The 144179-nt window shown below is 44.9% G+C and overlaps 1 protein-coding gene and 2 long non-coding RNA genes across 10 annotated transcripts; all 3 read right to left on the bottom strand.

Moving 5' to 3' along the window:
- Positions 1-21007: 21007 nt before the first annotated feature.
- On the bottom strand, positions 21008-33519 carry LOC115338602. Of its 2 annotated transcripts, none has more exons than XR_003922446.2 (4): positions 33263-33519; positions 31868-31990; positions 26162-26278; positions 21008-26073 (listed from the first exon to the last, which is right to left on the bottom strand). It is a non-coding gene; the product is annotated as an uncharacterized LOC115338602 (long non-coding RNA). The 2 variants fall into 2 exon arrangements; XR_003922447.2 differs by lacking the exon at positions 33263-33519 and adding an exon at positions 33150-33218.
- A 7074-nt stretch (positions 33520-40593) lies between these two features.
- SYT16 (synaptotagmin 16) lies at positions 40594-115703 on the bottom strand. 7 transcript variants are annotated; one of them, XM_030002142.1, is made up of 9 exons: positions 100816-100919; positions 93855-94184; positions 89790-89836; positions 88913-89539; positions 75524-75736; positions 67764-68020; positions 62754-63197; positions 61488-61677; positions 40594-49404 (listed from the first exon to the last, which is right to left on the bottom strand). In XM_030002142.1, exons 4-9 carry the CDS (start codon positions 89466-89468, stop codon positions 49091-49093), a joined length of 1974 nt encoding a protein of 657 aa, XP_029858002.1. In that variant the 5' UTR covers positions 89469-89539; positions 89790-89836; positions 93855-94184; positions 100816-100919; the 3' UTR covers positions 40594-49090. The 7 variants fall into 7 exon arrangements, with proteins under 7 accessions (XP_029858002.1, XP_029857995.1, XP_029858021.1 ...); XM_030002135.1 differs by lacking the exon at positions 93855-94184 and having other exon boundaries at positions 100816-100922; XM_030002161.1 differs by lacking the exons at positions 93855-94184; positions 100816-100919 and adding an exon at positions 93466-93848.
- Positions 115704-119123: 3420 nt separating this feature from the next.
- Positions 119124-143833, bottom strand: LOC115335875. The gene is made up of 3 exons (XR_003921566.1): positions 143820-143833; positions 126837-126842; positions 119124-119270 (listed from the first exon to the last, which is right to left on the bottom strand). It is a non-coding gene; the product is annotated as an uncharacterized LOC115335875 (long non-coding RNA).
- Positions 143834-144179: the final 346 nt, after the last annotated feature.

Here is a 144179-nt window from a genome sequence, read left to right as displayed (position 1 = left end):
AGAGTTGCACAAAAGACTGTTCCAAGTGAAGCTTTCTATCTCAAGAGCCATCCCCAGTACCTGCTCCAGACAACATCTCAGACAAAGATGCGGGCAAAAGGCTGAATTCCAAAAGAGCTGCTGTGACATAGTTTTACTTCAGCCTTCAACGTGTTCATTATTTCTACATTTTGACTTAATTCAGAGAAATTCAACACTTCCTTTCCAGCCCAAGCTTAGAAGCCAGGGCAGTTTTGGGTTACAGCTTCACCCTAGAGGTTTCTATGATATAATCTCGCTATCAAGTGATGAGCTGAGTTCAAAAGACATTGGCTTTAGGGCAGTCTTTCCTTTGGCTGAGTGCAGAAGCAATCACGTCTGTAATACTACAAACTCTCCTGGGCCTGTTCTGCTCAAACCTAGATTACATTCAGCCTTTGGAAAAATGAAGTTATCTTCTAACTTTTCTCAATGTAATTGAATCAAGCCCCAGATATTTTCAGCAGATCATGCCTGAAGAACACCTGTGTCAGATTAGGATCTCCAGACCTGAGCTATTCCAATAGTGTTTTGTCAGTTCTTTCATAGTAGCAACGTCAGCTCTTCTCCATCACAAAACACAGAGAACTACTCAGTCAATTATTCCAGGATACTAAAGCAGGTTAACAGAAAGTATATGTAAGCAGATGATCTTCAGGTATGAACAGTTGCACTGTATTCAGTTTTTGTTGGCAAAAGCAACACACTGTAGAGTTACAAAGCACCCCCTTCCAATTCTTTCAAGTAGAAACAAGATCATTTGGATGCTGTATGCCATTAGTCTGAATAGCAACAATGCCAAAAGAAGTCAAAGGGAGTATAATACTTGTGAAACAGAAGTCAGACTCATAATGTATCGACTACTCATTCAGCATGAGACTAAATTATTTGGGTCTTTGATGCTTTGGTTACGTTAATCCTGCCTTCAAAAGATCATTAGGCTACAAAGAAGAACACAGGGTACTCAGGCATAATGTTGTAGCTGGAACCTTTTCACCTCCTACTTATCACAGGCAACATAATCACCAAAATGCAGTGCCATGACAAAAAAAACAAACCAATACAAACAACCCCCCCCCAATTTTTTAGAGAAAAACCTTTCTGGAAACTGTTAGTGACCTCAGTACAAGCATATACAATTTATAGGAAAAGCTTTGATTAAAGAGCTTTTTGCTTAGCCAGTTCCAAAAGATCCCAAGTTTACATCCGCATCCACCACCACTTAAACAACCACTTAGGTCCTTATACCTCAAATCTAAAAATAAATTTTCATAATTGCTTTTCCTTTTTTAAAGAATTGAATAGAAAAAATAAGCATCAAAGTCTGAAGACTAGTCTGAATATTTTTTAGCAGTTAAGCACATGCTAAAGGAGGATCAAGTACAGAGAGGCCCATGAGTTTGTGCATCTCAAAAAAAACCTCAATATAGCCTTAAAAAAAACCCCTAAAAATAGCCATCATTACCTTGGCCACCGACTTCAGAGGAACTTTTGAGGTTTCCACCATATTTTGAATTGTTGCTTTGCCCATGTTCATTAGTGAGGATGAGATCTCTGAGTCAGCTAAGAAAGAAAGAAAGAAAGAAAATGTGAGTTTCAGCTCTCTGCAAATCTGTTTGTTGAACATTTTCAGCTGATTGCATTACCCCCTGGCCTAAGCCGACTAATTGCTTTGACTCAATTGAACAGTAATTGGATTGTTCCCTATAGCTGTGGATCAATGCTACAGTATTGTGCTATCGATAATACAGTAAAAGCCTATTAAATCCATGGCCTTGCTGTAGAGAACAGTACCTTTAAAACAGATATTTGCTTCTTTTATGAATATTAATGCTAGTTTTTGTCTTACTTAAGTCATTGTAAGGACATTAAAAATATTTAGCAAACTGCAGCAGTGTGAAAGAGCAGAAACTGGGCAATGGTTTCCTTCCAGGCAACAATTCTAAAAAATACTTTGCTAGGGTTTATCTACTGAAGAGTTTGAAAAACATATTTTAGATCCTTTGCCTGGAAAACTTGAATTTAAAGAATTGCATCACAAAATTTTGGGGGATTCTTAAGACAATAGTCAAAATTACAAAAGACAGAACAGGTCTCCCCAGCTTTAGCTCCAGCTCCCTCTTTGTTGTTTACTAAGAAAACGGGGGCTTCCCTGAGCGCTCTGCAGCATGCAACCACATCTAGAGGCTAAACCGTATTCCAGGTGAACATTTCTATTGGAGAGCTTTCTATAACAAAGGAGAAGAAACTAGCTTTCTCAAACGACATTAACTGCTGACCTTGCTGCGGCCAGCAGCTCCAGAGCTCAGTTGTGCTGCTGAGCATTGTCCTCATCAGCGCGTGATGAGCGGGAGCGCTCTCTGCTCCCGTGGGTGAGGCTGGAGCACCCATGGAGAAGATGAGCTGTAGCTCACATTGAAGAGCTGCAACTCTGGGTGACACTTCACAGCCTGCGTTCAACAGACAACCCAGAGGAGAAACCACTCGTGGCCCTCCCATCCTTAACCCGCAGGCTGCTTATCCTTAGCAAGATGCAAAAGTCCTCAAAGAGGGGGCTGAAGCACGTGTTCAGTTCACAGCTGCACTTAGTCCTGAGAAGGCAACGTTAATTCTGGCAAAAGAGTTCTCAAATACAGATAATTTGAATCAGAAAAGGTATAGATACCTGTAAGACCTCAGGTGGCCTGCCGTAGCCTTTGTCATAAAGTTCTTTGTAAGTTAACCTCAAAAAAGTCTCTAATGTTTTATCATTTTCAGGAATCATCTGAAGGCAAACGTGTCTGGGTTCATTTCATAGTTGAGAAGAGTTTTCCTCTGTAATAAATGAGGACTTCAAACCCTCCAGCACCACCCGAGATGAAAACTACCTCCTCTCTGAACTTCTCTTGACTCCTGTTAGCTTGCTGTGGCAGCACTGTGCCCAGGAGATTGGGAAACAAGGATTTACCCTTCCAGGTACTGCCACCCTCTGTGCACAGGCCAGCAGCACGAAGCATGAGCAAAATGCTTCGTTCCCATCTCACTCGCAGTGACTGGTTTTGCATTTCCCAGTGCCAGTAAGACGTGGTCTGAGCAGACATATCTGGAGTTGGCAGTGAACTATATAACGAAACTTTGGTATAGCTTGTTTAAACCTTACACCTGTTCCAAGAGTAGGGACTGAAGGTCTCTAAAACCCCTGCCTGAGGTGATTAATTAGATGATTATTCACACACAGAACTTAATCCCAAACCCACAGAGACCTGTGGGAGTTTACTGACTAACGACCTGCAAGTTGCTACCCAGAGACTCCCAAAAGATTAATTATGTGCCAGACCTGCTCAGATTATAGGCCTGATTTACAACACCGTTTGGTATTAAGCTTGCCCAACTCTTTCTATTATTCAGTTTAACATTAAATGTTTGTGCTGAAGTGTTCATATAGTTTCTTCAGGGAGCATTTTGGAGAGCATTTAAAGCCAAACAGGTTAGTAGCTTACAAGGGGGAAAAAAAAAAAAAAAAAAAGGAAAATAACAGAAAGATATTGGCTTGGTCCTTGCTGAGGTTAGTGGCTTCCGGGGTGGGGGATAACAAAAATAACAAAGATATTGGCTTGGTCCTTGTTGCCAGATGTGGGAGAGAGGAAGGGATTTCTAAGCTTTTATTTGATAAACCTCTAGCGCACCCATGCTGTGGGATGTCAGGAAGTAGGAAGGGGCTAGTGTTCACCAACAGCCTGTTCTTTACTTCACCGCATGAAGATCCACATTTGTGATTTTTGGTATTTCGACTTCTAAAATACACAAGGACCCTGTTCTCAGCTCCCGTGGAAGATGAGACTTTCCATTTCAACTGGGCATCACTGTAGGCAGTTCCAGGTCTGGATGGGAGCGATGGACAGGTCACTGGTAACATGTCCTCCTGGGCCTTGGCGTGCGGGAGGAAGAGGAAGCACCTTGTACTCTTCCAAACACAGAAGTGGCAAGAGGTGGGTGGGAAAAAGTAAGGGATTAACATGCAAAGGGACAAGTAAGATACAGGAATATAAACTGATTAGAAAATAGGAAGACTGAAACCAGGAGGCAGAGAAGATGAGGAATGAACTCGAGAGAGAGGTGGGAGATCAGGTAGGGATATGAGGGAACTTCTACTTGACATCTTTAAAGCAAGAACCCAGAAATCCAAATATCTCCCACCATTTTGCTGTTTGGTATTACATATGAATGTACAAAAGAGTTAGCTTCAATATTTGCCTTGTAGTCCCTTCTTCCAATCTCTCTGTTCAGAAAAAGTCTTATTTTGTCAGCTGCTGTCCTCTTCCACCTGCAGAGTAGTGAGGATCTTCAACAGAAGACAGACAGCTAGATGGTTCATGCTTGTATCCATGACCCACATCAGTACTGTCCTCCTGCCTGCATGGTGTGGCAGGAAGGGAGGTAAGATGGCCTGTGAAGGTCAAGGTAGGTAACCCATCAGGTCAATGCCACCTGGTGTCACACAGCCATGGAAGGAAGGAATATAAGGAGCTGACCTGGAGCCATGAGCCTCCTCTACACGAGTTAGCTTCTAGGTGCATAGACCACTGGAATAGCCTTCATTAGAGACTTTTTTGAGGGATTTTAACTTCCTGAATAGCCTTAATCGGGTCAATACACCAGAAGCAAGGTCAAGGCATTTGCTGGTTTGTCACAGATATTTGGACATGGCAAATGGGTCCATGGCCCAGTGGTTTCTGTTTCAGGCTGTGTTTGGCTTAGGTCAACAAGTTAGTGCATAAAATACTTGGCAGAGGGAGAACAGTCCAAGCTGTTACAGCGATCCATTAGGCTGAAACTTGTAAGCAAGTGTTGCCATGAGGCTATTTGGAAAGGTAAGATAGCATCTCTAGAACAGAGCCTCTTTAACTGATAACGTGGATTACAGACTGTGTTGCAGACATCTATCACTTAGAAGTTATGAGTCTGCAGTAGGGAGCAGTCTGAAAAGCCAGACATATACGTCAGGGATTTCCCCAATAATAGGGTTACTCATCAAAACAGCACAAAGGAACTGAGCTGAATACCTTCTCCCAGTCAGGAAAAAAGAAAAAGTGACAAAGAGGTAGTGAGCATGCAGAGGTGCAAAACTTTGGCTTGATCAAAGCTGCTTTTTCCAGTTTCTGGGGGATCTGGATTTCATCAGGCCTCTGCTTGCACTCTTTAACCACAGCTTCCACCTCTGAAGAGCTAAAGGAGGTAAGGGAAGGACATCCAGGAGACACACCAGTGTCTTATTCTCAAACAAGTCTTCATCCATCTACAGTGCAAGGCAGAGATAAAGGTCTTCCTATAGAAGATCATTTAGTCTGTGAACAGGACTCCTTCAGCTGTACAGGATGGCCATATTGAGCCTACATCCTGCCACGAGTCCCAGAAGACACAAGATGAAGTATTGAAATTAATAAATAGAAGATGTTAGAGCTGTGGTTATTCCTGCAGTCCACATCAGCTACAGCAGGCAAATATAAGGACCCTAAATTCCTTTGATCTTCAGCCTAAATTGGTCACAAACTCCTCTGGCCAGGAAGGACTGTTTTCCAGGAATATGCTGCAGCATCACTCACTCAAGTGTTTTACATTTTCTGAAGTCGTTTTTTGACCCCTGTCAAGGGCAGGTCACAGGACTGGGCAGACCGTCCTCACCCAGCAACAGGATCCTGCACAGGCATCAAGTCAACAAATTAGAAAGTGGACTGGGGGGAAACTGGATCTACTGGATTGTCTTGTTGATAATCTTCCTGACTTCAAAGCTCACATCTGTCTCGTGAGGTGGGGGACGGTTTCTAACTTTAGTTGACCCAAATTACTTCCAGCCTTCCTCTGCAGCTCACAGCAACACTGAATCTTTGTATCGTGCCTTTGATCATTGCATCTCCGAAATAAACTGGCCTGCATGTCTCTGCAAAGAAAGCTTTACAGGCAAAGGAATTTAGATTAAGCCCATTGGTGGTTCAGCTGTCCTTAACATGATTAATCTCTGATTTGGAGTGGCAGCAGGGGGGACCTGAGCACAAAACAGGCTTTAGCTGCAAGGTGCTGAGTTTTTGTGCACTCCTATCACACCTAAGAGCAGTTCCTCACCTAAGAGGAAGAGGCATGCTCTGGTTTTCCATAAGGTGGTCCTGTAGATCGCAGAAACAAGCTTTCCTGAAGTCTTAGTTAAGAAAAAAATGATGCGAAGACCTATAGCTTGCCTCAGCCCCTGACTAACCTTTAACTTCATCAGGGGTGGGAGACTGGGTCATTCTTCCTTTGCATCCTAAAATCTTTCTCATCCCTTCAACAAATATTCACACTCTGTAAATGCCAAATAAACTTAAAGTTACGTATGAAAAAATGCTTAGAATTAGAGGATTTATGTCAGGATTTTAATCACTCATTTTTCTCTCAAATTAATTTCTAGTGTATACTGCGGTTGTATTCCTGCTGGGCAGGATGAATGTAGTTCTTGTCCTTCAGTACTGGGGTGATTTTTGGTGATCGTCTATACTTACAACTCCGATGACTTAGCTGCAATGGTAGGAAAATAACTGTAAAATTCTCAGGGAGATTTGGGAGTTTCACTTCTGTTATTTCAAAGAAAAATGAAACTCCAGCAAAAAAAATACAGCATCCCAGAAAGGGTAAGGCCATTTTAAACACCACAAATTAGCAGAATATAACAAAACTCAGGCTTTTGCCTATTCATAGATGCGACCCTTCTAAAAACCGTGAAAAGGGAGAAGAAGTTTTTTTTGTTTAAAAAAAAATTTAAAAACCCTTAAACAGCAGGATATTATGTACCTGCTATTAAACTCCATATGGCACTAACCCTGCAGACAAGTAACAAACCAAGACAACCTTTTTTGGGGGGTAAAAAAAAAAAAAAAGGACTGATTTTAGCAGAAGCTGTAGAAGCAAAATTTGTTTGAACTGTTTCTCCACATCTTTTCATCATGCACTTGCAATTTTTGAAACTATTTTAAAACAGGGTGGTAAATGTGTTAAATAGGTCACACTCTGTGTCCAGCACAGAGATAAGAGGCTGTTTATAACTCCAACTGCAGAACTTTGGCTTTTGAGCTCAACTGGTAACTGCTTACACGGCAGGTCCCCAGTGCTTGCCCAGAAGGCAAATGTTACAGTCAGAGAAAATAAATAAATCTGACTGCTCTCATGTTTAGCCTTGCTCCAGCACACCAATATTTCTATATATGGCAGCCCTGGAGCTCTGGTACACAGACACCGCAGAGGAGCACATGATGAGTTGGAGAAGCAGTCCAAAAAAGTTAAAGCATTAGACAAGGAGGCAAACTGGATGGTTTTGCAAGAATAAGCTGAGAGAAAGTAGGTGACATCTCTGCCAAAGAGGACTTGGGTTCTGCAGCTGCTCGCAGAAGTAACACACAGGGACACTGTTTGACTCAAAAAGGAGAGGCTACAGGAGGGGTCTGCAGGACAGAGACACCCGAGAGACACGTGAAGCAACGTCAGCATTGATCCAGCACTGCCTAGGCCAGGACAAAACTGAAGACAGGAGCTCTGTAACATGTAGCGTGGGTGCTCATTGGGGTAGGCACAGCTCTGGTATCCACCAAGGAAAATATTCTGGCCTATGCACACGATGGAGGAGCTGGCAGATTGTGAGCAAATACCACCTGAGGCTGCTTCCCCTTTTCCTTGAGGGGAGGGACCTTCATGGCTGGTATCACAGCCTGGGTTGTAGTACGGCGAAGACTTCAGGTGTCCCAACTTTCCAGGACTTTTTGTTTTCTTTATGGTTTGTTAACACAGAGGAGAGAGAAAGACAAATCAAAATGTGTTCTGACCGTTTTTTGCAGGACAGCCCCACTGTGACTCCTCAGGGAGCCGTGGGAACTCACAACGGGATCTGCAGGGAGAAATCTTAAGGAATTGGGTCTCTACCTGGAGACGATAAGGGACCGCTCCAGGGTGGATCAACCTCTCCAGGTGTCAGAGCCCCAGGAGGTAAAACACTGGCCTCTAGAGAAGTGGGCAACGTGCCCAATCTGATCTGTCCAGGCACCCGTATGCCTCTGCCAGTGTCCCTGCAAGTGGCAGTGCCACCAGAGCAGAGATGGCTAGAGCTTTAGCACCCCGTCGAGATGCCAAAAAGTAGTACTGGAGCTTCTCCAGTGTGAGTGGTAATTCAATCCAATTAAAAGTAGGTAAATGCCAGTTAGCCTGCATTTTCCCCAGAGCCAGGGCTCTGTATGAGCCAGACAGAGCAAAGGACGCCTTCCAAGAGCTGTGACCAGCCTACTGAGAAACAGACTTTTATAGCTGCAGTTTCTGCAGTCTGGAGAGGATAAGAAGAGATGGGGAGGGAAGAGGCTGCCAACATGTAAAAGCTAATACACAAATAAAGGTTGTAAAACTCTTCTACCTACTGGGGATGGAACAGTAGCCTTAAAATGCAGTACAGTCCAATTCAGGTCTCCCATAGGAACAGCTTTCAAATGCTAGGTAGAATGAAACACTAGAATACACCTCCTGGAGAAGGCGGTGGAGCCTCCATTTTCTGCAGAACACCATAAGCAAGGAGTCAAATAGTGTCAAACCCAAGATAAGGGATTAAATTAGATATGTAGAGTTCCATACAGCCCTTTCAAGAACCATATTTCACAACAGCCCAGAGCCACATTTCAGCAGTGTCTGCTATCCTGCGTAAGTGCTTTCACATCCCATTGGGACTGCTCCTATCTCTAAGTTGTACTAAAGCCTCAAGACAACTGTGACTGACACCTGTAAAGAGAGGATTATAAAACAAGGTCTCTGCTTTCTCTTCCCTTGTACCTCCCAGAGGCACTATTTAAAACCAGAACCCTAAGTCCAGGTCTGGCCATGAAGAATCCATGACTCCCAAGGCTTTGCAAACCTCAGACTTCATTGTAGTTGGTACCATTTTATAGTAGACCAGTAGTGCATCAGCCCATCTGCGGACTACAGTGCACCTTGTTTGCCATTCAGGAGGTAATTCTTCATTAGGGTGTATTGCAGGAGGGTTTAAACACCTCTCTGACTGCACAGGAATTAGCTAAACCACTACCTACCTCCTTTGTGGGTCAGTGGTACCCAGAGGAAGGAAAGAGTCCGGGAAGCTGTGTTGCACCAAAGCTCTGAAAGCGACGTGGTGTCTGGTCCAGCAATATCTCATTTTATGAATAAATGTTGTTAGGGATGTGGGAATTATCAGGGAGCATGGGCAGAAATACATCAAACACAGAAACTGAAAAGTTGCAGCTGACGGCTGAAATAAGCTTGTGAGACATGTTTTGGAGAAGCAGGAGACCAAAGGATATTGTGACTAAGTAGGAACAAGGAATTAGATCAATAAATCCTCTCATCACATGCAGCCCTGCCCGGCATAAAAATAGTACCAAAAAACCAAAAGTAAGGCCTGTGGGTGGTGAACGCTGTGCTTGGTCTTGACATTTCTGCTGTTCCTCTGCCCTTTTGTTCCTGCTTTTGGGCACAGCAAGAGAAGTGTGGAAACAAATCAAGAATCAGTCGTACGCAGGAGGAGCAAAATCTCAGACAGCAGCTAACGGGAAGCAGAACATATGTTTACTGTCATCTTCCTCCCGCATCTGAAAAGCCACCTTACTTCCAAGGGGGAGAAAAATCCTTTAGCAAGTCTCTTGAAAGAGAGGAGAGCACCTCATCTGCTGGGTGCTGCCTCAGCTCTCAGCAGTGGTTCATTTTCCTTCGTCTGTGCCACCCTGCCCAGCACACTGATGGAGCCTGTGATTAATTCGGCTCTTTACTCAAGTTTAATGCTGTTCCACAGCCATTTTGTGGAAGTCGTTTCTCTCCCGTGGCAGAAAGCATCGCATTTTGCGTGCGCATCTGTGGGTTGTTGTTTCAGAGCGATGGCTCGTACCGCCGCAAACTCGTAGAGATGTCCCTTCCACGATCCGCACCCTGCCACCGGGCAGGGGACGCCTCGGTCCTCATCGCACAGAAGGGCCAAGAGCCCGTCAGAGGGACGGGACTGACCCGGGCTGGCGCGGGGATGCGGGACAGCACAGCACCCTGAACCCAGACCACGCGAACCGGAGCACGGCTTGAAGAGACAAACCAACCTGCGCGTTGCTGCCTGGGGAGAGAGGGGGGAACAAAAGCAGGAATAAAGAGAAGTAACGAATTTTGCTTCTGACGCTCTCATTTAAGCACAAAGGCGGCTATATAATCTCTTTATTCCACAACCAAACCTTATCAGTAACCCTCAATTTAGCCCACAGAGGTGACCTCTCCTACCCAAATGCAACTAGTTTATTTGCGCAACCAGCTTACTGGGAGACCATAGGGTTGTTCATATATGGAACTGGACCCAACTGGAATTCATTACAGGCTGCAGGACAAGGAGGATTAAAACTGGACCATGCACAAACTATGAGCAAATGACAAATTGCAGTCTTAGGGCTCCTGTGTATAACAAAGCACTAGACACACATCCCAAAGCAAGGAGCACTTTTATGCGCTTAATTCCTTCGCCAAAAATATAATAAACAGACCCTGTAGGTTTCTACCACTTGATTCTCTGTTTTGTTTCATTTTTTCCCAAAAAGTTCACTTGGCCCCAAGCCAAAGTTATCTGTGGAATTTATTACCACAGTGGTTCCTTGAGTCTGACGGCAGCACTGAGAAACAGAAGTCTAGAGCCATAAAATGCTTAAAAAAATAGGTAAGTATTAAATCAATTAAAAAAAAAGAAAATCAAACTTGTAATATTGCATATTAAGATGAGGGTTGCCCTGTTCACTGTCACACACCAGTCACCTTGGAGAAGAATTTACTCCCATGAATGACAGGAGCCAATCTTTCCCAAGTATAGTCCATCTATGTTCTGTCTGCTCCAAAGACGATGAAGGTTTCACTTTTCAGATGAGTAGTTTTTACTTTGTGTCCTGGATATTGTTGGCTCCCGGACAGTAGCTCCACAGCACTGCCACAGTCATGTCTGTGTGAGATCAGAGCAGAAAGTACCAGGAGCATTTGGCATCATTCAGGAGAAAACAAACTTTCACACCTGGAAATTTACCTCTAGTGATGATTTCAGCTGGGATATGAGCAACCAGGTCATCCAGTCACCCTTTCGCTTTTGCAGGAAGATTTCACAGCACAACTTTCTGCCAAAGTTCTTTTTCTACAGGCTGAGATTGGACAGGTAGTTAAAAGATTCTCAGAGCAAGAATACAAAATCAAAAGAAAAAAAAAAAGCCTTGAGCTGACAAATTAATGAGCATGTATGAGACAGGAAAAAAAAATACTTAATGAGTTGTTAAGGAACATTCTGCTTTGCAAAACATTCATGGCCACATGCTAACCGTGACATGTCACAGCCAACACATTTGCTTGCTATGAATGTTTGACTTCAGTTGCTCACCAGGAGGATGCAAAGTACTCTCATTAGAAGGACTGTCGCTAGGAAATCAAAGCTTGCTAATTAATATAACTCACCAAAACAGATGATGAGTTAGTAGTGTACAGTGATATTTCCACATTTATTTCTGAAGTGCTCTTTCATCTCATAGTTTGTATTATTTCTGTGGTCTCCAGAAAGAAAATTCTCTATTTTATTGATCCTTTCAGAGAGGTGAAGCATGCCTGACTTCCTACTACTAAATCTGCAAGAGTACACTCTTCCTTTCCCTTCAAAAAGCAATCACAGTGGCCAGACCCACAGCTCAACCCTTGGCTTCATTTGTAGTCTTCATATTTCTGGGGTTTGTTATTCAGTCCTTGACCTCTCCTTAATTTCAACCTTGAAAAATAAGTTGGCAGCCACGGATTGTTTGATGGCTTTTCTCTCCCACACCGGGAAAGTTTGAGAGTTTATCTTTTTTTTAGTGGAAGGCAGGGGAGCTACTACGAAAAAAGAGGGTTTGCCTGTTACGTTCTTGATATAGATATTAAAAATCTTGGAGCTTTATTCTTACTACGTTTGATAAAAGATAAACAGAAATATAAAGCAGTAACTAACTGGGATGAAAAAGAAACTACTGGTAATAAGAGGGTACATGATATGCTTCTTTGCGTTCTTAGATACTGTCAAGTGCATAACTAGACATACACCATATGTGTATGTATGTTATGTACCCCCATAATTCTTACTGCACAGGGCAATATTTTGGTTTTGCTTCCGCCCTGCATTTCTCCTTCATCTCCAGGAATGAATCAGCCAGTAGCAAAGCTGCCTGCACAAACTCACCCTGGTGACAAGTCACCGTTAAACTGGTTTCTGGTCTTCACTTGCTCCTGCATTCCCCAACACCAGTCCCAATCCCCATCCCACCACACACACTTTAAGTCTGCACTGCATCAGTGGAAGTTTGCTTCAAAAAAAGGAGCCAACATGCCTCAATGGCCTCTTGAACTCATCTGAGTTTTACACACAGGAGGTTTTCAACGTGGGGATTTTCTAATGCGGGTATGTTCTGGACAGCATTAGTGTCACACAGGGCATTCCAGGGGCAGCTGATCCAGCTCCTGCAATGGAGATCAGGATAGACTTTAAGTATCGGTGTGAAGGCAGATTGCCTCCTCATCAGTCATAGCACTATAAATATTCATCTAATGTTGATTTAACAGCCATTTCTCCTGTTCTTGCTCTGCAGTGGCAGCTTCTAGCATTGACGACAGAAGCACTCAGAGTTCCTGAAGTTCATATTACAGGGACAGAGTAGGATTTGCCAAGCTTGGGATTTCCTGATTAACACTGATCCCTAACACCTCGGCTGTCTCGGAGAGCCCTGCGCTGGCTGCGAGACCTGAAGCATTTGGGACTTGCATGATCCACTGAGCTCCAGCGCTCTCAAGACACGGGGTGGATTACAGACACCAGCTTGAGCAACACTCAAGGGGACAATGCGGGCTGTTTCTCCTGCTTGTTTTCTTTCCCAAGTTGTCCACCTTTTTTCCTTTCTTTTCCCTTTTCTTTTTAATACGCAGTATTTTTTTATACCCTTGGGGTAGGGGGAAAACCAGATGTCTTACCTACGGAGAATTTCACGTCAGAGTTCAAGATACTGTTTTCCTAGCCCAGGTAAGGCAATGAGAAACTGTTACTTTCCCCCATAGGGAACCAACATAACCCTTGTCTAATACCTTCTGCCCTATGCCTATCATACTGGCACTTGCAAAAGACAGTCTGAGCATTAGGCTTTCTTGAGTTCAAAGCTGAACTCGCCGTCTCCCTGGCCCCTGCCGCAGGCATGTCTCTCTTCATCTTCTTTCTCCAGGGTGACCTGAAATTAATGAGAACGGTTAATATTCTGGTCTTGACGAAGGGATCTGTAACCCCAGCCAACACACCTGTCTCCTGACGTTGTAGGGTGATATATCCAGAATCAATTTTGCATCTTGCTGCACAAAACACTGAAATAAACATAAAAAGGCAAGAGTCAATAAACTGGATAAAAAAGACTTCACTCTGCATTGGCCAAGAAATCCTTAATGCTTCATGTCATGCTTTAGAAAAATCACTTTAGCCTAAGACTCACTTAGTGATTACAGTCCCATTTGAGCCCCAGTTACCCAAGTGAAGCTCTGATGGAAGGTCTAGAAAAGGCCTTTTAGCCACAGACAGGGAGATCAATCTGTTTAGTCTCAAAAGGGAGAGAGTGGGAGGCAACTTGATTACACTGTCTTCACATGGGGAAGATAACAGGCACTTAAAAGGGATTCTTAATCTAGGAGGGAGGCTTAACAAAATGCTCATGGCTAGAAGCTGAGTTCAGACCAGTTCCAATTAGAAACGAGACACTTAAATAAAGGAATTTTTTTAAAAAGCCACCTATATAAGTGGTTGTGACCACTGGGACAGTCTACTTGGAAAGCACACAGTCTCCACACCAAGACTGGATGCTTTCTGGGAGGTGTCCTGCAGTCACCCCTTATGAAGCCTGAGAGGGAAATCCAGCTGGAATTTACCAAAATCTCACCTACCAGCTCCTTCTGAGCTTAGCTAAGCCCCCAGAAAAGTTCCATAAAAAAGATGAAATACCCCTTCCTAGTAACGACAGTGCAGTACTATTTTGGTCCACATCTACCTGGGCTTCAGCAGAGCTTGTGCCTTGAACCATCCTAACAAAGCCATGCTTGAAATGAAGAGACCACCCAAAACAGCCAGTCCAATGCCTGTTTCCACTGCGTTAATACCTTATCCCAGCTGGGTCTTGTCTGCTGTCATCCTTTTATGTGTACATTTGAACTGGAACAGAAGCTGCCTTGCGTAGAAAAGCAATACATTTACAGAAATTTATAGTACAGCCTTCCATAATACTCTCCTGTACCCGCCATCCCATAGGCAGGAAAAGCAAAAGTGGGTTGACTAGAAGCATGCACAACGGTCAGACCTATATTTCACTCCATTTATGCACATTCGTTCCCACTGCGTTAAATAGCGAGCACTGCTGGCCTTCCCCATACAAGCATCCATCATTACTCAGTATATAGAGAGATGCTACCACCAGTTACAGGTCTATAAAAGCTCTAGATGATCCAGAAGTGGTTCAACAGGAGCCAACAGAGCTGCACCGCTGTTTCTTCTGGCACATTCGTACCCAGCTTCTGCATACTGAAAAGAAAATAATACCGTGAGTTCCCAGAAAAATGAAGTGTCTCAATCCAAAATTATAAATGCCAGGAGAACACGAGATATGTAATACAACTGGTTCCCTTTCTGCAAGGATTTCAAAGGAAACAGTTTGCTCACTGACCAGCATCAGAACCCATTAGTGATTCTGAAGCACAATGCTGTTTGATTTATTTATCAAAGCTGATATTTTCAAAGGCGTTTAAAGGAAACATGGTCATCTGGGAGGGGAGGGAGAGAGACACAGAGAGGTGCAGCATAAAAAGCTCTCATCTGGAACGGTCTTTTCAAAAATTTGAAGTTCTGTGAAAGATTTCTTTAACAATTCCCCCAAAGCTTTTGTTGAAACAGTTGCACACTTCCCCACCGAACACCTAGCAAGGAGCGCCAAACGCACAGGTGCAGAGGGGTTTGTATGCACATGCAGTTCCCTGCGAGCAATGCAGATGACTTTATCCATGGAGCACTTGCCTGTGGTTTTAACCGGGCAGCCCTTCCTTGCTTGCTCCTCTGTCATCTCAGGAGAGCGCACATACCTATGCGGGGAAAAAAAATACTTTAAATATCACGCTGTAGCCTGGAAAAGACAAAGCACAATTTTCCATCCCAGGTAGTTTCTAACTGGTACCTGAGCTGGCAAACACATCTCCACAGGAGTTTGTGGAGAAGATCGACATGCTGCACCAGCCACCAGCAGCGAGCAGGGCGGACCTGCCTGCTCTGCCCACGCTGGCTGGCGCTTGGTCCTTGCATTGGAGCCCCATTCCTCTTCTCAGCTGCAGTGAACTTCTCCAATATAGCTGCAGCTGCTAAAATTAGCATGGGATAAAGTCTACTGTATTCTGAACAATTTGCTGCCCTCTGTAGTCCAAGCAGAGCTTTATTCAGCCCATCACAGGAACATTACTTTTAACTGAATCCCTCCACCGACCCTTAGAAGTGTGGGCCCAAGACGGCATGAGAAAAAGGCAGGGATGACAGGTCCGAGTGGGCAAGCAACAAAGTCACCCTGCCCAGTGTGTGTTGTCACTGGGGGAGTTATCCCAAGGGTTTCCCATCGCCAAGGAAGCACTCCCAAGAGTCAGTCATAAAACTTCACAGGAACCACTCTACAGATTAAGAAGGGGACACATACGGCTTGGGGCAATACCTGACTTGCTGCTCATGATTCTAGCAGTTCTGCTGGGTCTGTAAGCTATAGGAATTCAAAGTTGGAATAGAAATCTGCAAAGTCTTTGTGAAGCTGAAAAAAAAAAACACAACAGCCTGAGCAGAGACCCCCAGAGAGGCACAACTCTTTAGCATACTTTAATGCATCTGCAGATAAGACATCCTTAGTCAGGCTGGAGCCGCTCGCCTGCCGCATTTCTCTCCAGTGAGTTAACCAGAAAAACGGAGCTCGGCCCATCGGCCGGGCTCTGCGGACACCTGCCGAGCCCGTGGGGGCTGAGGAAAGCTGAAGTTTGGAGACCAGAGGGAGAAGGGCTGAGCCGCATGGTCCCACTGGCTGGCATAGGCATGACACATAAATAAATGGCTGGTAGTATGTTCAGGACATCAAGGACCTCTATGCCTCTGATGGCACATGGCCCCAGTACTTAATTTATGGAAGAGGGAACACAGCTCAAAACAAACTAAAGCTCCTATTTTCACAGCCCCGCTATCCTGAAGCAATTTCCCCCCTTCCCTCCCAACCCGCCGCCTTTATTAAAACTAACCACAAAGCTTCCAACAGGGAAAAAAGCACTTTCGCTGCAAACCGATGAAGTTTACAGCTAGGTTTTTCCCCAAAGAAAACAGTTTCTGCTTTCAGCCTTCCCCAATTACGTTGGTACAACACATTTCTCAAGGTGACAGGTGCTCTGGGTTTAATGTAACCTAAATAAAGTCTGCAGGTAGATGTAGCCCTCCAGTGGTGAAAATAAAGACAGGCAGCTATGCATTTTTTCTGTGTGTGCATAGGAGACAGAATTATCGTAACGGGCAACGATTGTGGCTGCTTCTCTCTCTCGATGGCGTTTGGGGGTGCCGATGCACAGAAGACATTAAATCCAGCCCCGGCTCCAAGTGGGCACACGGGCTCCGTCCCACGAGGACCACGGCTCAGGGGCTGAGGACAGACAGCAGTAAGAGCAAAGCTGAGCCACACGAAGCTTTCAGAGGAGCAAGGCTTCTCCGTCTGCAGCCACGTCTGACCTGGCACGGTGTCCTTCTGCCAAGCAGCCCTTCAAACCAGGTGCAGGGTGTGCCATACCCTGGCAATCAGGGCACCCTCCCGTCCTAATTCAGGATCAATCCTGCCCATTCACTCCCTTGGCATGCAGGTAATGCCCAAACCACCAAGCTCAGGTTGGACGCTGCCTTTGGGCTACTCCATGCTCAGTCCTGATCCCTAGAAGACATCAGCGCCATTTCACCGTAATTGCAGTCAGTCTCCCATCACCTTTGCATTGAAACAGAGCCAATATTGCTGCTCAGACAACAGACCTGGGAGATCTTGGTCATCCAGGGGCATTTCCTCCATTGCATGGACTAATTCTTATCTGCACAGCGTAGGGATTATTTGCAGCTGCTTCAGGTCCTTCAAGAAGAGAAAAGCAGGGGGGTGGGCAGGACATGAGCCTAGCAAAGACTTCATTCACACCTTGTGGCTCTGGCCACCACTGTTTTACTTGATGTGAGCACCTGGGCAGAGCCTGGGTCACCATCCCATCCACCCTATTGCCACTAGGACAAGACGGGGGTCTCTTGTGAGTAAGTCGGAGCAGTTCCTTGCATTTTGTTATGCTCACGTCAGAATTCTGCAGAGCTCAGCAACCAGCACACACCGTACTGATTCTTAAGAGAGCAGAGGAGAAAGAGTTTACATCAAACTAGCAAGATTTAGGACACTGTCTGGGTCCAAACGTTAAGGGAAAAATCTCAAAATGATGTTGCAAAACAGGTACAGAGGGAGTCTTGGTTTGGGGCTGCCTGTCCATGGGAAATGGGGTCCTTCAAGCCCCGACCCAGCCAGCACCCATCACTGCACCCTCACCTGAGCTCACGGCAACAGCTCTCCCGGCCTAATTTTATCCACAGCTCTGTTACAGCAATTTTCCAGCAAGCCTTCAATATAGCAGTGCCATCTTCAGGCAAAAAGCCTGCCCTGCACTCCTCTGCTGGGGGTAGGCACCTGCCAGGCAGCCAGGACAAGGCGTGCTGCAGGGCAGACTCCAGTCCCCAGAGGTATCAGCATTTAACTTACTATTTCCCCATGTTAGCTGCAGCTTGCCCTCACTTTCTAGGTGATCCCCAGCCTTGAGAACTGCAAATGTCAAATCCAGGTGAGTTTTTTTAGCCTTGTGACAAGTCTCCCTCCCAATGCTCACAGCACTGACTTTTTATCCAAAGCAGAACCAGAGCAGACACCACCGAGCCGGTCCATCAGCCCCTGGTCACTACTTCACTCAGACCCATGTCCCAAGACACAAATTACCAGGTAAAACAATCACATGTGAAGAGGAACTACTTTGTAGCAAGTGCAAGGCTCTTGTGAGCTGAGACCTTCCAACCCCAGATTTTTGTCTTAATTCAGGTACTCCTACAAAAGCCTTTCTATTCTGCAGCCCATGTGTCTGAGCAGCAACCAGGGAGAGGCTCTGGCTCTCCTCCAGGGCACACGTCTTCACCTCAGCTATCTACATATGGACCTGTGCCCCCAAAGGGTACCAAGATGCCCATTGGCCTTAGATGCAACATTTTGCAGAAAAATAGCTATTTACACTAATGCTGTAAGCAAGGGTCCCATCTCATTGGCATCATCAGTAATGATGATTCCATGATGCAAAAGCTGCAGATGGGGGTGGGGGGGCATCACCCTCTAGACCTGGCCATGCAGGATTTGGATTAATACGTGCTACCGCAATGCAGGATTTTTAAGTTGTTATGGTGCTGTCACGGTGGGCACATTCGCACGGTCCCACCCTGCGGCTCCACGCACCTACCAAATCCCAAGGTTTCCCTGGATGACACCACCTCGAGCTGCAAACCCTGCCTGCACTGCAGAGCTTTGGGAGAGACCCTGTCTGCCTGGGGCAGGGTGCAACCAGCCTTTGGGAATGCTCTTTGGATATGGGACCGATGATCCCGGCTGCCTACGGGCACATGTTACGAAACTCCCGTGGCTCCCCCCCGGCATCCCAGCGAGGGTCACGGACTCGCCAGATGCCCAGACCATGCTGCAAGCACTGGCCATTTGCGTTGGAGGGCACCATAGGGGATGGTGTAATGGGATGGTCTCAGCATGGCTGAAATGTCTGCGTGGTCCTGAGCTGTAAAGGATAATGTGGGAGAGCAATATCAGCTCCCCACTATGAACAGGAGATTCTGGCACCTTACAGGGAGAAAGACCTTTACCTTCCCGGTCATCCTTCCTCTCCCCTGACAGCAGATGTTACACCCAACCCTTCTTGCTGCAAAATGACGACAATTTCCACTAAGCAGTTTGTTTCAGGAAAAGCTGCCTTCCACTGGTAAGACCTACAATTTGGAATCATTCAGCCCAGCTGGGGATAATTTACCATCCGTGGCACATCAGCCTGCGGGCAGCAAGGCGGTGTAGACTGTCCCGCTGTGCTAGAAAAGCCAGGAGGTCGCAATGCTCTGCAGCACACTTCAGCCGGGAGCTCAAAGCATCGCCTAGTTTGGCAAACAGTGCTGCTCATCTTAAGGCCTGAATTAATTAAACCCTGAAATGCATGGAGTGTGGGATGTAATGGTGAATTACGGCTTTCAGCTGGATTCCCTGGGTCCTGCACCAGCTGCTCCATGAGTCTGGGCTGGCAGCGTCGAGGCAGGGCAGCCCAGCAGCTGCTTCGATTCAAACTGGCTGCAAATGGCCATAAAGAGCAAAAAAGAAAATACAGCTGAGAGCAAAGCAAGCCCCCGGTGGTCTGGTCACGATGCTTTCACCACCGCCTTTATCAGCAGAGTAATTGGCATAGGGGACCCTGCCTTCAGTCTGCAGCAGAATTTGCCTTGTGGCAGGATGATTCTCACAGCTTTGAAAATATCCGTGGTGGGAAAGTATTTGCATGGGTTGGACAACCCAGTGCGGCTGCGCTGGGAGGTGGGAAGCTGCTACAGTGCCTTTTATTTCCACACTAAAGCAGTTGTCTCCACAACTGGACCAAGCCCAAGGCTCAGCATCTCCTACCAGTGTGGCGTATCCTCAGAGGTAGCAGCTCCCACCCAGGATCTAGGAAGAATTTTGGCCACCTGAATACATCTCTCTCTGCCAGGGATATGCCACTCCAGAGGCCTTTGGTCATCCACACGTAACGTGGGGAGCAAACAGGCCAAACCTGCAGACACGCAGCCTACCTCTTTCAAGCAGCCCATTCCTCTAAGTCATGCACGTACCCATGCCAAGGTCTAGGTATTGCTTTTTGGTTAAAAAGAGGAGTGGTTCAGAAACGGGCAAAGAAGGGCTGTGTCTGACAAAGAACATCTCAGGATTTGGGCGGTGACTGCTTAATCCTGGTAATAACACATTCAAACAAGGTGTGTAGGGGACTCAGGATCAGTGGTTTCAGAGCTGTCCTTAGGTTGACAACATGCAGCGCTTCTCTCCTAATGCAACACCATTAGAGGAGGTGACTGATTTACCGCTGTGCCTACGGCAGCTGGTTGCAATGCTCGGTCTTTAAAAAAACTGGGTCTGCAGTCCCCAGATGGTACCCGAGCCCTGGCCGGAGGTGGGCACTGAAGTACCCAGTCCTGGAAAATGTTTCCCTGTGGCTACTTCAGGAGGCTCCTGCCCGTGGGGGAAAGTTTATCCTTTTGCAAATATTTCTCCTTTTCAATATCCCTTAAACATTTTCAGGGTTTCGTTTGAGTTTCTTCAGGGAAGGGAGTCCTAAAGAACAGTGCTGAGAATGAGGGAGAGGGTGATCTTTCCATTATAATCAGGATTTTTAGTAAAAATTCCCATTTTCCTGAACTGCTCCAATAGCTACCTATTTTATCTTTGACCCTTCTGCAGCATCTGGAAGGTGCCCTGCAGAACATCATTAGAAAAATGGTTCCTTGAAGATTTTTAAATAAAGTAAATAAACAAGGAAAGGAGAAGGGCCTTGCAAGCCCACAGGCAAGTTGGGGTGCAAACGATGGGATCAGGGCAGGCCAAGTACATGCCAGGCTTTGCACGGCATCCAGAGGAGTTGTCCCAGGTCTGCACATCAGATATGTCAGATGGGTCCAGGTTCACCCCCAGGATCCAGGTCCCTCAAAGAATCTGTGGGTTATAAATTTTTCAGGAAATCTTTCTTTAGTAACATTACATGTTAACTTGTAAACCAAACAGCATATATTCAATGAGAGTCCATCTGGTTCAATAGAAATAGATCTTTATTAATAACATGCACATCATATGTATATTTAAAATACATATACATTTTTCTACTATTCACTTTAGAAAACAATTTCATAAAAACCTTTAATCAGGTCCCAAGTAATTTTAAACATTAAAAAGCCATTTTTTACTACAGAACCAGTAGGTATTATTCCAATTAAGTGGTGTATAATCACCATGTATTTAACATAATGCAGGCTCATGCATTTCAATAGAAATAGGTGTTCCCTTTTCTGCTTTGTTAATCATGTCAAATATATGATGATATACTTGACAACACCTGCCACAGTTATATGCAATTGTGATTCCCTGCTGAGAGCGCGCTGTACAGATGGCGTTTAAAAGCTGGAGACAACTTTTTTACAACTTTCTGAGTTCCCGTGAGGGGCACCTGGCGTTGTAGGTAACCCAGAACCCAGCTACGACAGAAACCAGAAAAACAGAATTTCATGAACAGCGAAGAGGAAAGCAATCTAAAAAACAAGAGCAGAGGGAATTGCCATATCCCCCCTGTGTTCATGGCAAACTGAAGTCAGGGTCGTGTTTCCCAAGGCCCTGCCGAGTACCGAACCGGATCTGTATAGAGTGCACAGAGTTACCAGCTATAGACGCTTTGCAGATTTACAGAACATATACAAAGGCTCATATGAGGATGGGACTTTAAGGCACAATAGTCCATATACTCAACACATTCATTGAAAACAAAAGTTCAATTTACAGTGCAATATAAATGTATTCAAGAACTCAAGCGGCAGCTCCCTAATCACTTTCACCGAGAATTAGGCAACCGAGGAGTACTTCTGCGGCGCACGGCAGCCCCGGCCCCGCACACGCTCATACACGTGCTGAGCGTCAAGTACACGAGGAGCCTCTCCGGCTTCGGCGAGAGGATCCGTGCGCAGAAACTTAGGTGATAACTGAAGCGCTTACAGGATCAGGGCCCCAGTATATGTCGGGGTGCCTGCACCAGGCTGTGCACAGCCACAGCTCCTGCAGCTCCAGAAAGTGACCCCACGCGCCCACGCCGTGCCTCCCACCGCCCCACCACCGCCCCTTCTGCATCCAGGATCGGGCCCGGCATTTACGGCCAGTCAGGGAAAAGCGGCACGAAGAAAACTCAACTCATCGAAACACTAATTACAGTCAAGCGCGCTGCTATTCCGAGACGAAAATGAATTGTCCTAAGCCAGTCGTTTTCAAAATGATCAGCTATCATTACCAAGTCTGTCCTTGTCACCCAGCTCGTCTATATTCTCTCTGATGAACATACTATCTCCAAGGCAACTGAGTCAAAGGGAAGGAAGGACTTTCTTTACATCCAGTGCAAACATAGCCCATATGTGGGAGTTCCTAATGCAGTCATAATAGAATATATATATATATCTATATCTATCACTGAAAGTTGACCACCTACAGACAGATTCACACATCAGAAGCCAGAAGAGCTGAATTGTAGCTACAAACCCAAAAAAGAAAAATCACTGTATGTAGCTCTATTAAAATGCTGGTACCCGGTAACTTGGTAACTAAATGTTAAAATCGGTATATAATTCAAAAAGTGTCAAATTAAATATTTGGGGAGTAACTTGCAATGTTATTGCACCTTTGTACTTCTTTATCACCCCATAAACTACGGTTTTTAAGCACTAAGGTAGAATATTTCAGAGCCACTTTTCAATAGCACAAATCACTGTGCAAAGCAGAAGGCAGTAAAAACGTGAGCAGACAAAATATTTAGAATTGTGGACTTTTGATTCAATTTCATATCAAGAAGTCAACCATAAAAAACCAATTTGTTTTCTAGAAAGAAATAATCCATTTTAACAGCTCCTAGAGCAAGTAGAAATTAAAAAAAAGACTGTTTTCTTGTTCAAAAAAACAGCACATGAGAAAAACTTGGTAAAATATCATCTTCTTTCACAGGGAGCCCAATGAGTTTTATTATCTGATCCAGATTTTCGTCTGTTATCTATTCAGTTATCCTAAAACCTTATCAAAGAAGCTTTCAATAGGCAAGAAGGTATCTGCCTCTTCCAGCAGGCAAAGAAGTTACTCTTCAAGATGAAGCTGACGGGCAATGGGTTTTTTCAGGTGAGGTTAAAGGCTTTAATCCTACTGAGTTTTTCATTCCATTGAAACATTATTAATTTTACTTAAAAAGTTTTGTTTATTCAGGCCAGAACCATCCTATGAATATAATAAAGTAGGTCAGTGAGTGGAAAAAAAGCATTTTAGCATATCATGTAGCTGCTAGATCATTATGAATTCAGGCGAAAATGGACACGAAGAAAAAAATATGCATAAATCAGATCGCTTCAGAGAGGAAAATTACATACTTTGAAAAATCAGAAGACAGAAGTAATTTTCCTTTACCACCTAGCAGTCTTCTAATGTCCCTACCCCAGCCCCTAAGTCCGCATGAGGCGTGCGAGGTGCCAGCAGAGGCCAGAGAGCTCTTTGGGGGATAATGGCACCTCTCACAACAGCCATCGTATCATCAGCCCACATCCCACGCAGCAGAGGGGTTTCGCTGCCAGCTTTTACCGGCGGTATTAGGGCTGCTCCGCACACCTGGTAATTAGCCTGGCTTTTCTCAGCTGGCCCCTGTCGAGATGGGCATGGCCACTTTTAGCTGGAGATTTCTCAAACTATGCCAAATGCAAGCTTAATCGTCCACAAGATTTTGGGCTGGTGCAAGCCCAGGGGCAGCAGGAATATAACCTCATAGCCAAGCAGCTCTGACACCAAATTACACTGACCGAGGGTTTGAAGACACCCTCTTGTAAAAGACAAGTAAATATGCCTTGTCTCAAAATAAAAACAAAAACCTGAATATTCATCATGACTAACAGCACCTCCCAAACAGCACTGCCCTGTTTTTCCAGCCTTCCCACAATATCTGTGCTGTTTATGTTCTCCAGTTTGCAGGTTATCCTTGTTTTGAATTAGACTGTTGCCTTTTTTTTCTTTCTTTAAAAAAATATCTGGATTTCACTCTTTCCTTCTGTCTGCTAAACCTGTATTGGCTTCTAACTACTGATATCAGAGTTAACTTTGCTCTTCACACCTCCCGCTTTTGCCTTTCTGTCTTTTCTCCTGCACTAACACGTGCCTGAGAGCTGCGATGATATGTGCAACACACACGACTAGGATGCTCGAAGCAGGGTTACAAGAGGAATCCTACATGAAGCACATCCCTGGCAAGCAATGGTATTTGTTCGTACTGTATAACGCTTCGGAAATAGCATCAGCCACATCTGCATGAGCAAAGCCTTTCAAAATAAAAAATTAGGTTCTTAGATATATATCTGCCTCCAGCTGAGTGTGCGCTACTATTTACTTTGCTTTAAAGCTTTAAAGTGGTGACAGCCAGCGAGGCAAAGCCGGTTTCTTCACTGAAAGCCAACAGACCTGTAGGACTCTGACAGGCTTTGGATCACCTCGTATATTTGTTCAGCAATTCTGGGATGCAAATCACCCGCAGGTGAACTGCAAGTGTATCGTTTACAGGCTCGTTAATCACATTTCCCCAGGTTATAGTGCAATCTTTGCTTTTGACCCCATTGCTGGAGCATCATCTTTTCCCTTATATTACTCTTTGGTATTTTCATGACATAGCTTCGGCAGCTATAAAACTTTCCACTTGTAGTCATCGATTTGCTGAACATCTCTCATGTCATAGCTTGTGAAATATATATTTACATATTCTAAGGTTAATTCCCAGATCAAAATTAGACATTTCACTTAACCTGAAACACTATTACTAATGCTGAGCAGTTTCATCAGGAGAACCTCTGAGGTTTTACTAGCATCTGTCAGATACATTCGTTCTCTGAGAGTTATCATTGTTTTTCTGCCTTTTATATTCCACTTAAAAAGAAATTACTGTCTATTCCCTAGCACCAATGTGAACCTCTGGCCAAACAGCAAATTAGCATGCAAAGAAGTATCAGGGGAACAGCTAGGGAAAGAATCAAATGAAGTTAAGGAAACACTGATGATGGGCTGAAGAAACAATCTTTCCTGTGAGTCATACTGGTTTGCATTAAAATAGCAAAGTAGATACCAGCTAAGAGATAATATAAGTAAAAGGTGAATGCAATTATTTTTTTAAAAAACCAAACCCTTGCAAATCTCAGTATAGAGTGTCTTGTAAGTAGCGAGCGAGTTAAGTCTCTGAAAATCCTAAGCAAAAAGGCTGTTTCCTTTGGCACTGACTCCTTCACGGTCAAAGCATTTCTCAAAGAAACTTTCTCTCTCTACCTTTACAGAAAATAACTTGCATTTTACTCCTCACTGTTAGACTACTCCACTGCTTTGGGGGCTCCCCTTTCACCGGGGATGGCATAATTTAACTGCAAAGTGATTTTGAACGTCTGTATCTACACACAGGTAACTTAAATGCAGCTTTGCTTCTACAAAACACATTGCACGCAGTCTCTGCGGATAAGGACCTCCGTATTGCACCAGCTCTGTGTGTATGTCAAGGTACTTCATAACCAGGGGGTTAACAGCGGGAACTGCAGAGCATTATTCAAAGTACCTCCCACTCAGCTCTGAACATATCCGCCTTTGATCACAAGTATATCTGCAATTAGTGCCTCATCTTACCATCTCAATAAGCAGTTCAAGCATTCAGAAACAAACATCAGTGGGTCTAACAGCTACTTTAATTCATTTTATAAATAAGCAATTGAGAATTTTGCTCCAAGTGGCTGCTCGTGTAGCCCATTCCGTAAACGGCGTTCTCTGCAGAGTAAGGCACGATGCGATACGAATGCAGCTCTTCATAATAGAGCGACTGGGAACAGCACTCCTGTACCATAAACTTCAGCCGTTTTCGTGCGTCAGAGTAAGCAGTCCTATAACACGGAGCCTCCTTAAAGTATTCATAGCTCTCCCTCTCTGTCTCTAGGTGAATCTTCCTCAACAGATTGTTAATTAATACAGACCTACGGAGATAGGCTTCAGGGTCGTCCAGGAATCGGAGTTTCTGGAGAGAAAGTTTTAGAATACAAGTCCGGTCCTCGGGTAGTATCAGGTGCTGGGGAGTAAAGAGCAAGTAAATGGGTCTTTAGCATGGAGGAATGAAACCAGGGGAGGATGGGGTCTGGAACGAGAGCGCTACTCACTTTTGGACAATACTCATGGTAATCTTGATGTAAATGTTCTTCTTCTGCATATTTTCTCTTAAAGTAGGCTACTTTCGACGTCGTTAATGTCTTTGGTAGGCCCCGATCAGATCAGCTCTGCGCAAAAGAAGAAGAAAAAGAGGCTCGGTAAGGCTCACTGCCACGGTGGCTGTAATGTCACAGTCCGAGGTGTGCAGGGGAAGGAGGGGTCCAGCAGTGGGACGCAGCCCGGACGACGCTCAGCCTCGACCCGCAGCCCTCGACCCACTGGAAAAATAATTGAGAGGCCGGCAAACGCGAAGGAGGCATTTCTGAGCCACTACCCCGAGGCTCGCCAGTACAGCAAGCCCTGCTCCGGAGTGACGACCACAGCACCGGACACACGCTGCCACCGCCGGGCAGGGTCTCCAGGTCCTACAGCTGAGCGGGTACCCCTGGCCAGCCAAGGCATCGCACAGCCGGGCAAGGGAGATGCCCAAGCCGGGAAGGTCTCCATGCATTGCGGGAGGGACCGGGATGGGGCCACCCGTCTGCAGAACAGGGGTCCCTGCCCCACGCTGGGGTCTGTGAGGGACAAGGGATGGGGTTTAATTTCCGCACACCACCCCCGGAGTCCTGTGGCTTCCTTGGAAAACCGATACAGAGCATATTCACTAGATGGTGGTATCATCCCAGAGAAGCAGGAGAGCTCCAGCTCGGTGGGAGGGTGATAGAGCTGGTTTGGTCCCTGGGTTGCTTCAGTTTTTCAGGGCACGGAGGAGGGAGGCTCAGCCTTTGGGCTAAGAGAAGGGACTGTTGGGCTTTTGTGCTATGACAAGAGCCCAGTGGAGGTCTGCTCCGCCAGAGCAGAGCCCAGCAGAGGAACCAGTGCTCTCTGCACACCCGCAGCTGGGCCTGCCTGCCTGCTCTGAGCTCTATGGAAAGGTGACGTGGTGCTAATTCAGCACCTTAATGGGATCTGTAACTTCAGTGGTATTCAGGCTGGTGAACACTGGGTCCCTGTGAGATCCGGGACTGGGTTTTGCTTTTCTATTCACTAGACAGTACGAGGAGGCGTGTGCATTTGCGGGTGGCATCATCATCTCTCAAACCCTCTCTTTTGTAAGAAATTTCTGTTGTTTGCCTCTAAATGCACTATTTTTTAAAAACTTACTATGCTGGCGTTTAAAGGCAGTCCAGGGAAAGAAAGTATCCAGAGCCACTTTTTAGAATAACTCAGTCAGGTCCTGTGGGATATGTTTTCTTCCCCAGATTGAGATCTCCTTATGGAGCCATTTAAAACCAGGTTTTCTGAGGAAATAAAGGACTTGGTTCTGGACTGCTTCTCTGTCACAGTAGAAAAGCCAAAAGGTATTGCACAGCCAAAACACAGACCTCATGTCACTGGAAGGATCCTGCCATGGGGGGGCTCCCTGAGCCTTAGCTGCAGGTGGGAGTGAAAAGATACCCGCACAACTATTTCAGGGACTGGTGGCATCCCTCCTTCACTGGCAGGAAGGAGTAATGTGTTCTCCCTTCCTTCCTCTACATCAAAACCCCACAAGGGGCTAAAGAAGAAATCCCCTCGTAAGAGAACCTTCTTGTGTTGTCTCCCTGAATTTCAAGCCTGTGAGGATGGAGGCTTCCCATAAAGGACGTTACAAATCTGGGCAGAAAACTCCTGACTGGTGGATTAACACCTCATTTGGAGCCAAGACGCACAGCCCTGCTCTGGGACCCGGCCTGACACGGAACAGCAGCACTTCCCCAGGAGAGGAACCATCACTCTTACAGTGGGACGTTACCTTTTAGTCAACCTGGACCACTGCACACACCAGAGACGTTCCCTGCACCGACCTCAGCTCTCAGGGGCAAGGGTACAGCTGCGGTCTTCACTGCTCTGTTAGCACTGAGTAGCTGCAACACTGGTTTAAATTCATATGCAGCAACCTTCTCTGCTTGCGGGTTTTATTCCAGTATTTGGATTACACCAGAGCCTGGACATCCTGGAAATTTAATTACTCTGATATTAGGTTCTCCTAAGTGAAAACCCCACTGCTGTGTTATCTGAGCGCAATCACAAACACACACATTTATCCTCCCAGCGCCATGGGATGGGAGAAAGTTAGTTTTCTTCACGCTACTCTGAGGAAGACAAGGGTACAGAAAGATGAAGTGGCATTCCTGGGGTCACCCAGGTTGTCAGGGCTGGGAAAGGAGCCAAACCCAGCGTACAGGTTGATGAGCCAACCATGAGCCCATCCTTCCCCTTCAAACCAAGCTTCTAAATGCTAAAATTTGCTCCCTAGTGGTTTTCAGTGAAAAGGCTGGAAGCACAGACCTAGCACTGCCTGTGTGCAGTGCAAGCAGAAAATCAGCCCGAGTGCAGGGGCAAGACTGACAACCACAGCGTGCAGAGCATCACAGCTCCACCAGCTCCGTGCAAACCTCGCCTTTGTAGCTCCCGGCCACAGGAATTCCTCTCCCTGCCCCAGCGATGGAGGGTGACAGTGGGACTTTCAGTGTCCCCTGACCATGGGTGGTCCTGGAGACACCAGCAACAGCAGGGAACTAGGACAAGGCAAGGAGCCGCTGGAGCGCTGGCACCCTGGCCCTGGGAGGGAGGGAGGGCTGTGTTTTAGTGCATGCCGGGGGCTGGGGCTGGCTGGCAGAAGCAGACAGAAAGAATTGTATTTTGCAGAGGGATGCATATGACCATCCTGGCAGCAGGTTCATTGAGCATCCAACTGGCACCCCCCACCCTTTCTGGGGTTACGTTCAGCACCAGCCTGGAACATACCCCTTGGGTGCAAAGTCGTTGGCTGTATTTAAATTCCTAAAGACCTTACATCAGACAAAGCGGCAAAGCTATAACAAACCACCATAACTTGGTTTAGTAGCAAGGAAGGGAAACAACCAGCAAATGAATACCAAGAGCACCTCTGGGCTGTAAGGTTGGTTTTAAGCATGTTCCCGCTTGTGAAAGGCTACACTCTAAGTGCAAAGTAGCCACAAGCTGCTTGACACCATGCTAGCCGTTAGCAAATTCCAACAATTCCAAATCTGCAGGGCTTGGGGCACCCATTTCCCCAGCCCAGCAGCTCCCACAGGTTGTCGCACGTGGCTCAACTTCAACCTCTGCTCTCCAGAGATAAAAGGCTCAACTCCTACCTCCACCTGCAGCAACAGGATGAGAAAGCGAACCGAAGGCAAGCGAGTGCCACCACAGGGCTGCTCCACAGAAGCTCAAGGTCTGCTCTTGTGCGCAGCGCAGCTGCCATCCCACCACCACCCGTGTCATCGTCACCGTCATCTTTCGTGGCTGCCGGTGACATCCACACATCTTGTCTGCAGGTGCAGGGGAACGAGAGCGTGAATTGTGCCCTTGCACTGTGCCCTCAACACCAGCACGGATGCTGAAGCCTACGAGGGGCACCTCTCCCTGCAGGGGGCTTGCAAGGACCAAGCCTTTCTCTAACACTTATCCTGAAAGTCAGAGCGGACTGGCTCTGTGCGTGCCTAAGAGCTGCTTGGCTGGGGTTACAGGCACACAAGGCTGTAGTAATGCCGCAGTGAATCAGACCCTTAGTGTTTTGTTTAAATATAAACATATTGAATCAGTGCTTTTTGTGTAGAAGGCTATTCTCGCGAGCCAAGTGTTTTGACAGTTACAGCAAGGTGGTATGAGTCACTGCCTCTGCCTCAGTCAAGCTCAGAGACAGATACATCTTAATCACATTACATTTTTTTTCAGCGCTACACCACAAGTCAAGGCACAGGGCCAAATTTCCCCCCAGGGACTAACTAGCGTAGCGCTGAGTCCTGAGTGTGAGGTTTGTCCTTCCAGCCTGGATGAACCCCGGAAAAGCGCATTCAACATGCCACCAGCGTTCAGCTGCAAGCCCTCTGCTAGTCACCAAGGACTCGGTAAAAATTTGCAATAGCGGGCAGCGCTGCCAGGGCTCGGGAGCCCCAGGGCAGGCGCTGCCTGCTCATGCTGGCTAGTGTTTACACCCCGCCGGTGCGTGCCTGCTCTGAATGCACGGCACATCGGAGCACGGCGGCTATAGCTGCCATTAATGCTAATGGAAGTTTGAAACATAAATCCCGCACGCGGCAGTGAGGGAATAGACGCCTCTGTCTCAAGCCTGGATCTCTCAAACGCAGCTTCGCGAGGGCTTTAATTGTACTTTCAAAAGAGCAAAATGTGCCTGTTCCTATTTATTTCTCCGGGAATAATGACAGTGCTCTATGGCATGGTACCCGCACAGTTATTAGGCATGTTTGGACAGAAGGTTATCTTATCTAAATTGGATTGGAAATAGATTTATAGCACAGCAACTTCACAGTTGAACTGCAAATTGCAAGAAATTCTCTTCATCTGGCCCTTGTGCTCCCACCTCACCCCAGTGACAGGAGCCCCTATTTGGCACGAATTAGTGCCGGGTGATTTCCACAGGGCTGCAAGCTACCCCAGACAGGAGACAAGACGGGATTTAACAAACAATTGAACAGCCAGGAAAAAAAAACCCAAAGCTTGTGCTTTTCCATCTCAGGCAACAGAGAGGGATCTGCAAGCCCCAAGTCTCCGCAGCAGCTCTGCCCCAGAGCTCGTACGTGAGACCTTGGGAGCGTTCCCACACCTGCCTGTGCCTCCACCTCTCCCACCTTTCCTCGGGAAGAAAATTCATCCCTGCCTGCCCGGTGCTGCAGTGAAAGGGGTTGTACGAGCAGGTACCATTGGCTTGTCGATGCAGACGTCTGCAGGAGGTAAGCAGAGCGGTCGCTGGCCAAGCCAGACCTGCCGACGCTGCGCGCCGAAGGTGGTGAGTCAAATGTGCCAGTGCCCTGCAGGGTTTCCTCTCGCAGTGTAAGGGAGGATAATCAATATGCAAGCTAAAGCTGGCTGAGACGGAAACCGTTTCTGAGCATCGCTTGCATGCACAAATAGAAAACCTGAGGCTTCTGAGCGCACAGAAACTGGCATTTATTATCAGCAGGAGACATGACTTTGACATGGCAGGAAATATCATCATGTCCTTGCGACTGCTGTCAAACTGCAGTGATAAATTCCCCCGTCTCTAACCTTAGCAGCACTTGCAATTAGGGAGTGCTCAGCTGAAACCTTCCTCTGATTTCACATGCTATGCTGCTGCATTTCCCCTCTTCGGAGGCAGGAAAAGCAGCTGGTCCCGCTGTGGGATTCCCAATTGATAATGCAAAGCTACCAGACCAAAGGCAGATGAACATGTGGATCAAAAACACATGCCAGCCCCAGGATTTCACACGGACTGCCAATCGATTGCAGTCCTTCCAGAGTATCGAGTCTTATTCCTCGCTCAGGCAGAGAGAGCCCCTTTTAATTGACCCGCGGAAAGGTAGCGACCCACAGCCGTGCTGTTGTCTGCTTGCTGGAGCTGCTGGCTTTGCACTTTAAAGCTGCCTTTCTTTTAGTTTGCTAATTGCTTTGCTTTCCCTAATTGCAGGTTCTCCCTGGGCACATGTGCGTGCAAGGCACAAGCATCTGAATAGCTCTCATGAGCGCACGAAGGCACGAGATTTAATGACAGAGTGACTATTCCTGCCTCGCTCCTTGTAGTGCCACTGCTTTTATCGATAGAATAAAATCGTATTTCCAGCTTAACCCCCCTTCAACACTAACCCAAGTAATTTCCCTCACTCTGAAGGCAAGCCCGACCAGCTGAAGTCTGCAAACTTTTTAGTTACCTGAGGATGCGGAGTCAATCTGCAAAGGGTCTTTCTGGGATAATCTCAGCAGTTCTGGTAAGATTTCCTCCTCGCACGGGCTCAGCGAGCATTTCTGGCAGCACAGCACTGCTGAAGGGTTACCTGCCGTGGTGGATCAAGGAGAAACACACATGGTTCAGGTGGCAAAGTAGGACCTACATGGAAAGTAGCTGGACCGCAAGGGAGGAAAGTGCTCTTTCGGTAGCCCCACAAGGCTTAGTAACAAGAAAAATAAGAGTTCTGATGTCACATCCAATTCTCTAACTTTGACCTTGCTTCCTGGACTCTCTTTCAAATGTCAGGAAAGTAAAATAAAACATTAAGAAAAATCATTTCAGTCTCTCAGTCGCATAGCTGTAACCCTCTCAGAGCAAATGCTGCAAAAATACAGCTTGCTCTTCCAAATATCCGGAAGTTTCCTGAGCTAGAACATGATTACTGCCCTGAACACCACCTCTCAAAACGGCACATTATTTTCTCCATTAATTCTTGTCAGCCTCGCAGGAAAGCTGAAGGGGTACTATTAGAACCACGCCATTATTTTGAGTAGTAGCATTAATTTCCGATCACACACGCACATACACACCCACGCTGCCTGCAGAGTAATACAGGTCTGCGAAAAGTCAGATTACCGTTTTTATTTAACAGAATTATTGCAGCGTGCATGTTTCAGTGTTTGCCTTAAATACGGTATAGTTTCTAGGCTGCAAGTAGATGCAGCAGCATCCGGCTGATGCCTTGCCTTCTGGGGGGAGTATATCTGGCACGCTGTAGTAAGAATATTTCCCACCCCGGGGGAAAAACGATCACAGGTATGCATGCGCATACCCAAACTCTGCACTCTTACATGTGTGTGCAGAGACACTCGCACTTTTTATGTACATGAATGAAAATAAACAGGTCTAAATCCTGCAAGAGAGAAAGAAGAGGAGAGCGTGTATGTGTGCGTATTCACGTCTCGCAGCTATAAAGCAACTATATTTAGATAGTTGTCTCATCCCAGAGGATGATACTTCATTAACAGGCAACGAAAGAGTAGCTATGGTTACTTTTCAGAGTTCAGCTTTGACCGTAAAAAGACGGCTGATTAAAACGCCCTTTCGTAGAGCATGCCAGAGTCCGGCAGAGCTGCAGGCACCTCTGCCCCCAGCCCCGCAGGACGAGCGGCGAGCCGCCCTCCCAGCTCTTTGCCCTCTTCCACCACGCAGCAGAGCCGAGAGCTCGCAAACAAACACCAAACTTACTCCGCGCCAACACCCACCGGCTAAAGCCGTTTGGGCAGATCCCGCCGACCAGAGCCCCACGCTGTCCCGGACAACCCCACGGCTCGGCTCGCCGTCCCCGGCCACCGACCACCAGCTCAATGGCACTCACCCGGCGAGCCCCAGCTCCAGAGGGAGGGCTGCTCCCCGTCCTTCCCTCGCTGCCCGCCGCTCCTGGAGGAGGAGGAGGAGGAGGAGGAGGAAGAGGAGGAGGAGGTGGCGGTGGAGGTGGCGGTGGAGGTGGCAGCTCCTGCGGGTCCCTGCAGGCACTGAGGAGCGCATCACCTCCCGGCCGCAGCCCGCGGAGGTGGGTGCCCAGATGTTCCCGGCGCGGATTGGTCCAGCGGGAGCAGATGTTGCCCGGTTGCTAGGAGCGTTGCTAGGAGCGTCGCTAGGAGACGGTGACGCTCTCTCCAGCACTGGCGCGACTCGAGGCCGCGGGGAAGGAGGGAGGGATGGAGGGAGGGAGGGAGGGAGGGATGGAGGGAGGGAGGGAGGGATGGAGGGAAGGAGGGAGGGAGGGAGGGAGGGAGGGAGGGAGGGAGGGAGGGAGGGAGGGAAGGAGGGAGGGAAGGATGGAGGGAAGGATGGAGGGAAGGATGGAGGGAGGGAGGGAAGGATGGAGGGAAGGATGGAGGGAAGGATGGAGGGATGGAAGGAGGGATGGAGGGAGGGAGGGAGGGAGGGATGGAAGGAGGGAGGGAAGGATGGAGGGAAGGATGGAGGGAAGGATGGAGGGATGGAGGGAGGGATGGAGGGAGGGATGGAGGGATGGAAGGAGGGAGGGAAGGATGGAGGGAAGGATGGAGGGATGGAAGGAGGGAGGGAAGGAGGGATGGAGGGAAGGATGGAGGGAAGGATGGAGGGAAGGATGGAGGGAAGGATGGAGGGAGGGAGGGAAGGATGGAGGGAAGGATGGAGGGAAGGATGGAGGGATGGAAGGAGGGAGGGAAGGAGGGATGGAGGGAAGGAGGGAGGGAAGGATGGAGGGAAGGATGGAGGGAGGGAGGGAAGGAGGGAGGGAAGGATGGAGGGAAGGATGGAGGGATGGAAGGAGGGATGGAGGGATGGAGGGAGGGAGGGATGGAAGGAGGGAGGGAAGGATGGAGGGAAGGATGGAGGGATGGAGGGATGGAAGGATGGAAGGATAGAGGGATGGAGGGCAGGATGGAGGGATGGAAGGATGGAGGGAGGGATGGAAGGAGGGAGGGAAGGATGGAAGGAGGGAGGGAGGGAGGGAGGGATGGAGGTCCCGCCACCAGGATGTTCCGCAGCGGGACGGGATGGGAAGGGACGGGGCGGGCAGGATTCCGGGCTGCCCGGTGAGCCGGAGGATGGAGCGGATGCCGCGGCTCAGAGCTGGGAACGGCAGTGAGGAGCCGCCTGGGGAGTCGCGGCAGGGGATGGGGATGTGAAACGTCAAAGCTTGGAGGGGGTCAGCCCTGCTCCGAGCCTCGGGGTTGGCTGGGGGGGGGGGGGGGCATAAAACTTCTCGTCAGGGCAGGCTGACGGAGGTACGGAGCGCAGTGGCAGCCGCAGGGGTGCCAGGTGCCCGCCGCAGCGCGGGGAGAGGGCGAGAGCTCTGTCCGCTTCAGGGCAAGGTTGGGAGAAACATAACCCAGTGCCTGGAAAGGCTGGAGGGAGCCGTGAGTCCCCTGGCAGTAAAAGAGCTGAGAGCCGAGCTCCTCTGCTCTCTGGGTCACACTTCTTTTCCCTCAGGACTTAGGTTGCTCCCTCCTTCCCCCATGCCCACCACCATATCTTGCCATCCTGTTTTTCCCCTGAGCCTTTGGGATGCCCCGGCACCGTGCCCTGGGTCGCATCCTGGGACATACACCCGTGACGCCAAAGAGGCACCGCAGCACTCTGAAACCCCACGGGCAGAAATTGGGATTGCCGGAGGAATAGAAGCCGCACAGCAAAACAACCCAAACCTCCTCCCAAACAAAACAGCAGGTCACTGTGGAGTGGGGCAGCTCCGGCATCTCAGCCAGACAGGGGGATTTTACTGCTGAGCACCCTGCTTACGGCAATAGGTGGGATATCAGACTCAGCCTACCCTCATAACCAACGGTCCAGCCAGCAAGGCTCAGAAAAAGCTTAAAAGGAGTAAGTAAAATCTTACCTGCATAAGGCAGTGTGCACAAAGAAGGGAAACCCCTTTCCCAAAGATCTTATCTCTGTACGTAGACACTGGCAGATATGAGATTACAACAGCAAAGTGGTTTTTTTTAAAACCAGTTTCTCCAGCCAGCTATGTGTAGGGGTCTTCTCTGGAAGAAGTGTGCCACTTCTAGACATGGAAAAGGAGCTATCCTATCCTATCCTATCCTATCCTACTACTGAAGGTGACTCAAACGCTCAGCCAGTGCGAAAACCAAGGCAAGGTGCTATGGGAACACGTTCATTTTGGCAGCATCTGAAGCTGCTGGGCAATCCCCTGTTCTCTTGTGATTTGGAAGATGGGTGCCTCACACACGTCGTATCTGGGCATGTCCTTGCTGGTAGGACACACAGAGCTCTCCTCCCTCTGGTTGCTCCAGGGTCTCTGTGAGGGTTCTGCAGAGCAGCATGCACCAGGCTTAGTCCTCCTCTCTCTTACACAGTGGGAATGAAGGCACACTTCATTTGGCATTCACACGATCAATATCTCCTCCAGATTTTAACAAACTGGGTCTTGGCAGGCCTGAGTCCCAGCTAACATACATCAACACAGCAGCCTCAAACCAGTCACTCCATTGACTTTCAGTAGCTGGTTGTATTTGGTACTCAGTATGCACTGACACGCACGTGCACGCACACAGCTCCTCTTGGTCTTTGCAGTTTGAGAAAAGATCAGTCACAGCCATATACTTATTTCAAATTATCTCTGAAGCTCTGCTTCTTTTATTGAGAAGCCAAATGAACTCAAACTAATTTCAAATTTGAATTTTCTAGGACAATAGGAAGGCACTGGAATTTAATTGATTTTGATTACCTGCCTTATTATTATGCTGCCAGTAGCGATAGTTCAGGTTGGTGTAATTTTAAATTTACTGTGAGATGAATCTGACATTTCTCTGCTGCTGAATAGAGGACTTGAGCGATTCTTCAGCTCTTCACAAAGATGTCATAATTAATTCAGTAATATCACTTCTGTAAGCAGAGAGAGAAAAGGAAGACACAGAAGCACCTACTCTGAGTGTAAGAGCTGAATGAACAAGAGGCTTACTTACTCCAGTCTTCCTGAAACTGATTGTATTTTTTTCTAACTTTCAACACAATTCCTGCTGCAAAGACATATCTTCCCCTCTCCTGTCAGCCCACAAGTAGGACTTACTAGCTGGCAATAATTTACAGCCAAAAGGTCAGCTAATCTTTCCCCAGTTGGCTCCAAGAAGCATTTCCATCCCTTGATCAGCCCAGAGCAAATTCTTCTGCAATCCAAGTCTAGCTGCTTTTGTTTGTCCCCTTTCTGAGGGGGCAGAGAACACAGGGAAAGGGATCCCTTGCCAGTATAAACCAGCATTGCTCTGCTGGCTGAAAGGGACCTCCATCAAGACGAAGAGCAGATGCTCCATCCCACCCTACCCCATCCTAACTCATTCCCTTCCTCTTGCCATGGGAGCACGAGAGATCACATTCCCCCCTCATCCAAAGAGGAGCTTTCCCCTCTGCCAGGGATGCTGGTCGGGAATCACTGCCCAGCTGGAGCACACGATGTTTTAATGCAATGGAAATTAAACAGAACCGTGAACTGGGACCAAAGTCTCTATTGACAGTGATATTATTTGAAAAGATAAGACTTTAAATGTGTACTGCACAAGATAAAACCTGGACAGGCAGACAATAGAAGAGTAGCTTTTCTTCTTTTTTTCGGTTTTTTTTTTTTTTTTTTTTTTTTAGTCTTTTGAAAGCAAGATTGCCTAGCATAGTCAGTGCTGTAATAAATATATGTTTTTAAATGGTTTAGAGCAATTGGGAATATAAAACCCCAGAACATTAGCATTTACTTTACTTTAACTGCCTCACAGAATTAGAAAAAAATCAGTTCCTTCATTTCAAAGCAGTTACATCTCCTCAAGCCAACTGTTAAAGAAAAATGAATTAAATTAATGTGCCCTTTTGAATTTAAGCACCAAACATTCAGAAGATGTGTGTATAAAAGCACCAGTCCTCCAGGCAGCATATACCTACACACACGCTGTATTTCTAAACATAGCATGCAGAAGGTATTTTCAAAAGATAAAACGTACCTGAAATGTTTAGCATTTGTACCTGAAATGCTGAGCAGTTTCAGATGTGAGGAGTTGCATCCTGGACCAATTTTTATCCCTGGTCTGGCCCGCTCAGCTGCCTCCAACGGACAAAGACCCTCAAAGGCTTTCCCAGCCGTTGGCTTCTCACAGCAAATGGAGACAAGCAGCTCCAGTTTCTGGACCCTGTTCATGTCTCCCAACGGCTGGCCAACCTTGGAGGGACCGGATGACTTGGGAGGCTAATCCTGCCTGCGCCTAAAACGCAGCCTTTGCATTTCATCCTAAAACACCGGTTCTTTCTCCTTCTGTTTTTCCTGTACTAGAACTCTATTTTTCTGCTCTATCTTCCAATTCATTGTACAAGAAAATTTGTCAGTATTTTAAAATCTGTTAATTTTTTTTGACATTTTTACTTTTAAAAAAGCTTCAGAAACAAGCTGAGGAAGAGCAGAACTAATGAAGCCCATTTTCCTACAAATTTGTGCTCTTTATCCCCTCCATCCTCCCCACCACCACCAACCAAGTTCCACCACGTCCCCTGGGACACATCCAACTCAACCAGAGACAGCACAAGAGGCAGCACACACTGTCACTGCTCCGGAGCTGCATGCCATGGTGATAGTCCAGCTGACCGACCCTTGGCCATCAAACCTACATCTTTGTGCTTCTCTGTAAATGATCCTCTGCTGGGTGACAAAATTTGTAGAAGCCTAATTGCCTTTGAGACAGTTACCCTCTTTCAAATGTGATTGAAATTGGCCAACCTGTTCAAAAACGATGATGGTGGGGGACAGACTGGTGAGGAGACAGATGGCAGACAGCTCAGCTTCTTTAGCCTCAACTGAGCTGATTGAGAAGTGGGAATGCTTTCACTCTCATGAAAAATGATATCACTCTTCTGTTGAAATTCAAAACTTAGTTTCCCGACATTAAAAATGTGACTTTTCCAACTGGTCAAAATTAGGATGACATCAGGGATGTCTTGGCAAAACAATACTTGGTGCTTCGCCAAGGAATGAAGCTGCTCTGAGTAAGGAATTAAAATGCAGCTGGAGGAAGAATAGGATAATCAAAACAGTAAAACAAAACAGAGCCGGGAGCCCGGCGAGACCCACACGTGCTCATGCTGAACAGCAGGCGTCCCAGCAAGAGCAGCAACAAGTGGATGGCTAAGCCCACCGTCGTATTTGCACGGCGGTGTTGTACACCAAGCATGTAGAAAGCCTGAGTATTTTACCACCAATTTTATGAGCTGCGCTGCCCAAATCTTGGCACCAAGACATGTGGCCTGTTCCCCGCTCTCCCCGAGTTCAGTGCCAGCAACTTCACCATAGCGTGTGCCGAGCTTGCATGGGGACACAGGCAAGTCTGCCCGGAGGAATAAAACCCACTCTGGTTAGCCCTGCGCTGGTGATCGGTCTGAGAAAACCCACGCACTGTGAAAATACCGCCGGCTCCTTTGTCACCACACATTGGCCGAGGATATCCCCACAAGGACATCGCGAGGCTGTGGGCACAGCGAAGCCAGTGCGGTGTCCCCAGCGGTGCCCATGTCCTCTAGAGTAATTGCCGGTACCCCTCGGTGTTGGGTTTACATGGGAGAAATAGGGTGGAGCTGGCAGGGGAACTGAGGCCGGTTGACGGGCAGGGTGAATTTTTAAGTGGTTTTCAGAAAAATGCATGGGGTGAAACCAATGTCATGAATCATCAGGCCAGGAAAGCGCTGCCCTGGTACCGACTCGGGCCATGGTACCGACGCGGGCCATGCCACCGCCTCGGCAGCAGCGCCCACCCGAGCTCGCAAACCCCAGAGCAGCTCGCAGACAGCGCCTGGTTCTGCAGATCCCCCTCTGAGCCCAGAAGAGCTGCCGGGGGGCTGAGCGCAGCCCGGAGCAAACCCCCAGCCCCACCTCTGCAGCCAGCCCTGCTGCCGAGGTCTCCAAAAATGTCGAACTTCCCCAGCACTTTCCCACCCCCACCCCTCTGAGCTAAGCCTGGTTGTCCCACCAACGTTAGTCCTTAGCAAAACACGTATTTCATCACCAGTTTGCACCAAGGAGGGTGAGATTTTCTGAACTCCCTCGTGTCTCTCTGAGCCTCCCGGCGTACCCCATTTCCCCACCGTCTTTCCGATGAAGGGCTCTGCTGGGTTTCCCGTGTACCCAGAGGCGGCTCATATCAGCCACCGTTACTGAGACTTCCAGGGACTGAAGCTACCAACCGTCACCAGAAAAAGAAACTCTATTTCTGGGCTGGTCCTGGAAAGCCAGCCCTGCGGATGCCAGCAGGGATTCAGAAATCGTGGTTTCTCATGTCTCCCTCAAAGACGGCACTGCTATTCTGAGAGGAACAAACTACCCCCAGTTCAAAATCACCGTTTTGGAAATTTTTTTTAGCTTCTGTCTTTCTCTGTCTTAACATAGGCATAGATTACAACTGCGACCCGGCAGAAGTATACCACGCGCACAAATACATCATGATCAAAGGTACACGCGAGCATAAGTGGCCACCAGATAAAGCCATAGCCCTCACTGCTGCAGCGATGTGCCTGGCCTCCCATCAGCCCGGTTTCAGGTCTCCAGCCCAACGCTTGAGCTCTTACCTCTGTTGCCAAAGCGAGACGCATCCACCCCGTGGCCACCCCAACCGCTACGGGGGCATCCCTCAGTGTCCCATACATACCGCCAGGATGCCAACAAAGCTGGTATCTACACACAGGAGACACATTGGTGACGCCGACCCACACGTGCCCTGGTGCAGGTACCAACACGTCCACGGGCGTACAGGAGAAACGACGGCGGGGGGACCACCGCAGAGTTGGGTGCGAGGGGCTGCTCCCCCAACTCCTGCCGGGGGCTGGGTGAGAGACCGGGGAGCAGCAGACACCCAACGCATAGCCAGCACTTTTCCTTCCCCACGTAGGGGTGGCTGAAAGGCAGTATACACGTGGAGGCAGATGCAGCGGGGCATGGGAACCTCTTCAGTCCCCCCAAGCCCCCCAGCAGCCTCCGCCTGCTGCCGCAGGGCCCCTCTGTCCGTGCGGACGGACAGGGGGACCAAGGAGGGGGGATATTTCCCATTCCTCCCAGTTATGCATTATGCACTGGACACCTGCATCTTTGTTCTGAGCAAAACACGTCCACCTCTCCTAGATGCATATTCACTCGGTTCTGCCACATCACGAACAAAAAGGAAGATACGCCGGTTTTGCATGTGTACATGAGCCATCTGCTTCTATTTTATTGATAAAAACCTGCAACAACAGCGTTCACCATAACAAAATAAGACTGTTTCTAAGGTGTGGATGGTTGTATGTGTGTGTGGATAATTTCAGCCCAGAATTCTGCAGAAGCTGGGTTTAATGCTTTTTTTCCCAGTCAGATATCATCTAGACATTAGTATTCGTAACGCAGCATATAATTAGCGAGAGGCAATATATTGTATGATCATGCACGTTAGCACTTAAGTAGAATAAAAATGTTTCATTGTCAAGTACATGAAAAGCTAAGAATAAACCCGTACCACTCTTCCTGTTGAATATCCAAACATCTTTTCATCGTATTTTTTATCTTTTTTATCATGGTTTTGTACTTCAGATATCTCTTTCAATCACACACACAGCAAGCGAAATGATGCTCATACCATTCTCGTGGCCTCACCAGTCAGTATCAGCCATTTATTAACTAGAACGAAGGTACAATTTTCAGTGCAAATCTTTGAACTTTACAAAAGTGAAAAGGGTACAGGAATTTGTTTCTTATAAGCTTCACAATATGAACAATTCTCCTTTTATAGATGTATTTATCATAAAAATAATTCAGCAATAAATTCAAGCTCTAGAAGACTTGCTTTTGCACCGACAGAAGTTAGGGACCTGGTATTTTTATTAATTTGTCTGTATTGTTATTATTTAGAGTGATCGATTTATAGATAAATTTTGTGCTTGTGCATCTCAGGCTGGGAAAGGAGAGCTGAGATCTTTATTAGTCCTGATGCACCCTCAGCCACAGGGCTGAATTACGCAGAATACCAACCAGCTTGCTCCCTGCCCATGGTTTGTGCTGGGGATACGACAGCAACGAAAGGAAAAAAAACCTTAAAGGCGGATTATTCTACTAAACCCCTACCAGGAGGGAGATGCAGTAAGTAGGCTTACAACGTTGTCCTGCGGCAACGTACCCCAGCAGCGACGGATGTCCACCCACAAAGCTGGTGGAGGGGAAGGACTACCATGTCATAGGGCGTGTGGAGGAAAGAGGAGATGCACACACACACCTCAGCCACTGTCCAGCTGTGAGTGCAGCAGTGAGATGACAAAAACATATACCTGCCAGAAATGGTATATCGTTCCAATATAGAAAGAAGCCAATACACACTAAAAATGACTTATTACATACAGTATATTTAAATCAACAGCCAAATATACACTGAGATGTGCTTCATGCAAATGCCTGGGGGCACTCTACCACAAAAAAAACATTTTTATATATACACATATAAATGCCACGCAGTATTTAAATGCTAAGTCTACCAAATGATTACTTCATTTACTCTTCTTGACAAACAAAACCCTCTGCTGGGAAAAAGTCAATGAAGTTACAGCTGAGAATACAAGCCCAGCAAGACAAAAACCACAGCAGTGCCAGCAGAGGACTACGGGAGAGATGCGGTACCTGTTTAATTGGAAAACTTGTGCTTGAGGTGCCACGTAGTGACAGCAAGAGATTGGAGGACAGGTTTTATCCTGAGCACCATGAACATAAAATATTGCTACCAGGCGTGGACCTGACTTGGAGCAGACCTCTATAGATACTAATGACAGGATGGGAGATGCGATGGTGGAGATGGTGTGAAGGAAAAGCACCTGGAAAGTGTTAACAAGACACAACAGGGATGAGGAAAGCTGGCAAAATTAGATGACTTTTCCCAGCTGCTAATGAAGAGAGAAATTTGCAATGTTCTCCTAAGTCTGAGAAATGAAGGGAGAGGGAAGTATTTGGCACAATAAAATGCCCCCCCTGGAGGTCAAGGCTAATTAATGGTTGTGGGACTCAGGAAAGAATTTAGCTTTTGTCTGAATCCTGAATCCTTCTCGTTCTTCGCCCATGGCCAAGATCAGCTTTTCATCTCTTGTTACTCAATGAGACCATCCCACGCTGGATATGATGTTACAGGGGATAGACACTTCCAGAGTATTTGGTATCTATTTGGTGGTCACCTATTACAGCCAGGAGGAAACTCAATAGCCAGGAGGTGATGTCCTCACTTCCTTGCACCTGCAGCTGCCCAAGGAGCTGTGACTTCTGTTAAACCACTTTTGTTAAGTAAAACCCAATGATGTGCTTTCCAATTTTCTAAAGAGATGAGCAACTAACAGGTCCGAATGGAGCTCCATAGCTCCCATGTGGCTTTTGGGTCTCTTCTTCAACTTTTTCCAACCTTAGCTGCCTAATACTCACTGGATGCAACATGGTGACCATACAGTTTGTTGTTATGCAAGATCATACAGACTACCACAGCCTACCTGCATCGCTGCCAAGCGGCAGACTTCCTCCTGCTTCAACAGTGGTTTCAACTTGTAGGATTCAGGTTTTTATGTCCCTGTGATGGGCAATACTGAAATCCCATGCAGGTTCCCAAATTAGGATCAAAAAAGTCTCAACACTGGACTTTTATCTGCCTTCTACAAGCACTGAGTTTTCCCTGCACTGTGTGTAAAGACCTCTCCAGTGACAGAGCTTTGCTCAGGCTGTTCAGCTCTGCAGCAAGATCTCAAAATTCATCCTCCCATGACAAAGTCAGGAGCAGAAGGGGAAAAAAAAAATCTCACCTTCAGCCTTCTATTTTGAGGGAGCAGCACAGGGAGAGCCCAGCGCACAGCTCTCCTCTTACACCCTCATTTGTACAGATGGCTTGTGTGGAGAAGAGAGGGATTGTAACGCTAGAAGAGATGAATGGTATCTACCAAGTTCTTTATCCAGGCTACAGTCAGTATTGACCTATATCTGCTTCATAAAGGTGAAAAAACATGGATAGCTGTGTGGGTTGAGCAGGAACATCTTCCTGCTGCCAGCTGGCAAACAGCTTGGGGATTACAGCATAAGGATTAATAGCCTTTGTCATTTGTAAGTGCAGATGCTAACCTTACTCACATGACAGACTGATCTTCTTTGGATTCTGTGCCTGTTTGCTGTTCCAGAAAGATGACCTTGGGCTGCTGTGAGAGACAAAATATTTACACATTCATTTCTTCAGGCCTACAGCGTAGGCTGCAGGAAGACACGAGCTCACTCTGCACCGAAAAAAAAGAAGAAAACCTAACTTGTATGCCTTCAGCAGATCTGGAGCTAAGGAATCATGCAGAGAAACTGGGTTTCAGCTAAAGCTTGATGCCACTGCAGCCCGGCTGTGCTGCTTTCTGGAGTACAGAGCGAGCAAAGTCCCAGGTCTACGGCAGCACAAGCACACCGAGAGCCTTCCCTCCCCACCACCTTCCCGGCCACTGCTTGGAGTTTTCATTTCTTGCATGACAGCTTGTTAAATCTGCACCAGATTCCAAATAAACACATAAACCAGCTATGTTGGATTATCCTGTATGTCTTTCCAAGCTTTAGGATCTGTCAGCTTCTGGCTGCTTTTATCACAGAAGCAGATCAGCTGGGAGCCAGCATCAGTGCCTGGGGTATGCGAATGTATTTGCTGGGGTAGTGCACGCTGAAGGGAAAACCTGCCTCATTCAAAGTGTGAGCTCTTCTACAAGCCCTGGCTGCTTTTTTTTCCCCTCAAACCATAGTTGCAAACATCACAGTTAGTGCATTTTAAATGGAAAGCGGATGCTCCTGCATACTAATTCCTTCAGGCTCTGTTGTCCTTTTACAGAACACGATGCCTACAAAAAAAAGAAGCAAGCAAGTACAGAACAGGTTGTTTCCTCTGTCATTAACTCGGTCCACACTGAGGTGAACGGGTGTCACTACTTTGTAATTATTAAAGTATCACAGCCCAACCAACAAGCTTCAAACTCCACAAGTGCACTAGAGAGCAGGGAGGCGAGGTCTTGATCGTGAGCATCATAACTTTAAGATGACCCCTCCAGGAGTCAGGTCCCCTTGAGCCTGGGGATAATGCAATAGGGAAGGCCATATTCTTTGCTCAGCCTTTCTGTCCACCACCTTTCGTGCTGAAGGGCAGAAGGCAGCTGAGAGGCAGAGAGATGAAGTGCAGTGATCATACAGATTAAAGATGATGATAAATATGGGAGTGGAAAGAAAGCTCTGCAGGCACACTAGCTCCAAGGTCATCACCAGCTTCAACTGAAGGAGAAAATGAACTGCCACCAGAGGAAATGCCTGCTCTTCTGCCAAGCTGCCACCTTAGGCTTTATGCTAGATAAATGATCAATAGCAGCTGGCAGCCTTTGGTTCTGTGCATCCAAGAACATCTAAAGACACTCATGACTGAAGATCAGTCGACTATGTAAAGCACCAAATAACTTCTTGGGATCTGCAGCCGCTAAAAATATATCCAAGTATTGTCCGTGTGTCCCAGCAGCTGCACAACCCACATTACCCTGCAAGGGAAACGCAGACAAGCCAGAGGGACAGGAGCAAGCAGGCAACAGCAGGGTCCAGGTAATTAAAGACACTGGTAAAAAGGAAACCTAAACAAATCAAATGATGTAGCAAACCATCCAGATAAAGCCTCTACAAATGGGCACTTCAGTAAGCTATAGCTGTAGCTCACTGGGCTAAAAGAGGTACTCATTTCTGTGGGCATCAGTTGAAAGTCAGCATTATTACAGGGAATATAAACGTGGTGAGATCATTCTGTTCTGTTGTCGATACACATTAAAAACAAAAAAATAAAATAACAGCAGAAAGCCTAGCAGGACAGGGGCGTGCTGGCTGGAGAGGGACCAAGGAAGGAACAGACTGCAACTAGCTGAATGCCACTGTTCGAGATACAGAGATGTATCCAGTTGCCCACAATATTCTGGGCTTACGCCAGTGTAGTTAGTTCCTTCCCACACAATGGTTTTGTGGGTTTTCAGGCTTTTTTTTTTTTTTCTAAGAGAAGAAAATTCAAATAAGCTATAAGGGGATCCCAGACAGTGGTGTCAAAAAGGGATGAATTATCTTAGAAAACATGAGTGCATTAGAAAACCTCCATAATCTGGACTTGCAAGTGCCCGAGGATTCTCAGAACCGGGTCAGCTGTTCCTTTCCTGCTTGCTGAACTCGCCGTGGCCTTCCCACAGCTCTTCTCCCCACCTGGAGCCCCACAGAAGCCGAGATCAGGCATCAGCATCGGCATCCACGTGGAGCAGAGATCAGGCATCAGCATCGGCATCCACGTGGATGGAGGCCAGTGGAGCATCCAAGGGCCCCAGGAGTCTACTGATCACTGCCAACTGAGAGCCAACTGCAAGTCAAGATTCCCAAGGAATGGAAACCTTTCTGGAAATTCAGGCTTGTCAGCCACTTCCCAAGGAAACAAGGGGTTAAAGCAGTGACTGAAAGGGCAGTGGTATTTACATAAGAAAGACCATGAGCACAAGCCCAGCTTGTATCAATATTAGCAATGACTAATTCAATCTGTCAATGGGAAGAATTACAGGAGCTCTGGAATATGGGAGAGCTGCTACAAAGCCTTCATTGAACAGACAGTCAATACTGAAAAGAAAAATAAAGCACAAAAGCAAAAAAAAAAAATCCCAAAATACAGGTAGCAAGCATGAGCACCCCCAGCACCGTGTTCATCCCAAGATTCCTAAATTCATCCATTGCTTCAGTAGGAACTTAACGAACCCCACAAATGCACTGCTCAAGGCACAGATGTGCCAACAGGTTTAGCAGCAGCTCCAAAACCCCAGTGCTCCCCTCGCTTCATCCCTTTTCCCTTCCCTCCAAATTCTTCTGGTAAAACATCAAGCCAAAATGTTGTTGCAAGGATGCAACAACCTGCTTCCATCAGAGTGCAAAGTTTTAACATGTGCTCAGATATTAACTTACTCCAAGTAATCTATTTTCACTTGCTTTCCTCTGACTCTCAATACGCTACACTGAAATTATATATTAAAATTCAATTCCCTTAATGCTGTATGTTCAGAAAAGATCTTGATGTGAGAACAGCATGGAAGTCCAAAACCAGTTTACTGCATTGCTTTTTAAAACTATCTTTTCCAAGGATTTTTTTTTTATCACACTATTATAAAGCTAGGTTATCTTCAGCTCACTGCTGAAACATATTATCAACTTACACTTTTCCCTTAGCTAATCAGTAAGCATAAGCAACACTTTGCAGGTTCAAGAAATTATGAAGAGAATCTCAGTAAGCTTATTATACACAGACATCCCAGATAATAAAATTACTTAGAAACACTTGTATATACATTTTATGCAGTTCAGGAAAAAAGATGCAGAGAATTGAAAACAACTGAAATCAGCAAATGCACGTTTTGAATTGGGCTGTTTCCTTTACTTCTTTTCCAGAAGAAAAGTACATGATAAAAAAACATTTCTATTCTGCTGGTTACCACTCAAATACTCATTTTCTCTTGCATTGGTAATACAGCAGCATTAACAGTGCAGTCAAAACTGTATTTGTTTGCTGAGCTGCATTTGGGTTAGATCCTGCTTTGTGATACAAAGCCCCAATAGTGCAAAGCAGATATTATTCCAGCTTATCTAGGCAGTGGAGGACATCCCTCCTGCATAGGATACCCATCAGTCTCACCGGAAAAATGATGCTCAGACAGGTAAGTGATAAGACTATATAAAACCATGGCCTGTAGAATAATTTGTATCACCTATACCAGAAGTCCTTCTACATGCAGATTATTCTGTCTGCCTCATGAGGACAGACAAAGCCTGTGTGTATGACACCAAGTGATAACCTGTGTGTATCACACCACTGCCCCGCAGGGTCTGGCTAGCCTGGATGTGATGCAAACCAGCACTGAGGTTCAATTTTGGTCAAACAGCCAGTGCCGAAATATGCACTAGTTAGTTTTGCACAGCACCGTTGAAGGGAAGGAGACAGCTGTGGTGCAACAGGAGGCAGAATTTGGTGCCAGGTCTCAGTAAATGACAAAAACAAAACATGAAGTGATTCAGTACAGACAAACCTTTTCAGGAAAATATTTCCCGTGTCTTGCAGGAATGGGCAAATGCCAGTCCTCTCTTAGAGAGCGTGGGGAACAGGAGACTGGGCACCTGATAGTATTGGAAGATCTCAGCACCCTACTGCCTATGTACCATCACTAGACTAGACAATTAACATCCTCTGCTGTGTCACGTACAGCATCGCAACAGCTAACAACTGCTAAACTTTCAGTAGTCAAGTAGCAGACAAAGACATGTCCCCTATCCATCGTCTCCATGACTCCAACTCGCAGAGACAGGAAAAAAGATTAAAATGGAAAATGACAATATAGTCTGAAAAGTAACTACATAGAAGTGTCATCACCTCATCCAGCAAGCCTGCTCCTTGCATTGTTTTCCGTTAGAGGCAGGAAGCGTAATATTTTTCTCTGATGTTAGTTCAGCAGAGCCAGCAGCCCCTCTAGGGGGGTCCCCCGGATCCTACTCCTTGCCTGCAGGAGAGCTCGCCCCGAAGATGAGGTGACATGGTCTGGCATCCTCTACTGCTCAGTGTGCCAAAAACGGTCCCCTTTCAGAGCCCGAAAAGATACTACAGGATAGCACATTTGAAGAAGAGCCCTCAGCAAACTGAGTTGTGCTTAACTGGATCACAGAGAAATCACAGATCTAAAGCTTTCCTGTGTAATGCTCACAGAAATGCTTTTCTGAATGAACCTTACTTCTAAAAAAAAAAAGTAACACATGGGCAAAACAATGATGCAGAAAAGAGTGATTCAGGCACAAAGGTGGATGTGCAGCTTGTTCTGGTCTTTTTTGGTATTCATGATGACAGAAGCCATGAACTTCAATTAAGCATCTAAACATGCACTGTATAATTGTAATATAAAACTGATGCTAGTTATCTCTCGTGCAAACCTATGGCAACGCAGGCTAACAAGTGCACAGGATGCCTAATTAAAAATACTGGTAGTGTTTAGTCCTAATATCAATTGTTAGTACAGGAGAACGGTAGTAATGTCTAGGCACTTAAAAGTTGACAGAGAATTCAAGAGTGCTTTCCCATGCTGCCTGAAAAATATATCATCCAGTCTACAGTGGTATCAAATGCTTATTTCTAGGACTTAGAAACACAATAATAAAAGGGAGAGAATGTGATCTGCATGCAGGTTAGCCTTTCTGGGAGCTATCTGCGTGTCAAGAATATTTGCAAACTTCATTAATATAAATAAGAGGAGGGAGGGAGGAGACAGTTTACCCCAGAAGAAAGCAGCATCAAAATCAGTCTGTGATGATTAAGCCTATGACAAAATGAGCAAGACACTAACCAAGGAAAGGATTTTGTAGGTATTCCCATTCCTTCTCCCTAGGGTTAATTATTTGAATGTAGAAAAATGCAGGACAACCTGGAAAGATGGGAACTAAACTTGCTTCCCAGGCCTTTCCACCTTTAATACCCATGACTGCTGACACCGAAGTCAGGTTAAAGCATACGTGACCTGTCAGAGCACGGTGCTTGCCATGGGATAGCTGTTTTCTGCTGACTGAGAACAAGGGAAGACAGCCCATAGTCCCAGGACCCTCAGGCTGCCCTGGTAACCACTAGGACTCCAGTAGTGTGTGCCACCTGCAGACCTGCGTCCCTTTTGATTCCTTCATTTCCTGCCAATGACTTTGCTCTTCTTCTCCACTGCTGTTCTGACCCATGGAAATCCAGCCGATCATCTCTTTGCGCTTCATGCTGCGCCTGTTGTATATGGAGATCATTAGCGTGACATCAGAGAGCTGGAAGAGGGCAACCTGGAAGATGAAAGTTTCCTTGTAGACAGGGTTGGGCTGTCCTCGACGGATGGAGGTCTTGCAGCGAGACATCTCCTGACCCACAGAGTTGCGCAGGCAGAGCTTTCCATAGGTGTCTAGGACAAAAAGAGGAAATAATATGTTTGGCACAGGTGACAGATTAAATAAAAGCCCCAAGCGGTCAAAAAACCACCAAAAAAACCTCCAAATAGACCAGCTTTGTCTGCAGTGAATAACAGATGAGGGCTGGACTGCTCTCTTTAGTAAAATCCATGGGGTGAGAAGCAGCAGGTGCAAGCACCTCTTGGATTTCCTCATATTCAGCTGGGGAGAAAAAGGAAGGAAACTGATGAATGTTTCAGCCATGCTCTCTTGGAAAGAGCAGGAAATCTGGTTCCCAAGCCTAGCAAACCTAAGACTAATTGAAACTATGAGCATCTCTGTGGATTCTCCACATCAGACGGTGTGTCTGCACCTTCCCTTCTTCTCCCTCACAATCAAGCTTCATTCGGGCTGTCTTACCAGGACTTCCCTTGGCTGCACTTGCCTCTCCACCACTCTCCTTTGGAAGAATGCCTCTATGACCTATTATTTGAGATAGATAGCAAACACAAAGGGTCCTGAAAAAGAGGAAAAGGAAACCTGCATACACAGTGAAATTACTTGATCTCACATGATAGTTTCAAGGCTTTTTCCAAATTCTCATCTTACTTTTTCGGTGGACTCGAGGTCAATTTTATTCACTGTTTAAGTCAATACAAGGAGGAAAAATGCTTAGCAGATACAGGGAAGGGATGGTCCAAGTCAGTGTTCCTGTAAATCCACCCCTAAAACTCTTGCTACCTCCTGTATTAATTAGTTCACCTCTGTTATGTGGTCCCTAATACTGTGGTCTCAGGCAGAGAGAGCTCTGTGGTCCAAGTGCTCCAAAGACCCAGCTCAGTGTAAGTTTTCACCTCACTCTGCACGTGACAATAACAGATCCCTTGGCTAGAAAAGTCCCCTCCTAATCCCTTCATAATCTGTGCCTGGGTTTCTGCAAGTGAGTATTATTTCAGAGTGTGCTGAAGATAGGAAATAAATAACAAGCCTCCGTCTCTTGTCTACAGCATGTCTATCCTCTTCTGTTCCCGTTTGATGTGCTATTTTACGCACTTATCTACTGAGCAACACAAGGTGTGAAATTACACTTCAGGTGTGAAAACACTTCTGTGTCTCCAAAGCAGGGCTTTCCGCTCCTCTCAAACTGTTCCACTGAAAAAGCTGTCAGGAGACTGACAATCGAGGAGCAAATTGTGAGCCTGCACAGCTGTACAGCTATCAAGTTACTGCGGGGAAAGTTCAGTCCAATCATTAATTGGGGGTGCCAGCTTGGCTCCCAGTGTAACACCGGAGATGAAGAAGATCTTGCCAACAAAGACCTACTCGTTAGAAAAGCAGAGCTCTGACATGAAATAGTTTCCTGATTTTATCTGGGAAGGAAGGAACTGCTTTATCAAGAGGTTGACTAATTCCCACAATAATATTCAATGTTGGTGGTGCTGAGGGACTGAAATCTGTAACAACTTCAGACCCATCAGAAACACAATGCCCAAGAGAGGACTCTCTCTTCTAGCTCGACTCAGTGTGAAACCACGCAAGATAACTACCAGACACAATCTCTTGCAGTACTCATAGAGATGTCACTTTGCTTTGCACTGACAAACCATAACATGCACTGAAGCATTCCTCATGTGGAAGTCCTGGCTGCTGGTCTGAGGCTGCGTGGAACTCCCTGGAAATAAAGGTAAGCGGGGACTAGGAGTTTTACAGACTTTTTTGATGTATTCACCCTTTTTTTTGTGAGGAGGGGATTTCAAAACAGTGAAAAATCTCCACCAGGCTGATTTTTAAATACAAACAAGCAGCTAATGAGTACAATTCCCTGTTCGAATTTTAAAATTTTTCTTTCTTTCAAATTGAAAGCTTACATTTTCTACATAATTTCAGTGCATTTTCCAAACCAATCCCATTTACAGGCAGAAAGCCGAAGGGGCTCGTTTCTGCTGACACACAAGAGAGGTGAGTGCTGAGACCTAGGAATTGATGGAGAGGAGACCCTCTCTATTTGCTCCTGGCCCAATACCTCCATTTTTCTCTAGGTATGTCCTTGGTGTCATATTGCTTTCCCCACTACCCTCTGAGAACTGCTTTGCTGAGGGTGAGGGCATTTGATTGGGATCACAGTAGGGGCTGGGAACGGTCAGCAAGGGCAGACCCGGGGCACGGAGCAGCAGTGGACAGGTCCTGCCCCTGGACCCCTTGGCAGCTGCTGGGAGGGTTTTGCCGGCTGTACTGGGGCAGGGGATGGGCAGAGCGGAGAAGCAGTATGCAGCCAAGGACTGCTACAAACACCCTCATTGCTATCCCACCTGCGCATGGCAATGTGCGACGTAACTAACAGCAGGTGAAGTACTTTTTTAACTTATCTTCCCATGCTACTTGAGGGAAAGGTCACCCACACATGCCCGTATCTCTCTTTCTGAGAAGACGGGGACAGGACTGAGGTCTAGATTTTCCTCTCAGTAAACCTTGCTATCATCCTTCCTTCTTACTGCCACCAGTATTGGCAGCTCAGGTGGGATTCATCACACCTAACTGCAGGCACATTCATTTTAGCAGTCATCAAAGGAGTCAACCAATTTATAATCAATACTACCAAAGAAGCATATGGCATAATTCAGCAGCAATCTAGTAGACAATGCTACCATTACAAATGATTTAGGTTTAAACAGTAAAGCAAGTGCCATGGCTAAAACACCTCACAGGATGCTTTTTCAGGATGTTCCAGTTAATTTTCCAGGCAACGAATAGATGAGTTTCTTGCAGTCATAAACTCTAGGATATCACACCCCTGACTGAGTCCGCGACTTCTGCAAGTGAGGAGTAATATAGCTGGCTTTAAAGAAAAATGAGCATTGCACAACCAATGACTTAAACTTAACAGAGATCAAAGTCAGAAAATTAGGCTTTTTCTTTAATACACATCAGATCTGCTACATAATTCTGCACCAAGGCCCTGTCTATACAGTACTAAGGTCAGTAGGGATTCTGCACGTATCATCTGGATCAGGTGAGAACATGCAGACTGGAAGGAGACTACGCTCAGGGCAGAGCTAATACCAGGAGCCCTATTCACCCCCATGTAAACACAGGCACAAAACTAGTGCAAGTGACAACTAAATCAGGTTGCTAATTCTTCTCAAATTTATTCCACTCGGTGTATTTTACCAGCCAAAAGAATCAATCTTGCCTGAACAGAAATAAAAGAGTAGGTGTGGATAATATATTTAGCATCTGAAATTTGCTTTGCAGAGCTGGTACGTATAAGGCTGCGCTGTTATTCTGCTTCACTAACTACATTTTAAGATTGTGGTTTGTCCTTACTGCATTGTGTTCCTTGCAGCATCTTTTTAGTTGTCTTATCAGGAAACACTTCCTAGTTCTCCTTGTGGTCCAGTCTAGACCTCTGAGATGGAAAGCTCTCCCCTCTGGTTGGCTTTGCCAAAGAAAATCCATCCCGAGATACCCAGTGAAATTAGTGGAACTACAGCAAGGATGAACTTGAAAATTTACTGAGGAATGTATGTGTGAGAGCATCTATTCATTATGAAGGCAAACATTTTCCATCTAATTACATGCTCAGATTCAGTAATGGCCTCATTACTGTGGTATCTCAGCACTCTACGCTCCTCAGTGTATTTACTTTCATGCCACCTCTGTCAAGCACAAAAGGAGAAGAGAGATTAAGGCTTACATTCTTTAAAATGCCTAAGTGCTCACCTTCTATTTTGGCACCTATCTCACTGACATGAAGAAAAGCGTGACCTTTTAATATCTTGGAGTGTCTGAGACTGCAGCTTGCCCACGGTTACACAGAAGTCTGTGAAGAAGCAAGAACAAAGTCTAATTTTGCCGAGACCAATTTTAGCACCGCATCCACCAGGCTCTCCCTTCCATATAGGCTTTGGAACAGAAGTTCTTGCTACAGATAATTTTCACTCTAAACTCATCTTTCGTGTCTGATATGAGTGGATTGAACAATGTTCACGTATACATAAAATATCAACACCTCTGCATTTAATACCAGACTGAAAAGCACTAAATCAAGGAATGCTGCAAGAAGCCAGACACATTTTGGGCTAGCGCTGCATAATCTTACTCCAGAGGTTTGGCCAAACCTCTCCTCGTGCAAACTGCTCCGTCTCCATCAACACTGCCCCAACCATAAAACATCTCTTGAGAGCTCATCTGCAAAGGCAATCAGTTTATCCGCGATTCTTCTAATGACCCATTTCTGTCATCATCCTTCTAAGGGAACTAACCGATAACGACAGCTCAGGGGAATAATCAACTATAATTTATACGTTCCCGTTTTTGGAGCAGGGACCATAGTGTGCATTCTGCTTTCATTTACCCTAAGCTCCACCATTATTAATAAAGCTGACCCGTGAACAAAAACACTGCAAATACAAAAGCGTCTAACCCCCTGCTTGAATTTATATTTAGAAAGGAAATAAACAACCAAAGACTCCTGACCCCTTGGGTCTGTGGACTGCAGCGTACAACACAGTGCCGTACGGACTTTCCCACCTGTGCTCCAGGCAAGCTAGCTCATTTCCAAAAGCATTATAACCATGTCAGCATGCTGCAATCCAGACTAATAACAGCCGCAGTAAAATAAAGCCTTGGGCCTAGAGCTTAATTTCACCCAGCTGGCAGGCCCACGTTCCTAGCCTACATAATAAATGGCAGCATTGTGTGGCAAAGCAGCCCCAGAGCTCGACTCTGTGCTACTCTGTACAGTGCAGCTCAACGCGAGGTCTCAGTTTGAGACCCAGAAGACTACTGCTCCATTAGTCATGGCTTTATCTCCCCATTAAACCACCAGTGGGGCAGAAAAACTCTGAACCTGGCTCACTGCAGCTGGGAAAAAGGCAGGGAGGAGAATTAGACCCAAGCTTTTGTTCCCAACCCCACATCATGAAAGTCTAGTTAGGCCAGAGGCAGCTTGTGGCCTACTCTGTAAATCATACAAGAGCTGAGAGCTGCCTACTATGTTACCGAGAAGCCAACTTTTCTTCCCCTGTTCCACCAAGCCTCTGCTGCTCAGGTCCCCTCTCCCGCAGCTGGCAGCTCTCATGCAAGGGAGAGGCTGGGATCTGGCAACCTTCATGACACGCGAGTCGTTAGAGAACTGACCGGCAGTGCCTTTAATTTAAAATGCAGCAGAAAAGAGTGCGCTGCTGCCTGGAAGCACTGTTTGGCCTGATGGGAGGGAATTGCCAGTATCAGTGACTTGTTTCATGCAAGGAGACGGGCTGCAGAGGGGCAGGAGATGAGGGCTGCTTGGAAGCAGTGCCCAGGTCTCTAGGGAAGGAAAGCTGCTTCCAGAGAGCCTCCGACCCCAGTTCCTTGGTGATCCTCTTCTGCTGCCACAACACCCCATGCCCACTCCATTTTACAGTGCCAGCCCTCACCCGGGACACGTGTCGGGCTGCGGAGCCAGCTTACCACCTCCCTGTACTCTCCAGCCCTGAGCAGGTCCAGCTTTAGTCCAGTCTGACACAGCTACAGCATAACACAGACACCTCTCCAGATGCCCACGGTGACTCTCCTGTAATAAGGGCATTTCAACACTTTCCACAAAGTACATTGGGCTTTATGCATTGCTGCTGCCTCAGAGAGGGGGTGGGAACTTCAACCAAGAGCGTTATCAGAAAGCATGAATGCACACCTTCTCGGCAACAGCAATGGTAGCAGCGTGATGTAAGGGATGCTTCAGCCTGGCTTTTCTCACCTCCAGCAGTGGTGCCCACAGGCATGACTTTATTATACAGCCTGTCATCAGATCTCCTGCAAACACTGCTCTGTAGAGCCACTGCAGATTTGTACTAAACATTCAGCTCCAACTGAAATTTGGAATTAGGAGAGTTCTACCCTGGAAGCAATGGCTTTGTCTTCTACTTGTTTTGGGAGGGGGGAAAAAAAAAATATTTATTTTCTTGTTCACAGCTATGGGAGTGGGAGAGGCATCACCATACATTCCACTTCAGATGTACTCCTTTGATTCAGAAATAGCTTCATTTTTATAAGCAGAAAGTGTAACATGGATTATATTTTCCATAGGCATTTTAGAAATATAAAACTATTGAAAACATTACTGGATAACTGCATGCTATCACTAGATGTCTAATTATCATGGAACTTCCCCCACAAAAATCTCACAATCATTCCTTAAAAGTCCATTATTCTGTGACTCACTTTTCTGAGCCTAATCAGTCCCAGGTTTCACATGTGGTGGGAAGAGCTGTACCAAGCCAGTCCCTCCACCCAACAGTATGCAATACCACATGCCTTGGTAAGTCTATAAAAATATGGCAAATATGGCATATGCTGTTTCTCTCTCAAATACTCTCCCAATCTCTGGTGATTTGTGACTCAAGAACTTCCTCAGTCAGAGGCAGTGTCTTTGTACTTAATGGTCCTCAGTGGAGCTTTCTTTGTGAATTTGTCCTGTGTTGTACCAAACTCAAGTAGACTTCTAGCATCCACAACATTCTGCAGTGAGGAACTCAATAGCGTAAGTGAAGAGCTGTCTCCTTTTCAGGACCCACTACCTCGTCGCTTCATTTTATGACCCTTTGGTTTTGTATCAGGACAGACAATGAATAACTGTTGCCAATTCACTTTCTCAACAACACTTATGATTTCATAAACGTCCATGAAATCTTCCCCCATCTCCCTTCGTTGTAGCATCGTAGGAGGTGCAGTCTATTCAGCTGCAGCTCACTGGAAGCTGCTCCCATACCCCCAGTTGTCTCCGACACTCCTCACCACATCTTTCCAGTTCTGCCATATTCTATTTGAATGGAGGGAGCCAAAACTCAACACGGTGTTCATTACACTGGTAACTGTATATTCACAGTCAAACATAAATTTTTCTTTTTTCCCTCTGTATATTTCTAACATTTGTTTTTTTCACTACTGCTGCTGATCCCTGAGTGGACACTTTCCTGGAGCTATTTACTATAAGCCTAGTACTTCACTCCCAAGTGGCTCTCAGTCCATCCAGATTAAGTCTGAATTCCACCCCTGCCACCACGCGATACCTTATATTCATCCACACTTCATCTTCCACCTCACTGCCCAGCTGCTCATTACTAGACCTCCTTCTGGGGCTCCTCGCAGCTGGCCTCATCTTTACCACCTTGAACAAAACTTTCTCAGCTGATCTTATAAGATAAACAAACTTACAATAGTAAGTTTATTCAAGCTATATTCAAGGATGGGCAACAAAAAGATGCAGAAGGAGAGGTGGTCTTGTACAAGCTTACTGTGACCGACTGGCTAGTACGCAGCAGCAAGTAGCTGCCCAGCACCTCTACTGCTCTGTTAACCAAGGTCTCTGGAGGACTGAATCCACCCCAGCTTGCCCTGGTACAGATCCCCCTTCTATTACTGATGAGATGGAAGCATGAATTACAGAGCTTTAGGAGCTCATGCAAGTTCCCTGTTCAGAGCAAGATATGCAGGTTAAAAGTTATTTTTTTTATTCAGCTTCCTGGTCTGATTGGGAGCAATTAAAGAAATTAACCTGTGCCTTAGTTCTCCAGGAATGAAACAGGGATAACAACTTTCCTTCCCTCACAAACAAGTTGATAAAATAAAATCCACTGATGGCTTTCAAGCACTCTGATACCAGAGCAACAAATACCATGTAAGGATCCTAATTTTCCTATGGGAGCACCTTCCGTAATTCTTGGCGTTGTTATCTGTGGCTCAGGTAGATGTTTGTTTTCAGACAAGTCTTTACTTCAAGAATTTCTCCTGTTCCAAATAGAAATCCTGATAGCTTGTTCTCTCCCTCCTGTCTTTTCTAGCATTAATGCTATTGTATTTGTTCAATGGAGTTAATATCCTGCTGGTATAATAATGATCATGTATGGATGTAATTATTATGTGTGATTAATTCCACAGCTGCTGAAAAGCTTGGAGGACTTTTCTTAGCTGAGGGAATTTCTTTACAATAGTCCTTCTCAAATTGCATTACACACAGACATAAACCCCGAAAGAAATGCAAAAGGGGAAAGAACGAAGGCTGGATTAGAGGAGAACTGCACCCAGCAGAGCAGCTGATGAAGGTTAAATATCATGTGGGCAGAGACCATCTCTCTGTTGCATGTTTATACACCGACTAGCACAAATGATTCCTGGTGCATCACTACAATCCCGAGGTACTACTACCATGGACATAGTATGTAACTGGTTATAAATTTTTAAAGACACGTCTGCCAGTGCTGTAGGCTTCTCTCGTTAGGTTTTTTTAAGTAAACATCCTTTAAACAAACACACTAGGTTTTGTTCTAAGAAGATACCACAGACCAAAATATGAACCCGTACAAAATGCTAGCACAGGTTAATGATTTTTACAAGAACCAAAGGGAATAAGGTGCACAGCACACAAACCATTAGCACTAAAATACCTAGGGTGTCCACATCTGACAAAACCGTAGATGTTTTTCTGCATGAGGCTTTTTGGCACGCACTGATAATTTACAGTCCAATGCAGCAGCCATACTCCTGAGTGCTCTTAAGTGTTTTGAGTGATAATGGATCTATTTGCCTGATCAGGGAGAGTAGACTCAGGCCTATAACTCAGCATGTTCCCCAGAACAATACCCGGGCACTAATCCTCAACAAAACTATCCTTAAACCCCACACATGTGACCTGAAGAAAAGACACTGCTTGCAAGATTTAAGTCTCTGTAAGCTGCCCAGCTCTTTTCTAACCCAGTTATTACCCATGTAAGCACCCATGACTTTGATATTTACCTGACTCAGTTTAACTCTCTGCATCCCATTTAAAGGTTTAAGTGAAGGAGAAGACGTGCCCAGGAAAAACTGAGACGTGCACAATCTGCCTTTCCTTCTCCAGAAAACCATCTGTTTTAGCCTCTGCAGTCTTTAACACCTAAAATCACCGATGCCCCAGTCCAGTTCCTTCTTCTGCACGCAGAGGAATCCCCATGCAAGGATGCCAAGGAGGGAGCACGCACGCTGCAGGAGATGCTGAGCTCACCTGTGCAGGACCCCAGGTGGCAGAGAAGAGAGAGGGTCAAGGTGGGCAAAAAGCACAGCTGGAGAATTTGCTGTCGTGCAAGACTCTCCTGTCACTCCCCATAGCTGCAGCTATCATCATCAGCCAATACTAAAACCACTGGGCTGCGACAGGACCACATATGGATACTGTACAGGCTCTGTGCATGCAGGGCTGGGAATGGAGATGGATTCTGCCCATTGACTTCTCTCAGTCTTACCATAAATGGCTGCCCTGAATAGCAGTTTGGGCTTGGTATTTAAGTGTCCCGAAGCACTATTATGTCTGAAATCCCCATGATACTTTAAGGAAATAAATCACTCCCTTTGAGCCTCAAACAACAGAACCGCAGATAGGGCGTATTTGAGAAAACACAAGGGCTATTTGCTCACCCTCCAGAAAGGGAGATAGCAGTTTTAGTTTTCACCTAGCGAAGGACTTATTGAGCATCTCATTCAGCCACCAGCACGTTTCAGACAGTAACGATCGGACCTCACAGCACTCCTCTGCAGTGCCTGCAGGAGTTATCAGTGAAATCCTGCTCCAGCATCTGAGACAAGCTCTTGTTTTCTTCCTTCTTTTTGACTTCTTTCAATTTCTGCTTCACTGGGTTTTCCTTTTCTCACCACACTGCTGGGAACTTTATAGGCGCAGAAGAACAATGCAGAATGCAGAAGAAACAATGTGACTTGGAATAAAAGAAGCAGATTGTGAGAGGTTTGGAATTTGCCTGTAATCATTTACGTATTTCCATGTTTCACCTAATGACTGATCTAACACTGAGAGATACTGATCTGACAATGCTAACGTTGATCTGGATTCAGAAAGGATGCGAAGAAACAACTCAAGATAGCCTTAACAGCAAAGATGGAAGAACTGTTATGAAACAATGTCAGGACTATTAGGTTTACGTGGCAGAAGACTTTGGCTAGCTTATCAAACCCATTTAACTACGTTTATCTGAAGCCCTACAAGCACTGAAATGGAAAATTCAGGCAGAATTGAAAATGAAAGCTCCCTAAAGGAATGCCTTTTTTTCTCATATCCTGCCCTGTTCTCATCTCACCAACAAACACAAAATGCTTCTCAGGTTTAAAGATGCTGCCAACCACGCTACTGCACTCCTGCGTACCTACCAGCTAAAAAGGTATATGGGATGTCTAATCAAGGCAGCTAAACTTTCCCATGCTGAAAGCTAACCTGTGCACACACAGCTAATCTGCCAAACCTCATCCCACCAGAGGCCCAGGACAGACCCAACTCCCCAGCAACTCACAGAAAATGAGTTATAGGGTTGCTCAGCTTACTGCAACACGCAGAGCTATACAACATGCACCCAAAAAGACATTTGTTAGAAGAATACCAAAAAATGTCACTAATTTGGTCATGATATTGCAGGTAGTAAGCTGGAAGGCAATTATTTGAGTTCTCTGCAGTGAAGACGTTTCATTTATGGGAAAAGAGTGGGGCATTACAGATGCCTGACCCAGCCAGATACAAGACAACTTGTGCAGGGCCTGATTTAAGAACAGAACTGCAGCATAATCCTCATCTTCAGGCAGCTAAGAGACAAAACTCCAATACCACAGGTAGATACATGAAAACAAGCCAGAAAAAATTGCAGCAAATTAACTCGGACCTATATTGGGACTACTTTAATTTCATTTCTAAGAATAAAACTTTAGAGTGTATCTACACTGCAGCATATATAAACACAAGCGAGCTTGCTTGCTAGAGCATGTGGGTAGACTCTTGTCTTAGTCTACCTTTGCTTTAAATTAGTAAAAAGGTCCCAACTTGAAACCTTTTAATAAAACATCTACATGCAAACAAGAACACGTCTTCAAGTAACTCACATGGAGACCTATGTTGCCACAGCTACTATAAGACTAGCTGGGGCTACACAGACTGGGGTCGTGTTTTACTGTTGCATAGACTTGCCCTTAATTTTTGAGGGACTGACTGACAACACAGATTATTTCTGTAATATACTGAAGTATAGTTTAGCGGAAACTTAAGTTTTTATATCCATATACAGAAATATTAAATAAATACTTTGCTAGCTCTGGGCCAAAGAGCACAGCAACTTGCAAAAGCAATCTTAGCATTCTGCAGGCTGGAGATACTACGTCAAATCCAGTGAATGCAAGGAACTGTCAAAGGTTATTACCTTTGACAGGCAGGCAACCGCATCAGAAAAAGCAAACACACCAACAAACAAACAAAAGTTATTTCACATTGCCATTAGCTGCTGGTTTCAGACAGGAGGCAAAAGGACAATACGAGATGAATACAGCCCTGCCATTCAACTGCTGAATGAGGCAGACCACCAGCAAAGCAGATAACACCATGCACTATGGCTGCATGACCCCATCTATATTGTGGCCATTAGCACCGTCCATCCACTATCCATCTCAAGGACTAACTGCAGCTCAGGGACTAATTAAACCTACTGTAAAGCAATTTCCATTTTTGACTTTAGGTATCGGCAGAAGGGAATTCAACTGTTGTCACCCAGAAGAACAACTTTCAAATCTTCTTTCTGCAGAAAAATTTTTTGTGCGGTAGCAGAGAATTCACAGCAGCAGGATTTCCGAAGGGCCAAAAGCACCAGGTCACCTAGCACTCAGCAGCACAGCATGGGGACCAAACAAAGTATAGCCCTGGGAAACACTTAATGGCACTAGGCAGGGCCTCTGTAGGTCACATGGTAACATATAATAACTTGAAAAGCACTTCTTTCTTTTTATGGATTTGCTGAGAATTACTCTGTGCTTTGGGTATAATAGCACTCTTGCCATAATCAGATGTTGTATAGGTATAAGCAATAAAAGAGTCATTCAGGTATTACTGTCCCGTCAGCTGTGTCTTCATATGATTGCCTCCAATTACACTGTAAAATTTACCAGCACACGTATTTGAAATAATGCTTTTAATTTTCAATCAGATACTCTGCAAGGAAACCCAGCTCAGAAATGACATAATTGAATACCTTGAAGAAGAAAATAAAAAGCAAATTTTGAGTCAATGGTGTTATTTAATAGCAGTGAAAGTACTTACCAGGTGGCCTATTAATTGCGAGGTTTCGGAAATGACTGCCTTTGATCATCTCCACTGACAGCCGCCCCGTAGTGGCATTGTACGACAATCCCACGAGCAGCTCTGGCACCCCTCCATGCGACAGGGACTGTGTTGAAGAAGCGCTATCACTGTGAGAGATTGCTGACAGACTAAGCTGAGAGTCTGCACTCTGCAGGGAAAGAGCACTGAAAGTCTCATCAGGACATTCACCACCACCCTCCCTTAATTTATATCTTGTAGCCTTGTTTAGTAAGATCTCTCTTAAGAAATGACAATGACTAAGAATGAATTATGATGGGGCACCAGAAGAATCAAAGCATCACTTTTACAAAAACACATCTCTGAACTTTCTCTTTAAGATGAGGAACTCTGCGTAATGTGTTATCACTAGTGTAAATCAAAGCCTCTCAGATAAGCATACATCCTACTACATCAAATGCACAGTAAATCTCCTTGACAATGGCTTTTGGATGGAATAAATTTTGCAGTTTAGGGTTTTTTGGTCATGTACCGTGTATTTTCTTACTTACTTTCCTTGCTACCATGATGCTCTCTCTATGCCCTCTTCACCTCGAGTATGATGTTTTATTCATTTCATGTGCACAACCTCTCACTGAGTTTTTTGTAGCCAGTGAATCATGATAGAGCTCATCTACACAAATTGATTGGCATAGCCAGAGCTGGATACAACTGTGATGTGCATGGAAGACTATGAAGCAGCACAGCCAGTTCCTCCTCACATTACCCACCTCTCCATTTCCATCTGTCATGAAAAGGAACATTACTAAGCATTTCTGGTAACATGGAAACTGGACAACACAGAGATCCACAAGCCAGTAGCTAGTGCCAAATAAGGTAGCTCTCGCACTGGCAGTAGTACAGGTCCACCAACATAATGGTGCACAAGAACTACTGTACTTGTTGAAATTAAGACGTAATTAGCCTTGGTGGTTCTGGGACCAACCTACTATTTCTGCATGGCACAGCATTTGATGACTTGCGTAGATGTAGTACGTCTACATCATTTTGTGTAAGCTTTCTAGCTGAGCCATTGTTAATAAGGCACATCTTTGTGTAGGGAAGACAAGCCCTGTGCTTCCACTTACTGATAACTTTTTAAGTGGCAGTAGGACAGATCCACCAGTTGCATCCTAACAGCCCTGAATGAAAGATATCAGGTACAGCTGGTCCCCATTCACCAGATGAAAAATTTTACAGACTCCGTATTTCTTTCATCAAACTTACGCTCAAGTTACTCCTTGGCTCCAAGACCAATGTCACCTTCGCTTCCCCTTCCTGGCTGATGTTGCTCAGGTAGAACACCTGCTCTCCCATCATCTTCTCTCCAACCATCTTGTGCACCGCATAGAGGCGGAAACGAATGGCGTGGCTGCTTAACTCCTCCGGCTCCAGCTTACTGAAGGTAATTTTATCCTTGAACATGGGGATGGGTCCCCTCTGAACACTTGTCTTACCCCTCTGTTTCTTGCTAGGCATCAGGACTGTGTGCACTTGCCAGGTGTTCACACCACTGCGGTCTTTGTCTGGGATATCCCTGGCCTCCAAGACAGTAACTACTAGCTTTTGACTTGAGGCTTTATAGCTGAAGATGACCTCTAGATCACCACATTTACAGATAGGCTCATGAGCACCATGATGAGCTGGTACACTGTTCACTTCATTATGTTCCTGCAAAGAGAAGGAAGAAGTAAAACCTCCATTGGAGTTCAACTACCTCTGTGATCCCAACTCTATTTCAAAGAAATTGTTCTCCTCACTTGTGCTGAAAAGTGTAGGCAGTTGCTCTGAAAAATAAGGATCCCACTGTTTCTTGAAAGGCCAGTGACAGTCAACTGCCTGATTTTATGTAATATTCCCCATACAATCAAGCAAACAACAGCACTTGTTGAAACATTTCCAACAAAAAGTTTCACCGACATTTAAATGTTTCTCAGGAGACTGTTAATTTTGCAAAAAATCTACATAGGGAAAAACTAAACAAAGGGGTTTTTTAAATTTCATTCATGTCAAATTTGAGGCATTAATAAAACCTTTTGGTTTCATTTGGTTAAAAAATCAACTTAACCTATTACTTTGAACATACACTGGAATTTTTTCAAAATGGATTTTTTTACATTACTGAAATGTCATGGTTTAACCCCAGCCATCAACTAAGCACCACACAGCTACTCGTTCACTCCCCCCCGGTGGGATGGGGGAGAGAATTGGAAGAGTAAAAGTGAGAAAACTCGTGGGTTGAGACAAAGACACTTTAATAGGCAAAGCAAAAGCCGCACACGCAAGCAAAGCAAAACAAGGAATTCATTCACTACTTCCCATGGGCAGGCAGGTGTTCAGCCATCTCCAGGAAAGCAGGGCTCCATCACACATAACAGTGACTTGGGAAGACAAACGTCATCACTCCAAACGTCTCCCCCTTCCTTCTTTCCCCAGCTTTATATGCTGCGCATGACGTCATATGGAATGGTCTGGAATATCCCCTTGGTCAGCTGGGGTCAGCTGTCCCAGCTGTGTCCCCTCCCAACTTCTTCTGCACCCCCAGCCTACTCACTGGTGGGGTGAGAAGCAGAAAAGGCCTTGACTCTGTGTAAGCACTGCTCAGCAGCAAGGAAAACATCCCTGTATTATCAAGACTGTTTTCAACACAAATCCAAAACGTAGCCTCATACTGGCTATTATGAAGTACATTAACTATCCCAGCCAAAACCAGCACATGAAATCAAACAATTCAGTCAAACCTGCTAACTTTTTGGATATTTTGTTCTGCTGGAAATTAAAAAAAATTAACCACTGTGTTTAATTTGAGGGGGGGGAAAGCACCATGTCAGAATTTCTTGCCAAATGGAAATTCCATTTCTAGAAGCTACCTTATAATTCAATACTTTTCCTGCAGCTAAAGCAATGATAATCGAGAAAAACAGTCTGATTAAATACATATTGATTTTTTATTCCCTTTTCAAATCTCCCAAGAGAAGCATCTGTTCCTTCTGTTCAGTTTGGATACTAATACATTCAGAATAAAAATTCAAAATAAATAATCAAAACATGGGCAGACCAATTCACACACAATCTTCTACCTACTTCTAAAACAAAAATCACCTTGATAAAACAAGATAAAAAACATGGATGCTCACCCTACCTTTTGATGAGTGGGCGTGGGCGTTTCTGTTCAAAAGTGCTTTTTTATCTTAGAGCTAGAATGTGCTTCATGTGATAAAGGGGTTGCTATAGTGATCAATTTGTATTTAAACATGAGTATACACTGTACTAGGGAAAGATTTTCAGTTAATAGCCAGAAGGTGAATTAAGGCCTGTCACTAGCAGTCTGAGTCACCCTCCTCCTCAAACATTTATCTTCTTTCGCACTTCAAGTTACACTTCTTTTCAACATAGGGATCTCATTGTTTAGAGTACAGATGATGGGCCATAGGACTTCTGATGTAATTCTCTTCAGAAGTGTCTAGAGTGGTATGTCTCAAACAAGAGCTCAGTCAAACCTCAAAATTTATGTCTACTTCCTGTCAATCTACTTTTCAAGTTGCTCAGATTCATCTGCCATGATATGAAAAGCTGGAGTTTTGCACATTTTCATAGGTGTTTTAAGATTCGTGCACGTGAATACAAAAGTCCATGTGTGCACATTAGTGATGGAGACCTGCTATCCTATGTCTTGCAGAAGTCACGTCAAAGAGAGAAAAATCACCACTTGGACAGCACACAAAATGACTTGGTTGCCCATAAAAATGCCTTTCTGTACGACAGCAGGCTGCAAAGACAAAAATGCAAGGCAGGCCAGGTTGCCTGGAGAGAACGTGGTGTTATGCAAATGTTAAGTACTGCTGTGTAGCTGTCAAGTTATTTCAGTCTGGTTGATGAAATAATATTTAAGAGGGAAACGTAATGGGGTTGCGCTTGATTCATGTTTCCCTCCACATGTTCATCCCTCCCCACTTTCATCCGTGCATTTGCTATTGAGGAGATGGAATCAAGGCACATTTGAGAACTGCTGCTAAAGTGCGGAGACAGCTGTGCTTGCGGCATAACTTTGCTTTCATCTACATGTCTGAGCTGGAGAATGTGAACTCCCGTGCACCATCATAAACCCGCAGGTACGAAGATCCAGGAGGTACTTTCCTGCCCCAACAGGACTGAGTATCTCATCTTCTGGCAGCGTGTGGGGCAGACTGAAGGTCAGCTACCTGGTTTTTGACAGAACAGCTAGAAAGGATCTGGATTTCAGGATATCTCAAATTGTGCTACTATAGCTGCGGCCACAACCACTGCGGGAACTGTAGGCAGAGAGGGAAAGAAAAATGCCAAACCCTGTGGCAATGACATTTCTGTGGGCAGCTAGGCTTTAGAGACCTCATGGGCTGGCCCTTTCAGAAAGCACTGTGCTATCTGGGACTCACCCCTGCACAGGTTTTCAGCACACAAAGCTTAAGGACGCTCAATCTTCTTTCTGTGGAAGTCATTGACAGAATTCCCCTTGGCTTTCAGAGTTCAGCTAGGACTATGAGTCCTTTCTGAATGTATTGGTTATACAGACACTTAAACTGGAATCCGAGGGAAGTGTGGGTTTTAGATACTTCATCTGAATTTCTTTCTTTCCCTCTTCCCAGCACAGTTGTTGAGAGGTCAAGCCAAGTATACTGATTGATACTGTATGTCTAACCTGGTCGTTCAGGACAGCCAATACCCACTTCACTAGGTAAAATAAGTCAATTTCTGCCAGAGGAACCTGAAGGAGCAGCTAATTATGGACAAGGCTTGAAATGGTACTTGTGGTTCCACTGCAGGGGCATAAAATTATCATTTTTGTCTCTAAAGAGAGGTCCTTTGAGTGGAGTATAATAGCACTCAGACATTTCTGGCATGTCAGAACATTTAGTTCCTGCAATAAAAAGCCTTTCATTAATCCACACAATACCTTTGGATGAGAAGCTGCTTGTAGTAGATAAACTGGGACTTGGGCATATCTGCCCCCTGATGCTATAACCATTCTCTGCACTTTTAAAATGTAGATACCAGGAGCAAAACGAGTGGTGCATTCCAAAGAAATGCAAGAGGACACTGGAGACACTGTGGCACATGTGAACCATGACAATGTACATCAAATGGAGAAAAGGAGAAACGAGCCTCAGATGGGCAGACAAACAGTATGTGTCAGAGGCACACAGCAAAGAGAGGGCAGGGCTGCTGCGGTGTGGAGTTCCCATGTGTTGCGTAGTATTTTGTGGGACTGGATTGTGCAGCAAACCGAAATACTGTTCAAAACACCCCTTAGGGCTGCAGCATATGCACCGAGGAGCTGCTTTCCATCTCTTTAACTGGCTGCAGGCAGCATGGTCTGAGGAAAGGAACCTTTTCCTCAAAGCCTTGTTGCTCAGTGTGTGACGGAGGTATTAATTTCCACAGCTGAAGAACAGCCTCCTTTAACTCAGGTAGAAGATGTGACCTTTGTGCTGTTCTTTTAATATGTCTGATGGAGGCTGGTATTTTTTCAGAAATTTAATCTTGTGGTAAAATAATAATGAAAACCAACACATCACGGAGAAATATTATGAAAGAAAAGGGGGATGCTAAGTCATCAGGTGTTTACAATGCCTTAAAATCTGTAATGTTTTCTTGAGGCTTCAAAATAAAGGCGCAGAACTAAGGGAAAGCAGAGGAGCTCCAACCTCAGGCTCTCTTCTTCCCTGGAAGGATGCCTGGTATCAATGGGGACCAGAGTGATGGTCACTTGGCCAAGTCAGAGGCCACCCCCACCAGCTGCCTCCAGCTTTCCAGATGCTTCCCATTCTCTAAGCCATAGAAACCACCTGGAAAAAGAGGCACAGGTCTAAGACCCAGTGACCACACACCATGTCCCTAGACACACACCCTGCACATACAGCCAGTAACAAAGCCCGGGGCCACCACAGAGTGCTCTTTGCTAAATGGTAGTAAATGCTGTCAGGCAGCTAATGGCTCCAATTTCAGTTCAGAGATTGCAGTCAGAAATCAAGCAATAAAACAGCTTCTCTGAATGAGTGTTAGTAGCAAGAGGTAAAATACCAGAAAAAGGGGAAACGCATAGAGAGGGGTGTATGTTCATGCACACACACACACAGGAGTACCATTATCTTGTGCTGTGCTGATCAATTTTTCACTTCATTTCTCCTCTAACATTTTTTGGCCCCCAATATCCTTCAAAAGCTTACACCGTGTGTAATAAATGACAATTCACCATACCTCAGGGCTCCAAGCCGATGAGCTGTCAGTAGCATCATTTACTTCAAATCCCTGGTTGGTAAATGCTGTCTCCATTTCTGAACATCCTTCTGTGGCTTGCTGGCTGATGCCATCGGCAACGACAGACTCCATCCTAGGCCCTTTACGCTGCCCAGTGCCCCTACTCTCAGTTGTTGTTGTTGAATCAACAGATACATGGTCATCTTCACGACAGGATAGGTTGTCTTGGTAACTCAGTTGGCTTAGTCCATCCAGATCTAAAAATTTTCAGCAAGAAAATAATTTCAGAGGGATTAGAATAAAATCCTCCCCCTCTACCTCCCAAAATGTGCCTTTCTCTCCTTTCTTTTCTTTTTTTTTTTTTTTCCCCTTATCTCCAGTGTATTCAAGAGACATTTTCTACTTCTCAGTACTGCAGCACCGAACTTATAAAATAACAAAACCTGTATAAATCAGCATTTGATGGAGTGGACGTGGCTGTTTCTCACGCCATCCTGAACTGAGAAACCGGTTGCCTTTACATGAAGAAGTTAACCACCAGATGCAATTATCAGTGGAATGTCTGGGATATTCAAGTGCCTTGGGGCTGCTTTGTAGCCCCAAAGCAATCGCTTCCATGAAAACACAGGTCAGACAAATTACAGAAAAGCACAGCATAGGCCTGATGAACAGGTATCAGCAATTTCCTTCTATGCAGGAGGAGAAGGAGGAGGAAAGGACAGGAGTTAGCATTGCCCTCAAGAGGATGGTGCTGGTGAGGAAAGGAGTTCCACGGAGACAACAGAGTGCCACCACGACCCTGTCACCCATCCCTGAGAACTTGGGTGTGCATGACCAGACCCACAAGCCAACTAGAAATCTCCAAATCCCATGTTTGGGCTAAATTGTCCCAAGGGCAACTGAGGGGAGATGTGTTCCCTAATTTGGTGCCTGCTTTTATTAGTTTTAATTAATCTGATCCTACACACTTACTCCATGGGCTAAAGTAAGGTTCATTAATGAGAATAAAATAATCTTCTCTGGTTCAGACCACAGATTCCTCCTCTGCACCACTGATGTCTCTATTTTGAACACAGGGCACTTTACTTGAAGGGATCAGTGAGAGCTCTCTGGGTGGAGCAACACAGATAATTACATGTGCAGGGACACCAATGAAAAGAACATCACGACTTGGCCTTGAATGTGTTCTGCAAGCACTTTCAGAAGAAAACCAGGGACCTTCCTTCTCCTAATGCATCTGATGCCAGGCCTTGCTTTAGTAACATAAAGAGCTAGATTCTGCCTCCATCTCTTTCAAATAAGCAAGGAGCAGTTACAGTGAGAGAAAACAAGTTGTGCTTCCAGACAGCTGATGACAGTAATGAAGATAGAACACTTCCTTTGCAATCACAGCTATTTGGGGTTGAAAGGTTTCACAGAATGGTTGATACTGGAAGGGACCTCTGGAGGTCATCTCGTCCACCCCCCCTGCCCCAGCAGGGCCACCTGCTTGTTTGTTCTCAAACCTGCAGGTTTGTTCTCAAGAAGGTCATTACTATAGAACAATCATTTTTTTCAAATTTGGTCTCCAACTCAAATCTTTAAAAAATAGTATTAATTAATGTGTTTAATAGAAAACAATTAGTTTGCTTTGGTTTAGATGAATCAATGTTTTAATTCCCCGCCTGATAAATGAGACAGAGAACCTGGTGACACCTGACATGGACTGAGGTACCCAACAACTTTTTTGCCTCAGTTTTCACTGGCAATTGCTTGTCTCACATCTCTCGAGTCCCTGAATCTCAAGGCAGGGACGAATGAAGTCCCACCCATCGTAGGAGTAGATCAGGTTTGAGACCCTCTGAGGGACCTGAACATACACAAGTCCATGGGACCTGATGAGATGCATCCCAGGGTCCTGAGGGAACTGGCTGATGTAGTTGCTAAACCACTCTCCATCATACTTGAAAAGTCATGGCAGTCAGGCGAAGTCCCCAGTGACTGGAAAAAGGGGAACTTCACACCATTCTTTAAAAGGGTAAAAAAGGAGGACCCTGGGAACTACCAGTTAGTCAGCCTCACCTCTGTGCCCAGTAAGATCATGAAACAGATCTTGCTGGAAGATATGTCAAGGCGTATGGATGACAGGAAGGTGATTAGACACAGTCAATATGGCTTCACAAAGGGAAACCCTGCCTGACTAATCTCATGGCTGCCTACAATGGACTGACTGCACTGGTGGATAAGGGAAGAGCAACAGATGTCATCTAACTTGACTTCTGTAAGGCCTTTGACATGGCCCCACACAACATCCTTGTCTCTAAATTAGAGAGAGATGGATTCGATGGATGGACTATCTGATGGATAAGGAGTTGGCTGCAAGGCCTCATACAAAGAGTTGCAGTCAGTGGCTCAATGTCCAAATGGAGAGCAGTAAGAAGTGGTACCCCTCAAGGCTCTGTATTAGGACCAGTACTGTTCAGTATCTTTATTAATGACATAGACAGTGGGATTGAGTGCACCCTCAGCAAGTTTGCAGATGACATCAAGCTAAGTGGCGCAGTTGATACACTTGAGGGAAGGGAAGCCATCCAGAGGAACTTTGACAGGTTTGAGAAGTGGGCCAATGTGAACCTCATGAAGTTCAACAAGGCCAAGTGCAAGGTTCTGCACCTGGGTCAGGGCAATCCCCAATATCAGTACAGACTGGGGGATGGACTGTTTGAGAGCAGCCCTGCAGAAAAGGACTTGGGGATACTGGTGGATGAAAAATTGGACATGAGCCAGCAATGTGTGCTCGCAGCCCAGAAGGCCAACCGTATCCTGGGCTGCATCAAAAGAAGGGTGGCCAGCAGGTCGAGGGAGGTGATTCCGCCCCTCTGCTCTGCTCTGGTGAGACCCCACCTGCAGTACTGCGTCCAGCTCTGGAGTCCTCAGCACGGGAAAGACGTGGACCTGTTGGAGCAGGTCCAAAGGAGGGCCACAAAAATGGTCAGAGGGATGGAACACCTTTTCTATGAAGACAGGCTGAGAGAGTTGGGGTTGTTCAGCCTGGAGAAGACCTTATTGCTGCTTTTCAATACTTAAAGGAGGCTTATAAGAAAGATGGAGACAGATTTTTTTACCAGGGCCTATAGTAATAGGACAAGGGGTAATGGTTTTAAACTGAAAGAGGGAAGATTTAGATTGGATATAAGGAAGAAATTCTTTACTATGAGGTGGTGAGACACTGGAACAGGGTGCCCACAGAAGTTGTGGATGTCCCATCATTGGAAATGTTCAAAGTCAGGTTGGATAGGGCCTTGAGCAACCTGATCATGGTAGGGGGGTTGGACTAGATGATCTTTAAAGGTCCCTTCCAGCCCAAGCCATTCTATGATTCTCTACACATCCCTCTGTCTGCAACAAAAAGCCCAAATATTTCTGAGTAGAAGAAATTCTATGTTTGGCCTTAGGAGCAAATATGCTGTTTCCAACTCATACCTGCTTCACAATTAAAAAAAAAAAAAAAAAAAATCCAACAAGTGGAATGGGGATTACACTCAGGAAACATTTTCTGGAGCTGTGCGGAACTCCCTGCCCCTCTCCTTGGCTACACTTTCAATTTAACAGCTCAGAGATTAGGAGAATAACTTTCAGGAGGAAAGAGGGATCCAAATTCAGATCTCTCAAATTCCAGGTGAGTGCTCTTCTCACTCCCTTCTGAAATGCAAAACCCATCTTTTCCCCTCCTCATCCTCCCATCTGGCAGACCTAGTCCTGAAACCAAGAGCCATCATTGTCTCGCCTCTGCCCTGAGCTGAAACTCTTGAGTAAGGGAGAAAATAATTAGATTTTTTTGCCATTACTCCCATTCTTCTCTACAAAGTCAGAAAACAGAAATAAGTAAACATAAGAATGGAAGCAAGAAATAAAATAACAGAAATTCCACAAATTTACTGAGACTGAATGGGTACAGGCACTCCTTTAGGCATTTAATTAGCAAGCCCATGCCTAATACACTTTTTAAACAGTGGGTCATCCATCAAAGCACACACCACACAGCAGGCTTTCAGAATAAAATGCTACTGTAGTAAGAAATTATCCTCACACAATTGTCTTGTGGTTTTGACTCCTGCTGGGATAATATCTAGATCAATAATAGAGGAATTTTCAAAAACTACATTAAAGCCATAAAAGGCTATTCATAACAGGAGAACTCCAGAAATATATTAATAGAGCAAGGCATCTCCCTACGACTCAGGCACAAAATGAATGCGTTAGGAAAGCAAATGTAGTATTCAGGGAAAGGAAGGGAAAAGGTGATTCACCAAAACCATTCAGTGAAACAGTCTGGCTTTTTCTTTAAATTTAAAGTAGTTTGGTAAGAGAGAACCACTTATTGATACCGGTATTAGGGCATCATTACAGGTAATAGCCTAACTATACGGACTAGAACAACTACACCTCTCCAATTACATCCGTTCTAACATTATATTCACAAAAAATGGTGAAAACAGAAGTTCTTCATGAAAAGGAAAAGGTCAGAGCAGTAAAATGCCTGTAATTTACCTGAGAGATCTTTAAGGAAGAAAATGTCAACTGTCTTAGGAATACCTGACATGAATAAACAGCACAGCATCAGGGATATACGTTGAGACAGCATTATCTAACTATCTGAACTTTAATTAGCCAAGAGTCCCTGCAGAGCAATAGCAGCCAATTCTAAAATTAAGGGCAGAGAGTACTGTACACCAAAAGAGTGTGATTTTGGGGGGCAGGACTGAAAAAAAAAAACCCTTTCCTTGTTGTGTCACATGTGTTCACAAGCCAGGAAGGAGGTAAGGGGAATACTGGGGAGCAGAAATCACCAATAAATCAGGAAAGTCTGTAATCAAGGTTGGAGCACTGGCTGTGAAGAAACTGTGGCTTTTGTCAGATGAAGGAATAAACATCACCTCCAAATAGAATTCTAACAAGTATTGGGATATGGAAGCATCTCTCCACAGATCCAGGGAAAGCTCACCAGATCAAACACTGAAAATCAGGCTGGAAAATACTATGAAGTCCCCCCTTACATTGGCAGGTAAATGGCCTGGTTAACCTACAGCGTCTTCTTTTTCAATCATACACAATCTCTCAGTTCTATGAAGCATTACAATATGCCAAAGAAATGTCCTGAGAGGCCTCATCACTTCCTAAAACACAATTCCCGAGTTAAAAGATGAAGCCTAGTAGATCTTGCTAAATTAACACCACATAGTTCATTGACCAGCAAGAAACACTGACACGAAGAGTTTAATGCATGCATGTTACCTGTGCTGACAGAGGTGATGTTTGCTCTGTGGACTGCAGTGAATCACTGTGCTTTTACAAGAAAAAGCATGTCTTTTCTTTGTGATTTTCCAGAATGAAAGAAGTTTGATCCCTTCTTCTAGACTCTATTTAAACACATGCTGAAAGTTAAGAACCTGTTTAAATATGGTCCAGAGGAGGAAAGGATTTCAGTATGGATCTAGATACTTCTGGACTTGAAATCCTCCTAGCTACTAGCAGTGATTTTCAAACTCCTCTTCCTGAAAGACAGTAGCAGCAGCTGAGATACGAGTTAGTGGGACTGAGGCATATTTGTCCTCGTACAGCAGTAAATCCTCTTGCCCGGCCCTTGCTACAGCCCCAGTTTCAAATCACTCTGCAGTACCCCAGCACCATGTGCTCCCTCGCACTGAACCAACCCAGATGCAGGGAGACCGAGCAGTGCTCCTGACCTTGGTTGTTTTGAGATGAGCCATCAAAAAGTGCTAAAGAACTCCCTAGAAGAGCCTCAAAGGAGCAGAATCATTATCTAATTACAATAAATCTAAACAAAAATGGCTTGTAAATTTTAGGGGTTAAAGAGAAAAAGGATCTTAAATTTCAAGTGACATTATGCAATCAGGCCAAGATTGTTTAATTTACCACATGCTGGGTAATAGCCTGAGAAGACTCCATGTTTCCAGAACTAAAATAGGCTCTTTATTAACAGGGTGATTTGCAGAGAGGCTGTGGGCAAAGCTGGCATTCAAGCCATTCAGCTCCCCAGAGCATCCTCCAAACACTTCCTTCCTGTGGTGTGCACTCCTCTTTCCAAGCTCTATTCAGGTTACTACAAAGATTTTTAACAGGTGAAAAGTTAAAGCTAAGTGAGTCCAAAGTGCAGACTGTCATGACATTGATAACAAAAACAGAGGGTCAAGGAAAATCTCATGTAAGAACATGGTGTGAGAAGACTTTGCCATATGTCAAGGCTGAGTGGGAGAGAAGCTATTCAGGGCTCTCCGAGATGCTCAACTTCGCTGTATGCCTAAGTTTGTTATAGATTTCTGATTCTGTAGGAACAGAAAACCACGAGCTATGTGAGTAAAAGGTCTGTTAAGAGAACACAAGGAGAAGAGAAATCTTGGGCAGAGTCTAAAGAAGGTCTGAAAGTGCCATGATCCCAATCTGGACTCAGCACTTTTGAAAGATCCTTCATCCCTCCCACCGGGAAAGATCCCGAGGATCTGCTCAGCTGAAAGAGTGTTTGATACACCCCCAGGGCACAATAATGGCTTTACACCCACAAGCCTTTCTGTGTTTTGTGATCACGGCACTAGCTAGGAGCCAAAATGGACTCTCACACACACATGGAATTCTCAGACCAGCAACTGGGGGGTAGCAGGGAATTTACCCCAACCATTCAGTTTTCCTCCCAAATAAACATCTCATATCGGGAGCCATGGGTGTGTGCAACTATCGCTGTACACCCAGTAACAGCAGCTTTACATGCCTCAGAAGCCTCTTTGGGTTTGAAGGAGACCTGACATACCAAGGATTAGTTTATAGGCATTTGGTCGTAATGAAGGGTCTGATCTTGAGCTTAGTGAGGAATGGGGCAGAGAAAGGAATGTCATAGTGAAAGCAGGCTTTAACATCTGGTTTCATCTAGTTTCTGAACAGCTATTTAAACATTATCAATATTACCTCTGAAAAGAAGAGCAAGAGCAACTCTGCACCATGTTGAGCCAGAAAAGTTCGATGGAGAGCCATATCATGAAATGATCGCTCTAATCAGAGGGTGCATTAAAATCAGGCAATTGTATTTCAAAATTAAAACATTCTACAGAACTAAAAACAAAGGGCACTTTCACAGCTCTTCCTTCTAATGAACTTCTCCAGATTTTAGAAAATTGGCCTGAACACATTCTAAGTAGCTACGTTTTTAAACGCATTTCATCTCTGTTTGTATAAAAGAGTCATTACATTAGTCCATAGAAGATCATAAAATTCTTCCCTTCTGTGCCATAAATTTTTAGTTTCTGTCATTGCCTGACATTTGGCGTATGCGCTGGCAAATCATACAGCATAATTCATTCACTGTTCACCTTGTGTTTGCAAAGCTGTTACAAAAGGAGACGTTCAACTTCTGCTAAAAGGCTTGCTAAAGAAATGACTTAAGTGGCACAGATCAAAAATAATTAGAACGAAGTCCTGCAGTCTTTACTCTGGCAAAATTGGCAATAAAATCCATGAAAATCCCTGTAGATTAGGAGCCAGAATTCAAAAGCCATATACAGTTAATGGAAAGATCTTCATGGACTTCAGCAGGGCTTGGATCCAGACTCTCCCCTCTAAGTATTTTAGAAATGAGCTGCAGGTAACCAGGTTTAGTAAAAGAGAAAGCAAGATTCAGGACGTGTTCTCCACAACAAAAGAACCTCTCCATGTTGAGGATACAGATCTTAGACTTCAGCTTCTTTAATATTATTTCACGCAAACAGTACCTTTGCATTCAGGTAACTCTGTACCGTACTCCTCATGGCTGGAGAGCAAACAGCTGAATTTGGGTCTATGCTCCACGCCTGCTGGTGTTGCTTTTTCAGATACTTCTGATTGAAAACTCTGTGAGCATGACACAGAGATCTCAAACTGCTTAATCACCTCATCACTGCTCCCTGAAGTTGCTGTCTGTTCTTCATCCTCCCTGTAAGTGTTTGCTGGGAGAAAAACACAACTCGGGCTTTAGACAGTCCGCTGCCCTGGGCCAAGAAGCCAGATGACACGGCACACTTCTAGCTCTCAGATGGACCTTCTGGGGAGAAAGAGGGGACCAAGGGTTTAGGGAGGACCAGGGAATGAACTTGAGAATCACCTGCTTCTTCAAAATTCTGGAAAGCCTGTAGATATCACATGGTATCAGCAACATTTACGTATTATTATACCTTGCCCAACTCTGCACATTACTCTCTTTTTTTTAAAAAATGAAGATATTTAACAGAGCAGAACACAAAGTAAGACACAACACACATAGAGAACCACTTGTAAAATCATCAGCATGTGCAAAGACAAAGTAGTAAGCAAAGGACTTGAAAACTTATTCATGCTTCTATTCCCCTGCACCTTCTGCTAAGGCGGAGAGGGAACTTCTTTTGTGTAGAAAAAGCAACTCAGACGTAACCTGCTCTGGGTAATATCATGAACACATAAATACGGCACGTGGCTAACAGGCACTGCTGACTCCATCTGCCAGCAGCAGAGGAACTCGGGAGACCGATGTAAATTGTAACCTTTAAAAGTGAAGATACGCATTTGAGCACGTCCCTGTGAGTGCCCTTCCCCTCCTGCTACCAACACGTGCTTTGAATATGAGATGACTGCACCCTCATTAGTGCGTGAATATCCGCCAGATGGGGGAAGGAGGGTTCACTACATACTATATATACTTGGCCTTGCTTTGTCAGGATGAAAACACAGAGAAATTTTGCTGATCTCCCTGCCACCAGCGTTGAGGAAACACAACAGCAGGACGTTTTGACCCACCACCGTGCACAGAGAAGGGAGCGGTGGGGACAACAGGCGGTCGGTGCGTACGTGCATGTTTGTGTACACGCGTGTGAACAAGCCAGCTGTCAAGTGCGGTCGGTCCGCTGCTTGCTATTGGGCATGAAGTATACGACAGGGTTGCCGAGACTCGCTTTGATAATCACTATGGCAAACCCAAGCAGCTGAAGAAAAGGGCATCGCAGATAAACGGGTGGAGGGCAGCTTTCTCAGTGACACTGCCTGCTTTGGGAGGGAAAGCACCTTTTTTCACCTCAAATCTCACTTACATCAACCACACGGCTACAGGTGGGGAAACCAGATCCTGCTTTTACACACTGTGTTAGGTCTATTAAAAATGTGCAGTATAAACTTAATGACAACTGCTATCTCTGCTCCATAAATTTACCTGCTGCTGCACAGAAGACGGCACTTGACTCCCTGGGCAGAGAGGACAGAGCAAGGAAGGCGGCAGTACCAAAGCAAACTGCTCCCACCACCAGCCCAGCAGAAGCTGGCTTCTTCCATGCTGCCACGCTGGTAGAATTGACCCTCTGGTCTGATTTGCCACAGTTTGACAATAAGCCTGCTGTTCCTTCTAGAAAATTGCTCTCAATTGGAGGAAAAAGCTAAGTGTTCCTACTCTGATAAAAATGAAAAAGGTTTTAGACATTAGTTTGTAATGGTTAGTGACCAGCTATTATAAAAATTGATTATTTTTCTGTAAGCTGTTAAAAATAAGTTTCTTTGAAATTTTTTAAAATAAAAATTATTTCAAGCTGTAACAACCCTACGGCCTAAATGCGCTACGATCTATCCAAATAATCAAAACACATAAAACTAAACAGTCCTTTTCAGTCAAACGTGTTGTCAATTCACTATCTGCAGCTCATGCAACATCTACAAAATTAATTTAAATGCTCAGCAAATGCTAGTAAGTTCTATTTATACGTGTATATCTTTTGGCTATTTAAGGTAACAAATAAAAATTATTCCAGTTTAAACAAAAGTTCACTTTTCACTCAAAGAGCCTGCCAAAAATCCTGACTAAAACATCACCTTTAGTAATTAAGCCACATCTTTCGCCATTTTCTAAAACAACTGTAACCTTAAAATCCTGAGCCCATAGGCACAAGGCTGTATACTTAAATAAATATGCATTAACATAGCATACAATTCTGGTTATTACAAGAAATTTCACAAAGGCCGTGTGGATGCAGCACTCCTGGACCGCTCCTGTAAGGGCACTCCTTGGGTGGCCTGCATTCAACTCCCTGCAAAACGGAGCAGAGCCCTTTTTCTAAGACAAAAGGGGAAGGGTGAAGGGATGGAGGGGAGGAGTTTGGCCCACTTTGATATATTATTGGCCGCTTGACTTTGACTTCAATTTTACCAATCCCCAAAGCATGACTGCATCACTTGTTATGACACTGGATGCTATTTCTTACTAGCATTTGGAAGTATACAGGCTAATTAAATAGTGGCACTGGGGAATCTGTAGCAAACGCTTGATATGTCTGCTGCTGAATCTCTGCCTGAGCAGCAGACAGCTCCATGTCAACTTAATATCTCTGTATTAATAAAACTAACTTTACCCAGGGGAGAGAAAAACGTTCACCATTCAAATATACAAGTGTCCTGATTAGGAAAGGACAAGGGGGAAACATTTTCTGTATCACCATGGAAACTTAAATAAAGGACCCATAATTACAATCTAAATTCTGGAAAGATAATGAATACATCTTGAGATCTGCAGATGTTGTGTAGCATATACATATTTCTAGCAACTTCAAGTCAATTACTTCTATGCAGCATCTGTTTTACAAATCAACTTCCCACCACTCATAAGGAGGCATGTGGGATTTTTTTTATTTTTTTTTTTTTTCCCAGAGGAGACAGTGGGGGAGGAAGAAGGGTGACCTCTTTTTCTGGCAAGATATTTCAAACTACCACTATTTATTCAGAAATTTCAAACACCCAATCAGTTACAAAGTTAGCTTACAGGCATCCAAATACACTAAACTAAAATGCATGAAATAAATAATTCAAGAATTCTCTGCAGTATTACCAAGTATAAAGAATAACTTACCATTTGCTCAAAGCTTATCCAAGAAAAAAAATTACCAAATAAAATACATAGTGTAGGTGTAAAATATAGATGTACTGCATGCCTCCTGTCTGCCTGCACGTTAAAAAAAACCAACAACAAACAACAGTCATTTTGACTGAACAATGAAAAGTTTGCAAATGCCAAACTTCTGCTTTCCTGTACACTTAATGCTGCCCTTGTGTGTCCACCTTATTCTTAAAGATTTTGATTCTGCTTTACGGAAGTCAGTGGAAGTTTCAATGGGAGCATCACCAAGCCCTGAAGGAAGCAAAAGTACTATACAAAAAAAATTTATCTGATCATATAACCAAAGACAATATCAGTATATCTATGCATAATGCATATACTCAGAGGATCCCAGGAGCGCTCTGTGCCATGTTCTTTGCTATTAAGCAGTCACGTAGGCCTGGCCTTAAAATTTTCATGATCAGGATGACATAGAGGAACAGTGATCTGCAACGGCTCCTAACTCAGCAAAACCTAGAACTGCACACAGAAAGAAAGGGCTTTTCTTTTGGAAAACTGGAAAGGTCTGCTGCAAACAAGGGATTTGTTAAACCTTCTCAGAAAAAAGGAGGAACATTTTGTAAAGGGAACAACACACGTGGAGTTGCTACTACCCATTCCTATGCAACTCCAGCTCTGATTTGAACTGTCTTCAACCTGGAGTCTTATTCTTGCTCTTGCTGTCAACCATTTGAACTGGAAGTTCAAAAAGAAGTACAAAGTAACACAACTACCTGATTTACGGGCTTGACTAAGGAGGAGAGCACCCCATAGCTTCATTTATGCTCAAAACTATTTGGAGATACAATCTTGCCACCAAACAACTTTCTTTTATAAAACAGAAACAAAATCCAAAACATCCACCCAGCCCTCAAGTGTATTTAAAATTGATGGAGAATGTGCTGTGATACAGTAAACCCATGCTTCTACATGTGCCATTACAGACAAAGAGATTGTGCACAGTGACCATGCACCACTGACTAACACTAACTGGTCGTTCACTAACGAACAGAAGGCAGCCTTCAGCTGGGCATTCTCCCTGCATCCCGACCTATGTGGTTTTGTCCCTTTCTGGTCCGTATACCAACCAAGGAACCATTTGGTGCCCCGTGTTAAAGGTAAGGTCCAACCCTCTTTTCTGAGTGTCAAGTGACAGTGTCCTGCTTTTGCAACACCTCAGTCTCTACCTCTTCATCTGTCCTCACACCATCACCAAACCAACTGGGAAGCTCTCCGAGGCGAACACATGTGGGTGGTTGTATGCCGTGCAGGCAGAGAGAATCACAGCTTGGCAGCTTTCATACCAGGGGACATTTCCAACAAAAAGAAATAAAAGGAAACAAAAAAAGAGAGTAATCAGAAACAAGACATTATTTCGCTCTGACCATCAAGCACCTCTATAGCCGAACAATACAGCAGTCAGAGTAATAGACTCCAATTCTGCACACTGCTGTGCAGAGAAATAGAGAACTGCCCACAGAAAACAGCATGAAAATCAACATATTTTCCTCTTGCTTTTTTCCTACTCCCAAATTTGGATTCTAAAAATAGGAACATGGGATTCAGCTTCAAACTCTCACTTTGCTGCCTAAGGTTCTTCCATGGGTAAGGGAAATGGCAGCCAAGAAGCAGAAGCACAATCATCCCTGATTTTCCCAATCACCTAGTTTACATTTTACATGTGGAGTAAGCATGAGTCAGGCTTCATTTATGCTACTGGTTTTATTAGCACAGGCCCAGGATTTGTGGAGAAGTGGAAGAAAAAAGAGATTACACACTGTAGGAAACACCGCCAAGCCAGGAAAACCCCTGGTGTGGATGCAGTTACATCCGTGAGTCAGCTTACACCCCTTTGCCAGCCCAGGTTAGGTTGCTTGAAGAAAACATGCAGCTGCAGAGGCAGAAAAGCACCTTCTGTCGGCAGATGCTGTGTCTACACTGGGGACACTGCAGGGCACAGGCGTACCTGTGTATGCTCTGGGGTGTGGGGCTGTAAAAGCTCATGGACTTGGAAAATAAACAAACTGCTGGATCCCAATGGCCGATGAGTTAGAAAACACTGTCCTTTCCTTCCAACAAAAAATAACATTCACTTTATAAGCATTATTTTAATGAAAGTTTTCCTGGTAGCTCTCGTACCACAGTGGGTTCAATTCCTTCAGGCTCCCCATCAATTGCCTCTTCAGCTTGTTTCCTTGGCTTGGATACACACTTCTCCTTCTAACGCAAGGGAGCCACTTTGTAAGCTCTCTCCACTACAGAAAATGGCCTTCCACCTAGCAGAAATCAAACTGGCCAAGGAAATGCTCAGGAAACCCACGACACTGACTCTTGCTCCTCTTTAAAGCGGTTTTACTATGCCACACTCACAAACTGCAAGACCCAGCGTACGCATGCCAATTACATACCATTCATAGCACCCAATGCTGTAACCATTAGCTTCACACCCACAAGTCTTTGTTTGCTGATTAACAGGGTGGAAATCAACTCCCTCACGAAGATATTTGTTTGGGGTTGCTACGGATAACAACTGCATTGCAGGAAGGCAGATATTTATTTTCCCACTGATTTTGCTAATTGAAACTTTCTGTTTGCTACCAGAGGGTTGATTCACCACAGCCCCCCTTTACCACCGCTGTAACACCACCGTTTCCATGGCACTCCTGAGAAAATCACAGACTACAGCAGCAGCAGTGGGTGAGGATGTGGTGTAACAAGACTCATGTGTTCAGGACCAAAGCTGTCACCCAAAAGGGACAATCCTGTCCTCTCTCCCTTCCCCTTCCCCTCTTCCCCTTGTTTCAGTTTTAGTAATCATGTGGCCAACTCACCTGATTCAAAAGTAATAGGGAAGGGGCTGGTAACTCTCAGCTGAAGCAACAAGCTGGTCACGTTCACCACACAGTAGCATCCTTGTGAGGCCAGACACGGAAAGTAGCACAACCGTGTGATCGGAGAAGGACAATATACCTCAGCGGCAGTTTTACATCAGCTACTGACAATTGTAAAACTGCACCCTCAGGCCCAAGGGTTTTATAGCTACATTGTTTACGGCAATAAGCCTAGACCCTAAAATTGACCCTGCGACACAGAGCTCCAGCAAACCTCAGTGCTCTCATTAATCCAAATTCAGGGCTTTCTCTCCAGCACTACCACTCTTATACTATTTGCTGGAAAATACTCCCACACAGATTATGCTGCTACATTTAGACCGTATGGGCTTGAATCTCTCTCAGCCTGAGGAGAGAAATCCCTCCAAGTACCCAGCTTGCATGGGCAAGCACTCATGCCCAGTGCAATGAGTCCCTCCAGGGATGCTTCATCTCACATGGATACTGAGCTCTCTAGACAGGGGAGCACCCGTCTGAACATCAGGGAACTTTTAGGTAGGGTGATGAAGCCATGAGAGCATCAGCTATTTTCATGGTCATTAGAAGGGATTTTCTACAGATTTTGCTATGGACTGGTTTAAGATTCAACCTAAGTCATTCATGTTGGTCTACAAATAGGTACTGATGAAGCCTCCCTAACTCAATCTGAGGAAACTGCAACAAGAATCACTCAAACAGCATCTGCAGAGGTACAGCCCAACCATATGTTCCTCATTACCTGGAAGACCTACACAGCCCAACAAAGCCCATTCACTGTCTATAAAACTGCACATTTTTTCCTCCATGACTGTAATTTCCCTCTTTTCTTTCATTGCAGGCTTTCCCCTTGGTTACTAAAACTGTTTTAGGAGTCTATGAGGCCACTCAAAATGATGGCTGCTCCAGCAGGTCATTACAACAGCCAGAAATGAACTGGGCACAAGGAAGCCATACCCATACCCCTATCTGGCAAGAGGTAAGGACCAACACCAGCCCACCTTTTGGCAGAGTGATCCCATCTCATATAAGCTTACATTAGTGGTTTTTGTGCTGTTAAGCAATGCAAAGAGGCTAGGAGGAAATGGAGATGAATTATCCATGCTTCCAAAAGTCCTAATGGTCATTCCTTTCTGCAAGCATTTGCTTGCCATCATGGGTTTGCATAAGTAGCCTTCTACAAAGCAGGCCAAGCCAGCAACAACAGCAACAAAAAAAAAGTTCTACTGTTTGTATCATTGTATCAGCACACAGAAATACTATGTTCCAGCTCTGCAGAGTGCTGCTAGTATGCCTGCACGCAACCTCCACCACAACACAATGAGATCATTCACACCTGCCTCGCCTGTAGTAGGAGATGGAAGGTGAGGAGGCAGGGTTTCTAGGAGAGAGGCAGCACTTCCCAGATGCTGCCAAGATGCTGTTTATTGGTAAATGAAGCCTCTTGAGTCCTAAACAACCTTCCCAGAGGAAGACAGAGTCGCAACTGCCATATGGGGAGTGGGAAGAGGATGCCACTTAGCAAAAGTGGATCAGAAAATACATGCACACACACACGCTCACACACACAATTTGTTCTGTAAATGCGCTGAATGGCAAAATCCATTTCGTCCTCTCAAATACATCCTTCTCCATACAGCTTATGCAACCTTCTAGATGGCAAGAGCAGATGACAAGTACTCCTGAACATCCTTCCTCATGCCCCCTAGGGAGATAAGCACAAGGAAGCTCTGCCCACCAGACAAGGAACTTGGTGAAAACCCAAACCACTGATCCACTGTGGGCTTACAAAGATACTGTGTCTAAAATCACCAAATGAGGATTAACAGCAGTGTTGACAGGCCTAAGACAGAGCCTGCAATGGTAGCACCTTTGAAAGCTTGTGTTTTGAACCACTCTTTCTTTGGCTTCATTCCCCCAGCTGTAAAGCTGACATACCACAATCCACTCTCCTTTCAGGGCTATTGCATACTCTCATCACCACTTACTTTTGGCATCACGGATGAAGATCCCTTATCATTTGAAACTTTGAAAAGACAGAACAGCAAAAGAGTACTTTATATTTTAAAAGGAACACGGTACCACCTTCACAAGGACAAAAGTCTGTGCACAAACACTTTCTGAGTGGTTCTGAATTTCCCAAAGAGAAAACATTCAATGCAAACTCACGTCTGCACTTCATTTCAGAGAGCTGTGGACTCGTACCACATTCTTCAGAGACCAGATGCATATCCCCAGTCACGTTAGTGCTTTCTCCCACTCAAGCAGCCAGGAGTATTTTCTGTGAAGGGCTTTTTTCCACCGTCTGTCTTTGCTTTCCTTCACTCAGTCCTAGTGGTGCTATTGATTCAGTGTAGCCTCTTTATTTGTCCTGCTTTGAGTACAGGCACTGATTTTTATAAGGCTACATTCGGGCTAGAGCACTGGCTGGCTCTGTAGCCAGACAGGTGATAAAATTCATAAACACTTAGGATTTTTACATGGAAACTGGCCATCTATCTATTTTAGTCTCAGGTTCAAGCAGAAGTTTTATTTATCACACAAGTAGCATCTTTTTGTTACAGGAAATGTTTTGCTGTATGGGTTTATAGGACCTAATGAAAACTCACTTCTTGCCTAGGAATTCCTGGCCATATGAAGGGTCATTTACTGAGGTCAGGAGTGATCATATACAGCAGAAAGAATAATTTCCTCTACCACAGCAATTACTGGCAAAAATCAATGATCCCTGTTAAGCTGGAGGCCAAGGTAAGTAAATGCAATAGTGCATTTTAAAAACTCCCAGAGCCTCAGAGGCGTGCCTCCCCTTACACGTGTATTGAGGATAACTATCCAGCTATCTAGACAAGATTCCCATTAGGACGTCAAACTTCCTTGCATTCCAAGGCCAAAAAATTTATTTTAGTGCAACTGAAACGCAATCTTTAGCTAGCATTGAGATTGTCTAATTGATGGGGAAAAATCTCCCGAGACTTTACGCAGTTTAAGTGTAATGCTCACCTATATATTACACTAGTATTATGAACACAGTGCCAGACAGCTCAGGAGACTCTTCAATCACAGAACTCACTGTGCAAAAATAGTTCAGCTCTGATTCAGAAGACTCAGCTCTGCTGGTGTGTCTGTCCCCATGCCTTTTTCAGAGCAGTGTCTGCTGAAACTGCTAACTTAATGGTCACTTTGACTTTTTGTTTGCAAAGGACACGGGCCCTGAGGAAGAAGTGGGCTAAAGCCATTGCATCCATGGCATAATTATTGCTGCTCTTCACCTTTTTCGTTACTACTTTTTTTTCTCTGTAGATTCGGGCTGGGAAGCAGATGGACTGGCCAGCTCTACCCCTCTGCTTGCAGTGCACTACTTTTAGAAGTGGCTTATTGCTCCACTGCTTTTTTTCAATTCTTAAGCCAAATGTGCAATGATGGATTTGGCAGCCACACTCTTGCCAGCCACCCCCAGTCAGCTGAGCAGCGGTATCTTAGCCGCGGGGGGATGCAAAGGCTGTTCTCTCCCCGTTCTGTGATGGGAGACAGTTTCTCTATCAGAAACACCGAGGTTAGACAATGAAGGAGGGTCTCAAGGAAGCTGCAAGAGTAAGTTCATCTGTATTTGCAAAATTTACAATTACATAATTTGCAAACAGTGGCAGGGATGTGCATGCATAGAAGGGTCTGCCTTCCCATCATTAACCTCTTAAACCAAACACCTGGTGTTGCAATGCTTCCTGCTCAACTACCTCCTCATTTTTAAACTGTAGATCAAAAGCATCCAAAGTGAAAAACTTTTCCCTGCATTTGTTTGAAACCTTGGCACAACTTTACTAGCATCATTCAAGTACAGACCAGGACTCGGCGGCAGCCAAACCTACACCCTGCTGATTAGCATGCCTCACAGTATCTAACAGACGTTTGACTTAAGAACCCAAGAATTTCATTGCTCAAACACTTTATTAGATCCCTAAGCCTAAAAATGGTTTTCAGTAATGTGCGCGCTGCTTAGGGACCTCAGAAAAGCTACTCTGGGAGCTAGGAAACATTTCCTAGGAGGCAAAAGTGTGATCAAAAACATATTTGATAAAAAGGAGAAGGGGTAATGATGGTTTTTAACTGTAATTTTATTTTATTTCATCTCAGAAGCGTGCTCTAAGTTTAAGAGTGGGGAACAACTATTGGATTTTCTTTTGCTCCTTTTTTAAAACAAAGTGATTCTCATCTAGGGTTGGTCGGTTTTCTTCCCCCTAAACCCAATAAACTATATATTGGAATGACCTTGTAACGGGTTTCTGTGGCTCTTTAATCACTAGTGCTGCTAAATGAAGCATATCTATTTTCTCTGTTATATTACTATTGGCAACCAGGTCTTCAGTAAGTGCCCAGAAATATTTCCATGGCAACAAAAAGCATTCAGCATTGCTACTGTTTTGTGCCAATTTAGCTTTAAAATATTCTATTGTGGAGAGAAATATGGTACATTAAGTGAAATAAAGTCAAGATGCAATGTTCTGAAAAGAATATAAGGGTAAACAGGAAACATGTATTTTGCAGAAATGGAGAAAAAAATGCCAAATGGAAGGAGAAATGTTCAAAGCTAATATTGATGCTACTGAACGCCTTTGCTGAATGTCAGCAAGTCCATATGCTCGCTTACATTGTCACTTAGGGTTAGGTAACAAAGCTAACAGAAATAAGGATACCTCAAACATCTTCTCTTGATCATTTTAATCCATGACTGAAATTTTAAGTTGCCAGGGTATTACAGCCTCTCTGCATGTCTAGGTTACCATCAGAAGAGTTCATACTCTTGATGTTAGAGAATGAATCTAAAGGAAAAAAAAAAGAAATAAAGAGTTGAAAAATGAAATACAAAGAGCATGTGTGTGTTTTGGAAGTGAAGGGTCACTTAGAAGAGCAAAACAAGTTCTTCCACATCAAAGATCTTGTGGAAGACATTTTCAAATCACAGTTCAGCACTTTCTCTCCTATTATACAACTTAGATAGATAGTTCTGAAAAAAAAAGGCATCAACTCCCAGCCCTCCAACTCTCAAACAGCCAGCTTCATGACTATAAAGTCTTGAGACTATTGGATGGCCCTTTGTGCAGTGCATTGCAGAGATTAAAAGATAAAAGACTATTTGAGAGCATTTGGAGTGACATTCCCTCTGATGTAAAAAGCTATGCAATGCCCTCTAAAGTGCTTTGTGTGGAAGTAGAGAGCTTGAGGCAGCAGCAGTGTAGGTGCTGGGGAGCTCTGTAAGGCCAGCCTTCCAGTCCACAATGGCTCCAGACAGTTTACGGAGAAGGAAAGCCAATAAATATTAAGAGAGAGTCCATTAGCAACTTGCTAAGTACCTGCTCTCGGTTGGGAGAGAGGTTCAGAGTGACCCTCTCCCTTAGCTGCACATCATCACATCCGACTGTCACTCTATGTGTCTCTCACCAGGAAAATTCATCTGGTCCATCACACGTTCCTAAGGACCCTCTTTCTCAGATGTCCCTGCAGACAGGACTGCAGGTGAGAAACTGCTCTGACAGTCACAGCAGCCCATTCCTGGCCCCCATTTCCCTGAGACCTCACCACCTTTTCTCCCGTCCACTGTGAGCAAGGGTGTAGTCCAGAGACAGGATAAAGATCTGGAGGCCACCATCAGAATAATGCATTTGGTACATGGCTGCTCCCCAGCCTACTCTGAGGAGCCCCAGGATTTGCCATGAATCACTCTAACAGCCCCTCTTAGGGTTACAGGCTCTGCAGAAGACAAGTTTGTGCCCTGCATAGCACTTGTCCAGGAGGATCCATAGCCCCAGCACTCCCTGGAAGGACACTACATACCCTGCTTCATGGTGTCTGTGCACGCACGGGACACATAATCCAAGCACACACAGTAAATCCAGCCCTGCAGCATTGACTTCATGCCTGTGAACAAACCCTGTGGGCAGGGTATCGCATAGGCAATGTATAGGGGTACCAGAAGATAGGGGATCTGTACAAGTTAGAGATTGGGCTCCAAGAGATACAGCCTGGGGTGCTTAACCTGAGAATTGGCAGTCGTTCATTTGGAATATGAAACAAGCAGTCCCAGTTTGGGAGACAGAACAGCTAGACCGAAAGCTCTTTTTAATTATTTACTCCCTGGCCATAACAGTGTGAGGAATAGTAATAAAGAAAAGAGCTAATTTTAACATTCATTAAAGAACACCATCAAGGTTTACACCCTCTCAGTCTGATATTCCTATTAAATACGAAAACAAACAGGCTGATCTTCTGCAGTTTGCACAGAAAAGGCTAAATATGTAAGACTTCCCTAGAAGCCAAGAGTGCTGAAAAGCTCTTGGTCATTATCAAACAAACATTTTCAAGAGCATCTACTGCCTGCTTCAAAAAAAGGAATTTAGATATTTGAAGCCAAATTCTGAAAACCCTCAGTGAGTCTCAAGTTCTTCACAAGCTCCATATTGTAGACCCACTCCCCCCTCCCCTTTCCTCCCTTATTCCCCTTCCTAGGATGTTCGTAAAGAGCAGCTTTAACCCAGCAAGACCCAAGTATGGTGTCAGCAAGACTGCAGCTTTCCTGCTTGTGGTTGGGACATAGATCTCCATCAGTCCTCTGTGACCCAGGTAACTTCCAGCCACATTTATGGCGATATTTAGTGAGTACAAGTCACATGGCTGAAATTCAGTCCTGAACACAATTGCCTGAAAAGCTGTTCATGTCACTTAATGATCAGAAGTCATAGTTAGGCCTATTTAAAACTGAAAATATCAAATTCAGTTCTCCTTCCCATAATCTCCTGCCTGCTGTCCTCTTCAGTCTTGTTTGAAAAGCTTGTGGGAGTGGTGGGAGGGGAGGAAAGCGATTTGAGAGCCTTTCATCCATAAAATCATGAGATATGGCTGGCTTTTTAGTACAGCATTTCACAGCACATGGCACAGTAACATCTTGAGATTCCTGGCACAAAGAAACAAGGTTTGAGATTATATATATCTTTAATAGCAATGACGCAAAGGCAGATGGTTCTCAAAGCAAAGGCTTGAGGCTAAACACTCCCTTTGAAGGGTCCTGCTACCAGAAACAAAACATGGGGGGAGCAAAATACTCCTTGCTACAGCAACAGGGCCTGATTGCCTTCTAATAGACAGCATTTCACCCTGGAGATTTCCACTTATTTTAGTGAGATTAGTCTCACGAATGAGGGAATATTGGAAACAGAAGAGGAAAGGTTAGATTTTTCTTTGGGATTTGGGGAGTTTTATTTTAGCTGTGGGAAACAAAGACAACACAGAACATAATGAGCAGATTAGCAACTAAATCAAATCAATACCAGAAAAGAGAGGTCTGGATAATACTGTCAGGGTGCGTGCTAGCTGCTTACCTGCAAAACTTGCCTTGCCATTGTTACTTTTTAAGGAGCCACCCAAGCTGAGGTTGTGCTGATGACCTCCCATCCTCATGGAGGGCTCACCTTCTTCCTCAGCGATGGGAGGAAGCCGATCAAGTGGCTGGAGATCTTCATTTGTCCAGTAGGATCCATTGGCTGTCAAAGACCTGGTGCTTTCAACACACTGCTCTGGTAAGCCTCTGATATTTTTAACCTGTTTTTGCCTCTGCTGACCCATGTCAGAGCCATGAGGGAGGTCTTGTGAAGCAAGATCAGGACCCCCAATGTGAACATCTTCTCTAGGATGTAAGTATTCCTCATCCCAGAGGTCCAGGTGTTGTTCATCATCTGATTCCTCAGAATAATCCTCATAAACTCCTCCATTATTCTCCAAGTCCTGGTTCCTCTCTTCTTCTGACTTACGACCCGCTCCACTCAAATTCAGCAGTGAAGCAGATATAGAGTCTCCTGCTTGTTGGATAGCTTCGTATATTTGAGACATCCAAGAAGACAGTGGCTGAAGGAAATTCTGAGCAGCCTCAGAAGCCATGTTTAACACTATGCCAGTATCTGGTGATCAGTTGTTCAGCTTTGCCAGCATGTCACTTACAATTCAGGGAGCTACAGAATAAGCATCATAAGAGATTACTGTAAATTGCTTGTCCATCAACACCTGTCGACACACTATCTACGTAAGATGTCTAGAACTGAGAGGAGAAATGGAAAAAGCACTTCTACCCATGGAGAATACCACTAGAAATCCAGAAATGATGGACAAATTACACATATTCCTGCAGAGATCTGGAAAGCTTTCATTCAATTGCTAAACCTTATATAAAAATAAAAACATAGAACATCAGAACAGAAATACCTTTTCTGAAGCGCACACATTCTGGTTACAGCTGTCTGTCAACAGACCTGGTAAAAAAAGTACAAAACAACCTGCAGTCAAAAATCTCAAATAATCTCCTGGCCCCGACTTCCACCACATCCTTAGCATTAGCATGTCCAGATAGAAAAATTGAAGAGTGGAGAATGTGGGGAGAATTATGTTTTGATTGATTGAAGTGACAGGCCTAAAGCGTACAGAACCAGCCCATGACAGACAACTATCTCAAATGCTTTGCTCCAGAAAGGCTCTGAAGAAGCCCCCTCTGCCCACAGAGTAACACAACCCAGAGTTCTTTTGGCCTTCACAGAAAGAAAAAAAAACACCACAGGAGGTGGAATATTGTAGGTATGAAATGATGGGAACAGAAGCAAGTTAACAAAAGCATTGGTATCATGTCGATATGATATGTGTTCTCAAAACTCATCTAAACCCTAAATAAAAACATAACTTGTAGAAAGTTAAGGTGCCTTTTTGCCTGATACACATCTTCCCACATTATCACAAGACAGATATTCTTTTAGGAACTCTAAGAAGAAGGAGAAACCTACAAATAGGATGAAGGGTTTAGAAAGAAAGAATTAAATAGTTGCAGATTTTAGGCTAAAAGACAACTAAAAAGAAGCAAAAAGAAGCTTCAAAAATTAATACCAGTGTCTTGCTGAATTTAGAGGTCTAGGAGCAATCAACCTATAAAAGGGTAAATACAGTATAAGCAGCAAGAAAATAAGGTCAGCAGCAATGTGAATTACCTTGTGAAATGGTCTCCAGAGATATGTAGTGGGAAACCCAGTGTTCTGGATTTTTAAATGGAGCACAGACTAAGGAGATCCCACCTTGCTTGGTGAGCAGCTTTTTTACAGATGAGATCAATGACTTAAGAGGTCTTTACCTTTTGAAACATGCGTGCCAAATAATTTTGTTCACTGATGTTCACTTACACTGCACACACTTCCAACAAGTTTATTATCAGCTTCAGTATCTACTAAGAATTACAATCCTAACAAGGGCAGTAAATGAATGTAGGTTACTAAAGCCATTTTAAAAGTTGATGGGTGTTACCAACTCTCCAGTCTCAGGGCACACACTGTTCCAGTATCCCACCTGTCAACCACTGGCCTCTGGCTCAGCTGCTGGGACCCAGGTAACATTCCCTGCCACACGTTAAATCTTTGGCAAAGAAGAGACAATGTCATGGTGTAATCTCTCAGGTGAGTTGTTCCCTTCATTGACTGCTTTGTGCAACTTATTTTCTCATAGACCTAAAGTGATTACACACTCCAAACAACACATTTTCAGCATAATGCAGACTTGCTACTGGTAAGTCACAGCACCAGAAAAGTCACTGGGAGGAGATGGTACTTGTAAACAGCAAGATTCTCCCAGGCGTGGAAGGAGATGAATTAGGTTGGGTAAGTACTGGATACATTTTTAACCTGTCTTTTATTTACAGGCAACAGCCAATGAATCTCTGATTTCTGATGAAAGGAGAACTTCATAACGCCCTGCCTCCATCTCAACAGCAAGATACATGACAGCAGTAGCCCTTGGAGGGATGCAGGCATCCAGGAGTGACAGCTAACCAACGCAGATAAAACATATGGGTCCTAAAATGAAGCACTGATCTGTTCTAAAAATCAACAGAACATAGACTTGTGATATTTGCATAGGGAATAATTAGATTCTCTTGTTATTAGATCTCAGAGCGAACACTCAATTGGTCCAACAGAGCCATCCCACTTCTCCCAGATGCTGTGGCTGATTGCACCACGGCTCAGGCAAACATCACGGTCCTGCACAAGACACTCCGCATTAGGGAGGTTGGTATCACAACCATAAAGACAGAGGAGGTTTTTCAAGGAGAGATTTTACTTTAGTCATGGAATTAAAGCAGTGATCTACAGTGACCTGCAGGGCTTGGATGTGGTCACCCAGTCATCCGAAGAGGCAGATAAGACTTGAACATGCATCTTTCATGTACCAAGTAGTTGCCCCGATCATCTTGCTATAAGTAGGCTGGGGGGAAACATGACACATAGACACACGTATATACACATCCACAATTCCTACCCAAGACCTGAAAATTTGTGTGGATTAAAGCCGGAGAACCCCAACGAATGGCTTGATTTCAGTTTACAGACAATGCATAGACACTGAAGTGTATTTCACCCAAAATATCTGAACCGCTTTGCAGTAACACCTGCAACACACCTGTATGACTTGCAATCCAGGGCCTACATAATCCCTACAGGCAAAAGCAACGCAATTTCCAGGGTGCCTGACTCTGTTTAGCCTTTGCTTGGCTTTTCCTCCCATCCTCTCCCTCTTACTGAAGACTCCACAGTCAGTGATGCGCTGAACAACTAGAGGTCAACTGAATTATAAATTGCGTATTTTTGGTCTTGCAGCAGATTGATAAAATGTGTAACAAGCTGCAGACAAGTTTAGGCGGGCAATGTTTTTACAAACTCAACAAAGGATCAAAGGGGGCTGAGTCTGTTATAGGCTTGCTGTTTCCCAGGAGCTCTCTACCTTAATTAGCAGGCACTGCTCTAACAGGGTGTTTATGATATATTTCACAACATGGCCTTTTCAACATAATGGATTTTTACTTTTGAATTCTCTAACAATTTTGATTTGCATTAGGAAAGAAAAAAAAAAAAGAACTGAGAAGGGCATTTAAAATGTGTGGGAAAGAAAAATCCATTTCTTTTTAAAAGCATTCATCAAAAAAGAGAGAGAAAAAAAACAGTTTAGCAAATTCACTTCAAGTTCCATCTTCTAAAACTAACCACAAGAATTTTCACACTGAATCGCCTGCTTAACTTAAAGATGTTTTGGGGTTTTTTTTCCCTCTTGGAAAATCAGATAGCTGAAAGGATCAATGTTAAGCCTCTCACACAAACCATCATAACCTTTACTACAATCTATATTCCCTTGTCTTGATAGGATCATTATTCCTGAGTAGCATTCCCATTGAGAGGTGCAATTACTGTATGGCTAAATAAAGAAGTCTATTAGCAGAATTTCAAACACTACCACAATGCAGAAGATTGAAAGACACTTTGCTAATATTACAATCTTCTTGATATGCAGGCTCCTAAAAAATTGCCATCAGACATGTGTTTCTTACAACAATTTCCCTTATTCAAGCTGTTGTAGAACATAGGCACAAATTTCCTTTTCTTCAGTCACTTTTTGTGTGGCCCTTGCAAGTTTTCTACCAAACTCCTCCCTTGCAGGGAGGCTTGTAGACCACAGGTTGAAAATAGTGTCCCAGCATTTAATAACGGAACAATTTTCAAGTGAGTGCTTATTTCTGAAACACTAGACAAGAAAGAAATCCACAGCCTCACCTCTCTGCCTGGAAGTATACTGTCCCATGTAGAGACACAAGAGGAAATCAGCTTCCAGCTTCCAAAGATGAGAAGACATCTTTGTCACATCACTGTGTTAGAAGGATACACTTCTTTTGCCACTACCAAGAAGCTTTTTTAGCCATTTGGGCAAGTTGCTGAATCCATCCGTCCACAACTGAAACTCTTGAGCACTGTGCTGGGTCACTGGTTTAGACAGCCACTCTACATGTACTCAGAGGAACGATTCCTGCCTTCCCCACTTCTCAGAAATTTTAATTAAGACACTGATAATGATTTACCTTTATTGCCTGTTCTCACACAGAGACCATCAGCCCCTCATGCCCAGCTGGCATACCACAGATCATATCCATGGACAGGAGCTTTATTTGTGAGGACACCTAGGAAAAGCAGTGTTACAGATCCACCATGAAGCCTTGCTCCAAGCTTAGGAGGGAAGACCTAAAACAAGGTGTGAATCGAAGCTGATGCCCAGAACCTCAAGGGTCTGTGCAAAAGGCAAGGCCATTCTGCTGTTCATGAAAGGAGGAAGTAAGGAAGGCTTGGAGGGGTAAGACGATTCAATAACTCTTTTTAAGCTACTGAAAACTATAATGAGCCTGATCCTCCTTTTAGACTGGAGCCCAGTTAGCACACATGTAAAATAGCAGAGGGGAGATTAGAAATGTACTCGGCTGAAGGCAGGCAGCAGCCACACTGGGCCAAGAAATCCTCTATCCTAGTTATGGGAAAAATCTGGACTCTTTGCTCCTCCTGTAGCTGCCAGAATCATGTTTAACAAGATGTTAGCAAAGCCCTTCCATCCTTGCAGTGAAGGATAACCAAACATTGCTACGATGAAACTGTATTTCCAGTTAAAATTGTCACAGTGCCAAAACCAGCCTGTGCACTTGAAGCCGTTCAGTTGATTGGAGCCTCTTGCAGAAGTGTTATGAGGAAAGTTCACAGACAGTGCCCAAGGTTCACATCAACTGTAAGCGTCACTGCTGACCAAGTTTCCCTAAGGTAAAACAAAACAGAAATACAGAACATCTCGGTACCTTTTTGGCCTACGTGCTATAAAAATGCTATTTATGTAGCTGAATTTAACGCAAAAAGAGAGAAGACAGAGGCACTTTCCAAGTGATTATGTGCTCTGTAATAACAGTTTTCAGCTAGTGATTCAGAAACTCCAGGGCATTCAAGGAAGATCTAATGGTTTATGCCAATAAATTACACACATCTCATTGGAAACATTCATGGGTTAGAAATCAACAAGCCAATAAACCCACTGCTGCAACTCCTTGGTCCTCCAAGCCCCAAAAGGGTGAAGTGAAAACAAAGATGAGATCAGACAGACAGCAATGCACCCTGCTGCATGGGGTTTATCCTACGCAGAGGAAGCCTGCAGACTTATTCCTCACTCCCAAGTCATCTCATGTCTTTGCAGGCAGCTTGCTACTACTGATGCTGTGCCAAATTAGTTGTAAAAATCGATACCCAAATGACAGAAGTGGTTTTGATCGGGATATTTAGCCCCATGGTGTCTCCTCCTTTCTTCCCGTTCCTTTGTTGCATGCTCTCCTTTTGTCAAAAATAACGGCAACAATTACTGATCCTCACAGTTTCAGTGGGATGGGGAGAAGAGGAAAGGGATAGAAGAAAAAAGGAATTATGCAAATGTGACATTAATTGTTCAAAACCGTGGAGCCTTTTTCAAAAAAACCAGGTCTCTCCACCATATAGAGTATATGGTGATAAATTCAGGCAAAAAAATGCTCGTGGAAAACCAGCATCCAAATGTTATGCTCAGAAGCTCCACCAGCAATGGGGCTGAGGAGCTGATGGCGATTTCCTACCCTGACCACTTCACACCTTTTGGTTTTGATTAGACCGTAAGACCTCCTGAACCCAGAAGTGTGTTCATTTCATTTAAGTCCAGTGCGCTCACGAAACAGGGAATCTGTGACTGCACAGATAGATACTATTGCCACCAACATATTAATACAAAACTTGAGGGAATTTTCAGGAGGGAGAAAATGGAAACACCTACCCTGACCGTAATATTTGCCCTGGATATACTGGAGAGCCAGATTCTGCCTCGGCACTGGTGTTAAGTCCAGAGTCACTCCACTGAAGCCAGTCACATCCTCCAAATCAAAATAAGGTCCTTTGCATTTAAAGAGCTGCTTCTTGTCACCATAGGCACAAAAAAGTAACAGTTCTGTGCCAAGTGGTAGTACAAAAAAGAGCAATGAATAACTTTAATTATTTATACTTCTCAAACTGAGGGTTACAGAAAGGGCATTAAGAAAGTCACAGATCATTGGAGTATTAGAAAAGTGGTGTTAGTAGTGGCAACTGTGCTCTTTCAAGGTAAAGGAGTGAGAAACATCTGTAATTACTGGATTAGGGGAATGAAAGAAGAAAACTGCAGTCAGAAATTACAGCACATTCTGTAATTGAGCTGCTGTTGTTCGTCGGCTTGCCTGAAGACAGAAGAGCCAAAAGGAAATCACAAGTTCAAAAGGCTGGAGAAACACCAGTTTACACCATCAGCCGAACCCACCCACCTGTGCTGTCAAGCTGTTGCATAGAGCAGACCCAATAGACCCAGTCTCCACCCCGCCTGCAATCGTGCTACCCAGTCTGCAGCAACTGAACAAGCCAGGGTCAATCAGAGCAATTACTTGCATGGAAATTAGCAGTGGGAGAGTATGTCTAGCTGTTTAACACAATGAAGATATTTTAGAAAAACATTTTGAGGAGTCACCCAGTTACTGTTACTCTTTCTTCCCCCACACACACTCCATCGTTACAGAGCCTATGGAAATTGCTCTGTATGGACCACCATTGAGCAGTGCAGACAGTGCTGTTTGGGAACCACAGCCCTAAGTGGCAAATGCAGCAGATGATTACCCATTCCTAGCTATCCATCTTTGTGTCTGCACATGGCTAAGTCCATACCTCCCATCTCCTTTCACTTCTGCTAAGTCAACCACCAGTCCAGCTGGACATGCTAGGAGGCTGAGGGGTCACTGGGAAAACCAGACCTAGTTTCAAATGATTTAAAAGAATTCAGAACCATAGATCCGAGCAGACAGTTGTCCCTACCAACTTAGGAACTGCTCCCTCAGCTAGTCTTATCCTTCATTAAATTCAGCCTTATTACAAACCAGGCTCTCTAATGTCAAGGGCAGGCATCAGTGGCAACAGTCACGCTGTCCCATGCCCAGCCACTCTTCCTATGAGCCTCTATAGAAGCAATTGAGAGAAAAAGCAATGTAGAAGAGCGGCTTCAGGTGGGCACTGAGAAACTTCCCTTTCCAGAGCTTCTCTTCCTCCTGCCACTGGCTGGTCAAGGAACCTAACACCCTGGCTGATGCTACATACCTTAACTACATGACATGAATAACCCCAGACTCATTTTCAATCTGCGCCTTACCGAGGATGACGGAGCTACTGGTTACTCAGCATCGGGGTTACAAAGACCAAGCACAATTGTATTTCTTTGGAGAAGGACATTCCTGGGCTTTCCAGGACTTACCACACTGTGGGAGGAAGCCAGTCTATTGCGCACACCAGACTGGTACTGTCACACTCACCCACATTACTTGTTTCTAAACATGATGCTAAGCCTCTGCTAGCATATGACGGTCCCACACGCTGCACATGACGGGTCCCCAGTGCCTGGCTGGGCCCAGGGCTGCACTGATAAAGCAAGGTTGACATCCAGGCAGCACTGCTAACATTCCTGCCTTTGTTGAGTGTTGTAGGTGTTGATGCTTTCCTTAAAGCCTCAGCTACAGGAGATGAGTGATTTATAGAAGAACTGCATCTCTGTTTATTTATTTTAAGTGTGCTGCTAGCCCCAGAGGCTAGAGCATTGGCTGTGCAGAACAGCTTGAGAACATGAACTGAAAGCACTCTCAAGGCTGACAAAACAGAACGGAAAAATGGAAAAAAATGTTTCTTCAAACCTCATGATGTTTAAGCTGATTTCACATATCAGGAGTACATCCTTAACATCACGACATGTGATGTATAAAGCACAGTCAGGAAACTACAATTTCTTTCCCAGTCTCAGGTCACATCATTATAAAAAGATTACAGTATAGAACAAAGAGGGCCCTTTTCTTTTTCAAGTCACAGCACTGAAGCACATGATTAGATACAGCTCTTTACACAAGGGTTTGCCCAGCACTGTCACATGTTTCTGTGAAGTTCATTTCACCCATGAACTTTTGAAGCAAAGGGCTCAGCAACACTATAAACACCATACGTTAGAAGACCATCACCACCTTTTGGTCCTGAAATTCACACTACTGGAAGGGACACCAAACCATCACAGCATCAAAAGGTCTCACATGAGACTCCACTGACCTCTGTCAGGCCTTTGTTCGAGGGAAAGTCCTTCTTCCCTGTGTGTGGGGATGCTCCAAGGGGAAATTTCACTCCCCCACACACTCCCCCACCACCTGAAAGATCACCAATGCTGTGAGGAACCACTCCAGCTGACTCCATTAAGGCCAAAGGTGTGGTGTTTAATCCTTCCCCTGCTAAGGAATTCTGCACATGACCTACATCAAGGCTCTACTTCACTCCAGTCAGCTCAGGACTACTTCATGCCGCCACCACTTCCTTCTGCACATGCTTGGGCATAGGCAAACAAACTTGATATGCGTGAAGTTAATTCTGTGCCACCCTCCTATTGGTTATGTTTTTACCAGCTTCTCTGTCGAGCTTTGCAGCCTGCTCTGAGCTCTCCCTTGCAGTGCCAAGTCCATCCTAAATACAGGCTGGCTGTGTCTAGATAAGCTCCAGTCCCCCCTGTGAATGGACTCCTGCAGCTGAGTGAGAGGCAATCAGAGCAGCACATCCTTGCTCAAGAGATGGGCTCATTCACTAAGGTCAATGAAGCAGTCAAGAATAGGATCCACAAAAGCCTCACGTAACAAAAACGTTATCCATTGTGTCCCAGTAATTAAGAGACTTTGTCCTGGAGTCTCCTGAAAGGTTTTCAATTAATTCTTCATTTCCACAAAGATCTTTCCCTTACCTTGTTCCTTTCATAAGGACACAAACTGTGTAATTAAAATTAAATTAGGAACAAACCAGCCAGATGTATCCTAAAGCCATGATGATGGAAACGCCTATTTCATTCTGTCACTTGCCTCGTTCCGAGGGAAGGCTCTCTATAGAAAAGCAAAAACAACAAAAAAGAGACTTTGACACTTTACAGTACATGTTCTGAATGTCAGCCTGTGCACCTGCAAAGTAGACAGCTTTGCTTATGTTTCTATACCAACTCTCTTTTTTATCAGTAGATAACTCAAAACTCAACTAGATCCAAAGACAAGAGAAACATCTCATGCACTGAACCTACACACACCTTCTCAGGCTACAGCCTTCATTTACCTATGCTGTTGCAAATTGGGATTTATGCTATAGTAGATGTTATAGTCATGCCAGAGGGATCAAAATGCACAATGCCTTCTCTCTTATTTAGACAGTTATAAACCTGATAGTCATAGCAGACAGATATGTTCTAACCACTCTTAATTCCAGATATGGAGAAGCAAAAAGATTTCCCCAATTTGAGAGCTTAGAACTGGGAAGAACAATCATTAGTGGGTTACATGTTAAAGAACAGCAGAGTCTTTAGAATCAGGATCTCCTTGTAACAAACACAGCTCACCAGAAGAAGTTGAGAAGAGAAAAAGTGAATCATAACCAATAAGATACATGTTACAAGCACTCCTATCCTGCTCCTTTCTACCCAGCAAAGTCAGATTCTGAATTTGAAACAAAGTCTTGCTTGTCAACACTCCTCTTGGGAAAGCTCCCTCACCAGGCAACTCCCATGCTAGAAACAGCCTTTCCTGGCTTCCCAGCCCAAGCTCAGGCTCCAGGTTTCTACATTTGCCATATGACATGCTATGTCAGCCCAGGGTTTAATCTATTCTCTCATGCTGCTGTCCTTTGAAAGCATTAGCATTTCCTACAGGCATATTCCATATTGGCCTTACAAGTATCAAAACGCTATGGTGAAATTTAAACTAAATATAGAGACGATATTTTTAAATAGCTCTTAGCTCCAACTCGCCAAGCTGATTTTGTTTGAACGGAAAAAGCAGGCTCCAACTTTAAGCTTCCATTGTAATTAATGATTACAACACATTCCTCCGCCGTATCAGATTTAGCACCTCATTAATGTGTGTGGTATTTTGCTTGTACGGCACAGCTGTAGTTAAAGTTGAATTAGTGTTTCCATTATAAACCCATGTTTTCAAAGGTTTATTACGCAGACACATAAGATTTAGTATGAAATGAACATTGCCATCGAGTGTGTCAGCTGGGAAGCAATTTTTTGTCCTTCAAAATTTGGAAGGAACAAAACACAAAAAAAGCAAGCCACCCTGTTTATTAATAATTCATATTTTAAAAAGCATTGCAAATACATGTTTACATGATAGCCTGTGACAGCTCCATAGAATGTCAACACCCACACACTCCTGGGAGATGTGTCATCTTAAAAACCGAAATAAAAGCCACATTTTTACACCACTTGATGGGAAGCAAAGAGAAGGGAAGAAAGACTTAAAAATAATATCGATGAAGGAAACTTATTAAAAAAAACCCATGTCTTTATTTAGAAACATTGAAGTTGGGAACTTCAGTGGTGAGGGGGGTGGATGGGAATAATTTCAAGTACCATTAGTACTTTTAACTTTTTGGTGCCTGTCCCTGGCTCATTTATGCATTTAGCAAGAAGCAGTCAGTCCCACTGACTTCCTATCACATGAAGCATCCAAGCCTTCAACTGTCCATAAATCCTGGACTCTTAAGGTATGACCGGATCACGCCCTTTGCAACAGCTATGCTAAAGTCAGTGTACAAGGCAAAACGTACAACAAAAAAAATCCCAGGGTCTCCACGCTTCGTGATTGTGCCCTTCTACAATTAGCTTTATAACTGAACCACTGCGAGGCAGACCTTTTAATTGGGAGGCTTCTAAGGCCTCTTCTTGGCTGATTATTTCAATGATTATATACTTATGACATGCAAATTTAAAAACAAATGTATGATGAAATTACCAAATTCTTAGTAACCACCGTTACCAGAACGGATGCATTTTTGATGGCTGAGAAACATTACAATGTTATTTTTGTAACACAGTAAAATTCCCCATTATTTTGACTCCAGGACTCATGGGTTTACCCAAGACATAATGTTTCCAGACAAGAACAAACGCATGAAAGAGCGTGTAATAGCTACTACAACAAAACCAGGACAGGCATATCCTTCGTGAGCAGAAAGGCAGTGTCATTACTCAGAATTGCTCACATTTTGCTCTTCACTGGATTAACAAAACATTCCCACAAGAGACAGAGTGGGGAGTGTGATTCTTCCCCAGTGTTGCCCTACATTTTTCAAGAGATTACTCCAGACAACAAACATAATGGGAGCATGGTAGCAATTGCATATTCATTTGATCAAGTTCTGGAGGTTACTATAGTCTATCCAAGACCCTGCTGTTTTTCACACAAAGAACCTGAGACACAGCAAATGGGTCTATCTCTGTCCTGACAGCAATCAAAGCCTCAAGAAGCATCTGTACATCAAAGGCGGTATAATACTGTGATACTTACCAAGGCCCTCATGAACTCTGGACTTTTCTCTGTAGTGTTTTCTTCTTCCTTGTTGTTCCAGGCATGGGAGCCCACCTCTCTTTTCAAAGCAGAGCTTCTTGTTGATGAATTGGAAGAGAACTGCAGGGAGGATAATGAAGACTCCAGCTGCAGACAAAAACCCAATGGCCTCAGGAGTAACTAGGAACAGAAAGTCAGAAAGAAAACATCAGCGCAAGTAGGAAAAACTGCCCAGAGAAAAATGTGGTTTAACAACATCTGTATCCATGGCTCTGCTTCCCCATCCTCTCCCCAGAAGAAATACCAAGGAAATTCAGCAGAATATGGACTTGCACTAAATGGATGCAACACCCGCGTTGGGCCAGTCTACCAAGGACATCAACAACAAGGTACATTACACACCAAACTTGGTTCCAGTTAAAGTCTTCATTTCTGTCACATGATGAACTCCAACACAGGAAAGACTCTAACTGATTTTAATAAACTTTTGTATCAATGCAGAATTTGACCACCTTCAAGAGAGACACTCTTAATCTATACTGCAACAAGGATCCAGCCAAGAAAGGGCAGTTGGTCATGAACCATTGCTGCACACCTTGCAGCAAATTCTAAGGGGAGGCTGAGGGGAGGATTAGCTTGTACGGCGAAAGGCCCCAACACCTCCTTTGCAATTTGTGTATTTTCTCTAAAACCATCAGATTACACTATAATGGTACTCACTAACTTTATTACATTTACTAAGAAGCAGGTTAATGTATAGCCTATGATCCTCATTTAACTGTTACTTTACCCTTAAGTAAGAAGTATATTACTGTACTACATAATTACCATTCTTTCCTGCAAAAGACCAGCCTCCAGCTCAGGGAATTCAGTTTAGCTCTCTTGGTGTCAGGTTTGGCCACATAATGAGCACAGTGGTTTTGCATCAGCTGATGACCTCGTCCTATACGTCAACATCCCTATGTCAAACTGTAGAGAAACAGTCTTATTTCAATTTGTCACATTCTGCCTGTACCACTGGGTCTGCAACAAACCACAGGCGCCAGCAAAAAGCTTTTAAAGCCATTTCACCTCTCTCACACATATCAAAATGCCAAAACAAGGGACAAACACTACATACATCATCTGATGTGGATGGCAAGGGCACACACATCAAAAACTGTAAGTGCCATCTGCAAAAAAAAAAAATAAAAAATTGGCTTGTTATTCTGGTAATTACTTCACCAGGAAGGGGTGAAGTTCAGTTGTTCAATTCAAGTCAAAGACCCCATAAAAATGAAACATCAGCAGCATCAGTGGCACACCAGGGATGCCTGTGATTGCAAAGCTGCAGCTCACAGATGAGATGAGCAGGAGGAAAGGATGTCAACAGAGCCAGCCCTGCCTGTAAAACATCCCACTGGGAGTTGACAAGATTTGACTCAGCGAAAGACTTAGTCTAGAACAGCTACACTGTCTCTAGTTACAGCCTTGATAGTGCACAGTAGGACTACAATCTAGGGGATTAAAAAACCCTAAATTAATACAAGCCAACGTGCCTCTGTTGGAAACAAAAATCACCAATGCATAGCAGCAGCAGCCCACGTGCAAAATAGACTAGTGTTTGGGACTGAACCCGGAGGAGGTGGCTCTGACCTTGCTCACTCCAGTCTAAAGAAGGAACAGAAATATGCACTGAATTACATACAGCAGCTTAAATGACAAGATCAAGTCCACATTTCTGTTGCTCTCTTCTGCATGGGCACAGTCACTTCTCTGGCGATCACTTCTGTGTCCCCCTTGTGCCACACCATCACTAAGCAGGGTCCATGCAGACAGTGGGTCTCCCTGCGAGCACTGAAATTTGGTGCAACAGCTTCCCTGGATAATTTGGCAGGCTCATACCAGCCCTATCTTCCCCTCACACCTCAAGCCAGGGAGCAGGGCTGGGGATGTGAGAGTGGCTGAGTGATACATCTACTCTGGCTATTTTCAGTTGCTGAAATCATCATTAAGTGGCTGCTGGAGCCAAGTATAAATCAAAGGAGCTGAGTATAAATCAAAGTAGCCATAACCCCAGAATATACATGACAGCCTGGCTGGGTCCCATCACTGACGACTCCTTTTCTTGAGCATAGCATAGGCAGAAAGGAGCATTATGCTTTATTTTACATATAAAAAGCTTGGGATCACCACATCTCAGCACACGGGGGGCTAGGGGTGCGCACGCTCAGAAGCTTACATGCATGCATGTGTGCACGTGTGCATAAGCTCACATGCATGCATGTGTGCACGTGTGCATAAGCTCACATGCATGCGTGTGTGTGCATGAAGTTGGAGCAGGTGTGTAGCAAACTGACAATCATGTTTTGAAGGCTCTATGTGAGTGATTTCATCACAGAGGGTGTGATGTAGAGGGGTGGCAAGGACACCGCTGTTACTATTTATTAAGTCCTTTTATAAAATCTTAGCTCTGAGCCCAAGGAGATGCCAGGTGTTCCCCTTCTCAGACAGGGTACAAGCAAGCCACCGGTATTTTTAAACACAAATTGTCCAACACATGCTCCAATATGCTACACAACACCCAGCTGCAGAAATCCTCAAAGTGCCCCTTTCTCCAACAGACCTGCACAGTACCTTGCAAAATTCCAGAGGAAAAAGGAGACCCTTGACTAGACCCAGCATCCTGAAAGAAAGTTTGGAGACAAATTCTCAGCTGCTATCCACTTGCTCTAAAGGATCTCAGACTGGCACAACAGCATTATTGTCCATCTATTCTTGTTTCCTGGTCAGCTACAGAGGAACAAGAAAGTAGTAGCGCAGTGGCGTAGGACTTGGGACAACCCTTCAGGCTTCCCCTACTCCTTGGGGCAGAGATGTAAAAGGCAACTCCTGTCAGAGCTCACGAAAGGTCCAGCAGCAACTTCTAGGAGGAAGCTTTCAAAGCTGAACACTAACAACTGTGTCCGCACAGAGGCAGAGGTTTTGGGAGCACAGTAAGGAGGGACTGCACAGACCCCTCCCCATACATCCTGAACAGCAAAGACTATCAGCCAGCTACTGAGAATGGCTGAGATCCCTGTTCCACCCATCCCTTCACTGTAGGCACCAAGCAAAGAGGAAAAGTGCCCCAGAAGGACCACCACAGCTCTGGCAGCAACTGACACCTCCTGCACAGATAGCTCCTGCAGCAAACCACAGAGTCCCTCTCCTAAAGAGGGTCTGCCTGACTGCGAGGAGGTGGCTGGGACTTCTGCAGCACAAGGCAAAAGAGCTCGTGCATCCTGTCCTACAGCTTTAAGCAGAAGTTTCCTCTTCTCTCCCCCTCATTACCCATGCCAGATAGGTCTGTGCCACAGCGTCTCTGAGGGAGGGCTGTGATTTTGCACCTGAGCACTGTCTCACATACGTGGGTAGAAACTTTACAGTCCGTGCACCTGGCTCCAGCTGGAAGCTGGTATCCCTCTGCGATGGGAGGCACGCTGGCTCTCTGCTCCTCCATCATCAAGAGCAAAATATGCTGCACCTGCATATGGTCCTGGCCACGTAGCCCAGCTCTCCTCAACCCTCCGCTGAAGCGCTTTCTCTGAAGACTTGAAACTCTAGGCTAAGACTATGCCTGGGAAATTATTGTAAAACTGATTTGGAGTAAAGCTCTGTTCTGGCTTGCGGTGGGATGTCTGGGCCTGGGTGGGGTCGAAGGAGGAAGAGCAGCAGAAATGCACACGTGTCACTTGTGTTACACCATTGCTGGAGTCTCTCAGAGTTTCTCACACAAGTAAAATGCCCAGCCTTACAGCAATAGATGACAGACTGTACCTGAGGGCCAGAAGAAGAGACGTAGTGAGGTATTCAACTGTTGGTTCAACGCCGGGCACCCAAGTCCAGGGAATGAGCTGGCCACCACGTGCTTTGGGACATGAACGGTCCATTCAGCCAGGACTCTCTCCCACCCACCCATTTTTAAGCTAAGAAATTAATGCCGTAGACACCTTTGTGCGATGCCACAGTGGGTCCACACATTCTGTTGCCCCAGGTGAGAGCGCAAGCCAAGAAATGGTGTGTGCGCTCCCGGCAAGTTGAGGGCATGCATAACTGCACACCCTCCTTTGTGTACACTGCTTAAGAACAAACAAGAGGTGCAGTGTGAAGGGCCCCAAGCTAGGAAAGAGGAGATCAGAGATGGAAATGAGATCAACAGAAGACTTCTAACAGAGGACACAGGGAGCACAAGACATTACAATGCTGTTCCTGCTCCAACCTCTCCCTCAAAGCTACCTCCACACTACAAGGTGACTTCAGGGGAGATCCTGTCTGGAAGACCAGGAGGGAAGTACTGGCCACACTGTTACATGCATTGAATCCGGCTGGGTATTTGGCTTGTAGCAGGTTTCACAGCAATTCTGCTAGCAGACTTGGACCCTCTAGACATATCAGGATCAGGAGAATGAATGGAAGAAGTGCCACAATAGATTCACTTAGAGAGTCTGCAATTAACAAAACCTTAATTCATTCAGCTTTGCAAGGGTTAAATTTTGCATAAAATCCTATTCCAGACAATAGCTCTTTAATTCCATTTGATACCAAGCTTCCTACAAAAGGAATGTTTACTGGTACTTTTTAATTACGAAAAAACCCATAAATTGTCTGTTTTACTGTCTGTGCTAATTACATTTCATTATATATTTGGAGTAAGCTATGATTTTCCTGCTGGTTCCCATGACATTTTTCATTATCAACCACTAATTGTCTAGCATGCACACTGCATTGTGAACCAAGTAGGCTGATGTGTGGGCAGAAGTTCTGGAGAAAGCTGCAAGGCAGTAGAAGTGCATGTTATTATTATTACTATTATGATGTATTAGAAAGTTTCCACCTACTTGCATACCTACATATCCTCATCCCTATCAGCAGTGTCACAGCGCAGCAAAGCACAGGAGTCCGTTTGTAACAAGCCTCGTGCTAAGCAAGGCTCAGCAACTACTGAAGGAAAGTTATATGTGGTGAAACGATGACAGCAGCCCCACTGCAAGGACAAATTCCCTGCTGGGTGCAATGGAAACACCAAGAAGGTTTCTCAGTCACTTCCTCTACTCGGTGCCCAAAGCACGTGGGTATCGGGATCTTGTCACTTTGCCCACTCACAAGCTGAGGCCAAGGTTATAAAGGAAAATAGTGCCATATCCAGATTCCTAAAGGAATAGGATAACTAATGGGATCTTTCTGAGAGAGCAAGACAGAAAAAAGGTAAAGGGTTTCCATGAGCCACAGCTAACTCTGTTTCCATTATAGCAAAGACTCTAATGAATCCATATCTATGCGAGCTCAGAAAGTGCCACAAAGGGTAAACCAACGCATTGCATGCAGCATTTCATAAATTCAGAGCAAGGGAAGCTGTAGGCACCGATTCTTCATAGAGCAAACTGCTAGAATAAGGAGCGCATGACCACTGCTCCCCAGGTCATCGTTATCAGTCTCGGACAGGTGGCAATTCTATTCATGTGCACCACACACACAATACACAAACACTTCAGAAATAAATGTGTGTTTTCACAGGATTGCAGCTCTCTCCTGATATCTTTTTCAAAGGAGACAAAGCCCGACCCTTCCTAACAGCACTGTGAGGGAACAGTTGTATAACTCCTCCTCTTCTCCTCAAGGTGATCCACAAATACATTATCAGAAACGCAATCAGACCACATTCAGCGCTGTAGCAGAAGGGTGAAATTCCCACCCAAGGCAGGAGGACTTGCCCTGCATCGAGGCTCAGTTTCACACACTTTATTTTTATGTGCTGATTTACAGATAGCAAGAATGAGGAACTTCTGCAGTCCTTTTATATAAGGAATATGAAGGACTGAAAGGCACTTTTGACCTGACTATACTTCTATTAACTTTGACTGCAAAATCTGACTGATCAAAGGGTGCAAGAACAGGCCCATTCATAGTTGCTGCTGATGTATTTGCAGGTCACCTTTAAAGATTTAAGCTGCCCTCATGGCCTATGACATATGCATGCAATTTCAAAGGTCTCAGAGACAGTACAGCAACTTCATCCCCCTTTCTTCTACAACCCACGTAACCACGGTATCCAAACACCTTGCAGGCTTCAATGCATTTACGCTTCCAGCAACTCTGTGAAGCAGGGAAACGCGAACACAACTGCTCCACAGAAAGGGAGCTACGGCACAGACACAACCCAAAATGGTGGAAGTTAGCCCCAAAAGAACAATCAAGAAAAGTCCTATCCATCTACGCAGACACTTCAGTGTCTAGAAACACCTCACTTTTCACCCCAAGGCTGAGGGTCCCAAATAGAACATCTACAGCACCTTCCTAGAAGTGACACTACAGTGACAGCCACAGGCCTCCAGGCATCTCCTCAGTCTCCCTGGGTCACCTGATAGCCACAGGACTGACACTTCTTCCCCCAAAGCCTGATCCTTCTTAGGGACACAATCCAGTAGAGGTGCCCAACACCTCCTGGCAACATTGAGTTCAAGGGAAGGCACATCAGGCACAACAGGGGACACGTAGGCGGTGACATTAAGCAAGGGCACTCACCTAAGAAATGGGAGGCCTGAGATAAATTACCCCTTAAACCCACATTTTTCTTTTCCCAGCACCATGTCGCAGGTGCACGACTCAAGGTGGGCACCCTCTACCCTTTAGGCTGAGCTTGGCTCACTGTGCAGCCCATTTGGGGGCCAGCAGTAGGGCCAGCACCGTACACCTGATTTTTTCAACCTGCTCACTGAGGCTCAAAAAGGGCAGACCCAGACTTGAGTTCTCAGGACACAGCCTGCACTTCTCTGAGAACCTGCTGTAGATCAACGACCAAGACATAAACATTGGGAGGGCAAACCTCAGAGCATCCAGCAGCTCACCTGTGAAAGCCATAAGCCAGCAACGAGGAGGCCCAAGTTCAGGAAGGCTTTCCCCGAGGCCCAGTTTTCCACCTTACAAAGGCTGCTATATATCTTGCTATATACGACCCTGTAGCAGTACTGTTTTCCCAGAGGCAGAAATCCCACCCTGGTCTTGAGCAATGCTCCTGATGACATTTGCAACCAACCAGATGCGGTTCTGTGAAATATTCTGCCTTCAACAAAAGGCATTTTCCAATTAGAAAAGATGAAGTATTAGTTTTGCTGGATGTGTTTCAAATGACTGTGGAGCACTAGTTCAAGTCAACAGCAAGCACACGGTGTTAGCAAACGATGATGCCTGATGTTCTGCATCCAGAAGAGTCCTGGCTCTCACCCCATTCTTCCATCTGTAAGCACACACACCACAAATATGGATGAAACAAAGGAACAGAAATGTGTCCAAACAGCAGGGGAGCATTCACGCTAATGGAGGTGACTCCAGTAACAACCTAGGCCTCTAAAGGGTGATTCAGAGACTAATTGTCAATCTTAGTAATAATCTTAGAAAAGGCTCCAATTCAGCATGGTATTTAAAATTCATTGAAGTTAACAGGGCCAGGGAGACCAAGAATTTGAGCAGCACAGCACTTGAAATGCCTTTCATGAACTGAAAGCTAGTCCCCTCCATGTCAGGGCTGATAAGGTTTAACGGGAATAGCACAAGGAACCTCATGGTACCCATCCAGGCCTTGGTCCTCCTGTACCACCACCGGTCCCTGCCAGAATTGTTCTCAGCATTGGACCAACAGCTGAGATAATCAAAGTGAAAAGCACAGCCTTCACAACTGTTTGTCTCGGTCCTTCTCCAGACCAGTGGAGAAAAATTAGAACCGGGCAGAAAATTACTTTCCTAGTCCACAATCTATGAGAAATCCTTACACTCAAGTCTTTGCTCTGCCATTTCCTTTCTATCTCAATATTCACCCTAATCTCCAAGCTATGTTCAAATTCTCAGTTTTGCATGCTAGAACTATTTTCCATTGTAAAAACAGCCATCACACAAAGCGGTAAGGGGACTAACTTGGTGGTCAAAGCTTTCACCTAAGACATAGGAAAGCAAGAAAAAGGGTGTAGTGATAACTATCTACACAATCTGGATCAGATCAAATGAGAGAAAGAAGCTAGTCCCTAAAAGCCAACCTCCTGCTGCTTAGGGCTCTTGTGTTAGAGATGAGACCTGTACTCAAACACAAGTCTGAATCAAGCAGGACAGAAACTAGAACTTGCCCCTTCCACGTGTCCTTTGACTGTCTGACCTCCGGAGAACCTACCGCAGTGGCAAGGCACAGCTGGTTTCTCTCCCCATCACCACGTTCTGCTCAGAGAGGAATTCCATCCTGAATAAGGACACAACTTGGGTCTAGGAAAGTTTTTTCAAGGTGACGTATTTATTAGAAAAAGTTATAATTTAAACAGAATTTAATTGTCTGACAAGAGCATGTTTTCTCAGAAGATGCTCAGCCCGCTCTTACTGTAGTAGGTTTGGCTTTGATCACATCCCAGGCTTGTTTTCAGTCACAGTACAACACAGAGTTCATAATCGGATACATTTTGTCATAGCTGACACCACCACTGCCTTACTGGTAGAAAGGGAAGACTAGGGCTGTCAGTCTGCCACCTTTCTTGAACACTGAAGTCACGCTTCTTTTTTTTTTTTCCTTTTCCTTAAAGACAACTTCTTTGTTGCCATGGTATCACTAATGCAGTATTTTGAGACAGGGAAAGAAGATAACCATGCATCATCACAGTGACACATCTATCAACTGCCATCCTCTCAAAAAGGGTAAATAAGTAAGGATGCCAATGTAGACTTTTAAAGGCTTCTCCACCCTTTTTAATTTTTCCATCTCACATACAAATTGCTGTCTACAAAGGTCATGCTTTGGTTTTATGACAGAGGTCAGAATTTGTCTCTCAGTAAGCTATATCTAGGTTTATTTTTTAATTCCTTCTCTTCTCCCCATGCTACATGTCACCGACTGCAGTACACACTCACAAGAGAACAGAAGCACCTGCATGTTCAGAAAATGCCAGCCTGGCTCCCGATGTTAAACCATGTGGTGACTGCTTCATAATTCTTGCTTGTACAATTATTTCTTCCTGAACTAACAAGGTACCTACTGCTGAGCACAACCCACATTTATCTCAACACTAAGAGAAACGAAAAAGGGCACTCTGATAGTGTCTCCCATATACCACCTTCAACTCACCAGGTGTAGTCTTGTTAGCCTTGTATCATGTCTTTCCTACCACTGCCAGAATTACTTTCAAGAAATCTCTACTAACTTAGCAAATCAAGGCCTTGCACTCAGCACAATGCCATTTGTCTCCTTGACCGTGCATATGAGAACACTGTATCAGGTCCCTTCCAAAATTTCAGAGAAAGCTCTGCACACCGCTGGCGCAACCCTGTTATCTCAGTAAAACCAGGGAACAGTCACAGTGAGAGATGCCCATGTCCCAACACACTCCCTGACTTTGAGTCCAGATCAATGAACAGGCAACGACAGACACGATGACTTTCAGCACACCACCACTGCCGCAGTGGCGTTCACAGTGGTGACATGATGAGCTTTCCATCTCCCAGGTGGTGCAAAAGGAGGAATAATGTAATGAAATGAAAACTTATATAAGCTGAATTTATCAAGGCTTCTGCAACAGAGGAGGGAGCAGAGAGCAACAAGCAAAGCAGCGACAGAAGGTCAAACTGGAAGGATCCCTGGTATGGGTCAAGAATTCAACAGTGAGCACAGAGTCCTCTAGCAAACAAAAACAAGTACTTTACATTTGGGAGAGAGAGGAAAGGGGAAGAGAGGGAGGAGAAAGCAGGATCTCAGTTGCTGCTTCTCTCTTATTTGGGGGGATAACAAAGAGTAAGTTGTCTCCATTCAGAACTGAAGTGCTCTCACCTCTTCAGAGAGGAATCTAATTGGGATCTTTATGCTCTTGTGTACTTCTTTTTCTCATCCACAAAACCTTGTTCTTAGTTCCACCAATTTGACCCAAGGCAGAATGACTCACCACAGCAAAAGGCCGGACAGCAGCTTTTTTTTCAAAGACCTAAATAAACCCTACTCCATCAATTGACCAAGGACGATGCAGCAGTAAACCTCTCGCTGAAGGCTGTGCGTTGCCTTGGCAACCTGTCTGATCTCCATTGCTCCAGGGACTGGAAATGTGCTGCCAACAGGAGATTTCAGCTAATCAAACCAAATCTCTTAATACTTAGACGATTTCCCATCTGCAGGGAGCAGGCCATGTGCCCACAGAAAGCAGGGCACCCTCTGAACACAGCCCTGGCTCATCCTTGACGTTTCTTGTAGGCCATGGACATCTGACAGCTACCGAAGGAGATGAGGGGGTGGCAAGAGGCCACAGCGTGCTCGCTATCTGCGTGGCAGCTCCACGCCTGCGCTCAGCACGTGCCTGGCAGGCTGCAGAGAGGACAGGCAGTGAGGAGACCGGCTGCCCGCTGAGAGCTGGCTGTGGGCAGCAGGACCCTCGCAGGGTCCATGCCTCAACCCCTGACCTTTGAAAGAAAAATAAATTTTCCAATATTGGTAACGTACACTCCCTACAGGCCTGGCGCTACATGTTTTGAGCCTTCTCAATCCACTCTGTCCCTTTTTCAGCTCCCATTAAACACATCCAGGTAACATCAATGGCAAAATGCTGACCAAAAAGAAAAAGTGGGACAACCATGCATCTCTTGACCTTCCTAGACCGGGGACTGCTGTCAAACAGAACACCTGCTTTATTCTAAAACTCCTAATTGGCAATACTAAAAGGGCAGCTTTCATGGCAATTTTGCCTTGAAAGCACAACCAGTAACTGATCGGGTTTTTTTTAAAGTAGAAACAAGACCAATCTTTCTACAGCTCCACTAAAGGTTTCTGGCCCCTGCATTTAAGCCCAGCCACAAAGACAAACAATCAGTCTGGCATTTAGCACAACCAAGGGGCCACAAAAAGAGGCATGAACAGCAGACAGGAGAGGAATTTTCTACAGTTGCACTGCTGCTGAGACAAGAAATTCTGTTTGGTGGTGATGAGATTCATGTCCATGAAAAGCCCATCTAACAACCCTCAGCGTTGCATCACCTAAAATGTCCTTGACTATGACCTTTCGAAGCAATTGCCAAAGGGAATCAGGACATTTGAACAGCAGAATTCAACCCTGGCATTCAGGCTCTCATTCCCCTCCTGGGTCATTCTTTACTGCACCTCAGAGGACACTAACTCACCACTCTCTGAACCTAAAAGTCACAGGCCCTACACTGACTTTCATTCCACACACGTTGTTTGCTGCCAGATTAACTCATGGTATTGCCACAATTGGTGCGGGGGACTCCTAGATGTTTTTTGTCCTAGTATGGAGGACATCTGCCCAGGAGATGCTGCCCCACCACCCAGCTCCCTGAGACCTGGGCTAGCTACCAAGCTGACGCTCCAGCTCTTGAGGAACAGGATGGAGGAATTATTGGTATTTAAAAGGGAGCCCTGAAGCGGAAGAAGGCTGCTCATAAAGCAGGGTGTGGTTTCAAAGAAAGAGCATATTGTGGAAGATTTCTAGGCCTCTGGTATTGACCAAGTGACCTACGCCCTGGGAAAATATGTTCTAACAATAACAGAGGCCATTAAAACAAATGCTTCGGGAAAAAAATGCCAGTGGTTTCTAGAGTCATGTGTCTAATAGAGTGAAGAGCATAGCAAGTACTGCCACCTTCTACCATGTCACTGTGACACATTTCTTTATCCACGTTAGTATAACAAACCAGTTAACTTGTTACTAGGGCTGCATGGAGAAGGGCGTGAACTGAAGTCATCACTCAGCTAATCAAGGGCTCTGTGATAAGGGAAAGGCAATGAAGTCCTGCAGGCATAAGGAAGAGGGAACCAGAGCTGGTTTTAATGGCCAGGAGAACAGCTGGCTCCCTGTGTCTGCTTTCCCACCTTACTCTTTCCTGTATCACGCCTTCGTTCTATTCCAGGCACTCCTCAGCCTTGCTTAATCTCAGTTCAGCCAAACTGAATCAAAGATGGACCCTTGGACTTATGCCCCAAATATCTGTTTCTACAGAGCATGGAAAATCAAAAGCGTGGAAGTCAAAAGCAGAGCTGCCACTGATCTAATGGGGAGCAGGAATGATCTCAGAGAAAACAAATGTTGATGATGCAAGACACCCTCTGTAATTCCTTTGTAAAAGCAACACGCAGGGCAGGATCCCAGCACTACAAAACCTGTGAGAAGGGCCCCCTCCAGATGAAAGCGACCACAACAGTGCCTTGTAGGATTCATTTGCATTAACAAGTTTCAAAGCATCTGCCCAGAGTTTCTTTCAAGCAAAGCTATGACATCAGGCTGTCCTCAGGGATAAATGGAGAGCCATGCCACTTCAGAGCCAGAAGAAGAGTGAGAAGGGGGCAGGCAGATAGAGGCGACTGTTAGCCAGAACTGATGCAATGGAGACAGACTAAAATAGGTTCCACGTATTTCAAGGGCTTCTGCAGTTCTGATGCTCCAGTGTAGCCCACGTGAGCAAACATACACACACACATTCTGCAAAACACTTGACATAGAGGACCACAAGAATAAAGTGCAGCATGTTCCCTGGATGTTTTCAGACACACTGAGCCAAGCTATGGAGTCTACTTACTACTTTATTTGGATCTCTTCAGCCGTTTTCTCCCACAGACATCACGCTACATTTAGGTCCTTTTTTTAACCTACATCAGTCACAAATACCCTATCCATGGCTTCCCTTGCACAGTGATCAGATGTGCCCTCTGCTTAACAGGAATGCAAATACTCTGCACTTGTGTTACTCATTATGGATCTAGAACTATGGTCTTACTACTGCTTTACAGTAAAATCTGAAATGACAGCAGGAAACAGCACAGTGTCAAAGCAGAAAACAGAAGAAAAGCCTAACTCCTATTTCATTACTTGTAATTTCCAAAACCTTTGTATTTCAAGAAAAGCAAAGCAGCATGCAAATCCAAAGTAACAAGCATTGGTAACACAGGACTTGCTTTTCAAACTGTAATTGTCACCAAAGTAACAAACTAGGAAAGCTATCTCCTCACCAAAAAATAGCCACAAATCATTCAAAACATGAGACTTACCTAATTCCACTTACATAAAGGAGCAAAACAAGTCAAATCAACAATTAAAGTTCCCAAGAACACTCTTCTCACAAGTAACACGTTTCAAAACTTTCTTCCGGGGACAGGTTGCTAACTCTTCAGGATCTGTGGTGTTCACAGAAGCTGGGAAAATCTGAAGAGAAGCACAGTCCTGAGTTTCAAAACCAGGAGTGGTGCTGGTGCTCTTGCTCTTTTCTCTGCATGTGCTTGTTGATTTAATGTCCCAAGGAAGAAGGAAGGCTGCTGGTTGGTAAACATGTGACAGCCACCAAAGGAATGCTAGCCAGAGAAACAAGATAAAGTAGCCTATGCCGCTTCCAGCGGGTTTTGTTTAAAAACTACTGCCTCACCTGTAGCTTTCGTACTGTTCTCATCTTATGAGTGCTAGGACTTTATTTGAACAATTATCTTGCTGACAAATCTGCCGGAAAAAAAATTGCCATTCATTTATCATTAAATTGTAAGTGATTTTTCTCTCCCGTACAGAGATATAATTTATTACTCAGCTTAAATTCACACTCTGGTCATAAATATTTTGGATCCACTTTAGAAATGTACCTTTTCCATCCTGGATTCCCACAAATTTGCAGTGAAAAATAAAGTCAGGATTACAGTAGGCACTCAGTCTAAAATAAAGTGTTTCCTCTCCAGGGAGCAGCCTACCCCTTGCACTTGCCAGGCCTCAGTCAGTCATTACTTTCCTGAACAGCTCTGCCCACCCTCCGGTCAGGTCCTGCTTGCTGACGGGGTTTGTATACACAGAGGTAAAAACTGTTCTTAGAGCAAAAGGTGTAAGCACAGCACCGATCCTAATGCATACCAGGTCATATACCTACTACACACCCACAAATAGTTGGAGATTACATCTTGGAGACTGTCTCTTATGAAGTCACACTTCATTGCAAAAAAAAAAAAAAAAAAAATGTAGAGAATGGACTTCAACCCCTGAGTTTTCTTTTTTTTTTTTTTTTTTTTTAACCTTAATGTATATTTTAAGGAAGGCTCTGTGATACTTGCTGTGAGATCACATCCTGTTTTCACTATCGACACAACTGCTGCTTTGAATGTGCATTTTGGACATAGATTCGATACCCAGTAGAAGAAGATTTTTCCCCAGCATTCAGGGCAAATCCATCCCCACTATCTCTGCCTGCAAAAGGTCTCTCTGCAGTGAAACTGGAGCTCTTCCCAGCCATTTATTAATTATTGCAAAATTTTTGTTTCCAGCTTCTAGAATATCTGGTGCTCCTCAAAAATGGCATGAAAAGGCTATAAAATAGAATCACACATCTGAACCCAGCTACACACAATGCTCAAAACATGAGAGAGCATGCGGAAGGTGGACAGAAAATGGGGGCAAGGGGGGGAGTACACTCCCCACTCAGCAGGGGCTTGCAGACCTGGCTGCTCACAACCAAGCGGGCTTCTAGCCCCACTGCCTGCAGCAATTTGTAAGTTGGCTCTAATCAGCTATCAGCAGTATCTTGCCTCTCTAAGGTAAACTGCTCCCTGAGGCAATTTTCTGCAGGTGTTCCTAATGCAACTCTTTTTTTCCCCACCAAAAAGGCATTCTCATGATCTTGTTTATAAAAGCTGCTGCCTGGCAGATCCCTGAAGAGTAGTCCAGACTGGCATCTTCAAAATAAAAGCTACTTAGAAAGAGCTCAAGGGAGGGAAAAAAGTCCTTATCGAGCAGACATCAAGGCCCTTGACTTACGTGAGTCTTGCCGCACCGGATTCCCCATGGATTGAGCAACTGAAGAGGGTGTCTGGTTCCTTGGGCTGTGTGATGGCTGCAGGCAGAAGGCACAGGACGGGCAGAGCCCTGGTAAAAGGCCACTGCTGGGGACACGTGCCTTTCAGCAGGGCTCCTTCCAGACTCACAGCCTCTCCCCTGTCTCTGTGAGACCAACATCAGGTATGGCTGAGTGATCATGCTGATCAGCCGTACGAGGTCCCAAAGCAGGAGGCGGCAGCCGTGGCACTGTGCTAAAAATATTCAAGTGTGCAGCAGAGCAACAGGGGAAACAAAAAGTCTAGTTATGTCAGACTAGTCACTGAAGCCAACTGATTGAGCAAGTTTCATCCATTGCCCAGGAGACTTGCCTCATTTGCTAAGCCAGTGGAAAATTTCCCTGCTAATTTAGAAGCAAGCACCAATCCTTTGAAGATTTGCAGAGATGGGCTACCAGGAAGGGGCCAGGGCAGTTCAGCACACAGGTCTGGGGGTGCCTCATTCCCTGTACGTACACTTAGTCCTAATACTGCATGACTGAAAATAAATGTCCGAGTAGCAGCTCCAGAAAGGAGGCAGAAAAATGAGCTGCCAAAGAGAGAGGAAGGTCTCAGGTTGAACACAGCTTACCCAGCACCCAGGAAAACCATCCTCCAACTGTGCCACTGCCACTGAGTTAGTGTTGCACCAGAGAAGTCACTTACTCCAAACTTCTTCCCATTGATTATTCTGCTATTCCCTGACTTTTGAATTCTTCGCAACTTTTACTGTAGCCCCCAACATCTTTTCTGTGGTAATATGACGTTTATTCACTTTTCTTCAAATTTCTCCAGAATTCATCAGGACTGTCATACTTATGAAGGAAAATGGGAGACCATTTAAGTCTTCCACTCTCAATCCCATGCACTCAGCTGCCTTCCTTGCTCTCCCACATTAAGTTCTTACTCTAAACTTTACTCTTGAATCCATAATTTATAAAGTTGCAATGGAAAAAGTAATCCAGAAATAATACCACAATAATGTTCGGAGAATAAACTCTCATCCTTGTCAACTCGACACTGCCCTTTTTCAGGTTTTTTTTTCAGAACCATTGCGCTAAAAGAGCTATAGCACAATCGGCAGAAATTCAAATACATTTTCAGATGTACCCAGTTTTTATTATTATTTGTCAACCACCAGCTAAACTGTAGAAATATTCCCTTTATGTCCCGCTAAATGTCAAGCCGATATTTTTAAAACCTGGACAATATATTTCACATAAACCTTTACACCATTATTTTAAAGATCAAACATCCTTTCACCTGGGAGCCACAGCACAGCCGGTTCCCCCAGCAACGCGACGTGCTTCCAGCTCGGCCGAGCAGCGAGATCCCTTTCAGGCATCCGCCGCTGAACTGGCGCCCGGCCGGCCACGCTCTTCTTCAAAGCTCCACCAAAAGCCCTTTGCCAAGGCGCCTCTGAGTGAACCCCTCATAAATTGATTTCTAATTCTTCTTTTTCAAGGTGCACCAGAGAGGGAGGGAGAGGGTATTTCATCTGAGCTTTTCCATTGATCTGAATTTGCCTTTTTAGTTTAAAGCCATGCAGAGTCCTCGGTGCCTTCGCACACCACGCTCTTCCTCCCCACAGGCAGCGGCTCGCCGCGCTGAGCCGAACCAGGACGAGTGTCGTTCAGACCCCCCCTGCCCTGATGTGGATAATAAGGTATGTCACTCCATAACGAACCTGGAGCAAAGTTAGGCCAGCATGTTCCCTGTAGTCACCTCCCAACCAGGGAATGTCATCTCTCCCTTTAAATAATTAATTAATTTGGCTCACTATGGGCAAAGCCACCGCACAGGGCTACACCTACACTGACCCAGACCTGTTATCAAGAGGTGGGAGAAGGGGAGAGAAGAGGCTTTGCAAAGGCCGAGAGGAAGAGGGACCACAAGGTACCCCAGGACCCCAGTGGGTCCCCGAGAGCCCCATTTGTGCCGCTGGCTGCCCCCGCCGCACCACAGCCCCTCGTCCATCCCCGGGCTCCCACGTCCCCGCACACCTTGCTGGAAAGCAAAGGACTCACAGGGAGCCCGATAGCATGAGCACCCCAGGCCTGGGCGAGACATCAATCCCAGCACAACCCAATGCCGAGAAAAAAATGGCTTTACACTGGCATGGCTGATTTCATTCCTTCACAGAGCAGCAGCCATGGGATACTTTCCACGACACTCTACCAGTATTTAACATAGCAGCAACATGCACCACTGTCATTTTAGTTCCTTTGTGAAACCATTATCACTGAACACAGCATTTGCTAGAGGTAAACTTGGCTGAACAAAGCCATTAACGTGCAGGAAAAGCAGAATAGCAATAAACCTGCCCACAAGCAGCAACGACTCACGCTTTCACTTGTTCACTACATTAAGACTTCCTCAACATTCTCTAGACTTGCAAAAACAAATACATCTCCCACTTCTTGGACTCAAAGTAAAATTACTCTTCCCCCCTCCATCCCAAGCCTTATTCAAAAGAAATATAAAACAAAAGAGAACTGTGCACAACAGAGTCAGGCCTCTGAGTCAAGAACCCCAAAACTAGAAAACGTTATAAAATGGACTTCAGGTCAGTGCACTTCTCACTCCTCTTACCAAGGTATGAATGTATGAGTGAAACATCTCCAGCATGTCTCACTGAACTTGCCCAGCATCTGCCCGGTATGCCACTCCTCTGGCTAACAGAGTACAGCAGCAGAGTATACTGGGAGGAAGATGCCTGTGCTAGGTAAGTGTGAAGTCAGAAATATTTATACAACACATTTCTGCCTAAATCATGTTCACCTGCTGTTTGCCAACAGGTATGTAACAGATGACAAGGTCTTGAACTCAAGAGGAGGAAATTGTCTTAGCAGAACTAGTGTTTCAATTAAACACGCCTGGACTCCACGGCATTTCCTCACAAAAATTTCTGTGAAGTGCAACAGACCAAATGCATGGCCTTGTTTACCTGAAACCACACTTGAAAACTAACTGAAATGAGACTGTAAGCCATTATCTGCAAACAAAAAGGTTAGCTTCACCTATAGTCCAAAATATCAACAAAATCCACATGCCCACTAAGCCTGCAGTAGAGAAATCTGACTTGGTTTGGCAAAGTATGCAAAGAGAGAAATTGTGTCTGTTTAGGTTATTAAGCGTCATGGTTTAACCCCAATCAGCAACTAAGCACCACGCAGCCGCTCACTCAGTCCTCCCCACCCAGTGGGATGGGGGAAAGAATCAGAAGGAAAAAGGTAAAACTCATGGGTTGAGATAAGAACAGTCTAATAGAACAGAAAGGAAGAAACTAATAATGATAACAACAATAGTAGAATGACAATAATAATAAAAGGATTGGAATATACAAAACAAGTGATGCACAATGCAATTGCTTACCACACGCTGACTGATACCCAGTCAGTTCCTGAGCAGAGATCCCCCAGGCCAACTCCCCCCAGTTTATATACTGGGCATGATGTCGCATGGTATGGAATACCCCTTTGGCCAGTTTGGGTCAGCTGCCCTGGCTGTGTCCCCTCCCAACTTCTTGTGCCCCTCCAGCCTTCTTGCTGGCTGGGCATGAGAAGCTGAAAAATCCTTGATTTAGTATAAACACAACTTAGCAACAAGAGAAAACATCAGTGTGTTACTGGGTGGCTTTTTTTTTTTTTAAATAATATTCCAACACTGCAAGAGTGTTGCCAGAAATACAACCAAAACCATACAATTGCAGATGAGGTGAAGGGAGGCCGCAGTTCCCCAGAAAAATGGCAGGTTTTGACCAGAAATCAAGAAACAGATTGGCAGTGTTCTTCACCTTGCAACTGAGTCCACATACTACTTTGGAAACATAAAACTAAACAGAGAGCTTGTGGGTTACATGATTCCAGTTTGCAAGCAAGAGCATGGAGAAGAGCAGATCTAAATCTCCAAAAATGCAAGCAGAGAGCGCCACAGGCAACGGCTCTGTCCAGAGAAGGAACCAAAACCAGAATGCAAACACCAAGTCAGCACATAGACTAAAGCAATGTAGCTGTACAGATGAGACAAACAGACCTGGAATACAGGCCATAGCAACCACTCTAGCATGGAAAGTGATGAGAGGCAGAGAGGAAAATACCCACCCTAACAGCTATCTTGACAGAGATAAGGAAGACAGAACCAAATACCTCAGGAAGAAAAAAAAAACAAAAACAGCAAACAGCAACACATGCACTGATTGAGAACACTGCCAAAAAAGAGGAAGATGCCTCCAGAGCGGCTTTAGCTAATTCAAACACTTGCCATGTACAAACACTACAATCTAATCCCAGTGACACTGATAAGCAGCAGTATCAGACTGAAGGAAAGGGACCAGCTGCTCATGATACACAGTAAAACTATTTGGAGACGCATGAGCAAATGCAGGCAGCCAATAAGGAGCCCAAAACACCAGGAATGTTATCACAAAACCTTCACAGTACTTGACATGCACAAGCACTGTCATCTGTCCATGCTCAGCACACCTGAATGACAGCCAGGGATCTGCCTGGAGCACACCACCACAAGCAGGGGAAAGGAGGACACCAGGGCTGCGCTGCCAACCGAGCCCAGCTCCATCTGTGCTCTGAAACAAAGATTTGTCTGAATGCAGATAGGAAGGGGGAAAACATGAATACTTTAACAATGGCTATCAAAACAGTGGTCCTCAAAAACTTTCAGTAACTCTGAAGAGAAACGCAAATGCACTGGGAAATGCCCATGCCCCAGAACACACAGGGAATCCACACTTTAAACAGATCAACTATGCTTCCAGAGTCCGTGCAACTCCACTTGAATGCAATAGAGTTATCTACCAGCAATGAAAAGAAAATCAAGCAGTGAAAAGATAGCCACAAGACTAACAGAGCAGGCAAAATGTACAGGTGGGATTCATCATCAGTAAAGACATAGTTACAAGGGTAGGACAGCCCAGAATTTGACTAGAGGGCAAAAAAAGCTTGTGCTTTCAGTGATAAGCAACATGCTTTAGGTCATAGAAGTGACAAAAAGGACATAAAAGTCATTAAGAGAAAGCCAAGCGAAGCAGGCAGTTTCTACAACACAGGCACCAACGACCACAAACAACGTAGCAGAGGTGAGTGCATCTGGGCTCCACTTGTCAATCGGTTGTGGGAAGCAATGGAAAAAGTCAGCAGAGGACCTCCAGGGTTCAGGGTGGTGAGAAGATGAACCAGAAGAAAGTTGTGGTACATTAAGAGGCACATTACATAATTGCCCATGACAATTTAGTTTATTTAATTAAGTGTATTAAAGATGGTAAATCAGAGATTTGAACATTTGTTACCAGCAAGAGAATAGATGTGATTTTCTGAAGCTTCATAGCAAAACTCAGCATCAACAAAACAAGCACAGTACAGTCTGCTTACCCACTCCCTGCAGAAAAATGAAGTCAGAAGGGGGCTCAGAGGACCACCTGGAAGCCCGTACATAGGCCTGGCTGGAAAAAAAAAAAAAAAAAAAACAAAACAAAAAAAACCAAATCACCTTTCATGTCATTCTTGATGAGGATGTCAGCAGTGGCTTGCTTCCCCTGGGACAGTGCCACAGCCTCCAACCAGATCCCTTCGCTGGGATTTCAGCTAAATTTTAGTAGTGTGGTAAACCTACTGAATGTGATTAGTTAAAGCATCTACAGAACTTAGTTTTTAAATTCCTACTTAAGGTAGCTAAGTAAAGTAACTTTACTATGTTTCAGAGCTTATAATAATTAAAGTTTACAGTAAATCCACAGAATTCAATAGAATTAACTGGCTGTAAATCTCAGAGCATAAAACTGGTTTGTGGAGGTAGCACATAAGTGATTCCCAGCCTTTCTGCAAGGTGCCAGCCATTGAGAGAGCTGATTAGTCAGTCTTTGATTAATTGCCTGCTGTGTAAGAGCCAGGGTCAATCTACTCAATTAGGTGAAGGTCTGGTGGAGATCAGAGATGTAAATCAAAACCTACAGCAAAAGCTTCAGCACAAGATGAGAACATACCAGCAGCCTTTCTACCCTGCAAGGACCCCTCTCCCCCAGGCAGCTGGCTCTTCAACCACGGCCATAACTGGATGCCAAGGAAAGAGGAAGAGTAGGACATCCACATGTGCCTTCTCCTGAGTAGCCTTCCCTCCTTCAACCATGTTCATTTCTAAGGATTTTTTGAGCCTGACATGGTTTGTTTTCTTCCAGGTACTTAACCAGCCTTGTGCTGAACCCAGGTAAACTTTCTGCACCCAACACACCGTTCAGCAGAGATCTCCGCAGGTCTACCACCCACTGCATGAAGGTCCAGCTCCTTCTGTTCCTCCTGAAGCTGGCTCCCTTTGGTACCCCTCAGGCCTTGTGAGGCAGTAAACAAGCACTCCCTGCACACCGCTCCATTACTACTCACATAAGTCTGATATCTGATGATCCCCCAAAGTTAATCTCTTTGTCGTGTCAATCAGTCATGCCCACCATGTACCAGAAATGTCCACACTGTTGCCCTAGCTGCCTATGCGGGACCTCTTCCAGTTCTGCTATAACCTCTTGGAAATGAGGGGGCCAAAAATGCACACAGCCCTCGATAAACTCCAGGTTTACACAACAGCGCAGTGGCATTTCCTACAATAAAGGACAGCCTGCTTACAAGATCAGGCAATTCCCCATCTTCAGAGACAAGAAGCACTGTGCCAAGGAGGGCAGACACCGGCTGCATCCACCGCGGGTCGACCTCCCAACGGGCAAGCCCCGGGCTGCTGCGGGAGAGGAGGGACTCACGCAAAGGGAGACACAGCAAGATAAGGTTCGAGGAAGGCAAAACCCAGTGGGAAGCTGTAACTCCCCAAATACGAGAAGCAGGAGAACGTCAGAGCAAGTGAGGCCAGTGGGGAAATGGTGCGACGTGTTAAAAAAGCACAGATTAAGATTAGTTTAAAACCAACCAGATTGTGACACTGTCCACAGGGCTGCAGGAGACTGGGTATGTAGACAGAAAACAGGAATGATTTGAAACTACAGTTACCCCACGCAGACCAGGAAACTATCTTGACAGGGTGATGAAAACACTGTATTTTTAGACATTATAAATAACTAGTTAAAAACCTGTAATAGAAAAGCAGCTAGTCCCCAGTGACACACAAGAACAGCTATTCTTCAACACCCTACAGAAGAAAAAAACCCACAGAAATCTAAGCAATAAAGTTGGATTTGAAGAAGGAGAACTGCATAAAAATCAGTGTAGCAGTAAAAAGAAATAGCCAGAAAGGTGGAAATACTTCTAGGAGACCACGTACAGGTACTATAGGAAAGCAGCAGGATACTTATATCATTAATTCAAAATACTTTAAAAGGACCAAAAAAAACAATTTGTTGTTTGGGGTTGAACAGGAGATTAAGGCAATTACTGGCAGCAAAGACAAAAAGGGGAAAAAGAATATCCTTCAGAATGTGAATATCATGTTCAGAGGAGGAAAAGAAAAAAAGATCATGAACTTCTGGCAAGTTAAATGCGGAATCATAGGAGGGCAGCCCAAAAAACAACTGTGGCAAGCAACTTTCTAACGGCATAAAAATTTAATTATAACTCCTTTTCAAGTGTTCACCTTCCTGAGAGCTAGTGGGGTCAGAGATGATGAAGGTGTACAAGGAACACTCATGATGATAGGCCTGGAGTAGGAAAGCCAAATTTTGCATCCATGTTACCCGCAGAGAAGCTGAAGGACATAATTCAGCTATTTTAACTCAGAAAGGGGATCTTGGTGACTGTCCAAATAGTTCTTTGAAAATAGCTTAGTGTTCAGTAACAAGGCAAATAAAGAAATACTATGAAAACTAGTGAATAAGACCACAAAAACAGTATTGCCACTACAAATCCATACTGCACCCCCTTTCTTCACTACAGTGCAAAAGTCTTGAAAAGGCTATAATAGAATCACACTGAGACAGGCAACTTGGATAATGAGGGGTCTGAGATAGCTTCTACTCAAGTAAAAAACTTGACTTTTTCATGATTTTTTCAGATAGAGAAAGAGGTAATTATTGGATCAGGGCAGGGATGGAGGGGTAATAAAATGGTAAGTGGTATGGAGGTGGCAAATAAGGAATTAATTCTAACAACTCCTTTCTAGAAAACAACTAGAGGTCACACAACAAAATGGGTAGGAATCAGGTACAAAACACAATGCACAGAAATAACGTTTAATGCAACACAAGACTATGGAACTCACTGCTGCAGGACATTGCAGGGGCTGGAAGCATAAATGGGTTCAAAAAACAAACAGATAAATGGAGTATGGTTCATCACGGGCTATCAAACATAAAAGCCATACTGAAACCTCTGGGTTAGAAAGTCCCCAAACTGCTGATTGTCAGAAGCTGGGAACACACAGCCAAACTCTGTTCTTAAACATTCTCCCCAGGTACTTGCTACCAGCCAGCATCAGGGATCTTTGCTTTGACACAGCACAACCATTCTTCTGGCAGTGCAACACAGATTGCTTTTTTTGTTTAACTTTTTAAATTATTTTTAAATTTAAAAATAATCTGAGCCCACAAGATTGCAAGCTGTTAACAAAAGATGAAAAATTAACCGCTTGGTTTGCAGCTTTCACTCAGTAGATCAAACAAATAACCTGCTCCAGTAGCTTTACCTGCCAAATAAACCTTTCTGACCATTTGCTTTAAGCTCGGGGGCAGCAGTCCCAGCAGAAACGGTATCTGAAAGCTAGTTACACTGCTAATCACCCGGCAACTAACAGCGTACCACGCCAGCCCAACTGGTGTGCTATGAACACACCAGTCAATACCAGTCCCCTGGTCCTGCAACTCAATAGTACAAAAGTATCATGGATATTGCATAATCCCTGCTCTCCCCTAAACTAGGGCAAGGCATTAATCTGGAGCCTTATCTTCATTCATGCTTGTTTTACTAAGATGCTCTCAATTCATGCCAAGCAGCACAGGGGAAGGTCACTGCTCTGGTAATGAATCCTCCACCAGGCCATGATCTCCTCCAGCCTGGACTCTCCTCCGCCACAAGGATAAACACTTAACAAGTGGTAGTTCTCTTGGCCAAGTAACGTCATCTCAGCAAAACAGCATCCTTCTTTCGGCCTCAGTCGTGTGCATGGAATCAGTGGGATACTCAAGAGACGCAGATAGTTTCATGGACAGGCTTTGCTGCCTGCTGGAGAGGTCTGGGAACCAGTGCACAGAGCACCAGCCCAGCTCTGCCCCACTGGCTGTCACTCGCCCTAATGGGCAAGGAACCCAGAGAAGCTTTAGAGCATCTGAGGCAGAAACCAGTCCAAGAATAACCATTAATTGTTGGGGGAAGGGAGATTGCAAAACATCCAATTATTTTTTGAATGAAAAACGCTCAACTTGGAGAGGAAGTCTTCACAACAGCCTAGATTCCCTTGACCTTTTTGGCAGTTTTTCCACAGACAAGTAGGGAAAAAAGAGATGGGGAAGGGGAACGGAGAGGGAAGGAAGAAGGGAGAGAAGGTAAAGTAGAAAAGGAAAAAACAATCGGAAAGGTCCCCCCCAACTGGGTGACAACAGTTCAGCTTCCAACTTTGACAATGAGAATGTGTCCCAGAAAAATGACAGTATCTTTTTATTTAGCTTTTCCTTTGATGTTGCCAAGATTGGCTGCCAGGAAAATAAGTTTTGAATAAAAATGTTTTGACCAGCTTTCCTGAAACACTCAATTAGTGGTGAAGGGCAGAGCAGGAATTGGGGGGGAGAAGAAAAGAGGCCAGCAGTTGGGCAGCAAACAAAGCCAGCCTGACCGAGAGAAGCTGGCAGCACCCAGGCCATGAAGTACCTGATGAATCTGTGTTCAAGCTAACAGATCCAGCCCTTTATCTCAAGAAAGGCTTATCCTTTGAAGGATGTCCTGTACCATCTTCTCTAGAGAAGCCCACAAGGATGCCTGGGTCCCTCAGACCCTGCCACCTCCCCCAGCAAGGTCTGCGGGGCCTCTCAGGTGCCTGGATCTAGCAACAGGAATGGCTGGCGCTGAAAATAAATCAGGAGGCTCGTTAGGAACCAGTCACCAAGCTGGGTTGTTATGACTCCAGCCACGCTTCATGCACTTGAGTAACTGCTCAGATGTAGCTGGCAGGCCAGCCTCTTTTCAGTGCTCAGAGTGCTCGCTCTTCCCTTCCTTTCCTATTGTCTCTTTTATTAATATAGTACATCTCTCTGGTGTCTCTAACTTAACGCTCCGTTCGTTGACAGGTCTCAAAAAAGCACGTCTTTCCACTTCCAGCACAATTCTGTTTAATCTTGTATGGAGAAGGTGTATCACTTAAGTAACTTTTTCTAGCCCTCCTTTTCTGCAGGAAAAAGGAAAGAAGTTTGAATAAAGAATGACAGCAATGTTTTAACCTAAACGGGAGCAATTTGCATGCAAATCAGATTTTTCAGGTGCCACAGAAGATGTGGGGGCCCTGCCAATCTGGAGGGAAGAAAGAAAAAGAAGGGTGAATTTGGCACAAACACTGTCAAGTGATGAACTTGCAACTTTTAGTTTCTTCGCTAGGGCAAAGCATCCTGGAGAGGGAGTTTCTTCCATACTACCTACATATTTATTTTCATTCTCATTGACACTACCATTGTAAGACAAAGCACCTGCTTCTTCTTTTATTTATACGCCTTCTCAAAGCCCCTTGCACGCAAGTCCTACAAATGTAGTCAATATGTGAGCAGGTGCAGCTGGATGTAAACCCAAGTGGGAAGTGGTTTCCTTACTGAACTTGATGAGAAAATGAGTTACAAAATCAATAAAGTAGCACCAGACTGTAGAGGAAGAGAGAATCATATGATGTACTAAACAGCACCCAGACATTATCACCAATAAATCATGGTACTATGGGAGTTAGCAGAGGCACAACAGGGGTGCTAAAGCTGCTGAGAACAGAGGAGCCATCAGCACCCCAGGGAAGGCAGCAGTCTGCCACCAGCGCTTTAGCTCAACCAATTCCTCCCAACAGTATTTCTCCCCACAGTTAGCATTTGTTACACATGGAGAAAAATCTTTACGCTCCAGAGCTGGCACTCCTTGCCGTAAGCAGGGTTATTTGCACCTCTCAGAGAAAGACCTTTCAGACAGTGATTCCCGTGGACATTTATTCTTCTGGCAGCACTGAAGTAATCTTTTGGGGAATCTGAATGCACTGAGCCCTGTGGCAGGGGATGCAACAGCACTCCACACTTAGGACCACTGCACCACACCACAAAGCAGCGATGTAGCCATTCAAACCAGATCCATAGCACTGCCATATACAGACAGACAACATTTTCACAAGATCCTCAACATTAAATTAACCAGTTTTATCTTATACCTGAAAATGCAGAGAGAGCAACCAGAGGAAAACACCCTGCCTTTGCCTTCCCGTGGATTCTGCACAACAGACCTGCCGTACTAGAAGGCAGTCTCTAGCAACCAGGTTAGCAAACAAGCTACAGCTGCCATTTACTAACACAAACGCACACCTGGTCTTGGAAAACCTGTACCAAGCACAAGTTTTGCAAGTATTCACTTTTCCACTTTCTACTTAGACGTTCCTGGTATGCTAGTATAATTTACCACCACTGTTCTTACAAAAGTGTTACACCCTTTCTAAAATAAAACAGGGCTATGTGACAGATCTAAAACAGTGAAATGCATCAGAGCAATTAGCAGTTCTGCTGCTTTTATGGCTCTGATTGGAATTCTGATCTCAAGCAAAAAGCCAGTTCTCCAGTGAGAAAATACGGTGGCTCTGCATACGGGCTCCATCTGGCGGCACACCGCTCTCCTGGCTCTGCTCAGTATATAGTAAACTGAAACAAAACCTACACAGCCATCAATTACATTTTTCTTCTCACAGCCTATGAATTTCAATAAATATACCATCTGTTCATCTTCTGTGTGGGAGTTCAGTCATCTTCTTGGCAGCAATATTATTCTAGAGCAATTACCTGTGTCTTTATCACCTATCATTGTGCTTCATCATCTTTTCATCATGTGTAAAAACCAACCACTTTATTACTACAATTTCTGTAGGCAGCCCGGTCCTGTTAGTTACCATGGAGATGATCTGTCAAAAGAAGTCTACATTTAAAGAAGTAAAAGCTGAGAAAAGGAGGAGGAGAGAAACACAAAGAGCCTGAAATGAACTTGTTTCTCCAAGTCAGAGTTTAAACACAAAAGGCACATCTCGGGCAGCTACACTGAGATGCCACTAACAACCTAGTTAGGAATCCATCAAACTGCCAATACAGAGGATGAGTCAATGACTCACAAGCATTACAATACGCTCAGAGGTCAGAGACTCGGCTTTAATCCCTCAGCCGAGTCCCATGACCTGCTCTTAGAAAGGCCAATTTCTTATTACTATAAATCAAAAGATAAAATAGGGGGAGGGAGGGAGGACAGGCTGGAACAGCAGGCAGGCGGCACCAGCAATTTTCCCATCCCTGGTGGTCACTAGCAAGACAGTGAATTTTACATCAGCGGCGCTATAGTTTATACCCATTCCTGAAAATCTCTTTCAATTAATCTCTTTCTTCCCCAACTTCACTCTGTCTGTGCTCCACTTTCTCTCACCCCTTCCGTGGATTCCTGCCTAGCTCTGCTCTTTTGCTCCTTCCTTCACAAGCACATTGCTCTCCTTTTTTTTTTTTCCACAAAACATACACACACTTGCAGCTGTTCTACCTCTCTCTTTCCAAATTCCTATATGTTTCAAAACCAGCTGTCAGTGCCAACTATTTACAGATGCTTGCGCCCTCACCCACCCACATACAGCCCCTGCCTTCACTTCATGAAATCCTGTTTTCCTCTTCAAATTTTTTCATCTCCTCCAGCCTTCCAGCTCCCATCCTTCCAAGCTGTAATTGCTCTCATGTTACTGCAGGAAAAATATTAGCAAAGTACAAAGGACTTGCTGATGCTCTGTGTTTCTAGGATGCGTCATTAGCAGCCTTGAGCTGAAACACGCCGGCTGCAAACTGCTTTGGTTCAATTCATCCTTGCATCTCTGGAAGAAATAAGCAATCTCAGAGCTATCCAATTTGTTTAATATCAAGTACACATGCACTGAGTTTTAATGATGTGGATTGTCATTCTGAATTGCAAGAGTACAACAAATGACCATCTATTCACTATGTTCACAGCTACCTTCCACAGTAGAATTACCCCAATCTTGCAAATCATAAAAAGATAGCTAGGGAGGGAGGAAACATTTTCCAAAAGTTCTCCAGACTTAAAAGCACTTCAGTTTCTGTCTGTCCACCTTGAGACACAAGGTACTTAATTTTCATAAGCGCTAAGTGCCCATACTTTCCATGGGTTTCTGCCTGCAGAAAACTTTGCACGTTAGGAGGCTGAGTCTAAAGAGCATCAAATTTAGGTACTGCAAATGAGACAGATATCTAGAAATCTGGGACTAAGCAACTGCCAGGGTATTAAAAAAAAGGCTCTGTAGCAGAAATAATGCTTGGGTTCAGCAGTAAAAAAATCTAGTGCTTAACTTCTGAGAATAGAAAGAGGGGACATAAAATAGGAGTGGGCATTACAATAAAACAACAGGCAGGAAAGAAGAAAGAGTGGTGAAAATTAAAAAATAAAAAACCCAAGGACATATCAGGAATGCACTGCCATCAGAGTTCAAAGCAGAAATCTCATGGACGTAAACAGTATCAAATCTGAAAAAATCAGCATTTGCTGAGAAAATATGAACTAAACAAGAAAAATCGCATTCTGATCTTGAATGTGATCTCCTCTGAAAGTCTATTATGGAGCAAAAGTTCTTCCCAACTGTCCCCTTATTGAAGAGAGACTGAAACCACAGATAGATCAGACACCGCAACAGGTTCAGTTGCTGAGGAAATGGCACCCACGCACCCTTCTTTATCTTCAAAGGTGTGGGGCCCGTGTTTCCTCTCTCTCGTTAGATACCTTTCACAGTCAGGTTGAGCCACCAGCTTCCATATGGTGCTTTACCTTCTACAAGACAGGCCCAGGGAGAGTCACATCCCCACTCTTTAGCGTGGCTGGTTGCTGCACAGATTGGATTAGATGGAGAAGTGCCCAGGCTAAAAAGTGGTTTCCAGCATCCTGGGCCAACTTGAGCCGCCGCTTGGTAGGCATGCTGTAGAAACTTCTGCTTCTGCTAACCTCATTTCCTCCAGCCAAGCCTTCCAGACAGGCTCAGCGGATGCTGACTCCCTGCGCAGGATCTCTGTGCCCTTCCAAGGCAGATGCCCTCAAGCAGCAGCATCTGTGCTGCCTCTGCCCTTGGCAGGTGCTGGCAGGCAACTGGGGCAGACGCTGGTTCTGCTCGCCTCCTCCCCTTTCCCACCGACAGGTCTGCAAAGACAGCCAGGAGAGCTGCCCCGACAGCGAACGCTGCCTGCCCTGCCCACTGCTGCTGGGGCTGCTCTGCCTGCGGCAGCAACAGCCGGCAGCAGGACACCCCGATGCATGCCACCACACACAGCCCACCTCTAGGACTTGGACAGCAAGGTCCTCATCTGTCACTTGCATTCTTCCAAACCCTCAGCAGCTTTGCAAAAATTACTACTTGTGCTTATTCTTTGGCTTGAACGGATGTTCCCAGTCACTGCTGTGTGCTCACACAGTGATTCTCGCTCTCTAGGGCTCTCACAAGGGCATGCAGGAGAGGGAGAAGGGAGAGCACTACAGGACTCGTGGTTTGTCCCAGCCTGGCCACCCACAGCTTGCAGAAGACAGGAGGAGCAAGCAGCAGGTGATGACAGCCAGGCAGGAATAAAAATGGAGTACAGGATAAAGAAGGAGTTCTTCTTCTCTTCAGAGTAAATCAAATACATGCAAGCCAATGCAACGCGCACACTGCTCCATAAAAGGGCTGAAGCATCCACCAGGAACGGGCCTTCCAGCTCCCTTGGGTGGCAGAAGAGGGGGAACCAGTATGTCCCCTCTCGCTCCCCTCCAGAAAGCCAAACCCACATTTCCCCACTGGCACCCAGGAGCTGCTGCAGCAGTGACACCCCAGAGTACTGGTCGGATCAGGCATGAATTCCTCCCCAGGCCAGGGCAGCACAACACGGGCAGGTTTGCCAAGGGAAAACAGCGGCACATGCAGCACTCTGCTAATGTCAGCAGGCCTGCACCTTCCCAGAGCAGCCTGCCAGAGCCAGGAGCACTGCTGAGCCCACACCACTCCTCCTGCCGAGGATCTGTGCCTGGACAGTGAGCAGAAGGTCTGCTCGTTCCTCAGCAGCATCACACATCTGCAGCTTTCCTAACAGTCAATATGACCTTCCAGCTGTGTGCACAGCCATCACCTTCCCAGTCTTGAACTGGCTGGGACGGGAGTAGAGAGAACACAGGGTTTGGCTGCTTTCAGATGACACCTGCAACCCATCTCCTCCATGGTCTTGTATGATCATCCCTTGGCATGATAATTAACATGTGGACTCAGCACAGATACTCATGAGCTGGGCTGGCATCTGGCAATCCAAGTGTAAAACAAGTAATGGCTAGACAGAGCAGGCTGGGATAACACATGGCATGCCAGATGCTCATCCAGCACAAGGTCACTGTCGCCTGATTTTACTTCACCAGTGGCAACCACATGGTCAGACCACCTAAACTACGCTTCGAACTGTCATAAATTTATTCCACCAAGCAATCCAGCATGACTCTTCATCAAACCACAAGGTAGGGAGAGCAATGGGAAAGGCACAGGAAGAGGAGCAGCACTAAGGAGGGAAAAAGATTTAATCACTTAACAAAAGGCATCATCAACTCTGTTCAGAATTGCTTTTTGCCAAAGAACCAAATAGAAGGCAACCTTGCATCTTTCATGGTTTTGCAGGTATAAACAAGTCAACACAGTTAATCCAGTCATCCTGTCTGCAGGAGTAATCCAGAAACCAGAGCTCCCACAAAAGTACAGGCAGCCCTCGGTGAGAAACAGTCAAAAAGCCAGGGTCCCTTGCAGGCACAGAGGGTCCCTTGCAGGCACAGAGGAGGCTGCCTGTCTTCTCACGGACAGACTCACTTCATTTATCTGGAGTTCTACGACGAATGCAAATACTTTAATAAACCTAATTTTGATAAAATGATAACTTGCATTGCATTAGCACATTCAAGATGTCAACCAAGACTGAGACACTGCAGTTCAGGGTGCTGTATGGAGTGCCCGTATAGCACCTTCCTCTGCCTGTGCACAGGCAAGCTTGCAGGTACAATGGGAAAGGGGTAAAACACAGACCACACCACTGGTGGCAAGGACAGAAACCAGGACCTAATACCCAAAATGCCAATCTGAAGGATTAGGTTAATGAAGAGGTATCATTAACAACTTTCACTCTTTGCTGTAACTCTGTAATACTTACATAGCCATACACAAAGCAATCCATATTTCAGTGATCAAAGCAGTGTTAATTACTTCAGCTCACAGCATGTTTCTATCCTCAGTTCAGCAGTAGCCTTAACTTGTTCCTTAAAAACTTAACAATAAAAGTATTCCTAGCCTCACCCTAGGGCAGCAGTTTACTGGCAGTGCTAGATAAAGTGTACAGTCAGCACCACCCACACCAGTCTGCCTGGCAGAGGAGCTGGGCTGGACTGGATTCAAAGGCACCTCACAGCTGGGGAGAAGGTGAGACACAAATCATCAATTCTCACAACAGCCAGGTGGAAAAACAGGAGCTCCCTCAGAGCTTTTCGGGAAAAAAATCAGAAGATCTCAGATCACATCCCCTCTTGTTCTCATGTCACTTTGGGAATGCACATGCTTTTTAATTTTTTCCATATATACTACTGAGTTATTGGTTGTTCCACAGGCTTTTTACAGCTTTTTCATTAAACAGCAATTAAAGCAGGCAGACAAAGTCAAACTAGACCTGTGCAGTGAAGAGGCAGAAAGTCGTGAGCAAACAGTATTTCCTTCCCCAGTACAGGTTTGAGGAAGACAGAAAGAGACACTAGATCTCCCTAGACTTTTTATCTTGTGTCTGCAGGTAGCCACATTTAATCATAGTGCAAATTCTTGAAAATATCATTGGCAATTCCCTTCAGATGATTTCCTGCCCTTGTTACTTACAGGTATTTCAACAGAGTAAAGCTTTATGCTGCCTTTGGCTAATATTGATGCACAATGACAGCAGAGTACTTCAGGGACATCCTGCTTTGTACCCCTCATATAAATGCAAGCACACAACATCTGACTTTTCAGCTAAACAGACCAGCAATCCACTTGCAAACTTCATCACATGGGCTCCTGCACCCATCAAATCTGGGATCCTTCATCCCTAAGTTGCCAATTCTTCTTCTACTTTAAAGCCCAAACTCAAGTTGAGATTCTGCAATTCCTCAGGAAGCTCAGAGCATTTATCCTCTCCAGAGAACAGCTCATCACACAAGTTGCTGCCAGCAATGAAAGGCAGTTAGGATTTTCCTGATTAATATAAAAATAGTATACAAATACTTCCAGCAAAAACCATTACAACTGTGTCTCATTCTCCAGCCCTAGAGGAATCAAACTCTCTCATATGAAAAGAAGGTGGAAGCAAAAGAATCACCAAAAAACCCCAGATGAGCTCCAAGATGATTATACTTGCAAAAAGTTAGGGAAACTCCTGTGTAAAGTGAACATATTAATCTTGGGGCAGTACTGGGAATCAAATGCTCTTCTCAGCAAAAGCCTTCAGCTGCAGCAGAGCTCTAGCAAGGCACCCCTGACCTGATATGGAACAATCTCTGCAAAAGAGGATCAAGAGATTGGCTTGCTGTCTGTCTGCTTCATACATGGCATTGCATTAGATGATGCAGCAGAGATTTCAGCTGGCTTCAAGCTAGTTTGCACAAGTAGTGGAGACAGTCTAGCCCTAGCAGAAATGCACAGCTAATTAATCTTGCCAAGGATTAGTTTGCAGAATAGACACCAAAAAGCCTGTAAGCTTCTCTGGGATCTAGCCCTTTGATCTGTAAAGAGTCCCCTACAACTACGGTGCACTTACAGCCGAGACACCAGTGCCACGTCCAGCTGACACCACTGGGCTGCACATTCTTACTCTTCCACTGAGGTGAAATTTTACATATTGTTGGTTGCCTTTGCCAGTATGGAGCTGTGACCATTCCTGCATGCAGCATGAGAAGCAGTTCTTCCTCTTTTCTCAGTACTGCTGCATACTGCATCTAGTGTCTAGTAGCATGATGGGGGTAAAGAAAAGGACAATTTAAATGCCTGTTGAAAAAATACAAAAAAGAAACATTGTGGAAAACATGACACGCAAGGAAATATAAAGAAAGTGGGCTGTTTAGACTGAAAAGAGGAGGGAGGGAATAAAAAAATCACTATGCATAGAAGGGGGATTATCTGATCTCTGTATCTATTGGATGCAATGCTTAAATTGCAGCAAGAAAACCTGTCAGGAGTGAGTTAGATACAATTCATCTGGATGTGGGGCAAGGGAATGGACCTGTGGTCCTTTCCAGCTTTATTTTCTATGATTATCTGTGCTCCTCAGCACTCATGGGTCAAGACACCCCCCTGCTGATTAGTGTACAAAGCCAGCCAAAATAGGACTTGGTTCCCATTTTGTTCGAGCTAGGAGAGTTCCCTCACAAAACAATGTCTCCATTTAGCCTCGGGTCCTAAACATCCAAACAAAAAAGAGTAAAAAATAACCACAACTAAACAACAAAAAAGAGAGTAATTCTGCAAAAGGAAAGTCAGTAGTAAAATCCATTAGGCAGAGAAACACAGACTCTATTAAATTTATTGCTTGGTTTCAGGACTTGGGAAGAGTCTCTTCATTTCCTGTACCTCTTGAGTATTTACTATGTCCCCTATGAGCTAAGTCTTCAAGAGTCATTTTAATGTCATGTTCTAAGCACTTCTGCATTGTAAATCATCGATTTTTATCTCCTTCTCCCAATCAATGCAAAGATATTTATGCTGAACACATAAAAGCTCTTGACACTATAGAAAAACCAATTACACCCTGCAAGACGTTTGCTTTTGGTCGTTGACATCATGGAATTATCCATTACACTTTGCACATGCCTGCCATTTACAGGAAAGCAGTGTGACCTTGCCTGCCTGAAGTTCGCATCTCTGCAACGTCGTGAAGCAACGCAGAGGGAGCTTGCAGCAGAGATAGCCATCCCTGGCTCGGGGAGTACCTGAACTGCAAATTGTGAAAGCTGGGAGAAATCATGAAAGTAAAAGCAGTTCTCATGTCAGTCCTGCTCCTGTGCTCCTACCAGACATTGCCTGCTGTCAGAGACAACATGCTAGCTAGACAGATCTTTCTTCCAACTACAGCAGTCATGCTTCCCTCCACAGCCCCAGGGGCAGACTGGAAAACTTCATTATCTCTCTGTGTTTGCCAGTGCTTCAAGGATGGGCCCTGCATCCACCCTCTGCCAGTGTGCCAGGCTGGTCCTTCTGTCTCTTCCCACTCCTACACACTGGGCTAGCAATGACTGTATTTAAACTCCAGGGCAGACACACACTGAAGCACCTGCAAGCTCCTGTTATAGTAATTGTCTAAAGCATACTATGATGCCTTTTGCTTGGCCACCCTAGTTTCCTTCTCTTGAATAATGCTGCATCCTTCCTGGATGCAATCAGGACACTGGGCACAAAAATACAAAGCACGCTTGGATGGCTCCCCCGCTCCATGCTACTGGCAAGACAGGTTCACAGGATGAGCCAGGAACCAGCCCTTTTATCTTGGCAAAACTGCAACAGACTTGTCAAGTCGCTGAGCGGTTTATGTTCATGACACCCACTAGTCCCTGTCTTGCACTTTCTTCTTCTAGCAGCAGCAATTCACACCTTCCTAGCAAAGCACCGATGAGTCTGTGCTCCCTGGAAAGGACCCACCATCAAAGGGCCTCCCAGTAGAGGAGGTGCAGTCTCCCCAGCCTCAGCATCACACTCTCTCTCCCATGTCACCAGCTCAGCAATGAAAAGGAGGTTTCCTGCCACGCTATGACTGACACATGGACGTGCCCTGCCATCACACAACTTGATGCTTGCTTTCTCACATATTAGACAGGAAAGTGCTTCACTCAGCACTAAAACAGGCAGCAGTATTTGAGGAACGAGTGTGTTGAACAAGACTGTGCAGGAGAGTGCTCAACCTTCCCTAGCACTGCTGTCGACTTAGCCTTTCCGTTTCAGGTGTTTGTCCAGATTTTATCTGAAGCTGACACATGCCTGTAGCCCCAGCAGGTGAGGAACAGCCCTCGCAACTAGCTGAGAACTGCATTTCATTTTAAAACCTTGGTAAGATCTTCCAGTGTAGAAGACTAATTCCAGCGAAGTCAGGGAGCTGTGATGATTACATCAGATCCAGCCTGTCAGCCATGAGCACACCTTTAATAAGAGCATATAAAGAGAGAGAATATTAAACACCCAATGGTCATCATTCTCTCTGCTGGTTGCAAGAGCAAGAATTACAAAAGCAGTGACACCAGCAGAAGCTTTAGGTCCCAGAGTCATCATGCTTAATTCTCTAAGATCCCAACTGACCCAGCTGAGTGAGGCAGAAGGATCTCTTATTAGTAGAACAATTAACTTTTTGTGTGTCCAGTAGATACAAGTTCCAGGCACTGCATGGGAGATTTATTCATTCATAGCCAAACAGCTTAAACAGAATCTATTTTAAGGTTTTAAACTTTTCCTTAGAGGGAGTTGGGGTTTTTATCTCTTGTTGTCAAAACAAGCAGAAATCAGCCAAGTTCACTGCAGATAGCCCCCATTAACAGGAGACCAAATCACTCAGGGAAAAGGGGGCAAAAAAAGCCCCACTGTGTTTAAAAACTGACTATCACACTTTGACTCTCAAACTTTAGGAAAAAAATTACTTCCCCCACCCTTTTATTCATCCACTTCTGAACACCTGGAGCATCAGGCAGTCAAAGGAACGGTGTGAGAATGCCAAGCAGATACTGAGGGTAGAAGTGGGAACAGAGAAGAGGTCCCGTATTTTAAAGGGGTTGACAGAGACGTGCACACAAAAGAAATGCTAAACACCAGAACTTGCAGCATATCAGTTCAATGGCATTAACCCCTTTGGCTATCTCTCTTCTTCAAAAATCACAGCAGTCTTAAATAATAACAGTATAAAATTAAGCTGATTTCATACTCTTTAATCTCAATCAAGTAAGACAGCACACATGGCTCAGTTTTAAACCAGAGGAAATAACAACCTTCATTCAGAAGGAGACTGTGTAGACAGGGATTTGGCACCATTCTGTTAATCCACTTTACAGTCACACCTTAGTTAATTAGAAAACACATAGGGAAATCAATTGGTACAAACATAAATTAACAGTGATCTCTATGTAATACCTATGCAACTTTCATCAGGCAGTAGTCAATCAGATTCAAAAAGACTCTTACCAATAGGTCTCCAACTTGACAATGCTACATTTCAGTGTCTGAAAAACAGGGTGGTCCAACAAGCAGTTTGTTCAATTCAACTGGCCAGCTGAACAAACCAACACCATCACCAGCCCTGAAAAATGCTCTATGCTTCCTAGGGGGGGAATCAATCAGACTGATGCATACCTGCTCTGTCACAATACCTGCCCCTGACTTCAGACTCAGGCAGACCTGGAATATGAAGGAAGGAAACCTAACAGGGAAAGTCCACTGGGCTCAGAGAAGGCCAAGGAAAACATCTGAGGGGAAGAAAATGAAAGAAGGCAGTGCATCTGCAGTGGTCTAGAAGAGACCACACCAAACAAAAGTGTAACCATACTGCATGTACACTGACAAAGCACAAGTACCTCCATCGCACTCTCTGCAGCACAACACATCCTCGGTATCGCTGTGCTGTTCAATCTGTGCTGTGTCAGTCTGCAGTCATCATTCCCAACTCCAGCATCTTCCCTACAGGAGGCAGGGCAGGACACTCCTGCACTTCACAGCCAGGAGCTGAGGGCCTGAGCCACATCATACAGTGGCTGCAGCCAAGTCTTCTCCTCTGGCTGCTTGCTGTTGACACCGCATGGCCCTGTGGAGGGCAGAGGAGCAGCAGAATCCCCTTAAATAGTCTCTGATCTCTCCAATGTAACAGCTCCGTTTCGCAACAACACGTTGCCTCCAGCCTCAGGCCACTAGTAGCTTCCAAAGACTGGAGAGAGGGCAGATAGATACTGTTGCAACAAGAGAAATAAGACATGGCAGAAGTGTGGCATTTATAGGTCTCGTATACCTTTTCTGTAAAGGCAGAACTGAAGAAAATAAAGCAAGCAGATGGAAGTGAGAGGGAAAACACTGCTTTTTTTTAAATTATTTTTCTGGAAGTATGTATAAGCAATTTTCCTTCACTCAGGCTGAAATGAGAGCATGTTGCATCTTATTTTTCAGCTCAGTCATGTAAAGTCCTGTCTCTCTTATCCACAGCTCTCCTTTTCCTGTCATCATCTCTAATTTGCACAGATGAACAAGGTGCACTCTACTTAGAAAACAAACAAACAAATACATATTTCAAAAGTATCAAAGAGAGTTAAAAACACTAAACACAGGGATGTGTGTTATGTGATTTCCACAACATACATAAAGAAGCAGCTGTATTTCATTACATTACTGGAAGAAAGAGTCCCTAAACAGAAACAATGTACGGCAAAGGAGAGTCAGTTGTTTAATGCTGGGTCCACACACATTTTTGCATGCACCCAGAGCAACTATTTGGGATAATCTTCTCCTTCCTGCCATGAAAGGCAGTCAATTTTAATTTGGAAGAAGCATTGCTACTGTGAAACTTAATAGAAATCTATCATCCACTGACTTGCAGAGCGATGTTGGTAGCACGGTCCTGGCTCAAGCACCTTTCTGTTGGATTTCAGCACTGACTCCTCAATGGCCATTACTGAAGGTACCTGCAACGCGAAGGACGCCCGGACTCTGCACGTCCCCAGTACATGCACCTGTGTGAGCAGCGTGCAGGTGCTGCACACGCCTGCAGTGAAAGGCAGCCTATGGCACCTCCGGAGGGACACTGAAGACAAAGCAACAACCCTTGCTGATGGCTATAAAACAGCAGATGTTACCGTATGTGCCTATTATTTGCTTCAGAGCTACCAGGGAAGAAGGTCACGTAAGCCAAGCACGCCTTCCAAAACATCCTTTGAGATAAGTGTGCGCACATGTGCACACATGTGTGTGCACGTGCAGCTTTCCAAAGAGAAGTGGAGGCATCCGAGTGTGATTCCCCAATTTAACTCACAGCAAGCAAGTGCTCAGAGGACGACAGGCTCCGCAGGTCTCATGTGCTGCAAGATGTGGATTTTGGTTCACTTTGCAGAGACATATAAGGTCACAGGCTGGAGATATGGACGCTCTCATGAAGCAAAAATCCATGCCAAATGCTCATTAGATAATCAACCAGCTGCACACAAACTGTTTATTGGGTAGCAAGGAGCTACCGACCCCTTCTGACAGCATAAGCAGCCTCTAGGTTGTGCCTCAACATCCTTAAGAGCAGCTTGACATACTGAATCAACACCCTGTCATTTTGAATGCAGCCTTGTAGTATTATCTGTAGACGTGTGTATGGCACATCTGAGCTCCCACCTCAAATTAATTCAAACCTTCCAGCACAGGGAAATTTTGCTTCAAGCTGTGCTCTGCTGACACGATGATTTATTGATTTATCTCTCTACAAGGAAAACAGAGAGCACCCCCAGTCAAAGGATATGTTACATTATGAGATTGTCCTGGAGGAGGGGGAAAGCAATGTGAAAACAAATAGTTCTTTTGTGGACCCTGCTAGATGCACAGGAAGGATAAGTTTTGGGTTGTTTGTTTCCCTAAATCATACACAAATATCCTGCAAGTTTTTTCAAGAGATTAAAACCTTTTCAACACACGTACAGCCAGTCTAATGCTCAAAGTTCCTCTAAAAAGAGGATCAAGTCTTCTTGGTACAAAAATTCTCAGTAATCAAAACTTTCTGTGAAATAATAATAACAAAAACTTTTACTTAATTCTATATTATTTTTAACTATTTTAAGCAATCATCCTGCAGAGTAAGATTGCTATGAAAAAAAAACCTGGAGGTACTCATATCACAGGGATGCTGCACTGCCCTCTAGAGTCTCTGTCACTTTCTCATTCCAGCATCTAGACACAGATTCTTACAAACCTGGCTCTAAAGACATCACAGAGGGGAGTGCTGTCTACCAGATATGAAGCACGGCCAATAATTAAAACAAGAGCTCAGATTCAGACTCTTCAAGTGGTTCTCAGTGTTATTTTGGACAATATCTCCCCCCCTTCCCCACCACTATTTAGAAAGGCATATCCATAAAATAAGGTATTGCATTTTAGGAAGGACTTTCAATATCAGCGTCTCTGTATCCTACAGAAATAAAGATGCTAACAATGGTAAAAGCAAATATTGTATTTTTTCTAACTTGCTCCCTTCCCAAAAGCCACAACTATTCCTGTAACTCAGATCACAGGACGAAGAATCTATCTGGCTCCTTCCAAGACGGAAAATTGCTGCACTCAGACCTGCTGTGTTCAAACTCTGTGCAGTGCTACAGAAAGATGGATATTGCTCCTATGAGTGCTTTGTTTTGATTTTAAATTAGTTTCAGTTCCTTTCTCTCAAATTCATAGTGAAAGATTCCCCAACACAGCTCACTACCATACATACCTATCCAGCTGCATGCAGCTAAACACCATCAATTTGTTCTATTCATAAGCTGGCAAGGAGAGGACAAAACATACCTTAACCCTAGCATATCAAAACTACATCTTCCACTGACACCACATCCTAACAACCACATGCACACAACTGCATCACCCTTGTAGCAGGTGGTGGTCTAGATACATTTCATCCTTCTGCACTGGGATTGGTAGAGCATCTTCTACACAACATTTCAGACCTCTTGCTTCACCCGTAGTAGTTATGCATCTGAGCAGCATATATACTGTCCCAAGAGGTGACGTCTGCCTTTCTGTTTTGAAATAAACAAATATATTCTTTGTATCTGAACAGTGCTCAAAAACTGTAGCTGATTTCAGGATTCCCTGATAAGCTCCCAGTATGAGATGGCTTACACCCTAAACATCACTTGGAGCCTAAAGAAGGAACAAAAAGGGGATGAAATAAGGACAGAACCCATTTTGTTTGATTTGTCACTGTCCACATCAAATTGCACAAATGCTGTGGGAGACAATTCATTTCAAATATGTAATAGATACGTGCCTGAAGGTACACACAAACTACCCTTGAAAGAAGACAGAGACATGGCTGAGCCAGCCTCCTGCTGTCCATTATCAGCTGACCTGCTGACCTTCTCAGCATCACAGCAGTAATAATGAGCTCAGCTCTGGAGAAGGTCTCAGCCTCATGAACCAGATGGGAGAAAGGGAGCAGGAGTAAGGAACTCTGGGGAAAAAGGAAAAAAAAGAAAGACTGCCCAGTTGCTAAAAGACATGCTGCGAATTACAAAACCAGGACTGTCAGGACCCCTCTCAAAGACCTTGGAGTTTATATTAAGTCTTATGCAGCCATGGGAAATGAAGCATTGCTAGAACATGGTCCTGGACCCTGCCCAGACCAACTGCTGGATAGCAGTGGGAATATCGAGGACTGTATTTTGTGCATGCAATTTTTAGGTACAGAGGATAGAGGTACAGAACACAGCTCTTAAGAGTTTCTCTGGCTACATGCCAGTGTCTGGAAGAGGACTGAGGTCTCCAGGAGACTACATGATCCCTTAGTCTCCAGCAAACATCATGAAAGAGTCAAGAGGTTGGGGTTGTAGGGTTGTTCCCTGAAGTTTGCCTGTCTTCCCAAGTTCCACATCATTTCTGCTGTACCCTGTCCCGTGAGGTTTGAGCTTGCATGGAAGTTACAGCACATTAAACTCACTCCATGGCCTAACTAAAGCACCTTGCTTGACAGCTGCGGCTGCCCAGGGGATCTTCTATCACCTTTTCTATAAAAGTCAGAAAAGATGACTCATCTGCTACAAGGCACACTATCCCAGATATCACAAACACAACCCTGAAGCCTTTAGCTTAGCAAGGCTCAGTGTAACCAAATTCCTGCTCCATCTCATGACACAGGGACTTCCCAAAGGCAAGCTTACTCTACAATTTACTCTCTCTGCCTCTCTCCACCAGGCTGGGTCCCCATGACTGCCTTTAGCTGTCTCTTGGTTTGGGTTTAAACTCGGCTCATTCTTCTGAAGCCTCTCAGGTGGAAACGGGAAGGAGTTTGCTGTTTAGTAATGATGGCAAAGACCTCACCGTCAGGAACGAAATGTGAATAGACAAACATGTCCTGGTGTTTTCAATGCTTCCCAATCCTTCTGAAAGCATTATGTTCTTTTGGCTTACCCATCTTCACCTGCACCCTCTTTCCCGCCCCTCTGTCCCCAGGGATATCTGGACATGCTGAATTTTGTCTTTCCAGCAGCAGCTCCTTGGAGCTACGGGCACACAGCTGCCATGTGGATGTTACAGCAAGGGTGAGTCTCAGTTCCAAATGAAGACACCAAACCCCAGTCTCCTGCAGGCAGGTGTGCACTGGGCATCCCACCTCCCATCACAGTCAGTGGGTCACCACTCAGTACAGCCTGGGGAGCTCAGAGAGCCACTCAGCCGAGCACTCACCATGAGTCCACTTCAAAGTGAGCTGAAACACTTCCCAGGCTTCATGGACTGTCCCAACTAGACCTCCATTAACTGTAATGCGAGCTCAGATGCCTACCACACACCTTCACGTTGCTTTAATCTCACACTGAATCTCACCTCTGTTCTCAGACCCATCACAATGGTGTACAGGTGTGTGCTCTTTGGGAAGCCACACGCCCTGCTTAACATGTTGTGTATGCAACACTGCCATAATTAAACCAGTGCAAATTTTATGTCTGGACATGACTTAAGTATACATTCCCTGTTTGCATCATTCTAACAAAATGGGGGATTTTTGTTTTGTGGTTTTGGTTTGTTTGTTTGGGTTTTTTTACAGAAGATTATATTCCCTCCACTAACTCGGTAGTGTCCCCTCAATGTTTTGTTACTCCTTAGGCAATGTTTTTGGAAACTACTGAGCAAACTGCAAACACTGAGATACTGTTATCTCCATCCAAGACAAAGTTGGAAAGCTTTTAAGTTGGCCAAATCACACTGAATCACACTCAATTAACCTAATCAAGTATTTCTCTAATGAAAACATACGTTTCTGGGCTGGCAGTTTCTGACTCAACCACAATTCATTCAATGTTAAGGAAAAACCATTAGAAAAACCATCTGTTCTCTTTAAATAGAGAAGCTATTTTTACCTTCATGATGAGCCCAAGTAATTATAAAACAAGTGGAGTGGGTTTCAAAAAGAAAAATAAAAAGAGAGGTCAAGACAGCTGTTACCTTGTGATTATCACAGTACAAACATGTTGCTAGCCATGTGCAGTTTAGGCCTTACACTCGTCACCCTGCTATGCATCACGTAACCTATTGTCATCCCATTAGCTGAAGGTACACAGTATATGCTACGGGGAGGCATAGGGGTTAGAGCGCAAAAGAGTGAGATTTGGTGAATGAATATTTACATACTAGAATTGAATGCCATCAGAATCCCAAAGTTAAAGTTCTCAGAAAAGGGTTGATTCTCAAAGGAAATCAGTGACAAAGTCCCACGCAATTGCTATTTTTAGGTACCGAATTCAAAACTGCAGTCCTGAAAATCATCAGTCAGTTGACACCCAATCCTAGGGGATCTGACATTTTTTGCATTAAAATTCCCCAGGCACCCACCTGCTCATGGAAACCATGACAGCATTAACCAAATCAGCAGAACTCCCTCATACCTAATCCTTCGCATAACCTGTAACACAGAAACTTCTGCCTACGTTTCCTGATGAGCTTATCTATTACCAAAGAGATGAAACACCGTATGAGATCAAGTGGGCAGCACCTTTCCTCCAGCAGTTGCGTGGCTACAGCTACAAGACAGGACAGCCCTGAGTAGAAGTCCAGGGTTTGCCTAGGAGGATCTGAACCCCAACATCCACACTGCCCTAGCCTGTTGAGTCCTCCTGGAGCACAGTAATTCTCAGTACATCCTGCTGAAGCTGCTCCATTTAAGTGCTTAATGGACCAAAGAGGAACGCCAAAGGAGTACAACTCCATCGTGCATTAGTAAGAGAGTTACCTGATACAAGGCAATCTTGACTTCTTGCTCATGCTCCAGTGGTTGCTGATGTTAACCGCTGAGAATATGGGCTACAGTTCAGGAGCCTGAAAGCTCCTCTTTCCAGTCTCAGAGGGGTACATCTCCACACTATGCTGCCCCGCATTTCATATTGACTGACTTAAAATGATTCACACACAGGCTGCTGGCTGTAGGGATTCCCATGGAGTGATCAGCACGTGGCTGATCACTGGATCTGTGTGACTATTCTGTTTACGGTCTGACAAGAGCTCATCATGGATCTTCCTGCAGTGTCTAGGAAGGAAACATTCATCCAGTGTCTCCAACTTGTGAGTGAGTACACCAAGCACAACTCCTAATTTTCCTTTGCCCCAACTCTGG

The sequence above is a fragment of the Aquila chrysaetos genome, chromosome 2, assembly GCF_900496995.4.
Source record: "Aquila chrysaetos chrysaetos chromosome 2, bAquChr1.4, whole genome shotgun sequence".
Taxonomy (NCBI): domain Eukaryota; kingdom Metazoa; phylum Chordata; class Aves; order Accipitriformes; family Accipitridae; genus Aquila; species Aquila chrysaetos.
Note: the sequence above shows the minus strand (reverse complement) of the source record. Positions and strands in the feature narration are given on the sequence as shown.

Bases quoted from the DNA above. Each gene is read 5' to 3' on its own strand.
- SYT16 (XM_030002135.1), bottom strand. From the start codon at position 89,468: ATGGCTTCTGAGGCTGCTCAGAATTTCCTTCAGCCACTGTCTTCTTGG. The intron at 75,737-88,912 runs GTAAGCAGCTAG...TTTTTCTCCCAG, and splicing joins TGGCAAGGCAAGTTTTGCAG to CAAACACTTACAGGGAGGAT. The intron at 49,405-61,487 runs GTAAGTACTTTC...TTTTTGTCCTAG, and splicing joins CGCAATTAATAGGCCACCTG to ACACCTATGGAAAGCTCTGC.